The 114,288-nt window shown below is 34.1% G+C and overlaps 8 protein-coding genes and 2 non-coding genes across 13 annotated transcripts; 4 read left to right on the top strand and 6 right to left on the bottom strand.

Annotated features, from left to right (window-relative positions):
• Nucleotides 1–13,397: 13,397 nt before the first annotated feature.
• On the bottom strand, nt 13,398–19,335 carry LOC138331309 (TLC domain-containing protein 3A-like). Its single transcript, XM_069278835.1, has 5 exons — nt 19,189–19,335; nt 17,602–17,688; nt 16,678–16,882; nt 15,124–15,219; nt 13,398–14,092 (listed from the first exon to the last, which is right to left on the bottom strand). Exons 1-5 carry the CDS (start codon nt 19,317–19,319, stop codon nt 13,778–13,780), a joined length of 834 nt encoding a protein of 277 aa, XP_069134936.1. The 5' UTR covers nt 19,320–19,335; the 3' UTR covers nt 13,398–13,777.
• Nucleotides 19,336–19,470: 135 nt separating this feature from the next.
• LOC138331307 (SAGA-associated factor 29-like) lies at nt 19,471–25,759 on the top strand. 2 transcript variants are annotated; one of them, XM_069278831.1, is made up of 10 exons: nt 19,471–19,564; nt 19,899–20,138; nt 20,704–20,779; nt 21,110–21,182; nt 21,329–21,405; nt 21,919–22,021; nt 22,577–22,759; nt 23,486–23,579; nt 24,436–24,504; nt 25,061–25,759. In XM_069278831.1, the coding sequence occupies exons 2-10, from the start codon at nt 19,983–19,985 to the stop codon at nt 25,175–25,177; spliced, it is 948 nt and encodes a 315-aa protein (XP_069134932.1). In that variant the 5' UTR covers nt 19,471–19,564; nt 19,899–19,982; the 3' UTR covers nt 25,178–25,759. The 2 variants fall into 2 exon arrangements, with proteins under 2 accessions (XP_069134932.1, XP_069134933.1); XM_069278832.1 differs by having other exon boundaries at nt 19,495–19,538.
• Nucleotides 25,760–26,931: 1,172 nt separating this feature from the next.
• On the bottom strand, nt 26,932–39,884 carry LOC138331308 (cell cycle checkpoint protein RAD1-like). Of its 2 annotated transcripts, XM_069278834.1 has the most exons (9): nt 39,754–39,884; nt 37,303–37,495; nt 31,562–31,717; nt 30,854–30,948; nt 30,008–30,119; nt 29,723–29,845; nt 28,753–28,817; nt 28,377–28,521; nt 26,932–27,786 (listed from the first exon to the last, which is right to left on the bottom strand). In XM_069278834.1, exons 2-9 carry the CDS (start codon nt 37,339–37,341, stop codon nt 27,748–27,750), a joined length of 774 nt encoding a protein of 257 aa, XP_069134935.1. In that variant the 5' UTR covers nt 37,342–37,495; nt 39,754–39,884; the 3' UTR covers nt 26,932–27,747. The 2 variants fall into 2 exon arrangements, with proteins under 2 accessions (XP_069134935.1, XP_069134934.1); XM_069278833.1 differs by lacking the exons at nt 37,303–37,495; nt 39,754–39,884 and adding an exon at nt 35,086–35,295.
• Nucleotides 39,885–40,669: 785 nt separating this feature from the next.
• On the top strand, nt 40,670–54,519 carry LOC138331305 (retinol dehydrogenase 12-like). Its single transcript, XM_069278828.1, has 4 exons — nt 40,670–41,259; nt 49,948–50,190; nt 50,909–51,214; nt 52,095–54,519. Exons 1-4 carry the CDS (start codon nt 41,031–41,033, stop codon nt 52,469–52,471), a joined length of 1,155 nt encoding a protein of 384 aa, XP_069134929.1. The 5' UTR covers nt 40,670–41,030; the 3' UTR covers nt 52,472–54,519.
• Nucleotides 54,520–61,568: 7,049 nt separating this feature from the next.
• Nucleotides 61,569–73,936, bottom strand: LOC138331306 (uncharacterized). Of its 2 annotated transcripts, none has more exons than XM_069278830.1 (7): nt 73,659–73,936; nt 72,690–72,915; nt 71,174–71,265; nt 70,252–70,316; nt 69,954–70,076; nt 69,504–69,619; nt 61,569–68,819 (listed from the first exon to the last, which is right to left on the bottom strand). In XM_069278830.1, the coding sequence occupies exons 1-7, from the start codon at nt 73,664–73,666 to the stop codon at nt 68,523–68,525; spliced, it is 927 nt and encodes a 308-aa protein (XP_069134931.1). In that variant the 5' UTR covers nt 73,667–73,936; the 3' UTR covers nt 61,569–68,522. The 2 variants fall into 2 exon arrangements, with proteins under 2 accessions (XP_069134931.1, XP_069134930.1); XM_069278829.1 differs by having other exon boundaries at nt 72,690–72,920; nt 73,659–73,934.
• A 12,139-nt stretch (nt 73,937–86,075) lies between these two features.
• LOC138331304 (uncharacterized) lies at nt 86,076–96,582 on the bottom strand. Its single transcript, XM_069278826.1, has 8 exons — nt 96,367–96,582; nt 95,108–95,332; nt 93,226–93,317; nt 92,626–92,690; nt 92,135–92,249; nt 88,780–88,838; nt 87,414–87,541; nt 86,076–86,392 (listed from the first exon to the last, which is right to left on the bottom strand). Exons 1-8 carry the CDS (start codon nt 96,526–96,528, stop codon nt 86,096–86,098), a joined length of 1,143 nt encoding a protein of 380 aa, XP_069134927.1. The 5' UTR covers nt 96,529–96,582; the 3' UTR covers nt 86,076–86,095.
• Nucleotides 96,583–97,797: 1,215 nt separating this feature from the next.
• On the top strand, nt 97,798–102,682 carry LOC138331303 (uncharacterized). Its single transcript, XM_069278825.1, has 2 exons — nt 97,798–98,941; nt 100,486–102,682. The coding sequence occupies exons 1-2, from the start codon at nt 98,076–98,078 to the stop codon at nt 101,831–101,833; spliced, it is 2,214 nt and encodes a 737-aa protein (XP_069134926.1). The 5' UTR covers nt 97,798–98,075; the 3' UTR covers nt 101,834–102,682.
• Nucleotides 102,683–104,179: 1,497 nt separating this feature from the next.
• Nucleotides 104,180–104,269, top strand: Trnay-gua (transfer RNA tyrosine (anticodon GUA)). Its single transcript is given in 2 exon segments — nt 104,180–104,216; nt 104,234–104,269. It is a non-coding gene; the product is annotated as a tRNA-Tyr (tRNA).
• A 1,341-nt stretch (nt 104,270–105,610) lies between these two features.
• Nucleotides 105,611–106,570, bottom strand: LOC138331381 (uncharacterized). Its single transcript, XM_069278959.1, has one exon. The coding sequence runs from the start codon at nt 106,568–106,570 to the stop codon at nt 105,611–105,613; it is 960 nt and encodes a 319-aa protein (XP_069135060.1).
• Nucleotides 106,571–108,694: 2,124 nt separating this feature from the next.
• On the bottom strand, nt 108,695–108,767 carry Trnaf-gaa (transfer RNA phenylalanine (anticodon GAA)). The gene has a single exon. It is a non-coding gene; the product is annotated as a tRNA-Phe (tRNA).
• Nucleotides 108,768–114,288: the final 5,521 nt, after the last annotated feature.

The following is a 114,288-nucleotide window of genomic DNA, read 5'->3' as shown; positions in this document are numbered from 1 at the left end:
AGAAAGCTGTTATCATGTTCTAAAGTTATTATTTGCTGTAACATAGTGTCACATACACTGGTTCCCATCTCCAATTGATTTTACATCTATTGTAATATAATAAAATATACATATACATTGATCAAAATAAAATAAAGTTCAAACTAACAATTTCAAGTAATTAAAAGTCATCAAATCTATTTAAACTTTTTCTTTTAATTACGGATCTGTTGTTATTTGTAATTTCCTGCCCGGCATTATCGTTTTATCTTTAATGTTTTCCATTCTTGACATAACTAGTTTTAAATAAGATATAACTGCGATATATCATAAAGTATCATAAACATGGGATGAGATACATAGATGTCCCAGAATTTTCATAGTTTTAAACATTACGGTTTTAATCTTTAAAAAATGATATGTAACAAGCGCGATTTATCTATTCCTTTATGTTTTACCGCAAAGAGCAACAATTGTTTTTTATACCTACAAGTAAAAAATACGAATGCTCAAATACATTACCGCGCTAACCCATTCAGAATATTTTTACGTTTTTTTTTTCATACTACCGTAGAGAAAAAATCCGAATATGGCGCGAAAACTCGACGTTATCATGACGTCACAATAGAGAGGTCGACGTTGTGTATTGATTTAGAAAAATTAATCCATTGGAAAAGTAATATAATAGTACTTAAAGATGCTCCACCGCTGACAAATGGTATTTTTCACTATCAAAAACAGGAGCAGACAATTTAGTAAATTTCTTAAGTTGCAAAAGTTACTTAATTTACACCATTACCAGCATTGAATAGTTTGAGCTTCTAATTTTACTTCATGTTAAAAATATAAAAAAAAATAATTAATTGCATCCCGAAAAAACTCCATGGCACTATATCCTATATGGAATGAAGTACTGATTGCGCATGCACCAAATGCGAAATAAATTAATTTGTATTATTTTTTGTGTTAATTAGGCATATATATACACGATTAAGCACCAATCATTGTTCAAATGATGAATATCATTTAAGCTCTGTCGGTGGTGGAGCATCTTTAAATAGACGTAAAATAAAACGTATTTAAAAATAAATAGACGTATTTTATATCATCATGTAGTCTGAAAAAAAATAATAAAGCATTGATGTAACTATTTTTAACTTCATCGGGTTATGAAATAAATTTTGTTTGCAAACATTTGTGAGAATTCGCTACGCGGATTTACACACTTTGCAAACAAAATTTCTTCGTTACTCCGTTGAAGTTAAAAAAATGAAGCTAGAGATATATGCATAAAATGAGTAAAAATGTTTTACATTATGTCCCCGTATACACAACAATGTGACAATATATAAATGAAAAGCAACATAAACTGAGTAATAAGTTAACACCATGAAATTGACGCCGAAAGAAATCGAATAGCAATTACAAAACATTATACAAACAGTATGTCACAAGATATTGAATATTTATATTAGACATGATTAAAGTATGTATAATTGCCATCTTACCTCTCTGCAGCCTTGTGTCTCGACGTCGTGCAGTTTTCTGTAAGAATGTTAATTTCTTTACTTTTCACTTTACAGGTTTGTCGTCTGTACTGGTAAGCCACTTAACTGTTGATTAGTTTTCCATGTAAATATTTATATAAGTTCTACATACACTTAGCCTTATTTAAGTTCTCTAGGACTGACATAATGCTATTTGAATGTTAATTGTCAGTATTTTTTGTGCGTTGTTGTTGTATTCCCTGTAGCTATCTAGTGATCCAAAAACCAAGTTTACTGTGTTGGAGTTAGAAAATGATGAATTAAAGACTTAGAAATAGAGGATCTTACATGAGTGGCTATGTAATATGAAAGGAGGAGTGTCAATTTGGGCCCTCTGGTGACCATGACCGATAAGTATAATTTTTTGTTTACAGATACTTGGGGTTTACGACATCATGATATGACATATGATTAAGGTCAGGTCGACGTCCTTTGTGAGTTATGGGGGGTTAAACAGGAGGGTCAATTTTCGGTTTTGTCCAATATTGTTGGAACCAAATTATCTTTTTGAATGATTTTACATAAATAATAATGCATTTATATGTTGAAAATAAAATATTTTGGAAAATATATATTAGTGTCAAAATTTAGGTCACAGTGACCTAATTATGTCGACTTTATGAGAATAAAGTTCATCTGGTGCCATAATTTACCAGAAATATTTTTTATATATATATCATATTAGATTACATTAAGCAATATATATATATATATAATTTGCATATTGTATAAACTTAGGCATAGAATATTGTGGATGGGATGAGATTGGGGAGGGGGGGGGGAGGAAGTTTTTTATGTTTTAAACTTTAAAACACCAATAAATATATTGTAATGTTCAGAATTAAGATAAACTGGCTCAAATATTACTACGTGTATTTTTCTGTAATGAATGGCATTTGAGAGAATGAAATTATATACAGTACAATACACATTTAAAACATTTACATAATCATTATTGCATTTCAAAATTTTATAGCAAAGTATTTGAGCGCTTATATGACCTTCTGAACATATGAAAAAAAAACATTTATTGGTGTTTTAAAGTTTAAAAATCAAAATAATCCTCCCTCTTCCCCCTGCTCCCCCTCTCAATCCTCAATTTTTGCTATCTCAAAACAATCAATAAATATTTTTTTCAGTGGTATATCATGGCCACCAGATGAACATTATAAATTCTTATTGACTCTGCCATAATTCTATTTGAATGTTAATTGTTCCAGTATTTTTTGTGCCGAAACCCTAGTTGTATTCCCACTAGCTGTTTGCTTTGAACCCAAAAAACCAAGTTTACTGTGTTGGAGTTAGAAAATTAATCCAATTAAAACTTGGACATTAGAAAATAAGATGATCTCCCTGTACATGAGTGGGCTATGTAATATGAAAGGAGGAGTGTCAAATTTGGTCGCTCTGGCCATTAGAGGGCCCATAATGTGCCCACCACCACCTCCCTTTATTGAACGAGTCCGCAATTATTGTTGAATATGCCACGGAGCGCTTGTAGACGAGTGGCATATCAAATTAGGGGTTAACGATTTTCCGTTATTTTGTGATATATAACCTTTATGACGAGTGCAATGTAGCCACGAGTGTCAGATTTATTTATCACATAACTGGTATTTGTGGAAATATAGACAAAACTATTGATTTCGTTTCTATATAAGAGTGGCGAAATCATGCTCGGATTTGACGTTTCCGTTTACCGAGACAATCGTGTGACGTCATATTTTGATCATGACGTCATTATTACCTATGACGTCACAACAGTGTAATTATACGTTTCTTATGATATTTATAAAATGACAGTATGACAAGGCTGAACAGATAAGATGTGTGATAAAACATATATTATAACGGTATTTACATAACAAAGGAAAATTTAATCTTTATTATAACGCTTTGTCACGAAATGCTAAAAGAGGATTGAGTTTCAGTTATCGATAAAAGGATGTAATTAACTAACTGAGAAATTACACTCTCGTGAAATGTTTGTCAAATCCTGCTACAGGGCAGAATAAATTTCATTACGCTATACTCTAATGAATGTTTCTATGTGTCCCCTGGCAGCAGTTTTCTGACTTTGACCGACTTTGATAAAATTAAAATTCACAGAGCTTTAACATTTATGGGTTTATTTAGATCTGAGTACTGAGATTTCTACTGAAGTGTTTTTGTCGCACGTTTCAACAAAACGTGAAAAATTAGTTATGTAACATAATGTTGAGTGGCATTGATAAAATCAAATATACAGAGATTAAGCATAGCTTTGTGCACAGATTGGTACAGAAGCTTTTTTCATGGCACCGATCAACAAAACGTGAAAAGTTAGTTATATAACATAACGTTGACTGGCATTAATAAAAATCAAATATTTTGAGCATGAAATTTCATGGCTTTTTGTATAAAATTCGTTACTGCAGTTTTTTAATTTTTTTTTTTGTGACGAGCATATCAACGGGGGTTTTATTTTGCCAAAATAAGACAAATTCAGTAATCCGACATCTTTTATGAGACATCTGATATCTTATATAGCTATTATATTAATGCCCTTTTTGTATTTTTTTTACCCTTCTTTTGGGATGTAGATGTACGTGTACATACATTAATGACAAACTTGGCTGGCCTTTTGTTGTCATTTTAATACTTAGGTGGTATTAATGATAACTTATTTTACCTTTTTGCTGTCATTGTACCTATTTTGTATTATCAACAAAACTTGGCTTTGACATTTTGTAGTTATTTTACCTACTTTTGTTGTATAAATGACAACTTAGCTTTGACATTTTGTAGTTATTTTACCTACTATTGTTGTATAAATGACAACTTTGACGTTTCCGTTTACCGAGACAATCGTGCGACGTCATATTTTGATCATGACGTCATTATTACCTGTGACGTCACAACAGTGTAATTAAACATATTTATAAAATGACCGTATGATATGGCTGAACAGTCAGATGTGTGATAAAACAAATATTATAACGGTATTTACATAACAAAGGAAAATTTAATCTTTATTATAATGCTTTTGTCACGAAATGTTAAAAGAGGATTGAGTTTCAGTTATCGATAAAAGGATGTAATTAACTAACTGAGAAATTACACTCTCGTGAAATGTTTGTCAAATCCTGCTACAGGGCAGAATAAATTTCATTACGCTATACTCTAATGAATGTTTCTATGTGTCCCCTGGCAGCAGTTTTCTGACTTTGACCGACTTTGATAAAATTAAAATTCACAGAGCTTTAACATTTATGGGTTTATTTAGATCTGAGTACTGAGATTTCTACTGAAGTGTTTTTGTCGCACGTTTCAACAAAACGTGAAAAATTAGTTATGTAACATAATGTTGAGTGGCATTGATAAAATCAAATATACAGAGATTAAGCATAGCTTTGTGCACAGATTGGTACAGAAGCTTTTTTCATGGCACCGATCAACAAAACGTGAAAAGTTAGTTATATAACAACGTTGAATGGCATTAATAAAAATCAAATTTTTGTATAAATTCGTACTGCAGTTTTGTTTTGTTTTTTTTTTTTTTTATTTTTTGTGACGCATATCAACGGGGTTTTATTTTGCCAAAATAAGACAAATTCAGTAATCTGACATCTTTTATGAGACATCTGATATCTTATATAGCATTATAGTAATGCCTTTTTGTGGTTATTTTACCTTCTTTGGGTGGAGATGTACATACATTAATGACAACTTGGCTGGCCTTTGTTGTTGTAATTTAACTACTTAGGTGGTATTAATGATTACTTATTTTACCTTTTTGCTGTCATTGTACCTATTTTGTATTATCAACAAAACTTGGCTTTGACATTTTGTAGTTATTTTACCTACTTTTGTTGTATAAATGACAACTTGGCTTTGACATTTTGTAGTTATTTTACCTACTTTTGTTGTATAAATGACAACTTAGCTTTGACATTTTGTAGTTATTTTACCTACTTTTGTTGTATAAATGACAACTTAGCTTTGACATTTTGTAGTTATTTTACCTACTTTTGTTGTATAAATGACAACTTAGCTTTGACATTTTGTAGTTATTTTACCTACTTTTGTTGTATAAATGACAACTTGGCTTTGACATTTTGTAGTTATTTTACCTACTTTTGTTGTATAAATGACAACTTAGCTTTGACATTTTGTAGTTATTCTAACTATTTTGTTGTATAAATGACAACTTGGATTTGATATTTTGTAGTTATTTTAACTATATTTTGTTGTATAAATGACAACTTGGGTTTGACATTTTGTAGTTATTTTACCTACTTTTGTTGTATAAATGACAACTTGGCTTTGACATTTTGTAGTTATTTTAACTATTTTTGTTGTATAAATGACAACTTAGCTTTGACATTTTGAAGTTATTTTACCTACTTTTGTTGTATAAATGACAACTTAGCTTTGACATTTTGTAGTTATTCTGACTATTTTGGTTCGTTAATGACAACTTGTCTTGCCTTCTTTGTCGTTACTTTATAACTATTTTGTTTTATTATAACTATTTTGTTTTATTAATGACAACTTGGCTTACCTTATTTACTTCATTTCACCTTTTCGGTCGTATATATCTTGGCTTACCTTTTGTGGTTATTTTACCGCAGTTAACGCAAACATGTGCACGTATAACTGATGCAATTGCTATGTAATGATAAAACTGATACAGTCAAGCATGGTAACTCACAGTCGGTGTGATCATGGTAATTTAACATTTCGAATTTCCCCAGGGTAACTCGCACCAATGTCTATTACATACATCTACGTATACACTGTATCAGGATTAAAATTAGTATTGCCACCAAGTTTCTTTGAAATCCGTCGATCCAGTTAGTTGTTTTGTAAGACAGATGCATAACTGTGAAAAAGGTGAAGTAATCTTGCTCCGATATATATATATTACACACATTTGTATACTGTATAAAGATTATTACCAAATAGCTTTACAGAAATCCCTCCAGTAGTTCAGGAGGAGTAGTCGGTCGGTACTTGTAGATCGATATATATACAGTCGGACAGACAGGCCGTCAACATCCTGGATCCAGTGTACAGTTATATTAGAGGAGGTTATAACTTAATGAATGGATATGGAAATTAAAACAGATAGCAATTCAAAGGTTAAGGTAATAAATAGATTTATTTAAACAAAGAACATCATTCATGTAATCAATGAGGAACTTTGCAAGCTCCCAACATTGATAAGTTAGTATTTATTGCAATTGTAGAGAGAATGTTCTCTACATTATAAAGATGATATACAGACATGATTATGATAAGTAGGACATAGGACTGCGAGTACAAAGCACAAGACAACAATATCTTATAGACAAACAATCATAAAATTAAACCTTTACAAAACTCCCAACCGTGCTTTTCTAGCACTAAAAATTATCAAACAATAAGAATTAAAGTGATTAATACCAGTAATGAAAATATATTATATAACAATTCATGCCCAACTCAACCAAACATATCGACCTCTTTTGCTTTGATGAAATCTACTTTAATCACACTTACAAATTTGTATATTTGTATGAAATATATAATAGATCTCAATGAAAACTTGTGAATAAGTAAAATCATTTTAAAACTACTAACAGTTATAAATAACATGTTATACTAAATTTTAATAGAACTATGAATCCATTCTCATATATTGTAATCATAACATGTATGTTCATTGTATGAATTTTTCTTGTATTTACCACATGTTACTATGTACACATATTTTTTCTAAATTCAATATTTGTCTGCGTTAAACTTTCTTTATGCATATCTTGTAAAAGGTGTTTCCAGTGCCGAAGTTTTTTTTAATTTGACTTGATATTTCAGGGAAAGGAATTTATATAAGCTCTAATGCTTAGATGTATTGTAGGTATGTTCCAATGTATGAATAAAATACTGTTTAAACTACCAGTTGTTTTGTTTTGATATCGGTCACAAAATCAATTTTTACAGCTATATGCACCATTAAGTTTAACAAAATATGGAAAATCATCTTGCATGTTATGATGCATGTAGATGTACATTGAATTACGTTGATGTATCTTGAAGATGTTTTGTCTGAACTCTTCAGAATTTCTGTGTTGGAGCCATGATTTCACGGAAAAAATACCTTTGATTAGTACAGGTAAGTCAACACATATTCACGTACTTATAATATATGAACTTTTATCAATTGTATTGCATGTTTAAAAATAAAATTGATTGATCATGAGCATCTATGTACAAAATAAATAAATAAAAGCAACTTTTAAAGGATATTACTGTACTAACTGATTGAAAAATAGAATATTTAGAAATTTTGATATGTATTATTATTTAAAATTACACTGAATATCTTTAGATATATATTACATAATCAGAATTGGCAGTGCATTTGTATATACAAAATGTACAGCAATCACAGCAAAAATCATAAAGTTATAATGTAAAAAGCACTTAGGAGATAAATCAGTTTATAAACAAAATAATAATTTTTGCATAATTCAATATCAAATTAATTTCTTAATTTAAATTGCTTGATTTCTTTTATAATGATATTACTTAGAAAAGACATGTATATACACTGTATAATATATATATAAGCAGAGGCATGTTTGATTAAGAGAGCGGTAATAGTACACATGTACTCCTGTAGCATGTATCACAGGGTCCTGGCACACATTATTACCCAAAGGTGTATATTATATAAGTATCATTAGCAGTTTTGCCATGTCTAGACACAGCAAAAGTGCTTAAGGATATGTCAAGTTATTTTTTTAATTTCATATGCTATTTCGCTTCTGTAAGTATCATTCTTTTTATAACTATAAGTATGGTATACAATAGAATCGCTGCACATGTTGTACTATATATCATTATACATTGATAACGGAAATACAATAATGTACTAGAAAGCATGGTTATTGAGTCCATGTCCGTGCAAACTGTAAATTTATACATGTACACTGTATGTATCGATGGTTGTAAATTAATGTCATGTCCTTATGGTCAAATTAAGAATTAAACTCATTATCATCAGACATATATTCTACAGCCCTTTCAACAATTTTATCTCATCATAAATACTTTAAAATTCAGAATCATTTAAAGAAATATCGTCAGCAACAAATTCTAATATTTTGATAAAAATGTTATCAAAAGAATATATTTTTTTAAATTCTTATATGAAGTTTACATAAGACAAACCAATTTTCTATTTAGTATGAATTATTACTGTTGTGTTTGAATTATCCCCAGGAATAACAACCGAAGATACCTCGGCAGGGATCAATCTAGCTCTGATTTATTACCGTTTATGGGTAAATTTCCCCTCAAGGAATGAATTCCCCTCAAGCCTAAAATTCCCCTGAAGATTTAAAAATTCCCCATTTGAAGCTAAAAAATTACCGTTTTTGTAACACAATTTCCCCTGTGACTTATTTTTCATTACTTTTTTATACCTTTGTTCGCAAATTTCTCCATATTTATCATATAGCTACTGCATAATTTATGATAAACTCAAATTTTTCATTATTGAGCCTAAAATTTTGCTTTACTAAATCTAAAAATAAATTAGTTGTTTTACAGTACATTTTCGTCAAAATAAATAAATATAATTTTGGACATAAATGAGAAGATTCAAATTCCCCTATATTTCGCGAAACTTTTCCCCTATTTTGAAAAAAGGGTAGTTTCCCCCAAAACCTAGATTGATCCCTGCTCGGTATCTGAACTAACAAAGAATAAACTGTAAATATTAGTTTTTGAGTACTGTGTTATAGTCACTGACTTTATATATCTATATCTATATATCAGATAATGTTGAAGTATGGTAGACATTATTAAATGTCCTACCATTCCGGACTTGTTCATCAAAACTTTATTTTCAAGTTAGCGTAGCATAACGTAATAGCATAGCATAGCGTAGCATAGCGTAGCATAAAGACATACATCATTTAAGTTATCATTCTGTAAAAATCAAAATAATAATGGAATGTTTCACCAAATGAACATGAATAACAGTGTATCCTATAATAAGGCCGTGCAAGGCACAGGGACCTGGCATGAAATATTTTAACTAACAGCATACATATATATATATATATTATAAGAATATTATAAGACTCTTTCATATGTGGATATGAAGGATAGGGATATTCTACCCAAGGGTCACAAAATATAGTAAAACCCGAGGCTTGAAGAAGGTTTTGCAACATTTTGTGATCCCGAAGGTAGAATATCCCTATCCTTCATATCCACTTATGAAAGAGTATTTTTCTTTCATACCTCCACGTTTCATTGCAATTTTACAACTATGATATCCTGCAATTTTGAAATAAATTCGAAGAAATCCACGACTGAAAGTCAATTTTTCAAACATGAAAAATTACGTGATATTTTCAACAAAAAATTCCATTGTTTGCATCTTTTATTTTAAAATCAGTTAAGTTTGTGAAAAAAATGTTAAAATTTTACTGAGGAAATAGAAATTTTGTTGATGCCGTGACGTCGCAAGGCTTTATTGCATGGGTAGCCATGCAATTCAGCCTCAGGCGGCATGAGTGTATTACCCTATTAGACCAGCCAGTATTACACCAGTAGGTATGAAAGAATATAGTATCTATAATATATATACTGTATATGAATAAAAATTTCGTGTCAGGTCCCTGTGATGCAAGATGACAGTAAATATACACACATTCAAGTTAACCTTGGATCAGACATTCGAAATTAGACTTTGTCTGAGGCAGTAGATGTGATTTACTTATAGATATGCAGAAACCTTATTGCATTAACCGTTAATCAAATACATGTTATAAAAACAGAACACATGGATGACAAATTAAAAGGCACATACATTATATATTGCTATAACAAAAACTAGTTTTAAATGTGTCTTTCATGGTAATTTAGTAACTTTTATCTTTGTGAGGAAATTCACTAATGTATGCATTTGCAAGGACTGCCCTTAGGGGATTCATATACTTATACATATTGAATATATCACAAGCATTTATGCAAGAGAGATAATTTGAACAATATCCAAAAATCGTACATTGTCGGTTACCAACTTAATCAGCCTACACAAGGGCCGTTTTCGTTTATTCGGAACAACCGGTTCGACGGTTGGTTAAAGTCATCATTTCAAGTATAAATCCTGACGGACCTGCAGTTTTTGATACAGGCCTTTGAGGGCTTTGTCAAGGCTCGTCTGAAAACAATATAAAATCACCAGGTCCGTCTTTAATTAATAAACGAACAACTCGGTCCAACCAGTCAAACAGTATAATCGAAAACGCCCCTATTTGCTTATAAACAAAGACTAGTGGAGTTACATATAGACAGTCAGTGGGTTCTGAGAGCAAAAGTCTTATCAAAGCCATATCTTTATATAATAATACAGACACTATCCAGCAAAGTAAAATGTTTCTAAAATTCTTTTTAAAGGCCAGCTACCTTTCCAAAACAAAAATTAAAAACTTTTTTTGTAAGCAGTGATATAATGTAAGGAAATATATATACTAATGGCCTAAGATGAGGCTGCAATACCAACCAAATGGAAGATTTCTAGTTCAATCTATGTAAACAGTGAAGAGTCAGTGAAAGTCAACTGATGTGCATTCATTTGATTAATCATATATAAGATGATATGCATTATGAAAATTAACATTTCAATTACTTTTTAATGAATTAAATTGTTCAGAAGGTGATTATAAATGCAGTATTTATTTTAAGCCCATAACTTTTGCGACTCTACAAAATTGTCAAACTTGTTTTACATTCCTATTTTTAAAAAACTGTTTCTGAAAGGTAGTGGGCCTTTAAGATTTGAATATTAAGTAACCACTCATTTTTGATAATTCATTATATTACTATATGCACTATAGTGTTTATTTTAAGTATTAATTAAGGAATTTTCTTAAAACTAAGGAATACTCAGGAAACAGCTCACTGGAAGAACACAAATAGATCAGGAAAGAACAGTATATAACAATTGTATACAATCATACTAACATCTTCATAGTAGCTACCTTACGTAAGATATGTTAACATATTCACCCCAGAAATTACTTAATGGACTGGTCTAGTCTTTGATTTAGAAGAGTCTAAATGTGTCTACAGGGGTGAATGATTTTAACAACAAGCAGACAGAAGCAGAAATAATTAAATAATTAAAGATGCTCCACTGCCATCTCAGCATAAATAATATTCATCTTTTGGACAATAATTAATGTTTGATCGTGTATATAAATGTCTAATTAACACAAAAATACATAAAAAATAGTTGTTTGGCTTTTGTTGCCTGTGCTCTCTGTACCTGAGGAATAAAATTAATGACTTTAAATACTTTTGTATTGAATTAAAATAATCTGCTCAAACATTACAATGATGGTAATGGAGTAAAGTAAGTAATTTTCTTACAGATGAAAAAAACTGAATCGTATGCTCATTTTTTTCAATAGATAGAAATTACAATTTGTCAGCGGTGCAGTATCTTTAAATGATTGTTTGTCACTGAATTACCCTGTTTTGGTGCAATCACATGGACGGATACAAAGTGGATATCAACAAGTCACAAATAAATATAATATATATACAATAAAAATATTTTGATCAGAAGTAAAAAACATCTTGATATCTATTGATATGTTTACTACAGTAAATATGGAAACGTCACTTGGATTTCAATGAAATATTCCTGAGTACTGTACGCACTGAATATCTTTATCACACTTAGAAATGTCTCTAACCTGTTGTCATGATTAAGAGACCTGGCAGAAAACAGGATGGACAATCTTTATATGTAACAGGAAGGACAATATTTATATGTCACATGACAGACAATCTTTATATGTAACGACAACTTTTCATGTAACAGGAAGGACAATTTTTAAATGTAACAGGAAGAACAATCTTTAAATGTAACATATGACAGACAATCTTTATATGTAACGAGAGGGACAACTTTTCATGTAACAGGAAGGACAATTTTTAAATGTAACAGGAAGGACAATCTTTAAATGTAACATATGACAGACAATCTTTATATGTAATGAGAGGGACAACTTTATATGTAACAGGATGGACAATTTTTAAATGTAACAGGAAGGACAATCTTTAAATGTAACATAACAGACAATCTTTTTATGTAAGGAGAAGGACAATTTTATGTAAAAAGAAGGACAATTTTATATGTAACAGGGGGGAAGGGGGGGCAATTGTTCTATGTAACAGGAGGGATAATTTTTATATGTGACAGGAGGGCCAATTTTTATATGTACATGTAACAAGAGGGACAATTGAGGGACATTTTGTATTCATGTATATAAACGAATGGACATGATTTTTTCATTATAAGACACTGATGGTGAAGTTATTGTTTACCTCCTAAATTCATTGATAGTCATGTTCACACATAAAACCTGATACATGGACTACTATATGGCACTGCAGAAGGTACCATTACTATTCCATCTCTGTATTTCTGGTGAAATATTTTGTTATGTAATTAAATACATAATTAGTAGTCAGTAAACTAAATTATATCACTGATACCAAATGACAAATGGAATAGTTATCTGGATTAACTATCTAACTTATTAACTGAAAAACAATAAAAAATGAAATATTAATAATCATTACAGTCAACAATTATAAAATTAACAAAATTGACATCAAAGAAATTCAAAATACTGTCAACATACTAATTTTAGCAGAGTCAAATTTTAGCGCAAATGTGGAAAATTGGAAATTATTATTTATTAAAGTGGATATAGATTAGCGCAAATCATTGGTTCAATATCAGAAATACACTTTTACAAAATTTATTACTGCACATATTAGCGCTTAAAAGATCTCGCAGAAAGTGCTAAAATAAAAGATCTCACAGAAAGTGCTAAAATAAATCTACCGCTAAAATAAGAATGTTTACAGTACACTGCTTAGCAGTTAAAAAGGTGGGGTATAATACCGAAGGCAATGTAATAATAACTTAATACTATAACAGTTAACTATAAAATCACCAGTGAAATCTTTTACACTCAAAGGATATTGACACCTGAATGGATTGATCAACAAATTTCAATATTCTATGACCAATATTTCCTCTGATTTTCCTTTCTGCATCTTCTTCGAAATCACTTAGAGAACAAAGAGATCGAGAATTTAACTTAAGTTGAACACATACACAAGATCACAACAATGAAATTGCACTTCCCTATTCAGAATTTGTCCATCAATATCGTCAAACATTGTAAAAATCAATTGATTTTCTCGGTGGCAAATGTTTTATAATTGTTCTCTCCAGAACTACGCCTTCTATCCGACAGTTTGCGTACAAGCTTGACCGCACCTTTAATCATCATGGACATCCAATACACTTGTAGACAGAGAATAAGGGCACAACCCGCGCTACACTTCAGTGGAATTAAAAAAGGCACTCTCCACGTTGATATGTCTTTATATATTGCATACTGCCAATATAGGTACGGGAAAATGAGGATCCGACTCACGAAGAACGTTATGACCATAGCAATACCCACGACCACATATAGAATAGTGTGTTTCATCTTCAGCTACAACATACAAAATTTTCAAAGTTCCAAAATTGGTTTTGTTTTTTTGTCTCTAAATATATATAGATACAGTGGTTTATAGAAATATCGCCTAGACAAATCCTGGTCTCACGATTTTCTTGTGGGAATCACTAAAATTTTGAGAACCTACTAATATTTCTTTTTAACTCATCAAAATTTGAAAATTAAAAAATTCTACATAATATGTAGCTGAAATATGTAATATTGCATCAATATTAATTTAAAAGTACATGTATTATAATAAAACACAGATACAGTGGTTTACGGGAATAACGCCCAAACGAGTCCTGGTCTAATGATTTTCTTGTGGGACTCACTAAAATTTTGAGAACCTTCCAATATTTCTTTGTACTGGAACTCATCAAAATTTGAAAATTAAAAAATTCTACAAAATATGTAGCTGAAATATTTAATATTACATCAATATTAATTTAAAAGTACATGTATTATAATAAAACACAGATACAGTGGTTTACGGGAATAACGCCCAAACGAGTCCTGGTCTAATGATTTTCTTGTGGGACTTACTAAAATTTTGAGAACCTTCCAATATTTCTTTGTACTGGAACTCATCAAAATTTGAAAATTAAAAAATTCTACAAAATATGTAGCTGAAATATTTAATATTACATCAATATTAATTTAAAAGTACATGTATTAGAATAAAACATTAAATAAATCCAGCTAGTAACTATGATATCTGGGCATCGTATTTTAATCTTAATTTAAAACAAAAGGTGATCATCTTTGGAAATGATGAATATGCAATATTAGCTGTATTATATAAGATAATAAAATTATGTATTATTGAAAATTTCACATTCATATTTAATTTCGTATATCTATTTATACATTCATTTATGTTATTATCAAACAAATATTATTTTTGGGAGGAGGGGAAAAGGGGGCATTGATTTCATATAGTGCCTGAAAATCAAATTTCATTGATTTCTAGAAGACGTTTTAAAACACAGAATTCAAAGAAATGTAAGATATTCTAATTTACTAACCTGAACCAGGACACTGCGTGCTGCTATAAAGGGAAGGGAAATTTCTACTTGAAAGAAAGTTCCGATGAAAAAATCACCAATACCTCTACGAAGAAACTGTATAAAAAATAAAAATACAATCAATTTTACTTTATCAAAAGTACTGGAATTCATTGATTGTACATATTAAAACATACAACTTAAATATTTATATATTAAGAAAAGTACTTACCATTGCTGTTATAAGCAAATTAATATGAATTTATAGATAAATCATTCATGATTCATGACTATGTATGTATCTTTATACATTGTAAGTGGATTTTAATGGCACTTTTTCCCAAAGATAATTTATGTCTATACAAAGAAAAAAAACCCAGATGACCTAGTTTTACAACAGAAAAACTGTATTAAACCAAAAAAAAATATTTTCAATCTAATAATATATTTATATTTGTGTCAATTCTGAAATCATAATTCTCCTATAACTCCCGTGGGTGTAATGATATGTTTAACATGAATTGTGACATCGTTCTGAATGACATCATGATGTAATGACAGAATGCACATTTTTTGTGCGTACTTCCATGCTGCCGGAATAGAAATAACAATTTTTTCTGTTATTTGAACAATTTTTGTAGTTATGTTTTTAAATGTTGAATATCCAAAAGACGGAACACATTGATTAAAATGTTGGAAGTGTACCGATAATTTTATGTTTATTTCCATGGACTTATTTTTTCACCGCTAATGACGTCGGGAGTTCTCATGACGTCAGAAGTACATATGATGTCAAAAAAAGAGGCTCCACTGACGGGGGCAGCGGGGACTTTGATTTGGCAATAGCAATAACAGTGTACATTACAGGTGGGCTTAAAAATATCAGAAGACAAAATATAGGCATTAAATTGCCTTCTTTGGGGATTTATGGTCCTATATAATTCTCCCAGGATTGCAGACAAATTAATCATAATGCGCTAAAGCACGTTATTAAATTTGTCTGCAATCCTGGTTGAATTTTATGACCATAAATCCCGCAAAAAGACAATGTAATGCTTAAAGATGCTCCACCGCTGACAAATGGTATTTTTTTCACTATTAAAAACAGGAGCAGATGATTTAGTATTTTTCCTCAGTTACAAAAGTTACTTTACACCATAACCACCAATGAAAAGTCTGAGCTTCTAATTTTACTTCAAGTTAAAAATATGAAAAATAACTAATTGCATCCCGAAAAATATCCGTACCACTAAATCCTATATGAAATGAACTACTGAATGCGCATGTACCAAATGCAAAACAAATTATTTTCTATTATTTATGTGTTAATTAGACTATTATATACACGATCAAACACCAATTATCGTTCAAATGATGAATATCATTTTTGGTCTGTCGGCGGTGGAGCATCTTTAAATACATGTATATTATACGCTTGTCAGTTGTCACATTTGTGCATTTGAAATGTTTTCCTCATGCAATACATTTAACTCATTCATCCCCGAAGACATGTTTGAACTCTTCTGATTAACAGGTTGGAATAGTTCATTATTGATTTTCAGGGGAATGACTTACCACAATGACTGGGAAGAATATCATAGGTAGTACTGTATGGTGTACAGTGAGTGACTTGTTACGGAGGACAAAGTGTTGAATTCTAGATGAAAAGTCCTGATCATGTAAATCGGGAAAAGTCAGCAGATGACCTTGGTACATCACCACAAGGTCATAAAAGAAGTACGGAACTGCAAACCAGGAAAATGCATTCGTCAACCAGGTGCTGGAAATTGAAAATAAGATCTGATTAATCAAGTGACAACCGAAAAATAAAAAGAAAAGAAAGATTTTGTTAAGTTGACATCTAATTTTTCTCATAGTACTTTTGTTTTAGTATCAAAGTCATGACCAGTCAATACTAATACACTGTCTTCTCTTCATTGCTAGTGTTACATTGTGGCTATTAAGTAGTGGTATCACATTTATTACATGTTGGTAAAGAACAGATACTTTTTTATTTTGTGCCAAATTTTGAGTGCTATCTATATACATCTGTTATATGTAGAGATCTTGTTCAGAAAAATATAGAGCTGCAATATATAAGAAAACATGCATTAAAGTTATAAATCAAAATATATGTGTTTCATACAGCATATTTTAATATTTAAAATTGTTGAATAATAAATTAAGATGATTAAATATATATGTGTGGTCCAACTAAATTGGTTTGGGTTTGGGTTTCCAGGGTTTACTTAGTCTTAAATGTCCTATAAACAGCCAGGATCATGTAAGGACATGCCAGATTTGTTGGTGAAGGAAAGCCGGAGTACATGGAGAAAAACCATCGACCAGAGGTCGGTACCTGGCAACTGCCCCACATGGGATTCGAACTCACGACCCAGAGGTGGAGGGCTTGTGATCATATATGTTTAGATATCTGAACCACTCAGCCACTGAGGCCCTTCAAAACTTATTTTGTTTAGATATAGTGTATATTCATACCTGCTATATAATATGTCATCATGGCACTGGGAACAAATAGTAGCACCAATGTAAACAGACACCACACCATGGATTCCATTCACAATTCTACAAGGTAAAAATTCACATGGAGTTAAGAGAATAAATATCTCAATGACATTATTTTCTTTTATTTTCTCATTTTCTTTGGCTTTAAAGATGTTCCACCGGTGACAAATGGCATGTTTTCGTTATCAAAACCAGGAGCAGACGATTTAGTATTTTTCTTCAGTTACAAAAGTTACTTACTTTACACCATTACCACTAATGAAAAGTTTGAGCTTCTTATTTTATTTCAAGACAAAAAAATTGAAAATAATCAATTGCATCCTGAAAAAAATTGTGGCACCATATGTCCTATAGAGAATAAATTATTGATTGCGTGCGGACCAAAAGCAAAATAAATTATGCCATGACGATTTAACACCAATTATTGTTATATTGATGAATATCGTTTATGCTCTGTCGGCGGTGGAGCATCTTTAATTTATAGACATACATAGGTCATTCTGACAAATACAAGAGGCCCAAATGGCCTGAACGTCATCTGACAACATAACCTTAGCACCAGTAGGAAATCTAATTAAGTTGAATTAAGTTTTTCAATATAATCATGGTGTCATGATCATGATTTAAATGGCGCCCATCTTGGATTTTGGACAAACAGCTGGACAATGCCTTTTGGGAGGGTCAAAAAATAATAATATTTCTTAGGCTGTCCTTCTTGGATTTTTGATCGACACTAAAATAACAACAATTTGTCTGGGCTAATATCAGGTATTTCGTACAATTTATAGACATTTATTAATCTGAGTGGCAAAACTTCAGATGAAGTTAAAATGTGAAAAAAATCATGCATGGCAGACGGGACGAAGCATGATGGCTATCAACTTCGCTAGGCAAGGGTATGAAGTATGATCCTCTAGAAACAGAATCAGACTAATACCCTTGGCTAGCGAAGTTGGATGACTACAGATCATTGTGAACCCTTCAGATCTAATAACGAAATACATATAAAATGTAGTTCTACCTACAAATGTACAGCACATTCTACATATACATACAGATGATATTACACGTATTTTATTCTACGGTTTGTATCATTTCTTATGTCCTAAAGTCCTTGGTTTCCCTGGAACTGCTCATATCCCAAAAATGGAAGTGTTTGCATTATGTGGCTGTGTTTCCGGGTTGATGCTAACAATGCCAATGTCATCACTATTTATAGTATTTTGTATATTTTGTATATTTGATAGGTTGACCCACAGGCGTCTGCATCTGGTTTGGAAAAAATACAATGTCATACCCCTACTACATGTATTATGTCAAACCAGAAGCAGACGCCTGTGGTTGACCACGGTCATCTGACCGATTTAGACTTATATAATAATCTGATCTGACCACATGGGTTTGTAATTAATAACAATGAAATAACAAGAAGCCAGAGTAGAGATCAATATGAAATATTACACATCAGTGGTCACTGTCAGTTGTTGTTCATTAAAAACCGGTCTGAAATAAATGAAAACGTTTGTGTTGTAACTATGCAGACACTTATAAATGACCTACTTTTCACTTATTGTAACGATATCTGCCTCCGTAAGTTTCTTCTTAAATAATCCTACCAAAGTATGCTTTGTAATGAAAAAGGAAGAAGAATAGAATGTTGTTCCACAAAAAAGAAGCATCATTTCCTCCATGTTGGAAACTGAACCGGTCAATCGACCAATGACAAAGCGTTTTAGGCTTCGATGGCAAATTTTAACCAATCACTGAGCTTGTAAGAAAACAGACCTTCGTTCAGAATATCCTCTAGGTTTTTGCTTTCGTACCAGCTATATAAAGAGAAGTACCGAACGTCTGATTTCCTAAACCATTTCCGGCAAAAGCTTTGTTTATAAATCTTGTGCGAAATTCTGGTAAGGAGTCGTCAGATAGCAGCAAGGTATATTTATAATTATTGTAGTCTGTTTCCTTCATATTTCATTTTTGTTTGTTTCATACAGTTTAGGCGTATTTGATTTCTGATTATGGGAGTAAAGAGAAACAGACAAATCACCTACTGTTAGGCTAAGTCAATCAGCTGATTCTTCGCCCTGACACCATATCATAATCAGTACAGTACTCAAAGCATTTAAATCATTGTGAAAAAGATATTAACTTTGTTAAAAACGTGGATATGGAATTTTGAGGTAAATAATTATTACAGTAAGAATTGGCTGTCCTACCAGTTTATATGTTTGAAAATGTTTTAAGACTTTTTATTATTTGTACTGTAGCTAGATGGTAATACACAATTTCTAGCAGCCCTTGATCTGCTACTTCTATGTAACAAAAAAGAGATCTGAAAAAACAAAACAGAAATGGGCCGCACAAAGTCAAGCGGTGGAGGAAGTAACGTGGCGGGCAGTAGTCATAGTCCATCTTCAGACACAAACTCTACGAGCAGTACTGCAGCAGCAGAGGTTCGCATCAAGGACTTGCTCAAGGAGCTTTATCATCTTATTCATCAAGTACAGGTAAATACAAGAATCTTTCTTTTTTTTATTAAATTAATCATATTCATCGTATACATAAATACAGGGAACTTTATCAAATCATTCTACAAGTACAGGTTAACACAAGGAGATTTAAATTTGTTATTAACTAATTCATTTAGAACAGTTAACATAGGTAAAAATTATTAAAGTGTACAAACATTTCAAGGTCAACATCGATAGGTAATGTAATACGGGGGTTTCGAGATTCCAAAACAACGCGAGTAAAGTACAATTTACTGTCGATTAGTCCCACCATTCAGTGATTATGGCATCGTTTGACGTGAGTTTTGTGACATCATACGGTAATCACCGGAAGGTGGGGCTTATCAATGGTAAATTGTACTTAACACACGTCGTTTTGGGATCTCAAAACCCCGTATTGAATATTAATTCACCTTCTGTTTAAGACAATTAAAAATAGAGGTATATTATTTCTGCTTTCTTAATCTTCAAAATTGATTTCTCATCTATCTAGAGTAATGAATTATTAATGTCATTTTATCAGTAGGTACAATGTATATTGATTTATTTTCTGTTTCTGTAGGATGAACGAGCAAGAGGAGAGCATAACCTTACTAATATCTCTAAAACACACGAACGGATGCAACAGGAACAAAAAGGTATTAAATGGAAAACTATAGCTAGCTTAACCCATCCACCCCTGAAGACACATTTAGACTCTTCTGAATCAAAGACGAGACCAGTCCATTGTAAAATTTCAGGGGTGAATGAAAAATTAAAGGTTCAAAGGAGGCTGTGATGAGGATGAATATTCTTTAATTCAGTTCTGATAAAATAAATATCATCAATATATATATATTCGTCATAAGGTGTCGACCACCAGCACCAAATATCTCTTCAGTCACTTAAAGATTTTAGAGGCTCTTAATTACATCTGAATTTGAATGTTATAGGAAATGTTAATTTATTATTGATTTATCAATTTACAGTGACACCATACTACAAGAATAAATTAAAGGGATTGTATAAAACAGCCATGCAAGACGCTGAACTTGAAGCTGAGTGAGTAAATCCGCTTGTTTTTGGTAATAACTTGTTGTTTGTTTGTGAAGCCTGATTTTGACAGTTCTAATTTAGATAACATTATTAGTTAGTTATCTTATAAGTTTGATCTTGCTCTTATGATAATTTAAATTGTATATTCACAGGTTGTTACGGAAAGCTCTTGATAAGATTGCTGAGGTGAAAAGCATCAGAGAAAATAGGCGACTTGGTAAAATTAAAGGTAAAAATAAGTGAATTGGTAAAATTTAAGGTAAAAATAAGCAACTTGGTAATTAAAGAATTAAAGGTAAAAAGTAAGCAACTTGGTAAAATTAAAAGTAAAGTGATGGAATCATACCCTCTTTACAACAATCCAGTAAGTCAGAATTTCTTTAGAAGTAGTGAACAATTATTTAGATATTTTTTTTAAAAGTAAGAAGTCAGAATGAAAATTTAAAGATTCAGACTGTGAAACAGTCACAGAAGTTAATCGTCATTGGATCTAAAATTTGCAATTGCTAAGCCTTTGTTAAAAAAGAGCAAGAATATTTAGAATGTATGACTATTTGCACGAAAAAACTTGATTAAAAAAGACCTTGGATTTCCTTTGAACTATAAACGTTTTCCATGCATGTGCATGGTCAGATTTTAGTTGTTTCAGCCATTTTAAGAGTGATCTCCCTTCGCACAAACATTCAAGGTGAAATTTTTACTTACTGGTAAATAAGTTATGGTCAAAAACCATTTCTTCCAGACTCTGATCGTCCCAAACCGATTATGAGGCGAGGTGTGTTGATGACGATGTTACAACAAAATGCACAGACATTGCCCCTATGGGTCAGCAAGCCTGGTGAAAAGTGAGTTTTTCTGCATTATGAAATTAAAGAAATTTAGATTAGAAATATGTATCCTTTATATCCCTAATGAACTGTCCTTAGTCTTAAGAATAATTGGGGGAAAAAAAATGTATTCAGGGATTATTTACCCCTGTAATAAGATAATGAACTGGCCCATCTTGGGGAATGGAAAAGTGCAATAGAAAATAGAGGGGGAATTAGTAAATGATTCATCCCTGTAATGAGATAATGATAATGAACTAGGCCAACGTTAGGAGTGGAAAAGTTCAATTGTGAATTGAGGGGTAAAAATTTAATGAAGAATTTGATGCAAATGATTCAACCCTGTATTTAGATAATTACTGGTCCAGCTTTAGGAACAGAATAGTTTAATTATGAGTTTAGGGGAAACAGGTTAAACATAAATTATTCACCCCTGTAATGAGATAATGAACTGGTCCAGCTTGAGAAACGAAAGAGTTAACTGCAAATGGAGAGGAAACCAATTGAAATAAATGATTTTGAGTTATGTACATACCAGCATGTATTGAAGATATTCTCCATCTTTTGTTTCAGGCCCCCACCCCTATGTGGAGCTATCACAGCAGATAATAACTATGTGGCCAAGCCTGGAGACAAGGTAGCAGCCAGAGTTCGCTCAGATGACGAGGAGAACTGGATCCTGGCAGAAGTTGTGACATTCAACTCCTCCACCAATAAATATGACGTCGACGATATTGACGCAGACGAAGGAAAAGAGTTAGTATTGGTAGACCATAAACACATAGTGTTGTTTAAAATCATGTCCATATTTATAGGTATCTCAATATTCTGCATTTGCATATTATAGAGTTATCTGCCCTTGCGGGTAGATTTTGATTGTGTTGTCATGCGTTTGCGAGTGTAATGTCATTCCGTCGGAGAAAACAACGTGAATTGGACGCATAAGATATTGATGTCACATTGAATACCTACCCGCAAGGGAGCTTACTTTGTAATATGCAAAGACAAAATACTGTAAACATGTTTATTTTAGTGATATTTTCTTTTTAGTTTTTTTTTGAAGTGCTAATGTACATCACTAAATTTTGTAAAATAGTATTCCAATGAAGATTCAGTGACATCATTTACTGCTAGCACATCCTGTAAATAGCTTACATCATATTATAAACTTATAATACGCATACCATATTTGACCCAATAAGTGCTTAGGTGTTTGTAAAATGAAAAATAAGGATGTGCTTGGTGGTCATAGAGCCGAATTTGGACATAAGCTTTTCATAAAATTTTCGTGTGAAGTAATCCTTAAATCACTAATTTGCAAAAGAAATCAAAGAAACATATATTGTTTACACATTATCAGTCTGTATTTCATTTGAGGTAAGTGAAATTGATGCTTCAAAATACACGATGAGGGGATTTTTTGAGCCGAATACGGTAATATACATGCATAATGATGATGACACCATGTTTTTGTGACTTCAGACGACACACCCTCAGTAAGAGGAGAATTGTTCCACTACCAATATGGAAAGCTAACCCAGAAACAGACCCAGAAGCATTATTTACAAAAAATATGGTGAGTTCAATTAGGGTACTGAACGTGTCCTTGTATGTGATGGACCCCTCGCATGCTTCCCTCTGTGCCAACATTAATGGCAAATGTATTGGTTATTGTTCAGTATGTGTGGCAGTTACTGGATATAATAAACATAATTTCTTTCATAAATGCATGTTGGTTTTTTTAAAGTAAATAAAGTTTATATTAAGAGGAATCTAATAAATTTGTGTGGTAAAAGCATTTTGGTCTGTTTATGAAATTTATCATGCTTGTCTTGTTTGGCAAACTTTAGGGAAGAATTGGTTTTTGAACCTGTTAGCAATGTGAGGAACTTACACATTGGCAATAGTTGCTATGTAAAGTCTTAATAGAAGATCATTTTGTACAATCATATTTTTGCTCAACAAAAAACGAAAAGGAAAAAGATTTTATCAATAATGCTATACTAACGTATGTTATTTTCAGTTTTCATGTAATAGCTTGTGTTTGTTTGGGCTTTTTACAGGGACCAAAGTATTTTGTTCTTGCTTTGTGATTAAGTGTCATTTAATGATAAGAAATACTATTTCATGGTTTTGATCATTTGAGTTTTCTTTTTTTAAAGTCAGTATTACAATTGTTTGTAGAGTTGGAAGGGGACATGACAATTGAATTGCTTCAACAATACCCAGAAACTTTGTTCTTAGCCTAACTCGATTTGCCCTCTTTTTCTCCTAGAATATATCTTCCGTTCTCTCAATCTGAAGCTCTTCTGCTTCTTTCGTCTATATGCTGAAAGATTTTCTCGGAAAACTTCTCTTCTTAGACGAGTACAAATCCAGTTCGCCTCTGGACTGAATTTCAATCTGTAATTTATATATTTGTTTGTTTACAGTTGGTGCTAGCCTTGTATCCACAGACAACCTGTTTTTATAGAGCCCTTATACACGAACCTCCTAAAAAAGTAAGTCAGCAAATATATTTTTTTTACATGGTATGGTTTTTCTGTAGTCTGCCAAAAGCAGGCAGCACATGGGTATCACTATTGGCATTGTCCAATTAATGGCCTAGACAAGGGCACTGTCACCCTCACAGAATTTAATTGTGCAAAAATTTTCTAAGAAATAATTTCGCAGTAACATACTTTTGTGAATTTACCTTGATTACGAAATTGGTGAAAATAAATAGCGCCTGAAAAAAGTTTGTTTCCAGTATTATAAGCAAAAATTTCCATGTGGTTTGACAAGGGCACTGTCACCCTCACAGAATTTAATTGTGCAAAAATACTCTTAAGAAATAATTTCGCAGTGACATACTTTTGTGAATTTACCTTGATTACGAAATTGGTGAAAATAAATAGCGCCTGAAAAAAGTTTGTTTCCAGTATTATAAGCAAAAATTTCCATGCTGCAAATAATTCTGCTGAACAGAGATATACATTTATCATTCTATTGGAATCAATGTTTTACATGTAACTGAAGTATGTGATTATATAAATGAAGTCTGTCCTTTGTTTTCAGCCACAAGACGACTATTCTGTACTATTTGAAGACACATCCTATCAGGACGGCTATTCTCCTCCCTTGATGGTAGCACAACGTTATGTTATCGCTTGTAAGGAAGACAAGAAGAAATAACTTGAAGATCTCATAAACTAAATTAGATTGATTGTGTGTCAATGTGGCATCTGTTTTTGTACTTCATTATACAGAGATTGTACTTCAGCCAGTATAATTTTGACTCCTGTGAAGATTTAAAGGTGAAAGATTATACTTATCCCCGTGCTGATTATGGTCTAAGGACATCAGCAAGTTGTACTAAGCCCTGCGTTTGTAATGGTCTCGGGGCGTCAGCGAGTTGTGCTAAGCCCTGTGTTTGTAACGGTTTCGGGGCGTCAACGAGTTGTGCTAAGCCCTGTGTTTGTAATGGTCTAAGAACGTCAGGAGATGTACTTGGGAACTTTCGGAGCTGTAGTTGTTCACAGAAAGGGTGTGAAGGACTTCCATGTAATGCTCTGTGAGATCTAGCTGTCTGTTAAACTTGAAAGGAGACTGTCCCTCCAGAACGCCTCAAAGTTTACCAGGAGCCTCAAAAAGGAGTCTAGTTTAAAAACAGTCTGAAAGCTTATCGTTCATCCTTCTGTGACTGAATGCATGTAGCACTGGTGTGTACATGTGCACTGAATCAGAAGTTGTTTTAGATCTGTAATTGTCACTTATTTTTCAGTTTTAATGAGAAATATCCACAAAAATAGAGATGTGAAATTGACCGACAATGCTTTAAAAGTAATGAAATCATATCAAATCTATTAAGAATATTATAATATAGATTTTGAAAATTAAGTGTACATTGTAATATCGTTTGTAAATTGTATAGACTACACACTGTTAAACAGTTACAATTGTCTTACATGTACATGTATTTCCATTATGCGTTTACATGTATGTTATTAATAATTATTTTATAGCTTTAATGACGTAATATTGATATTATTTTAATTAATTGAGCATCAGAAATACAAGATCCCGAATAAGAATGAGTGAAGTTATTGATTTTAAATTTTGTTTTTTAAAGTTAATGCCGAAAAGTAGTCCAAAACCTCACAAAATCTCTCCGACATCAGCTCAAGCATATCTAAGGCTTAATTAACAACATTTCATGTCACATATATATGTAACAGAGCTTCTTAAGTCAGGAAACTATGATATTTGATAATAGAAGGGTGGAATTATAACAATATTGATGATACCTCGCATCATTTGATTTCTCAAAACTGCATGTAATTACTGAAGACAAATTTATTCACATAAGTTACTTTTATATGTACATCAGCAGAAAAACTTCTGTTTTGACTTTAATTTGTCTTTTGCTTTGAAGCGCTGAAAAAACTACCGCTTAAATAACGATGTTTTAAATACTCAACAACTCAGAGGTTTAGAGATTCCAAAATGACATGGTTAAAGTACAATTTACCGTTGATTAGACCCATCATTTGTGATTATGACATCACAAAATTCATATCAAATGATGACAACACCGGAAGGTGGGACTAATTGATGGTAAATTGTACTTTACCTACGTCGTTTTAGCATCTGAAAACCCCCGTATTGCTAAGTATTTACTGTATACATACTTGTGTTAGTGGTAGTTTTTTTTCTAGCTCTTTGAAGCGATAATTCATGTATAGTGTAAAATGGGTATTTCCGGCATTGAATCACCGAATTGCAGTATACCGATCTAATAAATCCTAATTTACTTTTTGTTGCATTTGCACTAACATTTGACAATGCTGACAATAATTGAACAATATTTGATAGATTTCATTTTTCACTGTATAAGATCTCTCGTGGAAATTCCCCACTTTAAATATGATGAACAAAATCTTGAGATGTTTGGATATCAAATATACAGTTTATTCAATACAGTAATTCATAAAATCAGATCAGCAGAAATACAAAGGAACAGGGCTCTTTCAAAGCCAACACACACTTGCATCATTAAATAACAAAATGACTTTCTATAACATGCATAGAAATTACACTCAACAGCTAAATTGTCTGTAAAATTTCTTAAACCATAATTCAATCAATCATTTGTTTTTTTCGATAATTATTCCACTGACTGAAAATTTTTTTGGACATAAGATATGCCTTTTCTGATCTATAATATCAATAATTATTATTCATAAGTTTAAAAGTGATCAAATGATCAAAAAGATCCAACAAATAAAAGAATGAAAAATCATTGCCATTATTTTAACAAATTTAATGCATTAAAATGCTTTGTAGTCTACGTATACGGTGTTACACTAAATTGTCTCCCCTTAACGAACCAATGTAAAGAAGAAATATTGAAAACCTCTAGTATGCTAGAAAGTTATTTAAAAATGTTTAGTTACCAATTACTGGTAGAATACAACTGTTAACTCAGTCACCCCTTCGTGAAACATTTCAACTTTTCTTATTCAAAGCCTGGAACAGTCCATTGTTAATTTTAGGGGTCAAAAAAAAATTTGTACCATAATATCCTGGGAAACAGAGGTACTTTATCATGTCCTACGACAGTGATGTTTCAATCACCGAAGACAAGATCCTTGTTAAATATATATTCACCCATGAAGACACATGAGGTCTCTCCTTATTCAATGGCTGGAACAGTTTATAATGAATTTGCAGGGGACAATGAGTAAATGAAGCAGATGATAATGTCAGTGCTCAGGATCATCCATATCTTCATCAGGCGCACACTGGAAAATGTAAATATTGATATATATTATCAACTGATCCGCACACCATTGGAAAGGAAAATAATGTTTTTGAAAAATTAATTGAATGAAAATTACGAGAAAAATACATCAAAATTAAAGATGATATTCACTATTAAGTTAACTTATGAAATTGAAGGTATGTTCTAAAATCACAATTGACTTTACTTTAATTTGGAGTTTTCAAATTCACTTTTTCTGATAATTTTTCATTTGATGCTTTGAAATTTGTGGTTTAATAACCAATATTAACATATTTAAACATTTATAGCTGCAAAATATTTTTTACAAACTTCATATTTAGATGCAACATGTACATGCACATAATCACATAGATACCGTTTAGCTGGCTATTTTCACAGGGAATACATTTTCAAAATTTTGCGGGATATTGCCATGATCGCGGAAATTTGATCTGCAAAATTTTAAGATAGAGTTAAATCATATATACTTTTGAAGCCAGGTTGCAAACATTTAAAAACAGCTGAAATTTAAATTTCTTATTTCAGATGAAATTGCAAAATTTGGACCCATGAAAATAACCAGCGTTATAGTATTGTATATATGCTTACATAATATTCCACAAAGCAGATCTGACCATCGTCATTCTTGATCATATACTGTAGTGAGAGGAAGCCGCGGTTATCTGTCCTGATAGAGACTCGCGTTGACAGGGTCAGGGCTTTCACTGACGGTTTCAAAAGTGATATCTTATACCTGGAAATAAATCGTATCTTACTTTTACACCGCAAACCAGTTTAAAAGGGTGCAACTTGATATTTTTTTTGTTTCAATTAAGGTATATGAATAATCAAGTCATATTGTATAGAGAATACAGTCAAACCTGATAAGACTACCAAAGGAACAGAGGAAGAGGCCTTATTTTTTCTGTGGAAAAAACCACAATCTAAAGGTTAGAGAAATCGGACATTCTAAAAATAAACATACCGGTTGGTTTGTGTCTGTGTACATAAGAAGGACTCCACCATATCAGAATCTTTAGGAAAATCTGACTGTAAAATAGAAATAAACATTGATGGTATAAAATATGAGTAGGTCACAGACAAAAATTTTGTTTGAAAACTTTTGTGATACTGTAACAGATTCACACAGTTTGCATAGAAACACAATGCCACTGTCTCTATTGTGATGTCATGATAATGTCAAGGTTTTGCACCATTTTCATATTTTTTCTTCGTATAACTATAAAAAAAAATTCGGCCAATTCGAAAGCCATATTTAGTATGAAAACAAAGAAAAAGTAAATATTTTGCAAGCAAAATATGTAACCCAGATTTGAAAATGGAAATTATATTATATAAACATGAGTACTGGGGATTATCATAAACTGTATGTTATTATATGCCCTACTTTTAATGTAACAGACTGAAAGTGTGTGAAAATTTTCACAATTAATATTGGATACCATAAGGCTAATATCATGATATTGTGTGTGTGCAATACTAGGAGAAAGGGAATCAAGTATGGTCTAGTCTGTGAAGTTCATTTTTTTCGTTGCTAGTCATTTGGACTAGTAAACCCCACAATTTTACTAGTCCGACTATTAGCTACTATTAAACCACTAGTCCAAATTAAAAATACAGTAGTTTTGCTTCAGCACTTCAGTCATGATAATTTCAATTTTTTACCCAAATTACGGTCTGGGTGCATTTGTGAACGCAATTTCTCACAAAATTATGCATCAGGACTGAAATAATCGGATACAGATTGCACTCAAAATATGTTGGAAAATGCAATTAACCACAGCTCTTGTAAATATAGTACCGTTTTCATTTACCAATTTTAACCGGGTGGGGAGAACTAGTCAAAATTGGACTATTATATTACATTACTAGTCTAGTGCTTAAAGTCACAGACTGATGGCCTGAAGATGGCCGGATGGTGTTTGGGTACTTACGTGAGTACTACCAGCGTTGCCGTAGGTTGACAGTCTGAAGTACGGCTGATCTGGAGAAAGAAGAATCTGTAGGATATCACTGGTCATGTCTAGTTCACTGAATGCTTCCTTCAGGCACTCCGACTGTAAAAAGAAACAATACAAAAAATTTAATCACATTTTTTTATCAATGCATTTTGAAGTGCACTTAAATACATGTAGCTTGCATTAAGGGAAAACAATTACTTTAAGGAAGAAAATGGTGGGTTTTTTATTTTTAAATTTTATAACAGATAAAAATCTTACCTTCATAATAATTTTGTTGAGGACGTTTGTGCTGCTGAAGTTGAAATCTAGAATTTCATCCGGTTCTAAAGTCTTAATACTACAATCTGTTAACACTCCATCCTCTTCTAACCTATAAACCAATACATACTAGTAGTTAGTCAAGCCAGGGATAATTCGAACCAAATAAATCAATTTACTTTCATGTGCAAATTTTCCAGTGAAAATTAAACACAACATAATCAAATACAAGCAACAAATCTTCATTAGTCAGAACTCATGGCATATAGATTGCACATCTACCAGTAATCTAGTCGTCACAAACATTTTGTGAACGAGGTTTTCAGTATTAGGGGGATACCATTTATCATAGAGGCTTTCAGTATTAAGGAGAGACCACCTCATCATAAAGGTTTTGAATATTAAGGGGACACCATTCGTCATAGAGTTTTTGAGTATTAAGGGGAGAGACCATTCATCATAGAGGTTTTGAGTACTAGGGGAGGACCATTCATCATAGAGGTTTTGAGTATTAAGGGGAGACCATTCATCATAGAGGTTTTGAGTATTAAGGGGAGACCATTCATCATAGAGGTTTTGAGTATTAAGGGGAGACCACTCATCAAAAAGGTTTTGATAACTAAGGGGAGACCACTCATTAAAAAGATTTTGAGCATTATGGGGAGACCACATTCCTTTACTTAGGTTTTTGGTGTGTGTAATTATTTTTTTCAATTATTTATTTTATCAAGGAAATCTTTATAGGTTATCTCAACCACTGCTACACCTGACTATACATAGTTTCACTGTGGTGATGAGAAAACTTGAGGATATAGTTTGATTACAATGAAGTATATATAAACTTACATGAGTATGAGCGGACAGCCATAGCCGCCGTAACACATCTTCAGTGAGGTAGTCATACCAGGGACCTGACTTGTCCCAAATATGGTCAGGCATTCCTTAAACAGAAAGAATGTGTACCGTATACGTATATGAAAGCTGGGCTGGGAAGTATAGGAAAAATTTAAATGTATGTTAGAGGGGATTTTGTTAACAGACTTTATTATTACTAACTTTATTTAACTTTCAATAAACAGCCAATGTCATTCAAGGACATGTACATGCTAGGTTAGAAAGGTGTAATAGTAAAGTCAGGAAAAAAGCTATGTACAACTGCCCCACAACAAGCAACCCAGAAGTGAATGAATAAACATGTTACTGTATATGGTGGTATTATATCAGAACACTTTAACCAATTGGCCACTACAACCCCACTACATGTAGATTAAATATTATTGTGGCCAAGTGATTAAGATGTCCTGAGATATATTACCATAAGCCCTCCATCTATGAGTTAATAGTTTGTATACCCATGCATGTGCACATTGTGCAGAAATTGCCAAGTACTGACTGCTGTCTGGTGGGTTTTTTTCCGAGAACTTCGGCTTTCCTCCACCAACAAACCTGGCATGTCCTTAAATGACCCTAGCTGTTAATAGTAAGTCTTTACTAATAAAACTTATAAGTGACTTAACTAAAGTTTAAATATAGCACGACTAACATTGTACTCACAATTAGCACGGTGAGGTTGATTTTGAATGTGATCTGGTCTTCCCGTATGTGGTACTCATGGAACAGTCCCTCCTGGATGAAGGCATTGGCCTGAACACATTTGGCATCTTCCACAGTAACCTTTAACCCCAACGAGCTCGCAAAGACAGTGGCAGCCTTGTAAGTACAAAACAATTTTAAATACCGGGTAAGTATATGCAGTACGTGGAAATCTACAATTTAAGGTGTCACTCAGGTAAACAAAAAGAAGAACTCCAGAAGGAGAAATTCTTAAGAACCAACGTCCTGCTATAAGTTCATGTGTGTTGTGGTTCATCTTCTTGTTCGTCAGGAGGATTCTAATGAATACAGTGCCCTCTTAAAAACAGTAGAATCATCGAAAAAAAAAAGATGCAACTCCTGAGCCAAGTACTTTTTCAGACTTTTTCAGACTTAGCCCTTAATCTGGCTCACATAGCACTGACATTACTGGATGCAACCGGTAATGATGAAACTACCCTCATCTATTCAACTCCACAGAGGGAAGAAAATTACACCAATGTGCCAACGTCACCCGAAGTAGAACATACATAGGATGCAAGTTTTACCAGTTTTAGTACAAAAAATATAGAAGATCAACACATGAAAGAAGACTCAACTAAATTTCTTAAAGTTTACTATACAAATTTAGATGTACTCTCTTCAGACAAAAGATTGGAACTAGAAAATTACATTGAGCAAGAACAACCAAACATCATCTGTCTCACTGAAATATTCCCCAAGTTTACTAATTTAGCTCTAGACGAGAAATCTTATCAACTGAAGAATTACAACTCACATTTCCCAAAGGACAGTCACAGAGGAGTAGCAATTTAAGTCAAGCAGACTATTATCAGTGAAGCTCATGACTAGTTTCCAAGAATATATATCCTGTCTCATCAAATTAAACAAGAAGGACAAAATACTCGTCTGTTGTGTCTACGGAAGTCCAAATAGCTCTCCTGAGAACAACACTAGATTGAACCAGCTCATCGAAAGCTTTAAAGAGTCATCTAATTCAACCAGTGTCCTATTGCTGGGAGATTTCAACTTCAGGGAAATTAACTGGGAGACTCAAATATCACTAGTAGGGCCAAACAACCCAGCAACCCTATTTCTAGAAACAAAAAGGAACAATTTACTATTTCAGCAAATCACAGTCCCTACGAGACACAGAGGAAATCAACTGTCATCAACACTATATGCCAGACACCGATTACAAAGAACTGGTCACTTTTTAAGTAACAGAATTGTAAACACCTGGAATTCGCTGCCAGAAAAGACAGTCACCTCTACATCCGTGAACTGCTTCAAAACTAATCTGAACAAGGCATGGCATCAGCACCCAGTTAAATTTAAACCCTCGTTCACATAGGAATGTTGGCTACCAGTTGAAATTTATAAAAAGTAACATAAGCATGGACTATAGACTTAAATATGTTACATCATCTCCTTGGAGGATACCACTATACCCATCAATGCAAAAGCATGGAATAAGCCAGCAAAAGAAGTGAAGAAGTACCTTACATTGTTTTTCTTTTTAATCGCAAGAACTGTATATACATTGTATATATTCATTTTATCAAGCAACCGGAAGTCAATTTCTAAGTACACGTTGTACGCTATGCATTAGTCAAGGAAAGAACTATTAATCCATCTAAACAAGTGACACTAAACACTTTCAATGATGTACTTTGAGCAAATCTTGAGTGAATCGATATATGAGATACTCACACAGCTTACATTTATTATTTGAAATTTATGAACTACACATATTTAACTTATTCCTACTCACATATTCTCATTAAAGTAATTTATTATTTCTATTGTATCATTCATTATTGAAATTTCATGAAACTTTTGCATTCATATTCCAAATTTTAGACCAATCACCATTTAGCTATGTAAATGTATCATTTCCTCCGTTACTTCCTTAGCAACTTATCTATGACGTCATAATACATTGTTATTATCACATGACCTCTATATGATGACAGACTGCCTTTAAGGCAGAAACATGTTGGCAACCAGCAGCACCAGATGAACCTAGAATATACCATTTAGTACCTGTCTCAGGAGTTGCATCTCTTACTTTTTCGATGATCCTACTAAGGTGTCACTCAGTTAAGCTTTCACTAGTGACCTATTTGCCTTTTGTCTGTTATTCTGTGTCACCCACATCATGTGATTTGTGTCCGTAAATCAAAATTAAACAATTTACATATTTGACATATCCAAAACTACTGAAGCAAATTAAATTAATTTTTACACAAACTTATTCAGCTAGCTACCTTCAACCTTCTAAGACATACAAGAAAGGCAACAGGTTGATCAATATTGTGAATGGTATGGCCCATGCGTATCAGGACCGCGGTGGCCGAGTGGTTAAGATGTCCTGACATATTACCACAAGCCCCTCACCTCTAGGATGCGGACAAAATATGTTAAAATTAATTTAAATTTCAAAGAATCAAATACATCTGTACGCTTCATTTATTGGAAGGTTTTATATAAAATTTGTGAGTTTAATGGCCCTGTAAGTCCTAGATTTTCTCTTCAGGTGGTACATTTAATACAGGAAAATAGCATTTTTGAGCATTATTTGTTCAATTTTTAGAGAACATGTGTATACGTAACAGGAGAGGAGAAAATGTAGCGGCCAGACCGGGATTCGAACCGAGGACCATCCGAACACTAGACGAGTGCTCTACCGACTGAGCTACCTGTTCACAATGAAAGACCCAGTTTAATCCCGCTACAATCCTCCCTGCTTTCTCAAAGTCTTAGCCCTCGAAGACATTCCAGTCCCTCCCAAACCCCACCACCGTGGGTTATTTAGTTGGGCGCCAATTCTGTATAACAGGAGAGGAGAAAATGTAGCGGCCAGACGAGGATTCGAACCCGAGACCCTCCGAATACTAGCCGAGTGCTCTACTGACTGAGCTACCTGGTCACCGATGATCGACCCAGTCCAATCCCGCTACACTCCTCCCTCCTTTCTCGAAGTCTTCGCCCTTGAAGACACACGAGACCCTTCCAAACACCACCACCATGGGTTATTCAATTGGGCGCCAATTTTGTAACAGGAGAGTAGAAAATGTAGCGGCCAGACCGGGATTCGAACCCGGACCCTCCGAACACTAGCCAAGTGCTCTATCGACTGAGCTACCTGGTCAGCGATGAACGACCCAGTCCAATCCCGCTATACACATGTGTCAAACTTGGTTTAAAATATTAGCCTAATATTGCATCTAAACATCAGTTGCAGCGAAAAACTGAAGAAAAAAACAGGCCTAGGAGTCTGCAGTCTTGGGGACGGTGCAAAATGGGGACAAAATAACTAAAAAAAACTAAAAAAATGGGGACAAAATGACTAAGATTTCAAATATATTGTCCTCAACTCACAGAATGAATGGAAATAAATACTTTAAATAGATTGAATAGGTCTATTGCCAATAAAAGTACTTCTTGTACAAAAAATGCGAGTAATTCATCTTGCTATTTACCTCCTTGAAATGAATTGCTTTGAGAATATTCGATACGTTTTTAGCATTGTCAATTTTAGCCAGTAAAACATAGTGACTATCCTGATCATCTGGCTGAGTCGACAACGCCATTTCACCAGGCATTCTTGTCAAAACAACATTATCATCATTGTTGATCAATCGTTGAGTGATGATAACCCGCCATTTGTTTGGAAATGTAAAATCGTCCTTCTTTACAAAAGAGTTCCAATAACAGGAGTTAGCTCCCTTGCATCATGAGAGGCGATAGGATTATATTGATGAACATCGATCATATTAGTATTGTAGGTTTTTGAGTATTTACTTTTTTTGTAAAAATTTTGTAAAGTGACAGATCTAGATATTTAAAGGAAAATCGGTTTTATTTTTTATTTTGGTCAAGTATAACACATACACCGCAAATATCTTTTTCTTTCATACCTACGGGTGTAATACTGGCTGGTCCATTCAATAAAGCCTCGCGACGTCACGGCGTCAACAAAATTTCTATTTCCTCGGTAAAATTTTAACAACATTTTGTGACCCTCGGGTAGAATATCCCTATCCTTCATATCAACATATGAAAGAGTCTTATATTATATCATTATATATGGATATGTTTTTTATTTTTTTTTTATTTTAGACAAATGAAGAATTAACACTCTGGAAAACATGGGTATACATGTACAGTCAATGGACATTAAGTATTCGTCATTATTTTTATCCGCTAGATATTTCAAGCTTAAAGACATTTTTCAATTTTTGTTTATGTTTCTGTAAAATTTGATATAATCTTTGCACACAGAAAGAAAATTAACTATTATACTGTCTAAGACACCATTTTCATAATTGTTTGTTGTCTCAATATAGTGAACTTTGTTTATTAACTCACATAATGAATATTTTCTTCTTTATCCGTACACGTGTATCTAAAAGGTCGTCTGGAATTTTGGTCTCAGAATTAATACATAATTTCTTTAATACAAAGGAACAGAATTGTTGAAATTTTGTCAAATTAAACGACATATGCTTCATAGTATGTGAAGAAATACAACAGCATTACATGTACATATTTTTGCAAGTAATGCAAAAATATATAGTAAGAATAATATTGGCCATAGTCAACCGCCTTGGCGTAAACCATTACAGTATGTTTTTATTATGATTTTCTTTATTTATAACACCACATTGTTTCTCCTCTGAACTTTTTTACCGTGATCCCAGTTCAGTTCGTTTCCTGTGATTCCATATTTATCCATAGTTTCTTAACAGTCTGACGATGTCAGATGATTTCTGGAAGTCTTTAAAGAGACAAATTCACTCAGGCAAATTCTTTTACATAACCAAGAAGCAAAACATGGCATAAATGTATTGTTCTACATTTCCTATGAAACATATAACGTAAAACATTGACAAATCCACGACATTATCAAGTATCATTGAAATATCAAATCGTTGATCAATACGATTAAGCAGGTACAATATGGACTCTGTACCCATACCCGAGCCAAAGTCACGCACGTTAAACAAATGAACTACATAACCACTGAGAAGGTGATAAAATGATTTTTAGGCATAATAATAAGGTAAACACACTACTGTCAGAGCGATTTGAGCAGTTCTAGCCAAAAGTTGCATTACTTTACGAGCAAGGGACAGGGTTCGGCATACAAGAAGTTCGACCACAGTGTGTAATGGCGGACAGCGAACAAGTTTGAACATTTCACACACATGTCACCACCATGGGCTTTTCAGGCATATCACAGTAAAACCGACTGATCTAATTTCCATTAGAACTAGTTTTTTCTGCTATATATACAAATTTTAAGGTTCTCATAGACTGAATTGTCCCTTTAATCAAATGATGTCAATGTACATGGATGTGAGGATTAGTTACAATACAAATGTATATATCATTTGGGACCCACCAGATTTGCTAAGAACATTTCAGACATTTATGGTTCTAGATCAAAAATCGGTAAAATTCGTATTCTTCATAGTATACTAATGGTGTATAGTACCATTAAATTGTAGAATCAGATTTTACCGTTTTTTTATCTGGACCCCCTAAAACGTTTAAAACGAATTGTACTATTGTAGAAAATGATTTTACCTGGTTTTTATCTAGTCCCATAAAACATTTAAATTGGTATTCGGTCCAAATTGATATAAACTGTAACTTATTCTCACATCTCTGTGTGCCAATGTTGTCGATATTACCAAGGTTTTTGCTTGTTTCACCCTCAGTGAAGCTCCCATTCTTGTAGTTTTTGTTTTCTTGTATTGCCATATTGATGTGTTCGTAGAGAGACTATATCAATACAATGGGTTTGCATGTTGACAAGACCTTGATCGGGGTAAATGCCGTCTTTGAATACCGTACTTTAACGATTGGTGACGAAGTTCTTGAATGCTGCTATCAAACAACTACAGTATTTTAGTGTAAGGTTGACAAATGGTTTAATTTACAGACATAACCCGATGGCCTGCCCGATGGTCGTAGTATTCTTCGGTTTCTAAGCTCTTTAGAGAAGACCGAATTGTGTCGTAAATTATTTTCGTAAAATACTCCGATCTCTGCACACAATATATATATTTTGCCTTATTATATTAGGCCAAAAAATTGTCTGTTTATGGTTACATTCGCAAAAAAGTAGGGTCGGTAGGTCGGGAGGATTTTTTTAGTGTCTTTCACTCTAAAATAATGGCCAGAACCGGGGTCTGACACGAGATCGAAATCCCGACTTTTATTTTTTTTTTCGTAAAAAAAGTGCTACCGAGAAATCAAAGACATCAAATTCATCAGAATGGATTTTCGACCAACAAGAAGATTTTGCGGTCGTCCCGTCATACTTTTCCGCGAAAACGACGTGAATTTCGCTCACGAAATAATGACGTAACAATCGATACCAACCCGCAAGGGAGTTAACACTGTAATATGCAAAGACAGCATATGTACTGCAAGTATTAAACCAACTTACTTTTACGGGAAAATAATTTCACGTTTTCATGTCTAGCGATTTTTTCACGCGGCGATTTAATTTCGCGCTTTACAGTTTGAAATCGTTTGGTCTTGTAGTTTATAAACGTGTAGTGAAATGGGATCTCCCTGTATAACACACTAGTTACGTACTGAAATGGGACCCCTGTATAACGCTAAGACAACTCGTCCCATAGATATGTTACACATAAGTCAATTCGGCAACGGTATCAACGTGACGAGTTTTCCTTTGTCTTCCATTTTACAGTTTAGCGCTTCAGTGAATACACTTTTTTTTATATCTCCGTTCGCTGCCGCGTTTGTATGAAAGTCTATAGACTCTTATATCATGTATAGGATTGTTGATAGTTTATACAACAAACGCATTTGCGGCCATTTTTTACCCAGAATTCTTATCGTCAGTGAAATATGCGAAATTTAATCGCTCGCGAAAAAAGTTGGGTTACAGTAGTGTATAAGGCAACCTCCAGGGGTTAACTGGAAGCAACAGAACAGAACAGGTATAATCCTTTGATGTACGTCAAAAGAGCCCTATAACGGAACACTGTGGTTGGCTTTGAAGTTGAGCGTCGCTTTCTCTGTAGTCTTGAAAGAAATTTTTTGCTGGCGTTAAGATTTTTTCCTCTGAGCTGCCCTCAGTTTTACTTTGAGATAGTCCAGGGATGTAGAAATCCTAAGTGATCGGAACCGCTGGAGTATCGAGGAAAATGGATAAGAAGGCCACCAGAAAATGTGGGCTATAATTCACAAGTTATTAGCAAGCATATATGGAACAGTGCGAATATTTCCACTATTAACGTGACAGTAATATGCCTAAGATGGCGGAGGATACTGTTTTCAGTAGAAGATATACAAAGAGTGTTGGTAATATTTGTAAAAATATCATCTATATCTAAAAGGGTTACGCAACATTACAACTTATTGTATTACATAAATGATCAAAAAAAAAAAAAAACCCAAAAAACTCTGACTTCATACATAGTAATGACACGTCATAGCAGATGACGTCATTTGATAAAACAAGCTACCGAGGCACCATCGACACCATCCTCGATACTCCAGGGGTTCCGATCACTTACGATCTCTACACCCCTGGACTATCTCATAGTGAAATTGAAGGCAGCTCAGTGGAAAATAATTGACCAATCACAGGCCAGCAAAGATTTCCTTTGAAGACTACAGAGAGAGCGACGCCTAACATCAAAGCCACACAGTCAACCACAATGTACCGTTATACGGCTCTTTTGATGTACATCAAATGACTAAATTACCTGTTCTGTTCTGTTGCCTCCAATTTTTTCTATGAGATAGTCCAGGGGTGTAGAGACCGTAAGTGATTGGAACCCCTGGAGTATCGAGGATGCATCGACACTGATGACAGATGATCAGGTACATAAATGATGGAAATAAAGCATAGTTATCAATTTATAACTGGCGAGAAAAGTTTTTTTTTTCGGTTACAACACGAAATAAAAAGAACATCATCAGAAAAATCAGAACATGCATCAGAATAGCTGTTGATATGATATGTAAATATAAGATTAATGTCACCATCCCCGATGAAATACCTCAATAGATAGCAAATGCCTAAAGATGCGGACTTCAATGTTTGTTAATTATTTAGCATGTTAAAGACATTTACTTGTACGCAAATAGAACGCTGGCTATACCTTAATAAACCTGTACAGTATATATTGCACTAGAAGCTAAATCCGTAAGGCAGAACAGCGTCAGAACAGCCGATAACCCCGAAATTTCTGACGAGAAAAACACGCGCACTTTTTATACAGACAAAGGTGCCTGATAATGCGATGTTTTTGAAAGTGCGCGATAGTAAATGTTGGACGTGCCAGTGCGCGTGTATTGTGGAAGGAGTGAAAGGCGCGTTCGCTACGAAGACTCACAGGCCGTCCCTGGAAGCCATCCGAACACGATAAAGATCCTTAAGTATAATGTCAGATGACAATTAATACGGTTTTGCACACATAGCGTTAGGCAAAACGCTTTTATCTCCTTCAAAATACCAAATGGTGCTTGGAAGCTGGTTTGCCAACTGTTTTATAAACGTCTAGTACTCCCGGTAAACACCATCTCTATTTATAAATAATTATTTATCAGAGAAACATATATTATGCTGATTTTTTGTTGTTTTGTTTACAAAATGTACAGAATAGATTGTTTAATTAAGATATACTCCTGAAATTTCCTATTAAATTGACTCCGTTTGATAATAAAAACATTTCACAAAATGCGTCTTTAATACAAGAAGGTTGGGATGGAAAGTAAAATCTCGTTTTCTATGGAAAACGAAAATATTATAAAATCTTCCGGATCTATTCCGCATATGTGTTTTAACTACAACAAGCCTATTTCATATGTTCGGCATGAACAGAAACGATTGAGAACGTGACTGTATATATATGTTCTTCTAATTTTAAATGATGAAAGATTAAACACGTTATAACATTGTCGAAAAAAGTTAAATTGGTGACTACGGGACGTACGAACTGAATAAGTAAAGCAGACATTATGCGCATTATCAATGTTACGTATGACATGGTAGCAATTACAATTCTCCCCGTCTGTTATGACACACTTGTGTGATGTGTATATACTAAGGCTATGCGTGTACCTGCTGTTTTAAAACTTATGTAGTGATACACAGTAGCAAGCAGCATAGGGGGTTCAATTTACTTGTAATAAAGATAAGAAAATGCCACACTGGCTGTGAGTGGAGTAATGTTATACAAGCGGGCCGGTGGAGAGGAGGGGGAAGCGAGCAGACGGCCAATCCATCACTAAAACACGATTGATACAGATGCCTCCCCATACCACTTCTGATACACACTTGGACAACACACACGTTAAGACGTATAGTTTACTCAAGTTTTAAAACATTTTTCAACATGAGTGATTTTTGAGGAGTGGAAAGGAAAGAAAATTCAATATGGATCCGTCGGCGGGCGTCAGCAGAAATATGACGGTCTCCAAGGAGTTATGGAGACAGATCCGACTGGAGATGAAAGAAGTGATACAGAGTTATTCTAAAGTTCTACTCATTCCTGTTGTCATTTCGTTCTTTCTGTTAATGGTTTTCTTTTGGAGACGTTACCTGCGCTGGACCGTGAAATGTCAGAGTTCCCGCCAACTCAACGGAAAAACGGTCATCATCACAGGTAGGGTCAATGCACGTGTACTCAGTATCATATCAGGTAGATAGGAACAGGAGACATCGTCTCTCATTACATTGGTTATGTGGCAAAACTATCTGTTTTAAATCGTATTTTATTTAAAAAAAAACATACAAATAAATCTAAAAGATAGAATAATCCGTTTATTAAACTTGTAAAATACATTTCGTTCTGTCTTTTCACGTCTTAAAAACTAACTACTTGAAAATTGAACAAATAGATTAAAAATAAACTTTACATGCTACAAAAGAAGGATCGATCCAACAATGTAGATTTTTTAAATGATGACATATTACCTTATAACTACATGATTAGATATTTAATATATGGAATCCCGTCAATACATGTCATCAAATTTAGGTTATGTTGTGAACTGAGAGATAGTGTAACTATTTCGTGACAATGAGCATTTTTGTATTAAGTTAACCACACTTTAGTGTACTACAACCTTGAAGGAACTAAATCTGCTCAGTGAATATATATCTAATGCAGCTACTTTGAGAATATCATTAATGTTGTTGTCCATTCTCCACTCATCATGTATGTATGCCAATTGTATTTGGATAATGTTCTTATAAGTTGAATAGGACGTTAAAATAATCGAACAAACAAACAAATCTTATAAGTTAAAAAATTGAATTTGAATTTGAGTATGTGGAGAATTTTGTTTCTAAATTAAGAATAATCTATGGTGAAGAGGCAGAAACGTGAAACGCGACAAAAATCAAGATGATATGGAATGATATTAATATTTATTTCAAAACTTCAGGATTTCTTTAAACTATAATTCAGGTTTGTATGAGGATATATATGGAAAGAGTAGCTGGGTTTAATGTAACAATTAAAAGTATCATTTGAAATTACTAAAACTACGACTACGGTATGTATACGTTTTTCCTGAGTTGTATACTAAAATATCCGATTTTCAATTTCAATATTAGTTATGTCAAAATATGTCATATATTATCTAGGTGTTTGAGGCCTTTCATACTTTTTCATGGGGCGTTTATTCGATATACCTAAATACCTGTCGCTCGTGACTCACCGTGACCCAGATCACAGTGACAATAATCTAGGTTGTTTAGCGGTCGTTGACTCCTCAAGAATAGAACAAAAATGTAATCTTATATCGACAGCACCTACGTCATGTCAGTTTTTGAAGTTTCAGTGAACCCCATTCAAAGTATAACAGGTAAATAATCATATGAGTACATACAAGTCATGAAATTGGCGATTTCTCCTTCTCGCACTGCTGTTAAATGAAATATATTGAATTGAACTTTGGTTAAAGACCAGCTTTCGGAAACATTTTTAATTATTGGGAAATGTAAATGTATATAACGCGATGGATCATTTTGTAAAATAGAAAAAAAAATATAGTTAGCCGTTAATACTACACTAATCATCACCTTCTGAACACTTAATAAACACAAATCATATGTTAATTTTCAAACGTGGGTCGTTTAGCTTCCTGCCTATGTCCTAATTACCTCGTGTTAGTTTGTAGCAATCATTGTGCCAGACAGCAAAATAGTGAAATGAATTTCCACTGTTAGCACATATCACACAGGTAATCACGCAATTGTTTCGTGATGTAACCTAGCTCACCTTAGTATATAAATATATAGTTACTTATTTCATTATTGTTTTTGAGAAACCTTTAATCTTTGTGTAGAAAATGTATTGAGTATTTAACTCTTCCAGTGTGAAAGTATATAATTGTAAATGTATGTCGTAATTTGAGGGGTTGACTAAATAGGTTGCCTTCATTCATAGCTGTTGTCAGGTATTTCCATTGAAAAGGTCATACTGCACTTATAATGTAAATATTACGTACACATATATGTAAATGGCATCATTGATTAAGTACGTACGTCCGCTATTAATAAATCCAGAGACTTAATGAAAAAAAAAATGAAAATTTATTCAGACGTTCTTATTTCAATACGCATAACGTTTAAACGTCAATTTAAGTGAGGGACATATGTTTATTCTGCATTTTCAATATCATCTGTTTGTTAGAATTCTGTCCTCATGGTATTACTGTAAAATAATTAATTTTTGCGGCGAATAAGTGTCCCGATTTAAAGTAATATGGGTCTACTTTATACATTGTTGACACTTTTTTTGCGATGATGAATTTCCGCGATTTCTGCTTGGTCGCGAAATACGCAAAAGCCTGATCTAACGATTTGTTTCTAAAAATAAAAATATCTCACTTTCATCAATACCAATGTTAGATTTAAACTGGTTGTCAGTGTAATCTAATTTTACTAATAGTGATGATTGTCTCATTTATCTATACTGGTGAGTAAGAATATAATGCAGTCTTCCAAATAGGCCAAGAACACATGCACTTTACACACGCAACACACCGCATTCACAGTAGCCCGTCCTTGGATGACCCTGGCTGTAAATGTAGGAGACGGAGTTAATGTAAGCAACCAACCATCCAATTAACTATTTCTTTTTCTTTTTCATACGGACTCTCTTCATATCATTTCCGAAAAGAACTATTTGTTTACAAAATTATTTCAACAATTCACACTGTACAACAGAGGAAATATGTTTATCCGAATGACATATTAGTAAGATTGATACTCATTAAGAAGTAGGAAGGTAGGCTACATCGTCTTGAAGTTGCAAAGCTACTGTCCGACAGATACAACTTTCCACGTTGGGTCCCAGAAGGGGTACGAGATATAATAAAACAAGAAAGAATAATATCGTTATTTTATTGTTACTATCAATTGAAACATCAAATTGTGATCCGTTATCTAGTAATCTCTGTATATATTCGTTGTATAGTTTTAATAACCTGCATCACGGCCAGGTACCATAAAACTTTCTCAGATTTTTTTATCAAGTCTGTGTAAATCATATGCATGTACTTGAGTAAAAAAAAAAAAAAAAAAAAACCTGTCTGAGAATAGTTTTATGGTGCCGGACCCAGATCAGTGTCAGCATCAGTGTAATTGGTATGAAGTGTTTGAAAAATGCGTGTGCTCAATAAATTTCAAACGATAACATGCCTTAACATTTCTTCAACTTTTATTATTCAATCACTCCTCATTTGATGTGAACAAAATTGAATTAAAATAAATCGACAACTTCTATGTGCACAAGCAAGGTTTCTAAAATGTTAAGTAGGTTTAATACTGAAATTTTCTATTTTTAGTATGTGACTGCTTTCGAGCTTCATTAAACTAAAGTGATGTATATTGGAGGCAATCAAACGTGTCAATTTCGTTTTTTATAATCATGTGCTAATTTTACTTTAAGTACATGTAAATTGTTTTTCCTAATTTAAGATATGTTTTCAACACACATTCAAAGTGCTAAAGTTAATCTCATCTCGCCTCTTGAGTAAAGTACTTGTTACTGCAATACATCAATACCACAACGAATATTGCGGCCATGATGTTCTGAAATTTATATGACTTTTTAATCATTTAAGGGATGCGCAAAATGGGATCTAAACATGTTGATGAGCTCTTTTTAGACCAGGAATTAGCTAATCGTCATAGTGTTATGACGTCATAGAAAGTGAGTGTTTTGAAAACTAGATGATAGCAAGATGGCGACCTGAAAAGTAAACTGCGGTTCATTTCCTTGACAAAAGTAATGCAGCCGAAAATTGGGAGCAGAGGCAGTTAATATTATGAATATTCCCTTTGGAACACTTATGAAAATATACATTTAAAAGCAAGGCTTTAAAAAGACGATTAGAAATATAATAAACTGACCGAGAAGAGATTCTGTAATTTTGGTGCTAGAGTTAACTGAGTAAGACAAATTACAACCTTTGAACTAATATCTCATATGAAATTAATGTACTTTTGAAGCAAATTGCATATTAGAATAGAGTATGCTGATTGCGTTGTGTTCTGATTTAGGAATGTCATACCATGCCCTGCACCTTGGTATCCTTTCCCTAGTAAAGGATAACCCCGGTAGTTATGGTAGAAAACAAACATGATAATTTAAATTACAAAACGTGTATATGGAAGAGAGAGGGGGAGCGATAAGGTCATACATGTGTGATAGAAGGTCTCAAATATGGGGAAGAACGTCCCGAATGTGTCACAAAGGTCCTGAATGAGGGAGAATGTTTTAAATGTAAGAGAGAGTCGTGAATGGTTAAGATATCCCTGTTAATACAGTCAAACATGTCTACAGTGACCACCCAAGGGACGTATGAAAATATAGTCTTTATATATGTAGCTAATTGGTCTATATATTTGTATAACACAGAGCAAATTGTGTTGTAAAAGTTGTCAGATGGTCTTTACACAGAAGTGGCCTCTAAGGCAGTTTTCACTGTATGTGAAATAGATTATAAAAAAGTAAGATTATATTTTATAGTAGAAAAGGTGAAGGTCAAGGACGCGCACGGCGTTACATATAGATGAATGATTAAATGAGATAAATTTATTCGGATAAGTGCTGTAGAGGATATTTAGTATAATTTTTATGTAATTTTTGATGTGGTAAGGGACATGCGAAGGACATTGTCACTACCATCAACATTTTGATAGTACAAGTTACGCACTGTTTCGTACGGGTATAATATATCTCACCATTAACACATAGTTAAGACGAAAGAAAAAGCATACAGAAAGTTGACGAGGTGTGAAATTGGCTGTAAAAGATATGATGATGAGTTTTTCACTTTGAAGAAGTGTATGTTATAACACTTTGAACTAAGAAAGCAAATTTAGTTTTTCATCATATTTTTTGCGAAAACAGCATCAGGTTACACATCTGTAATTCATGACTTTCAAGGTACAAAAACATACACATACGAACGTTTGAACATAGTATGCTCTATTTATGTCTCATTCCTGATATATCTTTTTCCTTGCATAAATCTTCAAACTTTCATCGTTTGTTAAAACCAGGATTGCTATGATGTTTGAAAATGTAAAAACAATACTGGATCAAATTATGTAAATCTAAAATTAGAGCTAATGAGATACTCCATCATTGATATTCCTGAGGTTACTGTCTATGGTGTTATATACACCCTGGGATATTTCATATAAAACAGGAGAATAATACAGAACACATAGGCCAGCAGAAACTTCCTTTTACAGACAGCGACGACCAACTTCAAAGCCACACAATTAACCACAGTGTACCTTAATGGACAATGAAGTCCAGACTCAAACCCACACCACAACCATCCGTTTGCACATAGCCTTCAGGTTTGGTACGAAATATTCAAGGTGTGGATATGGCCACGGTGATATATAGTAACACCTGGAATATCGATGAAGGTGTTTATCTTGCTATGTCTGAATGCAGAAAACCTGAACAATGCATTAAGACACATATTCTGATTTCTTCTGCAGTATAACTTCATTTAGTGATGGAAAAAAACCAAACTTCTGAACACATAAGCAATTTGTATTCCATCATAGCTCAATCAATCATTACAATACCCACGTATTTGTTTATACCATAAACATGTATTATTTAACTGCTCTATTCGAAAAAAATAGTTGTATAGCTAGAGCGAAAGGAAATCAACATTGTCTTGATTTCGTTTTACATTATATTTTTTTCCAAATAACGACTCTGGCCGATATAAATAAACGAATGAACAAACTTTTTTTAGTTTATATATACCATATGTACAGTGTATTATGAAATTAACCCTTTGCTGAAAAGGTTCAAATAGAGTTATGAGAGGTTGGCTATTCGCTATTTGAGTGTAAAATTAAATGAAGTGAACAAACGCAAGTTTCAATTCGTTATACAAAAAATAAAAAAAAAATAAAAAAAAATAAAAAAAAAATAAAACGTTTTATAAAATTTGTAGTACACAGTAAGACATATTCTTATTTTTTTTATGTACTCGTGATACATTAATATGTCGCAGTATACATACATTTGCATACCTTCTTTGCTTTGATACACATTATTTACACGTCGTGATTCACATATGAATGTTAACGACTCGCAAGTTCATGTAATATAGGATACTATGCCGATGTTATAAGCATAGTTAAATCCATGGGATGGGATAACCCAACTCCTTAAGAAGAGGGATGAGACGCTTATAGGGGGAGGGGCTCTAACTACGTCGAATACGGTACTAACATTGTATAGTGTTGCAGTCAGGAATAAGTTATTTGGTTTTACATGCAAATTTTCTTTTTAGGTCATCTGACCCAAAGGGTCAGGATGACCAATAGTCATCATGCACCGTCCGTCGTCGTCCGCCGTGCGCCGTCCGCCGTGCGTAAACTTTTCATTCAAACAACTTCTTCTCAATAGCCGTAAGGCCCAAAGTACTCATATTTGGCCTATAGCGTACTGGGATGAAGGGCTATCAAAGTTGTGAAAATAAATGACCTTGACCTACTTTCAAGGTCACAGGGGTCAAATAGGCTAAAATCTTTGAACAACTTCTTCTAACTAACCAAAAGGTCCAGGGTACTCATATTTGGCCTGTAGCATGCTTGGATGAAGGGCTACAAAGTTGTGAAACTTAATGACCTTGACGTATTGTCAAGGTCACCGGGTGTCAAATTGGCTAAAATCTTTGAACGACTTCTTCTAACTAACCGAAATACCCAGGGTACTCATATTTGGCCTGTAGCATGCTGGGATGAAGGGCTATCAAAGTTGTGAAAATAAATGACCTTGACGTATTGTCAAGGTCACCGGGGGTCAAATTGGCTAAAATCTTTGAACGACTTCTTCTAACTAACCGAAAGACCCAGGGTACTCATATTTGGCCTGTAGCATGCTGGGATGAAGGGCTACCAAAGGTGTGAAAATTAATGACCTTGACGTTCTTTCAAGGTCACAGGGGTCAAATAGGCTAAATTCTTTGAACAATTTTTGTTAACTAACCCAAATGTCCAGGATACTCATATTTTGCCTGGTGGCATGCTGGGATGAAGGTTTACCATAGTTATAAAAATGAATTACCTTGACCTTCTTTCAAGGTCACAGGGGTCAATTAAGCTAAAATCTTTTAACTACACCTTTTAATTAGCCGAAAGATCCAGGGTATTCATATTTAGTCAGTAGCATGCTGAGATAAAGGGCTATCAAAGTTGTGGAAATGAATGACCTTGACCTACTTTCAAGGTCATGAGAGTCAAATATTCCAAAATCTTGAATTTTGAACTTCTTCTCAAGTTCTAACAGTGTGATTAAGCTGAAACCTGCATGAAATGATCCTGTCATGGTCCCGACCAAGTGTTGTTATATTTTATGTCGATCCAAAATCCAAGATGGCTGCCACAGATGATACAAGATGGCTGCCACAGATGCCATCTTGAAACACATTTTGAACTTCTTCTCAAGTTCTACCAGTGCAATTTAACTGAAACTTGAAACATGAAATGCGGCTGATATAATCTTGTCAAAGTATTGTTATATCTCTGGTTCATCCCAGATTGAAGATGGCTACCATGACACCATATCTAATTATTTTCCTATACAGCCATTGCCAAGATAGTCAGATGACTGTTAAGGCCCTTGGGCCTCTTGTTCTCTTTAACGACCTTTAGTTTTGCTATGAAATATTCCAACATAATAATAACGAATAACGAATTATAACGACAGTGATAGTAACCCATGCAGTATCGAGGATACCTCCATTAAAATACAAAAAATGCAGTGACACTGATACAAACATTTAATCTTATAAATCTTTTTCTTAATTAATATTAATTAGCATCATTTAGATTAAACCGCAATTTAGATTTATACATAAAGTTTTTGACGGCGCCAAAGTCTCAATATATATAAACGAACGACATATTTCGTATAAATTATCGTTTAAATAATCTTGATTTGTGATGTTGAAGATTAATTCGTACGTTTTAGGATTCTCCATGGTGTCACGAAGTCTGTGCTGCAATCATTAACGTACACTGTATATGACAGTTTGTTTACATGTTGTATCTTCTGCTTACATCAAGATCATGATATTGTAAACAACTGTTACGTTGGTAACAAAAACTGGCTGATAAGCTTGGACTGAAAGCATAAGCCTGGCGATATTAACAGTATGTTGTTTGTTCTCCATTTAAAAGTGAACAATCTTACAACTTGATTTTAATGACTGCTGATTATTATACAAACGTCCACCGGAATTAATTTATTCATTTTTTTGTTTTTTTGTTTTTTTTTTTTTTTTTTTTTTTTTTAATGGCTGAGTAGAAATTTCTCAAAGGGATTAAGATTATTTCAATTTTAGCTTAACAAAGGTGTCTTTTCCATTGGTTACTTGTAACAATCAGAAAAATGCTAAAATTATGGGTGAAAACTGAAAACCTCCGTGAAAAAAGTCGTTGTATAATAAAACGCGAAATTTAGCTGCACGAATAAATGAATTCCTTAAAGTTAAGGACCCCATGTTACATAATCCAACAGAGCTTCACTTCCACAGGTGGAGGACCCCATGTTACATAATCCAGCAGAGCTTCACTTCCACAGGTGGAGGACTACTCGATAAAAGATAAAATGCGATGCAGTGTCAAGGGGAGATTCGGCAACGAGATGATTTTGTCAAATGTCATCAAGCAATCGACACATTTACCAAATGTCATCGAGCAATCGACACATTTACCAAATGACATCAAGTAATCGACACATGTTACACGATATGATATGCATGTCCGATAAAGCAATATTTTATTCTGGTTCCAGGGGCGTCTAGTGGACTCGGAAAATCTACAGCATATGACCTTGCAAAAAGAGGTGCCAAGGTCATCCTTGCATGTCGGAATTTAAAGAAGGCGGAAGCGGTTGCCAGGGCAATACGTATGAAGACACATAATGAAGACGTGTACGCATCATATATTGACCTTGGTAGCTTGCGAACCGTTAAGGAGTTCGTCCAGGATTTCCAAGCAAAGGAACCGAAACTTGACATCCTCATCAACAATGCTGGTGAGATAATATGACGTCATAACGAATGACCGGAAGTCTTAAACTATTCTTACCATTTTAGGAGTACAGTTGGCGTATTTGTACTTTAAATGAGAAAATTGCATACGTTGTATCACAAAAAAAATATATTTTGCGAAATGGCATTATAACAAGAATATTCAATGATATATGTAATATATTTTCAATTATATTTTCACTGATAAAATTTTCAATTTCCTGTTAATGTTCTGCGAAATAGGGAAAATTATGCCCAATGCAACATTAGCCCAGTATACGACTTTGAGTTAAATAATTATATACCTAGTAATCATCTTATGAATGAAATTTTTATATACTATCAAGTCTGTCGTTATAGATGCCATTCATAATTTCAGTAAGAGTGCTGAAAGAACTGAAAATATTATGTGCTTGTCTTTTGATAGATTTTCATTTCAAAAGCATATACTGTATAATATGAAATTTTCGTGGTGTAGAAATTTCGTTGATTAAGGAATCAGGAATATAAATATTACTACTATTGTTCCATCAGCCAACCACGAACATTTCAACCCACGGAATGATTTCAAAGTTTCAAACCACGAAAGAAAATACTCACGAATATGGTATACAATACACAAAGCCTCTTGAAAAAGTATTGCATTAATGCTTACCCAATGCATAAAGTGAAAACAGCTAAGAAGAAACCTATTGTCATATGGTATTGACATTTTCTCAACAGCTTACATGGGACCCCGGGCCGCCACTGAGGATGGTTACGAGAGGACGTTTGGCGTCAACTATCTGGGTCATTTCTACCTTACATATCTTCTGAAGGACAAACTAAAGAAATGTGCACCGAGCCGCATCGTCAATGTCTGCTCTGATTCCTACACCAAGGGTAAGCTGGAGTTTGAGGACCTGTCCATGAAGAACTACGATATCTATGGTGCATACGCTCGTAGTAAGCTGGCCATCGCCCAGTTTACAGTGGAGGCTCACAGATGCTGGTTTCCTGACGTCGTTCTGTGCTATGCCGTCCACCCAGGTATGTCTGTTTTATTGTCATTGATCTGTGATTCAGTTCATAAAAACGACATTATGTACATGTAGTTTAAAGATGCTCCATCGCCGACAGACCATAGATGATATTCACCATTTGAAGAATAAATGGTGTTTAATGTCTAATTAACATAAAAATGATATAAAATAATTTATTTCGCCTTTGGTGCATGCGCAATCATTACTTCATTCCATATAGGATATAGTGAAACGGAATGTTTTCGGGATGCAATTAATTATTTTTCATATTTTTAACTTGAAGTAAAATTAGAACCTCAAACTTTTCAATGGTGGTAATGGTGTAAAGTTAGTAACTTTTGTCATTTAACAATAAAAACTCAATTGTCTGCTTCTGTTTTTGATACGGAAAAATACCATTTGTCAGCGGTCGTGCATCTTTAACTTCATTTTGCAATTAGTAATTATTTTAAAATAAAAAAAAGAATATTTGGCAATAATGTAATTTTCTCGCATCATCTCGCGAAACCAGTTCTGTTAGCGTTTGATATCGTAAATATATGTGTCAAGATTGAAATCTACGCGATATACTTCCACAATACGATCAAAGTTGTCTCAAGGTCATTGACATTCTAAACTATTTCATAGAGCCAAAACATAAGGCCAATATTATCTCTGAAGTATGAAAATCTAATTATTTTGGTGCATGTTTAAATTAAATTCCAGATGTAGAATCGGTGGCGGGGCAGATGATATCCACCAAATGCTTAATCACAGAAATAAATAGCTTCCCAAAGTACCATTAACTCACTCTAAGTTCTTAATAGATATATGATTAGAAAGATAACAGTATTCACGAAAACGACATGCCAGCCGCGACCACACAACGTTATTTATGACTGTTTCAGGCTGTGTCCACACGGAGCTGCTGAGGAACTGGCCGGGACTTTTCGGGCAGGTCTTACGGGCTGCTGCAAGGTTTCTCTTCAAGACCCCAGAGGAAGGATGTCAGACAATCGTCTACTGCGCAGTCGCAGAAGGGATAAGGGATCAATCTGGGAAAATGTTTGAGAATTGCAAGCCTTTAAAAACGAAGGACTTTGTCAAGGATAAAGCTAAAGGGCGACAACTCTGGAATAAAAGTTTACGTCTGTGTGACCTAGATGAAGAACCGGATGTCTCTGATGATGAACCTACACCGGAAGTAAATACTACCACGGCTAATGGCGGCGAGCAAGGAGAAACACAAAATCAAACGAGCATGGAAGAAAAGAAGGAACGATAGTTGTAGGAGTGTGAGAGTGAGTGAACAGCTGTTAGAGCGCGTGAGCATGCCTGATGTTGCTTTTTATAGATATTTTGATTTTATATAGATTTAATATTGTGTGAGAACACTTACGTAATCGTTGATGTAATAGGCACAATATAAAATATTTAAGGTATTTGTAGATGCATGGGCTCGTCGAGTGATATTTGATTAAATATGTATGTACAATGTTTATGTTCGAAATATAAACCAAGTTATGCAATAACGTTTTCTGATAATGTCAGTGTGTTATATGTCTGAGACCGTCCTGTAGTGTCTGTGATTCCGTTAAACGTTAATAATGTAATATCTTTGATATATATTAAATCGACAAACGTAAGGTTTTGTATTAATACATGTTTTATAACGAGAAAATGAATTGATTGTATATCCAGGACACTAGGTGGGTTGGAAATAGTTCTGATTTCCACTCCAACAAACATCGACCTACAGCGTATCCGCCACAGTAACCTCGTCTACTTCCTAAGAATAATTACTCCATTATTCCATCATACATGTAAAGAATGAATATAAAATAATGATAGCAAAACTAGAGGATTATATATAATGCGATAAAATATATGAGTATAAGTATCAAAGAAACGATTTCTAGGTACAGAATAATTTGGTGATACATGTATTTGACTGCCAAATTCGTGTTTTATGCCTGATGACTATTTCACTCCAGTAACATTTCGCGACATAGTTTTCTATAGTTTTGTATATGTTTCAAATAATATTTTCACGAATTTTTTATCTCCCATGAAATTCGCGAAATTCAGTCTAACGTAAAAATACTAACTCACGAATATTTTATAACCTGTAGTAATTATCCTCTGCTTGATTCCATGGCATAGAGTCCAAGACAGAGGGGGCAAGAAACTCAATATTTACATGGGGGATTTCAGATTCTATGTTAGTAATTAACTTGGAACACTAAACTGCGTTATCTTCTTATTGGTTACACTAACAAGAGGGCGTCGACTCATTGAATCTTTTCTGGCTATTCCGACACGATAAAAACGATGAAATGAAGACAGCCTTTTTAAATTTACTGCATCAGAGGAACTGATAGCTGTCCTAAAATACTTGGCCATGTTTAACAGAGAGGTCTTTCGCCCCATGATAATTGGTATAACAGTATCGGTCTGTTGATATATAACCTACGTACTGGCTGTGTGGAGCTAGTTTTTCTACACCGATATCTGGTGAGTACTGTTTTACTAATACGTCTTCGCCGCGATTAAGTGGGTATTTGTTTATATGACCGCTTGGACTAGGTTGGTGACCTCGTTCCATATCAGACACACTCTGGAACTGGTTTGCTATCAATGATGCGATCCCTATGTAATAATGTTATATAGCTCATTCCATCCTCTTTTTAAAGTTTTTTTTTCAATTCCATGATTTTAATTCAACAACAAAATGATTTACTGCACAACACGAAATATTCGTTGGGTACAAATGTTCGCTAGGTTCGTAATTGCTACAGAAGCATTTATTTCAGAGGATACTTCACCCATTTAATCGTTTCAAAGTGCCTTCACAAAATGCATGTGCCTTGTATTATTGTTTTGATCAATCGTAAATACAACAAGCGTAGATAAAACATTCTTCGATGCGTTGTTAACTTATTGATTTGATTATTTTATCGAACTTTTTATACAAATGTAAAAATTCTAACAATGGCAATATGAATACAACGATTTGTACGTGTAGTTAACGTTAGAGAGTAACAGGACCAGAATTGTGGCAGGTAGACTCTCTAAAAGTAAACCCCGTCTGTTTTCTAGGTGTATGTTATTGCTGCATAACCGTTAAAACCAGTGTGTGTTTTATCATAAACGCCAAATGTTTATTCAGATGTAAATTAAGGTTGTTCAAGACACAAACATCCCGTCCGAAAACATTGTATTGAATATCTTATCAACGTTGTTAATTTTAGACTGTATGTTAATTATATAATTACATTCTTATATACATGTGCTATGGAAGTTGGTGTCTTTAAATAAACACAGAAGATTGGCTTTTTGTGGCTCGTTCTTTCCCGCTGTGGTAATTATAGTACCAGATTTGTACGAGTGGTAGGAAGCACACACCTTTCATCAGTTATCATACACACGCCATATTATCCAGCGGAAAGGCTAAAGGTGACAAACAAATTCTGCAACATTTGCTTCAAGAATTTGTTCAGAAGTCTGTTGCGAGAGTCTCGGTCCAATCCGGCGATATCTCTATTGAGGAATGCAATCTGTGTATATAGACAGTTCTAAAACACACGCTGAGCTTTATTTCGTTCTGGATAATCTATTACTTTCGAATACAGATAAATCGTCGTCATCACACAAAAACCTGATGGATATTGCATGAAGATCGTTAGACGGGAACATACTGTTAAGTTGTTAAATTTTGCGGGTGTGAAATGTTGCGGTTTACTGTTTGAAACTTATAAGCGGGGGTTATTTCCACGAATCGCCTTTGTAACCTTTGAAAGCGCCATTCACATAATACATGTGATATGTAAAACCATGACTTGTGAAAAATTTTGCGAGAATTTAAAATTTCGCGAGTATGAGTTAAACCGCAAAATTAAAAGCCTCGCAAATATCAGCAATTATGCAGTATTTCACGGACTCATTTTTTTATCAAACTCTAGTCAGTTATCTATGTACATGTATTCTTAAATTAGCATGGCGTGTTTGACATGAATATCATATTTATCTGATAAACTGGGAAAATATACTACAGTTAACTTATTCACCCCTGAATTTCACAATGGACTGATCTAGTCTTTGATTTAGAAGAGTCTAAATGTATAAAAAAGTGGGGGATGGGTTAATTACAGTGTGCTAGTTTGTTCATCGGCTCTTAAAGAAGAACAATCTTAGAGTAAGTTTTTTTTAACTCGATCTAATAGATTTTTAATTTAATCTTTTGGTGTTTAAACAAGCCCAACTTGCATTAACACGTTCGTTCTTTTATCCATTTGTAGAGAAATGATAACAAAGAAACTAAGAAATAAATACAATATAATACGACCACCTTGGCTGATAATTTTTTAAACATCTATTCTTTGGAATAATTTTTGACCTTTTGCCCTCATCAGAAGTAACATCCATGTTAAGTAACGTTGAGATTTATTTGTGATGTCACTAAATATCCTACACATCGTGAATTTTAAAAATAATGTAATACACTATTTAATTATGCTAATAACCTATTTAACCGCAACACAGGATGGTCTTACTCTCAGACCGATACACCAGTATACCAAGTTGTTCTGTCGGCATGGTAAGTCGTCCTTGAACCATTGTCTACCTATAAATCTGCCTAAAACTAGCCTTTTTACGACTGTTTATTTCCCGTTCCAGTTTTTGTACATCTGTCTGACTATATCAGAAATGTAACAACCGAGTTTTGGAATCAGGATGAAGCCTTCTTAAATATGTTGCAAGGTGAAAAGTACATCGCGCGATCGCTGTGTTGAATATATCAGAAATGTAACAACCGAGTTTTGGAATCAGGATGAAGCCTTCTTAAATATGTTGCAAGGTGAAAAGTACATCGCGCGATCGCTGTGTTGAATACACACTTACAGAACAGATAGTATGTTTTCTTTGAGTTATTGTTTTAAGATAAGCATTATCAGTCACATTTTTATTTTTTTATTGAAAATCAAACATCATCATGCTTAGTAGTCATAATATCTGAGATTTCACTGCTAACTTTTGGCCAATAAAATGCTATTCCTTCGTACATGTAGCGTAAATAGAACTAATTTTAAAGTTTATTTATAGTACGGACGAAAATATTCACGTTCAATTATTTCAAAACGAAATTGGTTACATTCGTTGTAAATTAAATTGTCCGACTATACATTGATATGAAAATACTTATCTAATATATATATCTATACCGAAACAGTTTTTAAATTTGGGTAAATGCTATATCTAACTTTAAGCCCCATCAATCAATCAATCATGTTTGAAGGGAGGAAGAGAGGTAAAATATATAGAAATATGGAAATCTGTATGAAAGGCCTTCTGTTGAAGGGACACTTTCAGTATTATGTATAACATATAATATTGAATAAAATTTTATTTTGGGTAAAGAAAAAACTAAAAATTTAAAAAAAAAAAAGAGAAAAAACAACCATCCGAACCTTAATTTTTCTCACTCGTTTAAAATGAACAACATATTCCTTTAATCAAGTTGCTTGACGAATTATCGTTTTTGAACTGAATTATAATTTTGTTAAAATATCCAAATCTGAGTCACGGCTAAGTATTTTAAGACCTTCTGTCTGAATGAAACGCCTTTGTTATTAAAAAATGTCGTATTTTAATGATTTTTTTTATAATTCATGAAATAAATCGAGTTCATAAATATCGTAATTAATGTTGCATCCGTTTTCAATGTTTTACTTCATACAATTCATGCATCAGGCTTTCTAGCAAATATTAGAAACATCTCATATATGAATACACTGTGCCATTGTAAGTGTGACTAAAAGTTGATAGTTAATATGTTATATAAAATGTAGAACACATTAGTCAAAAGAAAATAGAAGACTGTAATTAATGGAATAAACGACGGCCATAATTCATGAAATTTTTATATTTGGACACGTTTATATAACATAATAGCCAGTACTTTATTCACTGCTATCTGAAAATATGCCTTATTTACATGATTTTCTTATTCATATATGCAAACAGAAATAGGTTATACATAATTTTACGGTTTCGTTACCTTTTTCACACAAATAGAATACCTGTATAATGGTTATTCATGTCAGTACTTTCGGAATCAGAATACTACTCACCTGTATGAACCTCAAACCGCTATCAAAGATCGCGATTTCTAGTTCGTGAAAATTTACTTTTTTTCTTATTTTCATTTCTTTACTACTTTTGGGTTTGATCCCCTGACCGAGACACACCAAAGTCTATAATAGTAGTAGTTTCAGCTTCTGCTTAGCGCTCAGCATTAAGGGAGTAGGACGACTGATTCGCCCGTTATCGATATAATGTGACTGGGTGGAGTGGTTTGCTTGGTGTCTTAGGCGGAGATACAGAGATAAAGCACTTTAAAAAGGGCAAGAGTTCCACTTTACAAAAAGGCAAACCATGAATATACCACAGTCTCACAAAACACGCACCCCGCTTTTTATTACACACTACACACCGCATACACATGGGAGGCCGTCCTTACATGACCCTGGCTGTTAATAGGACGTTAATTAATCAAACAAACAAGCAAACAAACAAACGAACAAATATTTTTTCTTTGCGATTTAATTTCGCGTATTCGTGCCTAATACCTTTTTTTAATGTGTCTTCAGTTAAGATATTCTATTTACTAGTAATTGGATTTTTCGCAGCGGCTTATTTTTGCGATTTCTAAACATCTGCGAAATGTGCGAAAATGGCACTTGAAAGAAAGTTTGTTTTCAATGTCTAAATACCAGATCAAATTTTTTGCTGAGAGCTTTCGGTTGTATGATTCAGTAAGTGAGCGCTACAAGGTTCTGATCACGCTATCAAAAAGAGACAAAATCCTCTTATAAACTGCCACGTGTATCACAAGTACAGGTTAACAATATCTCTTAGAAGGTCATTCAAAACCAATAAAGGAATTAGATAGAACCACCAGTCGGTGAGACGAAGCCTAGAGATAGGGCCTGGAGTCATACAGGCGATATACTAGTTATAAAAGTTACACTATACGTAACTATTAACAAGAAGTCAAATTAGTTTCGACCCCGTTATTTTTAGTATTTGTAGATGTAGTTAAAATTAATTTATATCAAAGAATATTTATAATGATTTTTTGATAACTTTGGTACAGCAGTTGTTGAAAGTCGATACTTGTAAACATGCCTTTATTTTTAACTGGTCGCCATAGAAGTTACGATTATTGCCGAAGAGAAGTCGGAAAGTTATGACCCATTCTCGGAAGCGTTCGGACAGACGTAACGTAGTTACATGAACGGTAGTCACATGACGTTCTCGGCAACGCCTTTACAATGTCGGCTAACTTCAGCTTGTTTGACTAAATGGGACCCACCTAGCGATGTTCAATATTATCAAAAATTCCGAATCATTACGCTCATCTTTATTTCGATTTAGTTCTGTCTCTGGATGATTTGCAACAGGATTTTTTTCTCAAAATTCTTTGGAATCATGAAAAAAAAAATAAGACAGATACGGATATCCAGACTTTAACTAAAAAACACCAGTGAATAGAGAATACTGTAGAATTTTTGCTTTTCGCGTCGAGAAAATTTCGAGGTTCTTTGACATCAATTCACGGGGAGATTAGTTTGCGCTTTGTCAATTCAAATAATTATAAATTATAGTGTCATCTTAACGTTGTATTTTCTATGTTATTAGTTGGTATTAGTGTTTGTAGAAATTAGCTCGACAGTACAAAGCGAACTTTGAACCCCCGCGGATAAAAACAAATATACTGTATCAAATATCATCATATCCAAGACAGCTAAGTTTAGACTGTGGTAAAACTTCCCAAGGTTAAAGAGGAGGAATGATTTGGCTAAGGGAAATTAATGATTTGGTGAAGGGTCAGATAAAATGAATGTGTAAAACTAAAGTATATTCAAATGTAGATGAATTGAAAATTCATAGAAATGTTTCGTTCACGATATGTATTCATTGATTAATAAATATCAACTAGGCCTTCCACAGCTCATTTTCATGGCGATGTGTGATGTTTTTTTCCGGTGGTACTTTAGACAAACAAACAAACGCTTATTGTGGTCATTGACCTAGCGGACTTGGCAGGTTTCAATTGAGGCATTGCTGATCTGACACGTCCCTGATAGTCATAAATCACGGCCTAACAGGCAACAACACAACCGCCATCTGTAACATATACACCAGCGGAGAGTACACCCGAGCTGCCATCCATCATCCTCGTGAAATGCACGCGCAAAGTTTTCAACAGAATGATAAGTATGTAATATTAAAGTACATGTGATTCGTAAGGCAGTGAACCTGAGAATATCTTCATTATGGCTTATTAATTACTCAGTACATAATGAACCAAATAAAGTTTTAGTCCACAAAGTTCTTCGAATTGTACGGTGAAGGCGAAATTTAGCTCAAACAATTAAGTGCAACGATTCGATAGTATAATAATGATAAACAGAAAATACGATCAACGCAATTTTTTTTGCGTGACGAGCGCTATAAATAGTACCGCTACAATATGGAAATTAACAGAATTAACAGGGTCTAAACCGGATCCTGTACAAACCGGAAGGGTTTGTGGAATTATATTTCTGTCATAGTAAAATATTGTAGGCCATTCTTTATAAATAAACTTGCCATATTTGGAGCGCAAGATTTTCGCGGCCAAGTGAGCCATATCGATGATGCGAGCCATTGAAATGTGCTTATAAAAATAGACATGAACGTTTGTAAATAAATGATCAGATTATATTAAAAATGTTGGATATTGCTGAATTAATAATCGCAAATTTACTCGACATCATTTTCACCGCTGGGTGTTTAGCACACAACAGTTGATAGGACGGAGTTGTAGCTCTGACATCTGCCGTCCGTCGTTCAGAAAAGGTTACATTTTTCTACAAACCGGACACCTGTATGAAACGAACCAAATTGGACTGGTCACATTAACTTCCGGTTAAGACATGTTATATTGTATAATATTCGTGAAATGTAGAAAAATGGGGAAAAAGTAAGGCGACCATCATATTCAGACATAAATTCATGTCCGGTGGCTCCATGCAATCGTCGCTCTTTATATAAATAGTGTATTATATCTATGATTTTCTTTCATACCTACGGGTGTAATACTGGCTGGTCCAGGGCAATATACTCATGCCGCCTGAGGCTGTATTGCATGGCTACCCATGCAATAAAGCCTCGTGACGTCAGGGCTTCAACAAAATTTTTATCTCCTCTGTAAAATTTTAACATTTTTTCCAACTTGACAGGTTTTACTATAAAAGATGCAAACAACGGAAATTTTGTTGAAAATATCACGTAATTGACTTTCAGCCGTGGATTTTTTCGAATTAATTTCAAAATGGCGGGATATTATAGTTGTAAAATTGCAATAAAACGTCGAGATCTGAAAGAAAAATACTCTTTCATAAGTGGATATGAAGGATAGGGATATTCTAACCTCGGGATCACAAAATGTTGCAAAACCTTCGGCAAGCCTCGGGTTTTACTACATTTTGTGACCCTCGGGTAGAATATCCCTATCATTCATATCCACATATGAAAGAGTCTTATAATATTTATCTGGAATGTCAGTATAGTCCTTGTTGACAACACTACAAAAAGTCCTGACTCCGAGTTCTCGAAACAAACGTGCAGACTTAAGTCAAAACTTAAATTTCCCCGCTTCTTTAATTTGTATGAAAAATAATGACTTTATTCAGTTTGTTTCAAGAAATCTGGGCCAGCTCTCTCAACTTATCAAATAAATATGCACATTTCCACGTGCTGAATGTAGCTGGGACCTTCGTTAAATAATAAAGGAAAAGAACGACGCGTCCAACCCTGATCTGATCAGTACCAGCATATTTGACCAGTATAGACAGGCTTCCTGATTACACAGGTTTTAATTCCTATAATTAAGAGAGGAAAATACTATACAATTAAGCCAGAATAGATCGGAATATGGTTTAGACAAGGGCCGGCTTCGACAGGCTACACTGTATTTGAAGTGTAAGCCACTTTATTCGAATCACAAACTGTGTTGTACTGATTAGTCTAAACTCTTTGCCGAAATCAAGTTTAAAACATCACACTGAAGTATTATATCCGATAATCCGATGAAATTGTGTTTTCAATATACATGTACATATTCTTAAGATAAGCATTCCCGTACAACACCACGGTATTCGCATATAATGAACGTGTAGTGGTATTTTTTCCGACAAAGTATAAATGATTTGCAATAGATAGCATTTGTGGGGAAAATTTGCAAGATAATGAGAGTGATTTCCCTTGGACAAGATTTGAATTTGTTTGCTGGAAAAGGAAGACTGTAGATTTAATAATCTTTTAAACTACAAACGTTTGGTATATACAAGCCAACATGACCTTTTATTTTATTCAAGCTCTTTCAAAAAAGTTTTGAAATTAATACTAAAGAAAATAAACATTGATGTAATGGTATATTTTCAGATTTCCCACACCATAGCAGACAATCACTGCCCAACTCATTTTATCTATACCATTTCATCAACCGTTTTATGATAATTCATATAGTTTTATAATCAAGGCTTTAACATTTGGCATCCACATTGTGTATGGCTCTTCACAAAAAAATGAATATGAAAATAAAATGTACATAAATATTGTTTCTTAAGGAAAATGAAGAAAAACAAAACACTTTACAAAAATAATGCATGAACACACACTAAACAAACACATCAATTATTATGTGAAACTTAAATTTCACACTCCAATATACTGTAAACGTGGGATATATTTGCGAGTGTTTAATTTCGCCAATTACAAAAGTAAACATTTCGTGTCGGTATTATTATTGGGATATATATAACTTCGGGCTTTTGATAATATACATGTATTTCATATATATTCACAAAATCTTACGTGCGGTAGAATTTTTTTGCGATTAAAAGGTTTTCGTGTAATTAGCGAAAATTACCCTCTCTCGTTAATTTACACGTTCACAGTATAGTAAATATATGAGAATTGAAACAATTTCGTAAAATGAAATAAAAAAAAATATGCATTTCAATAACAAAGTACAATTCCATGTTGGTAAACAAATCAGCATTTTAGCATTTTTTTTTACTTTATAAAAAAAACACCCACAGGGACATCTTATAATGAACAGTACCAATTTTAGAGTTAGGAGGAGAGTTACATAAAACCTCAGGAGTGAACAGAGCTAGAACTGTCGTCAGAGTGGATGACTAATACCCCCACTGCACAAAGGTGGGGTTGCAAAATCCGCCTAAGTGCCGATTTTTTTCAAATTTTGCAGTGTTAAAGGTCTAGGTACATAACTACTTTTTATGTGCTGTTTCTTTATTTTGTATGTTTTAAAAAGACATAAAGGGCCTGAAATGATGTTTTCTAAAATTACTTTGGGTATGTGGCAAGGGGACCCCTTGTGTCCATCTTTTGATCATAATTTTTAATTTTTAATTATTTTTGTTAATAAAAGATACTTCATTCTTTATTTCATATCCATTTATAATGATATTTACGAATTGTTTTTACGACAAATTGATTTTGAAGCCAAAAAACCTCAAATTTTTGTCAGGATGAAAATTGATGATATTGGGTTTGCTCGAAATATCTGGCATGTTATCGATTTTGTCCACACTTTTAAACCATTTTAAAAACATGCTATAGGTATAATCTTATAACAGATACTTTTTCAAAAAAAAATGAAATCCGGGAAAATAGCATTTTATAGGCTGAAATGTAGAAAGGGGAATTTTCTAAAAAAATCAATATTTGCCCTAGTTGACCATAAATTTAAAATTGATCATAGACACCATAATAAAACAACAGTTAGTGATAGATTTTTTTGTTACCTAACATATGTACTCTAACATTATTGCATTTCTATTCATGCATCTTCCCTAACAGTACAAAAAAGCCTAACAATTGGATATGCTCTTGGGTGAAACAAATAGTTTCTCTTTTCATATCAGAAATTAAATAATTATTGGAAAGAAATATATTTTCGTCAGCAACTTAAACGCAAAAGATACAAATTAAGATTATCCATCTCTCTTATGTAGATAAAAATTATTTTAAATTGAATTAAAAATGATTAAAGAGGGACACAGAGTTACATTTGATTTTCAAATAAAGTGTGTATAATCTAAAAAATAATACCAGCACCACAAAGGCTACAATCGGAATTTTAGCAATCAGACGGCTTTTATTTCGAAACAATGGCAACAATGTATTTAAAACTGTTACTATCTCATTCGGCATACCCCATAACCCATATGTACCAATTATACTAATATCTAATAATATCTAAATTTCAACCAATCAGAGACCTTCATTTTGTTTCAATGACAACCAATCTTTTAAAAAGGGACTCCATGTTATTCAGCATATTTTATAACCCATATATACCAATTTTCAGTTAAATCTGACAATATCTAAATTTCAACCAATCAGAGGCCTCCATTTTGTTTCCATGGCAACTTATCTTTTTGAAAGTGTTACCATGTTATTCACCATACATTGTAACCTCTATATATCAATTTTCACTTAATTCTGACATCATTTAAATTTCAGCCAATCAGAGGCCTCCGTTTTGTTACCATGGCAACCAATATTTTAAAAGGTGTTACCATGATATTAAGCATAAAAAATTATTACTGTACACTGATTTTCACTTATATCGGACTCTGGAATCATAAACTGGAAATGTATAACTAGGTATACTAACAAAAAACTGATCCGTTGCTACATCCACTCTCTATTTTGAAGTCACTCAAAAACAGTTTTCCCGGATTTTAATTTTGAACCTAATTTACACATTGACAGAAAATGTCATGGGAGTATTTTTAAATGGGGGTAAAAGTGTGGACAAAACCAGTAACAGGATGAAATGAGATGACAAAGAGCAATGTTTCGTTTTCATTTTTTCCAAAAAGTGTTACTTTTTCGTAAAAAATATTATTTCAAACAAAATTTTCCGTTAAAAATCTAAAAGAAATGACTTAAATATGAAGTATACGATCTACTCAAATGATTTATGAATAAATATTTTAGAATACTTAACAAAGGCCAACCTTTTTTGACATGTTTGTGCAGCTAGTTTTAATAAAAATGACTACAAAGAATTCAGGCCCTTTGGGACTTTTTAAAATCTCAAAAGGAAAAAGAGGTGTCATTTTAAAGGGACAACTAGTAGTACTTTCAATATGCAAAGTTTCAAGAAAATTGGGCTGTGGGCAGTTTCTATGGAATGTTTAACATTAGCTTGAACACCACCTTTAGTAATAACTCCATTAGTAGGGGACATTGCAGAACCCTATATAGTTTACTCAACTCTCCTTCATGTCAGCGTTCTCTGTACCAAATTTATCAAAATCAAGTCAAGAAGTTCATGAGGAATAAGCTGGACAATGTTGTGTCTACAGACAGACGGACGGACGGACAACCCGATTCCAGTATACTCCCTTAACTTCGTCGCGGGGTATACTAACATAATTCAGTATGTGTGAACAAACCTACATTCAACACGTTATTGCATATCGTGTATATAATTCTAACCAGACACACACAGCTCTCAGACAGTATTAATACGTTTCCATAAAATTTATCATAAATACATTTAGGGGAAAATAGATAAAATTATATGCAATTGAAAGTATATCCTTAAAGCCCCAACACCTTTTAATATTTTTTTAATGTGAATGTAAAAGATTAATAAGTTTGTAGAGTCGCAAAAGTTATTAGCATACCGTTAATACAGCACTCATCATCACCTTCCGAGCAATTTTGTTAAAATGAATCAAATGCTAGTTTTCATAAAGCGAGTCGCCTCGTGTTTTCCCCCGTTGTGGCATTGCCCTAATTATCGCGTGTTGGTTGTCTATCACAGCGCCAGACATAAAAACAGTGAAATAAATCTTCACTGTTAAAAAAGATTACGCAGGAAATCTTGCAATTGTGTGGTATTGTAGCCTCATCTTAGATCATCCATTATATTTTCGGTGACCGCCTTATATCCCTACGGCCCAATAGTCCGAAGGCCCGTTGGTCCGAAGGCCCATTAGTCCTAAGGCCCGTTAGTCCGAAGGCCCAATAGTCCGAAGGCCCGTTAGTCCGAAAACAGATTATATAACTGGAATTTATATGCGAACATTTCTCGAAATGAAACAAACGTTTATTACAATTTTCGACGCAAAAGTGCTAAGGTCTACTTATTATATATAATTACATGTATGTGACTCTATATATTTGATACGAAAAATGATAATAAACAAACGAAATGTTGCGAATTTAAAAAAAGAGCATAATCTTAAAATACGTGAACGGATCTGATATTAAAGAGTATATGCATTTTATCATCCTCGACACTCCAGGGGTTTCGATCACTTACGATCTCTACACCCCTGGACTATATCATAGTGAAATTGAAGGCAGCTCAGCGGAAAACATTTGACCAATCACAGACCAGCAAAGATTTCCTTTGAAGACTACAGAGAGAGCGACGCCCAACTTCAAAGCCACGCCGTCAACCACAGTGTACCGTTATACGGCTCTTTTGATGGGGATTTACATCAAAGGACTAAATTACCTGTTTTCTTCTGTTGCATCCAGTTTTACGATGACATAGTCCAGGGGTGTAGAGATCATAAGTGATCGGAACCCCTGGAGTATCGAGGATGGCATTTTATACGTACAATGCAATCCGGTTTAAAATCTCCCCCAAAATATCATATGCGGGCCATTTCCGTCATTAAGGGTAGAATAAACAAGTCGAAGAAAGCGGAAGGAAACGCAAAAATATGTCTTTAAACACATGTACATATTGTATAATATAACGACGTTTACATGTATAATAAAGATCATTTTTTCGGTAAGATTTGATTATATGATTCATTTATTCATGGAGCAACGTTAATTCTAATGCAATCAAATTACAGTGTACATAAGGCTTACAATCGTACATCTTAAAGCTTGTATGTTTGTAAGATAATTCATCGAACGTATGCTTGTGAGATATCTTATTAAGGATTAACTTGAATAGATATATTATGTTATGGAGATTAACACAAAAATCTTAGTGTACTCTAAATAAACCGCGAAGCGGTTTATGATGAGAGTACAATCAGATTTTAATGTTATATCTCTATAACATAAAAAAAATTATTCAAATTAATACGTATAATTCAATTTATTTAAGATAATCTCTTCAATACTCAAAATTTATTTTGGGACTCTTTTGTCTATGAAATCATTACGCCGTCATCTCAGCCAATCAGAAGCAACGTCACAAACGGCGACGCCATTTTTTCCTTTATGGGCTGATAAAGTGAATTTTCAAGCCAATGAAAATGCTCGTAACAAGCAAAATTGAATTATTGAAATATAACATATTAACTTTTTTATTACCATTTTTCCCCCTTTTGATGTAATTTTGACCTTGCAATGCTCCATGAAGAAACTTAGAAATTGCGGAAAAATGTTTTCGTGAAAATACAACTGGTACGTTGATTATAACAACTATATAACTTGCAATATTTACTAATTTTCGGACTAACGGGCCTTCGGACTATTGGGCCTTCGGACTAAAGGGCCTTAGGACTATTAGACCTTCGGACTAACGGGCTTTCGGACTATTAGGCTGTAGGGATATAAGGGTGTCACCATATTTTCTTATGGCTTTTTAAGAGTTGTGGGCCTTTATATGAAATATCATTGTAAAAAGTATCTACATGTTACTTTTATCTAGCACTAAACAGTAGAACAATAGTTGAAATAACTATGAAATGACAAATCGTCCATTCATTAAATGTTTGTGTATTGTATAAACAAAATGTATTTTCAAAACAACGACGATAAAACTAAATTAGATACTAGTAATGGAGATTTTTCTAGTACTACTAGAAAAAAATTGATAGTAAAATTTCAGTACGATCAAATAAAGACGTGACATTATCAGTTCCTAATTCTTCATGTAGATACAACTTAAAATTAATGGTATAGATTCCCATGGGAGTAATATGTCGTGTCTAGGAGTACAGAAAGATGGACAATTTTATCTCAGCATAAAAACACTGAGTCAACCATCTACATAAATAGTTTAAGTTCACTTGATGTTTTAGTTCTAAAATTAACGAATCTGAAGAGTTTTCAACTTACGGTATCAGTCACCATTTGACTCAATTCCATCACAAATGCAGACCATAGAAATAATCGATTGTTTATAAAGGCCCACCACCTTCCCGGAGCAAAACATAAAGGTTTCTTAAAAAACATTAATAACATCAGAAAATATATACCGATGGCCTAAGATGAGGTTACAACACCAAACATATGCTAGATTTCCTGCGTAATTTATGATAACAGTGGAGAGTCATTTCGCCGTTTTGCCGTCTGGCGCAGAGATAGTCAACTACCGCGCGGTGTTTAGGACGACGGCGGGAAACATAAAACGACCCGCGTTATGAAAATTAACATTTTATTTATTTTAATAAATTGTTCAGAATGTGATGATACGTGTAGTATTATCGGTAAGTTAATAACTTTTGTGACTCTACAAAATTATCGATCTCGTTTTTCATTCCCATTTTAAAAATTAAAAGCCGTTTCAGAAAGGTAGTGGCCCTTTAACATTAAGTTTTTTACACGAATTACAAATATGTTGGTTTTGGTAATTACAATATAATATTGTAATGTGTAAGGTAAAGGTTTATTAATGGATTAAAACAAAGTCCTTCTACCAACATCTGCTTCTATGGCGAGGTAAATATATTTTAGTAGTTTGGATGTCAGGAGGGATATTATTTGAATTATATAGCGTAAACGTGACCAATGCAGCCATTTTGAATTTTGATATAGCTTCAAAACTATAACTGTGATATTAATTGTCCTAAAAATCTCTGTAAAGACATTGGATATTGTTTAAATTTTGACCCCTATAGGGATCATGCATGGTGGTCACCTTAGATTTACATCGTAATATTACACATTTACATAATAGGAGGCAGAGACCATAGATGGCTTCGGTTTTAGAGAAGGCAACTGAGCGTATGATTTTGGTTTTAATGGACAATTACTTTCTCAGTTTCTGCGAGGGTTATGGATACTAGAGAGGATAGGATAGCAATACAAAGTCCAAAACTGTCTTAAATATACATGTACATGTAGACTTAGCCACTCACAGATGGCGTTACAAAAAAATTACGTCAAGAAAAAAGTCGAAGACTGTTTTATGATCCAGTGGCCAGGAATCGAAAATAAATCACAAGGTTTTCAGGAGATAGACGTTTTCAGGAGAACCAAATGCTCCTAGCCTATTCTTCTGAAAGTCGCCACAGGTAAAACACATTTACTGCAAGTATTCGTAATACCCGCCACGGACTATAGTTACCATTGAATCCGGGAACGGAGTTTCCTCTATTCACATCGAATAGGTTTACTGACAGTCCAATGAACATGAAAACCACAGCAAATTTCATCAGGAATAGGGATCGCCAGAATCGCTGCTCTTCCTTGTCAGCCTGATTGATTGATTGAGGGGGCTTAACGTTCCTGATCCGGTTATCACCGAGCATAGGAAACTCCTGGTCACCATAGACTGGGGATTCTTCCTGAGACAGAAATGTGTTACTTTATTAGATTGCCCAAAAATCAAGAAAAACACGTCAGAACATTTTAGTAACACAATGTTAAACCCACGTTTGATACTCAATAGGTCATATGCCTAATTAAATTTGTAGTTTCAAAATCAGTACCGTAACTGTTTTTATTTTGAGAATATGATTCTATCGTTTCAGGACATTTGTTATGACACTTATTTCATATTCGGTTTGTTAGTTTGCGTAAAAGACCTAATATGACCACATTTGCTCTTATATCTTGGGAATCGAACATCAGACATAAGAGTTTTACCCAATTACTTGTTATTGATATTGTTATTTGAAACTATTTCATCAATTAAATCTAGCTGTAAGCATTCTTCAGAGAAAATACATTATTGTAATAACAAAAGAGAGATCATTTAATACAGAGGATATTGTTGTGGTAACAATAGAAACTATAACAGAATAAAATAAATAAAAAATAATTAGCTATTATTTACTTATCTTATACATCATAGATATGTATTTACTAAACTAATAAATATTCAAATTGTTTTAAAGACAACCTATCGTCGAGGTTATTCGTATTGTGTATAATTAATATTAAATGATTGATGCGAATTTGTAAAATTTGAAATTGTGATGATATTAAGCAATAATAAAAACAACACATTAAATCTAAATAGGTCTTACCTTATCCCAGGGATTTTGGGTGATTTTGTAAGTAATGTAAACTATACAGCAGACTCTAACAACTAACTTGAGCCGAAAATCACGCTGAAGGAACGCACTCCAATAATGCCAGAACTCTGAATACATAGAAAAAACAAAATTTCAAATTAATAAACAAAACGTAAATCAATATATAAATCATTTATTAAAACTGTTTGATATATAATCCAAATTACAGAATAGTTTTTAAATTTTGCGATTTACTATTTGTAATTTATTCGTGGGGGTTAATTTTCACGAATCACCCATTAGCCGTAGGAAAATTTGATTTATTGATTTATATAAATCTATCACTTTTGAAAAAAATCGCGAGGTATAAAATTTCGGGAATGTGGTGAAATCGGCGAATCAAGCGAAATTAAAAGCCCACGAATATAAGTAACTTTACAGTAGATGATAACACCAAATTACTGTCATGTTGAGTATGAATATCCATGGCGTGCGTCACTGCCAGAGCATTTGTACTTTCACTCTTCATGGCATACACCAATGCAACAGAGCAAAGACTGGAGAAAGCAGCATCACTTAGGATACCTGGAAAGGGCATCAAAAACAAAGAACATTCGTGGTTTTAAGCAGAAACGAGACACCAGAAATTCAACTGTTTTTGCGATCATATGGATGTTTCGCGAAATCCCGAAATTATCATCAGCACGAAAATAATCGACATTATAGCATTGGAAGGCAAATAAGATGATATTAACCCTACCTTTCTCCGACATCAACATTATACAGTGTACAGTCAAGCACAGAACATGTACGAGGGACAGCAGACTGTGCCAATTATACAGAAATAAGGTATTACAAAAATACTACGTAAACAATTTTTTACAATTCATGCATTATTTACAATCTATAACTCATAACTATTAAAGATGCTCCACCGCTGACAAATGATATTTTTTCACTATCAAAAACAAAAGCAGACGATTTAGTATTTTTCTTGAGTTTCAAAAGTTACTTACTTTACACCATTACCACCATTGAAAAGTTTGACCTTCTAATTTTACTTCAAGTTAAAAATATGAAAAATAATTAATTGCATCCCGAAAAAATTCCGTGTCACTATATCATATGTAGAATGAAGTACTGATTGCGCTTGCACCAAAAACGAAACAAATCATTTTAGATTATTTTTTGTGTTAATTAGACATATATCTATACGAATAAACACCAATTATTGCTCAAATGATTAATATCATTTATGCTCTGTCGGCGGTGGAGCATCTTTAAAAGTAAATATTAAGATATTTTATCTTGCAAGATAAGTTTATTCATATTTCACGATCTCTACACCCCTGGACTATCTCATAATGAAACTGAAGGCAGCTCAGGGGAAAAAAACTGAACCAATCACATGCCTACAAAGATTTCCTTTGAAGAGTACAGAGAGAGCGACGCCAAATTTCAAAGCCACACAATCAACCACATTGTATCGCTTTACGGCTCTTTTGATGTACATGTACATCAAACAAATAAGTTACCTGCTCTGTTGTCTCAGGTTTTACAACGAGATAGTCCAGGGGTGTAGAGACTGCAAGTGATCGGAACCCATTGAGTATCGAGGATGATTTCAGCACCGCGAAATAATTGAAATTATACCTTGAATGTATACAAATTGTTATCCTCACCTTTGCTGCTCAGAAGATCCCTCCTTGGAAATAGTCACCCACAGTGACGCTGTAAGTGTATACCATAGCAACGCGGAACATATCACTAAAACCTGAAACAAACCTCTATCGATTGTTATATATGCATAGTTCAGGTCAACACTAAATACGTTATAGAAACGTTCATGATTTTCGGATTTCGACACGGACGGTATGTAACGATGATATCATAATTAAAAGAGTAGAACTATCAAGCGCTTCGATTTGTACAGTATTACTCGGGAAATATTTTGAAAGGTTTTTAAATTTCTGTAAATTAACTAATTTTAGTTGTGCCTTAATTTCGCGTTTTAGAGAAAAAAAAAGTAAAATCTAAGATAAATTCAAATGATATTTTCACGGCGAGTAATTATTTCGCGATCTAGACTTTCGTGGTTATAATTTCACAGCATTTCCTTGTCCTCTTCGACATATGCGGAATTCAATAGCACACGAAAAATAAAGCTGGCTAAACTATATGTAATTATGGTCGGTATAAAAGAGGGTATCCATGTACAGTGTAACACGTCATATTATACCTCACATTATATTTTTTCATTGGATTAAACTTGCCACCATGCCATTGAATAAGTTAGATATTTCAAAGGAATAAGAAGGTGTAGTAATAACCCCAGGTAAATTGGTTAAATAACACCTTGGAAGCTCCGAACGAGGCCGAAAATGATCGTTGTTTGTACCTTCAAGCAAGAATAACAACGATGTTGCTGAAAGCCTTTACCCGACAAAGATTCTGCAAAACCAAGCAATCTACATAATGAGATAAATACGGTATAAAGCTTGTATATCAATAATCCGAATTAAAGGGCCTAATTAAACTCAAAGTAAAATAAAAAATCATTTCTATGAAATATATATTCAGCCACTATAGGGCCTTCTTCAGTCCAAAATAGCACTAACCTTCTACAAAATGTGCTATACAGTTATTAACGGCTTATGTCACGCGGGAAAGCGTGATGTTCATCTCCACTGACTACAGTCCGACACATTTTGCAACATTGTTAGTAAATATATTTACGATTTATTTTTACTCTTGTTAATGTGGAATATAACAAACATGGATTTATTTTAGATTTATTAAATATAATAAAATAATCATGATCATGTGTGTCGAGATACAATTAAGATTGTCCCCGTGGAAAGATTAATTTTCTCTTGGGATTCCCCACCGAAAAAATAACTTTCCGTGGACATGATTCTAAATGTATTCATCCAAAAAGGGCCAAAAATGTATATTGTATAAATTGACCCTTAAACCTTAATCAACTTTTCAATTATAAACCCTAATATTGAAGGTTTACAAAACGTTACAGGTAGAACAACAGAACCACAAGATAAATATATGTAAATTATGAATCAGGGATTTATCATTTCACATGACCAAAAGAAATCAATTTATAAGTAAATATTAATTGGCATCAAATATTATGATATAATGATGTAATTATATTATGTAATATTGATGTGAAGCATTATTTACCTTCGAAACAAGAAAATACATGTAGTTCCCCTTCATTTTTTCCTTGATTGTGCGGTTGACATGCATCATATGATTTAGAAGAAGTGGAAATTCAGCCATCTGGAATCCAAACTCTGATACCCAAAGGAATATTTCGTAAAACCTTACTACTTCGATTGGAATCAGGCTGACAGCTACAAACGACAGTCCCAGGCAAAGGAACCTGATGTAGAGGTACGGCAACATCCTATACTGAACCAGAAGTTATGAAGGCAGTTATTTCATACCTAATAATAATATATGGGGTACTATAACCTTACATGATTTTAGATTTCCAAAATCCAACACGAACTTTGAACATGCTGTGGAACATCTTGGCGAAGATTGGTGAGATCTTATGTCACAGCAAGAAGAAACTCTAAAAAATGTTATGGAAATAACCTATCTAAACTGTTAAGATATATAATCTGTTATGGTGTATGACATTGAAAAACTGTCATCTACAAGAAACTCATATAGCATTGAATTGGGGTATCATATCTAATATGGCAAATAGACAGTTGTTGATATCGGCCGCTTTGGTCGATGTGACTTATACCACATCCTCGATATTCCAGGGGTTACTATCACTGACGTAATATCCACCCCTGGATTATCTCATAGTAAATGGAGGCAACAGAAGACACATGTACAGATGTACATCAAAAGAATTGAATATTGACTGTGTTGCTTTGAGGTTGGGCCTTTCTCTTCCCCCCGCCCTACCCTACCCCCCCCCTTCTCTCTCTATGTATGTAGTCTTTAAAGGAAGTCTCTTGCTGGCCTGTGATTGGTCATTTTTTTCTGCTAAACTGCCTCCAGTTTTACTATGAGATAGTCCATGAGTTGATATAACGTCAGTGATAGTAACCCCTAGAGTATCGCGGATGGTTATAAGATAGACTTAACATTTACATGACACACTTAATTTAAACAAACACTGGTTCTTACCAAAACATTCGGTACTAATCGGCAGCAGATTGCATACGTGTACAGGAGAAACGACATATATATTGTTAGATCTACACCGAACATTAGGCACACGACCGGCATTAACACTGCACACAGGAAAAACAAAAAATCCACAAATAACTCAATATTGCTCCTCATTGTGCAAAAGTCAAATAAGCAGAAGAAATAATTATGATTCGACTTGTTGTAGTGCATGCAAGCGTCTGTGTGATCAATGCAAATTCGGGAAAGTCCCTTAATGGGAATATCCTTGAGGCAATTCTAAAGTTAGTAGTAGTGTATATTTAACGTTAAACTGTTTAACCTGTAGCAACAGTCGCTATCAAAGCGTGTCGGCATAGACATATAATTATAATATGCCATATATGTGTAAGATTTGTGCACCTAAGCTGAAGCCGGAATTACTGTCCTGGGCTTGTTTATTTTATTAGTTTAATGTCCTATTAACAGACAGGGTCATTTAAGTATGGCCTCCTTAGTGTGCAAAGTATTGCGTTGTCTGAATACAAAGGCTCGGGAATTGTACAAAACATTGAAATTTCATCGAGTACAAAATAATATTGGTTATATTATTTTATCATATGACTTCCATGTTTTCACTTTCAATAAAGCCATTTCATAAACACGTGTAATATAACCTATCGATGAAAACATATTTCAGTCCTGCATGACGACAACCGTGAATAACTGTTTGTGAATGCGTTTTCGCGCTTTGAACGTCAATTCGTTAAACATTTTTTAAAGTTTAACGCATTAAATGTTGCAATTATATTTTCAACGTGTTAAAGTTGAAAAACTAAGCTAACCAATCAGAGACGTTGTTTCATTTGAGTTCACCAGATCACCAATCAGCAGCAGACCGCAGATAATAAAATTAGCCATCTTGGTGGACATGTTATATGATGCTGACAAAAAGGCACGCTTATTTTGTACATTTTCGTTTTCACTTTCCTATATAACCTTACTAGCCGGGCAATCGTTTATACTTGCGTAAACGCAGAGGGGCTGCTGCGCAAGAACACAAACCAAAACACTGACTTCCGCCCTTATGTGAATGCGCATCCGGTTAGGCTAAAATATACCATTACAAGGGTTCGATATCAACATCAGTTTGAATGCAATGGGAAGCATTGTGTTAATATTAAAAAATGAATAAAATGAAAACATATGGAATAAATGGATTAAAAACGATAAAGTTATTGTGGAACTATATTTTATTTACTCCCGGAACTTGACACATGTTCCGCCAAATTGGAGCCATCTGTTTCGCGATTCCATCAATTACTCGGCTAAAACGAAGGTTTATTTCACCGGAAGACTAAATTTAAATGAAATGGTCGGTCCAAATGTAAATATAAGGAATGTTTTTATTTTTTTGTTGTTTACTGGTGTGTAAACTGCATTTTTTGTACAGATATTTCAACACGACGCGCGTCATTTAAAATATATGTACAAAAAATGCAGTTTACACATCAGTAAAAATACATAATCATTAATAATCAAAGTACTGAAAGTACTGAAGGAGGCGTAGCTCAGATTCTAGACAGGGTAATGATATATTGAAATATTAAAGATATATCATAAAAGAGGTAATAGTACATGTTCAGGTTATTTTCAATCAATATGGATTGAAATAACAGATTGAAAATTCTGTGCTTTCGCAGAATGACTGTTGTTTATTATAGAATAATGTGGATCAAATATTTGCAAATTGGTTAAATCATGGAAATGTTAAATCTTATAAAGTTGTTAAAAACAAATGCTCCAAAGATCTTGAAAATATTGTATGCGAAATAAATATGAACAATGAATAATGATATATAGAATAAAAATGATGCAAGACTAATATATATTCCTTTTGAAAGTTTGTGTTGGTTTTTACATGTTTTGAAATTTCAATCATGGTTTGAACTTTCTACCATCTGGGCAAAGTGTATGAAAGTGGTAGTTATGCTCCTGCTGAGCTCAGCATATACTGGCAGTAGAACGACTGGCTGACCCATTGTCAGTTTAATGTGACCAGGTGTGTTGGGATGCTTGGGTGTCTTCAGCGGCATGTTCCAGTGATATCATAATACATGTAGCACAATGAAAGGACAAGAGTTCCACTATACAAGAAGACCCAACAAATACAGCGCAGTCTGTGCATGCTACACACAACATACATTGGAGGCCGTCCATGCCATTAATGAACCCAACAATCAAATATTGCCAAATCCAGTGTCAATCTGTCAATGTTAACAACAGTGTAAGGTGAAGTTGAAATCAATGTCCAATTTCCTCTCAAGGGATATTCCATTAAAACATCTAACCCAACTCAGGATATTATAAACATTGATACCCCTGATTTCAATTTCAGAAGTTAATACTGGATTGGAATATTACATTTTGTTGCAATGAAAGTACTAGTTAAAGGAATTGTGCAGTCAAAAATTATAATTTCAGTTTATGCTGGAAATGGCTTTATTAGCACGTGTAGAAACCTATCCGTGCCGCGCGCGACCGGAATAACAAACCGTCGATATCGAGGTCCAAACTTCTGACCGCCCGATTATGCATATGTTCTAGCTCTAAACCGTGACATCATAATAGTCCGTGGCTTATAGCTGTACTATAACTGATGTGCTATCACTTACATCGACGGTCACAGGAAAAGCCGATCAACGATTTTTTATGATTACTTTTGAGTGAAGTTAATCATACAATAACTTTGGCTCGAATGTAAATAACTAAAAGAGTGAAATTCGATGTTTCAAATACTCTAATTTATGCTCTAATAACAGGTATCTTCGTGTTATTATGAAAGAAAATCCACACAGAAATAAAAGTTTCGATTTTTTTTTGTCGAGGAGTTCAGCAACGAATAAGCTTTAATTACATAATATTTTCCTGTAGTCTGCATCTTTGATACATTGTGAATTACAAAGTTTGTGACTGTAAAATGAAATTTTATGAAACAATTTCAGAAATCCTTTATTAAAGTATTGACGTACATACCAGAAACATATATACATATATGTATACGGTGTATATGTTTCTGTACATACACACCGATGATTGATCATTACCAACATTGTGTTGTGTGTTGCTAACCGAATAAATTGAGATACATTTATTACAATACCGTAAAACGTTTCAACATGTGGTAGAAAGAATTTATTTTTGATATTATAAAAGATCTAAATATTGAGATATTAGCAAAACAAACTATTTTTTCAGACTGTGCGGTCGCTTTCAATTTTTAATCGATATACGAGTAGATACCCCTATATAGATATATAATTAGCCATGTCTTTGGTTTGATGGTTATGTAATACCTGGGCCAGGATGTTGTTTACCTGTACCAAACGCCATTCATCGAACTCACCTGTAAGTACCTGGCCGCGGGCAATTTGCTATTCGGTGGACTATGTCGGGTATTTGCTATTGTCTTACTGTCAATCAGGTTAGGACATCCGTTAATTGGATTGTGACTTGAATTATGGAAACCCCGTACATCTATCTCTAGGTTTTTTTATTGTCACCTCCATTTTAAAATGAAGATGTAAAAGCAAATGGAAATAAAATATCCCTGATCATACATGTACCTAGGAATATATATTACATATATATATATGTCGTACACAGATAAAACAATAATGGAAGTTGACTTATTCAGAAACAAAAATGGTTCTAAGAACTATTTCAACTAAAGATTTAACCTTAAAAATTATTCCAGTCTAGTACTGTAATTACGGAATCGTGGAATATAGCAATCACCCGTAATTTCTAAGGTTTTAGGAAAAATTCTAAGCATGTATTTTCATAGCTGCAATATTGTAGCTCAAAAGACGTTTTTGACAGAAAATGGTGTCGTCTTTAGAAAGGTATAGTAGGCCGGGTACGTATATTCGTTCTAGTATTTTCACTGTTTCGAATCTACATGTATAGTCATACAAGAAGGGTTACAGCATTACCACACTAAATATACTTATATAAATATCACCAAGTATAATTTTGAAAAGGTACAACATTTCATATCTATTTATGATGCCTGTATACAAGTAATTTTATTTTTTCATTTGAACACTATGTGTGGTTACTTTTTGGATTATACGATAAATGTTCATATATCATACTAACTATTAAATCTCGGTATGATATACAAAAGGATCGACAATAGATATACTATTTTAAGGATTTAGTATAATTTTGAAATTATGAATTTAAATCTACACTTATACTGTAATTTAGAAACACATATCAGAAATATCATTGATGTATTTCTGCTTTTTAGTAAACGTTATGGATAAAGTTTCAAAGGCAACAATATAGATATACATATTATTTTCGGTATAAGTTCGGTATTGTCACTCCAATATCACATAACTAATAACCGTCCACATTTTACTTTTACTCAAAAACTGTGACGTATTTCATCGTTATGGTAGAAATTTGAAATAAAAAACAATAATAAGTAATAAGATAGTGTTACATTATACTGTTTTTTTTTATTACACAGAAATTTATATAATATGCTATCTAAATCTCAGTCCAGACTGATCCGAACATCATTTTGATATCGCTATCAAATTGGACAGATTATCTAATCTAAAGTTAGATATATGCTTGTTTGAATGTTTGAAATGGTGTAAATGGAATGTTTTGAAACTGAAAATATCTACATCAGTATCTCATTATCTCTGAACCGTAGTCGACACTACCCGTAAATCACGACCAAAACCAACCGATAGCGCTAAAAGCTAGGCGATTCGTTGGGTGGGACTTAATTTTTCATTCATCCAAAGCAATATCCTGACGTATTATCAAAAAATATTTTGGCTGCACAAATCCTTTAATATCTTAACGGAATATCCCTTTGTATAGAATATACAACATCTGCAAATAAACAAGATATTGTTAAAACAAGAAAAAAATATATTTCACCTTACATAAAAAAATATTTTTTGTCTTACATAAAAAAAAAACATTTTTCGTCCCACATAAAAAAAATATTTTTCACCATACATAAAAAATATTTCTTGTCTTACACAAACTGTTTTACTTGAGCACGTAAACGTTTTTACGTGCTCACGTAATAAGTTTTACGTGAGCACGTAAAAGAAAAAAATATTTTTCACCCTACATAAAATCTTTTTTTTTTTTGGGGGGTCCTACATTAAAAAAAATATTTTTCGTGTCACTTCTGTGCCGCCGTACTTTTATGTTTATTTTTGAGAAATGTTTTGTTAATAATGTTGCTTCAGAATGAATCAAATTATACAGTGATGCTATCATTTCCAAATATTATTCGACATGAGGACTTCAAAAATTAATTAAAACGTTTACATGTCAGAAAATGGGCGATTTTCTCTGTCGGAAATACTCAAAATATTGCCGATTTTTTATAACTTAAACACAATATATGCGCAAATTACCTGAAATATCGTAAACAAACTAATCAATATTTGTATCGTGGCTCCATCAATATATTTGCTCTGTAAAACACTGTTATTGCTGCTTTGTCCGTGCCGATTCACCGTCCGTTCACCGCTTCTTTCACTTTCTATCGTTCCGAGTAATGTGTTTATTGTAGGATGTTAGTACATTATTTGCCGTTGAAAAATGCACGAAAATGATCTGATCAACTGTAAATGAAACATATTAAAGGATTATTGAAGTTTTGACAGCAAGTTTTTAACAAAATTATCAACACTCACGGCTGTAAACTCGCCAGCCATTCCAGGACCAACACGGCGTCAGGTAATGGCGATAGTACGGGACCTCGCCGTTTTTCATGTACGTCAGATTTTCGTTCGGTCAAATTGAATAAAAAATTCGTCAAAATCATTGTCAGATTATATCCTTTTAGGCCTGTGATATTTAAATATCATGACATCGTACTTATAATTACAAATATATACCGTAATATCAACAGCAGAAGCCATGATGGCGTCCCCGGTAACATGAGTGAAGCAGTGAACACATGTGTGATTTAACACTCTGCATTGGAGTGCGTCGGCAGAGTTTGTAACAGTTTTTTTTTGTCTCCCTTTGTACGGACTGTTCTTGTTGACATGTTCGTTAGTTTGGGGAATTCTAGTTCATTTTTATAAAATATTAGTGGATAGGCCTATCAATATTCGATTAAATACACGTAATTGAAAAGGCATTTATTGTCAGTTGAATTATTTTTACTTACAAACAAGTTTATATGCAATTACTGTTAGATTCGCGGTTTGCAAGTTAGTCTGCCGTAGGTTAGTAAGGCTAACAGATCTAGATGCAGCGCACTCACTAGTATAAGTACCGATATTGAGACACACTTTCGGTGAGAATAACTAATAACTAATTGTAACATTGAAAATAAGTCTAAAGTAATTAAGTGGGAAATTATAATGTGACTGAAACATGTAATAAACGGAGAACCTCTGACTGCTGTATAATACACAACGTACGTTGCAATACACAGTGTAAAGTTATCTCCCGTAGTTCCGGAAACTGTCGATAGGATTACCAAGGTATAGTGTTCCGGTGATAATTGAAAACCAGAGTGATTACATGATGGCAGGCTGCGCCTCCATAAAAATTATTCCTTAATTAAACTCTACAGAAACCAAAAGTCAAATCACGACTTCGGGCTTTGCAAATATATACATTGTTGTATTCAAAGAACCGAGTTGAGTCATCATACGATGACAATGATGTCTTAACTCTAGATCTACCGTGTCCACCTCTCTAGACCTAATAGTCATCGGAAAACATTCGTTTGAATGATCAGTTTTTTTCCCTTTTATGTCGATGGTTTATAAATAATTACCATTGTATTTTTATGTTCTTGTATCTAAAAATTCAAAACGAAGCAGAAATAAAAAAGGATGAATTTATGACTAGTGTAATCCATTGTCAACGATGGACAATTCATATGCCATTAAATAGTAATAGACATGTACAACAATATTTAGTATATGTTGCGAAGATTGATAACACACACTTCCTAAAATTGATTCTAAAATTGCATCCATTACGGTACTTTACAGTAGAGGTTTTCCAATACTGTTATATTCATTATCTGAATTGTATAAATTTATTAACAACATTTTTATAGTTGTAAGTTATACCCCTTTTGGTACAAAATTAGAATTTTTCCCTCTAAAATCCTAGTTACTGTGTTTTGTTATTTATTATACTGTGGCGTGAAAAATATAAGTACAAAATGACAATTTAAGCTCAAATTTGACTTTGATCATCGATTAAAATTCTTATACACGTACATCGAAATAAACGAAATGAGCGTAAATGTTAACAGTGGGTTCTGTAGAGCCATTCGACGGCTATTTTATGCTACATTGTTATGCGTTTCCAACAAAAGATAACACATTAAACGAATCTCTGTATCCATGAAATTCTTCGGTTATCATTTCCATAACGATACCTCTTTTATTAACGTAGATACGCCACTTTTCAGAGTGTAGCACCGCAATTAAAACCTCCCGCTTCGCCATTTTTTGTTATTACTACGAATGCGCATGTCTCAAGGTGCTGACTAAAACGACCTACACGGCCAGGTGCTCGGTTGGGGGTTTAATGATCCGGATTGCAAAATACTCTCAAAGCGGTATGTTCTATTTCAAATCAATTTATATGAAGAAGAGTGTTGAATATTCTCATATTTTAATTGGAACACAAAACCGTCTTTCAATTTCACTGCAAAATACGGGAAATGACTCGCCAGATTTAGGTAGTGTTTTGAGTGGCAGTACTTTTTAAATAATCGTCTGTAAATATCAAAGAAAGTCACACAGAACGATGAATGAATACCAAAACCTTCGACCAAAGTGCATAAGTAAAATTTTCAGCACACCAATCGAGAATTTATAGTAGTAACTTATAGTTGTTTTCCTCCCAACGTTTTGCTTTATTTTCGTACAGCATTTCAAAGTCGACTATAAAGTTCTTATGAAGGCACGGACTTTCTCAAAATGAAAACATGGATTTTGCAAAATAAGGCCATTATAATCGTCGAAGTGATTTATACAGGTTTTTTTTTATCTAGACCTCTTAAACGTCTAAAAATAATTTTAGGGCACTCTGGTGGGTCCATGATTATTAATCTTTAACTGATTCTCAGATCATTGTGCTGTTCACAAGTGGCTGCCGCTGGGAGATTTTGACCATATGCATATGGGAAAGGCGAAAAGCACAGTTTCCTATGTGGCAACATATAACGACGTTTCTGATTGGTTGTCAAGTTTAACGCGTGATAAAAAACATTTAAAATGCAGTTTTAGCGCGTTAAATTATCTCGTTTCTGACATGAACGGCCTTTCATACGAAAACGTCATAATATAAAATGTCGTTTGTGTAGTCGTTTTTGCTTTTCAAAACTGAAGTTTCGTCATTTTCATGGTATTAAATTTGCTGCTTTATTTTTGCAATATTGTCCTTATCGAATGACTTAAATACGTTTACTTAGTAAACGTTGTTATAGTCCGTTTCTGTTAAAATTCCAAGAAAAAATCTAGGAATATAGGAAAAAATGGAATTTCAACAATGCATGTACGTCTATATCATTTCGGGATTATGCATAGTGATATAATAACCTTGTATGCATCGGTATATTAAAAGTAAAAGTATGGGGTCGAGAGATATAGTAAGTGTCTGGTTTCGCCTCTGGAATAGACAATCTCGAGAAACCAGAAACTTGCTATATCCTTAATCTCATACTTAACTGCATCATCATTTCCAATTGATATCAAATTTAAGGAATTATTATTTATTAAAAAATAAACAAAGAAACTGTTAGACCACAAAGGGATATTGATACCTACCATTGATCTGTAGTAAAGAAATAAATTAAGAACGGTCTCTATTTCATGCAATGTGTTGCGGTGTGTGAATGTCTATGCTTTGGGAGACTGCGGTATGTTCGAATTTTGTCTCCATGTGATACTGTCAACCACTTGATTTTCCGCGTGTTCTAATACCCTAAAATCTCGATAATAAGCCGCAGCTTATATTCTTTTAGGCTTATTTTCAGGATCGACCTATTTTCAAGCATGTCTTATTTTCTAAGTCATTTATTCTGTAAAGAATGATAGGCTTATATATATTAATTAAGAGACCGCTCCACCGCTGACAAATGGTATTTTTTCACTATCAAAAACAGGAGCAGACGATTTAGTATTTTTCTTCAGTTAAAAAAGTTACTTTCTTTAGACCATTACCACCATTGAAAAGTTTGAGCTTCTAATTTTACTTCAAGTTAAAAACATAAAAAAATAATTAATTGCATCCCGAAAAAATTCCGTGCCACTATATCCTATATGGAATGAAGTACTTATTGCGCATGCACCAAAGGCGAAGTAAATTATTTTATATTATTTTTTGTGTTAATTTTACATATATATACACGATTAAACACCAATTATTGTTCAAATGATGAATACCATTTATGCTCTGTCGGCGGTGGAGCATCTTTAACTAAGATACCGGCTTACTTTCGAACCCTTTCTTAGGTGTTAAAATTAAGTATCAATATTTAAAAAAAAAAAAGAAAAAAAAGAGATAAAAACTATAATAATGGGTAATAATAAGTACATTAACAAATATGATGATAGATACAAATATGCATTTATTTATACCTTTGCATGTATAAAATAACACCACTGTAATTAATGCTATAAGAATTGTATATTGTCAGACCACACTTCAAAAAAGATTGTCTTTTTTAGATAATTTCTTTGGGATAATTGAAGATGTAATTTCAAGTGCGGCCTATTTTCAAGATGCATTTGACTGTAAGAAATGGGCTTACTTTCAAGACCGGCATATTTTCGAGATTTTAGGGTATTTTGCGTCTTCATTTATTTCAACATATTCATGAATACATAAATTCAAATTCATCACTGCTTATTCTGTAAAAACACCAGAGTTACCTCATATATTTCATGTAGATTTTGTTTGTTTGTGCCACTTGTATCAGAAGACTAAGATAGGCTTTACTTGATTTCTAATCCTATTGACATATTATCATCTTTTTGTCAATGAAATATTTGGAAATTGAAATTGAAATAATTGTTCAACACATACCATCTCAGTACCCAAATTTCATGAAGGATATTCAACTTAAAATTCTGTAAGAAATTCCATCCACGATACTCCAGTGCTTATTTACATTTTCTTAATATGTAACCTTACCACACCCAGTTTGCATTAACTCTATCACTCAGTGCATGACTGCTGGTCGCTTATTTTGACGTACATGTAATTATGATAAATACCATGCCAGAGATCAAAGAAGATGGTTGTTGAAACGTCTGTTCTGTCATTGGTAGTGATAATGAATTGTTTATTCATTATGGATGCAAAAATATCACATGATCTTAATACAGAATTGTTATCAAATGTAAATATACGCATTGAAATTGCATTCAGTTGGCAATTATTGAGAGTATGAAAGCCAATTACTGGACATAGGCAACTTCAACATGAAGTACTAGTGCACTTCTTCAAAATTGCCGCTGTTTATTTGGAATTCATTTAAGCATTGATGTCACTATTTTTTTAAATTTTATCGGGGTATAAAAAAAAATTGTATGTAAACTGCGAATCCGCGTAGCGGATTCTCACAAAAGTTTACAAAAAAAACGTTTCATACCCTGATAAAATTAAAAAAAATAGTGACATCAATACTTATAATTAATTTTATACTCTATTTGATAAAATGAAGTATGTTTAAATGTAACATTATTGTGTTTTTTCAAGAGATTATTTTCTCCGAATCAATACGCAACGTCAATGTCTCTATTGTGACGTCACGATAACGTCGGGGTTTCGCGCCATTCTCGGATTTTTTTTCATATTGGTATGCAAAACAAATATTGGCCAATATTCTGAAAGCCAGATTTGGTATGAAAACAAGAGGCCCAGAGGGCCTGTATCCCTCACCTGGTTTGTAATGCCAAGTAATGTTCTGAATACAGGTTCATTGTTTCTTTTCTGAAGGAATTTTAATATTAACCTCTAAATCCCCTATTGGGCCCCACCCCTCCTTCCCCAGGGGGTCAGAGCCAAAATTTATACAAGTTCTGTTCCCCTTCCCCCAAGGATGTTAATGGCCAAATTTGGTCACAATCCAAGCAAAACTCTAGGACAAGTAGCGATTTATAGGATTTACCTTTATTTCCCCTATTGGGCCCCACTTGTTCTGCCCCCGGGGGGCCAGAGCCAAAATTTATACAAGTTCTGTTTCCCTTCCAAAAAGGATTATTTATGGCCAAATTTGGTTACATTCCATGCAGAACTCTATGACTAGTAGCGATTTAAAGGATTTACCTTTATTTCCCCTATTGGGCGCCCCCCCTCTCCTGCCCCCGGAGGGTCAGAGCCAAAATTTATACAAGTTCTGTTCTCCTACCCCCAAGGATGTTTATGGCCAAATTTGGTTACAATCCATGCAGAACTCTAGGACAAGTACCGATTTTTTAGGATTTACTTATAATTCCCCTATTGGGCCCCGCCCTTCTGCCCCCCGGGACCAGAGCCAAAATTTATACAAACTCAGTTCATATTCTCCCAAGGATATTTCTGGCCAAATTTGGTTACATTCCATGCATGCAGAACTCTGACTAGTAGCGATTTAAAGGATTTACCTCTATTTCCCCTATTGGGCCCCGCCCCTCTTGCCCTTGGGGGATCAGAGCCAAAATTTATACAAGTTCTGTTCCCTTTCCCCCAAGAATGTTTGTGGCTAATTTTGGTTACAATCCATGCAGAACTCTAGGACAAGTAGGGTTTTAAAGGATTTACCTCTATTTCCCCTATTGGACCCTGCCCCTCCTACCCCGGGGGGTCAGAGCCAAAATTCATACAAGTTCTGTTCCCCCTCCCCCTAGGATGTTTGTGGCCAAATTTGGTTACAATCCATGCAGAACTCTAGGACAAGTAGCGATTTATAGGATTTCCTTTATTTCCCCTATTGGGCCCCACCCCTCCTGCCCCCGGGGGGTCAGAGCCAAAATTTATACAAGTTCTTTTACCCCTCCCCCAAGGATGCTTGTGGCCAAATTTGGTTACAATCCATGCAAAACTCTATGACTAGTAGCGATTTAAAGGAAATGTTGACGGACAGACGGACGGACGGACGACGGACGGACGACGGACGGACGACGACGGACGACGGACGCCGCGCCATGACATAAGCTCACCGGCCCTTCGGGCCAGATTTGGTATGAAAACAAAGAAAAATTAATTATACTGCCTTATTTGCCACATGAATAAAGTTCACTGTTTAAATATCCAATGAGGGATTAGGGGAGTTCCTCAAGTTCCTATAAAATTGGATACGGAGACATTTTTTCGTGAAAGGTATCAAATGGAGACCAAATAGCTATATAGGTAGAACAAAGATTTAGAAGAATTTATAACTCGTTTTATTATGATGATGAGAACCAATCACTCCAGGCCCATTCTTCAGAATAGTACAGCCGCCACATGTAAAACAAATTAACTACAAGTATCTGTAGTAATCGTCCCAAAACAATGTCACTGGGATAGAAGTTGTCCAGGAATTCCAGAGGATAGAATCTGGCAAAGGAAATCCCACGACTAGCATAGAATAAGTTTGTGGTCATCTGAGTGAACATAAAAATCACAGCAAGCTTCATTGTAATAGGTGATCGCCATGGCGACAGACGTTCCTCCTGATCGAAATAGTCATCCATTGAATCCTCCTGTGGCAGAAACAGGTTTCATCACATACGAAGGTAAATTCACAAGGAAATTTAGGTAACATGCAGTTTGACAAGAATTAATAAAAGACAGTGAAAGTTTATTTAAAACTTAAGAATTGCAAAAGTCAATCGCAAGTACTGTAATACGGCCAAATCCGACCCCCTGGAAGACATTTTTTTTTGTACAAATTTGATTTCTTGAATTCACCAACCACAATGAGAATATTTATACATACAACACAAAGCAAATATCTATTCATAACTTTTAAAGAATAGCAATATGGCCAAATTGACTCCTTTTGGTTCCATCACTCAGGTCTCCAGGGGTTGGGGGAGGGTGACCAGTCATCCATTTAAATTTTGAATCTTCAATCCATATATGTATATTAGCAAATCCATTCAAAACAAGTAGTTTATAGCAATTTGATCAAATATTTTGACCATGCTTCTCGGGTACCCTGGGGATCAGCCCAACCATTTCTACTATTTAAAATCCTCAATCCATCAGATTGCTACCACCCAAATTCGGTTACCAAATATATATATTATACAGTGTTTTTTGCGATTTGTTGAGGGTTGCTGAACACGTTTGGATTTGGGCTCAGTTTCATGAATATTCTTTAACTTTAGGAATAAGGAAAGGATTACAGATTTTATGGAAAAATCCTTCAGGTTAAGGAATGTTGATGAAACTGGGCCTAAGGTGAGCATATTAAATTCAAAGATGCTACATCTCCCACGAATGGCAATTTCTATCTCTTAAAAACAAGACAAGCCAAGTTAGTATTATTCTTCTATTACCATCATTGAAATGTTTCAGCTTCTTATTCAGGGGAAAAACTTACATAGGCATTGTCTATTGTTTAATCCTTTCTCAATTTAATTTAATTGAAATAAAATTTTGTTGAAATTGAAATTAGATCATTGTCCAACTGATAGATATCGTTTTCGCTCTTTCGACGGTGGAGCAACTTTAAAGAAATGATTTTTATGTATTTGCTTTTTAAACTGTTGATCTTACCTTGTCAAAGAAGTTTTTGGTGACTTTCTCTGTGATGTAGAGTATACAATACAGTCTTATACCTAAGGTTACCAGGAAAAATGGCCGTAGGAACTTCATCAGGAATTCCAGAGCAAGGGCTGCATTATCTACGACAGAAAAGGACAGAGTAGTACAGAAAGTCTCTAAGTCAATTCCATATAACCAATTACTTTTGTTGCTCTTATTTTTACAATTCTGGCCTAAAATGATAGTTAAATTCATATTAATTCGCTACAATGTTGTTTTTTTATTTCAATCGTTTTATAATAATTTGTGGATAAAATTGTATGATAATAACAATAATCCAAAAAATTGTGGAAATATTATCCTACAAAAATAATTGGCTAAATGGTATTCATTTTATAATTTTTATTTAATTTCATATTTTGACATTTAAATTTGATTATTATTGTCCAATCAGATTTTACTGTGAATAATAAACACTTTATGATTTATTCTGTATTTGTATATAACAGAGCTATCTGCACTTGCGGCTAGGTACATGTATTGATTGTGAGCTAACTCTGTAACATGCAAAGGCGGAATAATATCTAATGAAGTTTTCTTACATCATAAAAGTCAAAAGATATATTACCATACTAATTATCAATAAATTTTGTTTAATTTGAACATTGAATTTTTTTTTTCAACAAAAACAAAAGATTTATGCGCCAATGATAGGAATATAAGACTCTTTCATATGTGGATATGAAGGATAGGGATAACATTTTGTGATCCCGAGGGTAGAATAACCCTATCCTTCATATCCACACATGAATTTGAAAGAGTATTTTTCTTTCATACCTTGACGTTTTATTGGAATTTTACAACTATAATATCCCGCCATTTTGAAATAAATTCGAAGAAATCCACGACTGGAAGTCAATTTTCCATACATGAAAAATTACGTGATATTTTCAACACAAATTCCATTGTTTGCATCTGTTATAGCAAAACCAATCATATTTCTGAAAAAAATGTTAAAATTTTACCAAGGAAATAGAATTTTTGCTGACGCCGTGACGTCACAAGGCTTTATTGCATGGGTAGCCATGCAAACAGCCTCAGGTGACATGAGTGTATTGCCCTAGACCAGCCAGTATTACACCCGTAGGTATGAAAGAAAATATCATCTTAATCTTCAACTTTTTCAAACAAACAAGCCTAACCCATACATTAAATGGAAAAGTTGAGGGACAAAAAAAATGGTCATCATAGTCAATTTTCCATAACTTAAACACAAATCAAATCTTAAAAGTAGGCATTTGAACTCAAAATAATATTTTTGGATAGATGATAATATCTTCACCAACAAATAAAAAAATAATAAATGTACAGTACGTACCTATAGAGCTGCCAATAATGTATCTCCCAATGGTAATTAAAGACTGTGTCTTATCATACCTGTAATGATAAATCATTTCAACAATACCTTGTCATACCTGTTCATGTAATGAAATAAACATTTTAACAATAACTTGTCATTGTCATACCTGATATAATAATAAGCTCACCAGGTCCCATGTATCTAGTGTAATGAGTGTGTTCTCTCACCTGTAGGTCTCATGCCATCCTCGATACTCCAGGTTACTATCACATAGTAAAATTGGAGATAATTCAGAACCCCAAGGGCCTTAATAACGGTCATCAGACTACCTTGGCAATAATCATATAGGAAATTAATTAGATATAGTGTCATGGTAGCAATCTTCAATTTGGGATCAATCAGAGATGTAACAACACTTTGTCGGGATCATGTCAGAATCATTTCATGCAAGTTTCAGCCAAATCGCACTGGTAGTACTGGAGAAGAAGTTCAAAATGTGAACAGTTTACGCACGGTGGACGGCAGACGGCGTATGACGACGGACAAAACGTGATAACTATAGGTCATCCTGACCCTTCGGGTCAGATGACCTAAAAAACTGACTAATCACAGGCCTGTAAAGACTTCCTTTGAAGATTATGGTCTCACACATACTAAATGAATTCTCAATATTGTACAGATCTCAGTTATATTGAAGAATATTCATATTTACCAAATCTTCAGAAAATTTAGTGAATTCTCAACTGTTTCAGGTCTCGGGTGTATAAAGTAAATTCTCATCCTTACCAGGTCTCAGGTGCATAAATAAATTCTCACCTGTACCGAGTCTCAGGTGTATAAAGTAAATTCTCACCTGTACCAGGTCTCAGGTGTATAAAGTAAATTCTCACCTGTACCAGGTCTCAGGTGTATAAAGTAAATTCTCACCTGTACCAGATCTTCAGAAAATTGAGTAAATTATAAATTATTACCTGTACCAGGTCTCAGGTGTATAAAGTAAATTCTCACCTGTACCAGATATTCAGAAAATTGAGTAAATTATAAATCATTACCTGTACCAGGTCTCGGGTGTATAAAGTAAATTCTCACCTGTACCAGATATTCAGCAAATTGAGTAAATTATAAATTCTCACCTGTACCAGGTCTCAGGTGTATAAAGTAAATTCTCACCTGTACCAGATCATCAGAAAATTGAGTAAATTATAAATCATTACCTGTACCAGGTCTCAGGTGTATAAAGTAAATTCTCACCTGTACCAGATCTTCAGAAAATTGAGTAAATTTTAAATCATTACCTGTACCAGGTCTCAGGTGTATCAAGTAAATTCTCACCTGTACCAGATCTTCAGAAAATTGAGTAAATTTTAAATCATTACCTGTACCAGGTCTCAGGTGTATAAAGTAAATTCTCACCTGTACCAGATCTTCAGAAAATTGAGTAAATTATAAATCATTACCTGTACCAGGTCTCAGGTGTATAAAGTAAATTCTCACCTGTACCAGATATTCAGAAAATTGAGTAAATTATAAATTCTCACCTGTACCAGGTCTCAGGTGTATAAAGTAAATTCTCACCTGTACCAGATCTTCAGAAAATTGAGTAAATTATAAATTCTCACCTGTACCAGGTCTCAGGTGTATAAAGTAAATTCTCACCTGTACCAGATCTTCAGAAAATTGAGTAAATTTTAAATCATTACCTGTACCAGGTCTCAGGTGTATAAAGTAAATTCTCACCTGTACCAGATCTTCAGAAAATTGATTAAATTATAAATTCTCACCTGTACCAGGTCTCAGGTGTATAAAGTAAATTCTCACCTGTACCGAGTCTCAGGTGTATAAAGTAAATTCTCACCTGTACCAGGTCTCAGGTGTATAAAAGTAAATTCTCACCTGTACCAAGTCTCAGGTGTATAAAGTAAATTCTCACCTGTACCGAGTCTCAGGTGTATAAAGTAAATTCTCACCTGCACCAAGTCTCAGGTGTATAAAAGTAAATTCTCACCTGTACCAAGTCTCAGGTGTATAAAGTAAATTTTCACCTGTACCAGGTCTCAGGTGTATAAAATAAATTTTCACCTGTACCAGGTCTCAGGTGTATAAAGTAAATTCTCACCTGTACCAGGTCTCAGGTGTATAAAGTAAATTCTCACCTGTACCAGGTCTCAGGTGTATAAAGTAAATTCTCACCTGTACCAGGTCTCAGGTGTATAAAGTAAATTCTCACCTGTACCAGGTCTCGGGTGTATAAAGTAAATTCTCACCTGTACCAGGTCTCGGGTGTATAAAGTAAATTCTCACCTGTACCAGGTCTCAGGTGTATAAAGTAAATTCTCACCTGTACCAAGTCTCAGGTGTAATAAAGTAAATTCTCACCTGTACCAGGTCTCAGGTGTATAAAGTAAATTCTCACCTGTACCAGGTCTCAGGTGTATAAAGTAAATTCTCACCTGTACCAGGTCTCAGGTGTATAAAGTAAATTCTCACCTGTACCAGGTCTCAGGTGTATAAAGTAAATTCTCACCTGTACCAGGTCTCAGGTGTATAAAGTAAATTCTCACCTGTACCAGGTCTCAGGTGTATAAAGTAAATTCTCACCTGTACCAAGTCTCAGGTGTATAAAGTAAATTCTCACCTGTACCAGGTCTCAGGTGTATAAAGTAAATTCTCACCTGTACCAGGTCTCAGGTGTATAAAGTAAATTCTCACCTGTACCAGGTCTCAGGTGTATAAAGTAAATTCTCACCTGTACCAGGTCTCAGGTGTATAAAGTAAATTCTCACCTGTACCAGGTCTCAGGTGTATAAAGTAAATTCTCACCTGTACCAGGTCTCAGGTGTATAAAGTAAATTCTCACCTGTACCAGGTCTCAGGTGTATAAAGTAAATTTTCACCTGTACCAGGTCTCAGGTGTATAAAGTAAATTCTCACCTGTACCAGGTCAGGTGTATAAAGTAAATTCTCACCTGTACCAGGTCTCAGGTGTATAAAGTAAATTCTCACCTGTACCAGGTCTCAGGTGTATAAAGTAAATTTTCACCTGTACCAGGTCTCAGGTGTATAAAGTAAATTCTCACCTGTACCAGGTCTCAGGTGTATAAAGTAAATTCTCACCTGTACTAAGTCTCAGGTGTATAAAGTAAATTCTCACTTGTATCAGGTCTCAGGTGTATAAAGTAAATTCTCACCTGTACCAAGTCTCAGGTGTATAAAGTAAATTCTCACCTGTACCAGGTCTCAGATGTATAAAGTAAATTCTCACCTGTACTAGGTCTCAGGTGTATAAAGTAAATTCTCACCTGTACCAGGTCTCAGGTGTATAAAGTAAATTCTCACCTGTACCAAGTCTCAGGTGTATAAAGTAAATTCTCACCTGTACCAGGTCTCAGGTGTATTAAGCGGATGCTTAATAAGCTGTGTTTCATCCTTCATGGCATACAGCACTGCCACACAACAAAGACAAGAAAATGCTGCATCACACAAAATCCCTGTAAAAATGTTAATAAAATGCTTCATATTTGAAAAATAAGCAATTCAAACTACGTTCAGTAAAAAAAAAATGAAGACATATATAGTTTCTTTATCTTGTACATAAAAGGGCAACTGTTATAAGGACAACATGATGTAAAGCAGTGATTTGACATGATATTGTTGTTGTTATGACAATAATTATGATCTGTGATAAAGTAACTTGTAATTGTTTAAAAATATTTTGTAGCCAGATCATAGAAATTTATTAAAATTTAATTTTTAATTGATTAGAATTCAATTTTCTCCATTCAATTATAGAAGTCATTACTTCTTTTGCTCCTGTATTTAGCCTTCTGTCCTGTAATTTCCAACATGGAGTGATAACAATCTTACCTTCCTGTGACATCCACATCATGTTGTGAACTGCCAGACACAGCACCAGCACGAGAAACAACAGCCTGTGAAAAGTAACGATAACCATTAGTCCATTAATAACTCATCAATAATCAGTGTTTGTTAGTCCATTAATTAATAACTCATTAATAAACATGTATTTCTGAAACAGTACAGTTAGCAGTTGAAGGTATACGTAACTGCTATCATATTTCGTATACCGTAATCAAAATACATTGTAATAAATAGTGTAAACCAACATTCATAGTGGCTACTTAATTTCACGATTTCCATTTCAAAACAAGTTCGCAAAGATTAACATTCTCAGATATTAAAAAATGACTGGATATTCCTATCAATTTATCAATGATATAGATGTTAGTTCCCGGAGATAAACTTTCACGAATTTATTTGGTCGCGAAATCAGCGAAAGTATATTTCATGCGAATTAAAGAAAGTGGGTTTACAGTAATACTTTGATTAATTTTTCAGGGGAATTTTTGATTGATTGAACTTTTCAACCAAGTTTTCAATCTGATCATGTACTTCAGTAATAACAAACAAGTAACTAACTAACTATAACTAACAAAGTTTTCTCACCACAGCTGTACAAGAGAACCCTCCTTGTAGATTGCCATACCAAGTGACGCCATCATGGCATAGCACAGCGAAGTGAAACAAACTACAACAACCTATAACAGAGAATTCAATTTATTTTGTTATACTGTATGACATCTTCCTATCAAAACTACATTTATTAGTACATATATATACAGTAATGGTTGCCATTTACTTACTAAGGGAGTTATTACCGGAAGTAGGTACATGTAAAAGGGACGCTACTACACACACACTGTACTAGAAAAGTTGATCTCAGCGACCGGTCGTTAGACAACCTTGACTGGGCTAAAATGACCGGTCGTTAGCCACATTAGACAGGTGGTCGTTATGCACATTATATAGTAAAAACGCATGGGGAGTCTAAAAACAAGTCGTTATATACAGGCGGTCGTTATATACAGGCGGTCGTTAGAGCAGGCGGTCGTTATATACAGGCGGTCGTTAGAGCAGATTTGACTGTATATGTATTTATCTTCTCTATTAAAAGTATCGCTAGGTTTGGGGGAAAAATTTCAACTCATTTCAAACAAATTCTTTGGTAGACCGTCGCAATTTCTGCCATTGCATGTGCCGATAAAATAATGTTTCATAGCTGTTTAAAGCTTTAGAATGATCATAATCAAGACATCTGACAAAGGAAACTGTTGATGCTCATTTATGACTGGTACTTCTGGAGACAACAAAATGACAACAACCATGTCGGACAAGCCTTGTCCACCATGTGTAGTGATTAAGGAAACTTTGTGATTCACATAACGATCATTAGGAAATAGAAACCAATGGTGATGTTTGTATCAAATGTATATATATCAGTGAAATAAATTATGAAAGAATAAAGAATCAAAAAACTTGTAATTCCAAGAAAGTGGAAACCAATTATGAAAACTTTGAAGCAAATGAAGCTGAAACAGATCTAAATGAAACAAATGGAACTTAATGTAAAATCATGAACATGCTCTTACATTGACAATAAGTGCACAAGGTGGCAACACATCTCTTTTAGGCCAAAAAAAATTATATGCATGTTTCAGGTTACATGACTGAAAAAAATAAGGTAGGTCGGTCGGTCGGGAATTTATTTTATTTTATTTTTTATTTTTATTTTTTTTAGGAGGGGTGGGGGAGAGGTTGAGTTGCTTTATTACTACATTACAAAGTAATTTGTCTTTCAGGCTTAGGCTAGCTAGAAGTCTTTTATTTCTCATTACCATAATTGAATTTTGTCTGGATTAACGTAAAGCAAGCGTAAAAATCTGAACTGAAAACTTCACACTCTACATTTTTGTTTTGAAAAAGTGTGATAAAATAGGTAGGGTCGGAGGTAAAAACTAGGGTAGGTAGGGGTACCTGAAACATACATATTTTTTTTTGGCCTTACTTGCATTTGATTATCAGTGTGTGTTAAACCTTTCATAGTGTTAATACTGTCATGTATCCAGACTCATTTGTGTTAGTTTATTTTACTCCTCAAAAAAACCTGTCCCTGAGGGAGAAGGTCACTCAGATAACTAATAATTATATTTGTGTATTGCATCCTTTGATCATAATAAAGACTTCTGACAAAGAAAAGTGTTGATGCTCATTTATAAACCATAAATATCATGTTGGATAGCAACTGAAATTTATTGCATGTAACAACTTTGGATATGCATCGTCTCAAATAACTGAGTTGAATTGAAAATTAGAAACAAATTGAATTATAGATATATTAATATAAATTATAATTATATATATATATGCCTATGATGAATCAGAAATACAATGTATCAAACATTGAAGTTAAAAATTATCTCTAATAAAGATATTTTCTGTGATACTTTGTGTTTAACACCATTATTCATATCTCCGGTGTAAATGGTACCTTTAAAACTGGAGGCTGTTCGTCTTCGATCTTTTCCATAACTCTCTCACTGACGTGCATCACAAAGTTGAGGGCAAGCACAATTTCAGCCACTTGAAGTCCAAACTCGGACATCCATATGAACTTGTCATAGATCCATATTAAAGGGTAGGGGATCAGGCTCACAGGCAGATATAAACAAATCAGTCCAAGGATACCAAGGTTCAGGTACGGCATCACCTGGTACTACAAAACATTGACAAATACAATTAATGCAGGAGTTTCAAGATGCCAAATCGACATGGATAATGTATAATTTACTGTCAATTTGGCCAACCTTCTGGTGATTGTGACATCACAGAAATCATGCCAAGGTGTGACTTATCGACGGTAAGTTGTACTTTATAATATATACCCACATCCTTTTGGGATACTCCAGACATAGCGAAATTAGTCGGATCGACGGACATGTCCGGAAAAATTTAATGCAGACCGCCTATTTTAAAATCTGGTCCGGACCGACTGTCCAGCAATTATTGAGTACCAGAATGGTTTTTTTAACCCCACAGCAATGTAGAATTTAAACTGCATAAAATAATCATGAAAGCATGGATACTAATTGGTGGAAAATGACATGTTTAAATTCACATTAATGTTCGGTTCGGCAAAATCTTGTTCCGTACGGTTTACTAACAGTCCTCGCCATTCTGAATGTCTGGCCATTTTTTATTCAACTTTCGCGATGTCTGATACACATGTATTTCAAAATCCAGCTGTATTGGCATTTAGACATTTTGTAGGATTCTGTATATAACTTTATTCGTTTGTTTTTGTTTATGTCACCATTAGCCAGGTTTAGAAGTTTAAGTTCAGGACTTTTTCACCACTTTGCAAATGGAGTTTGGGCTATGAATTAAGAATGTATGCAACGAACGTGGCATGCATATCATATGTAAATCAAGATTTGGGAAAAACTATAAAAATATCAAATGTAAATAAAGTCATAGAATAAATACACATGGATGTATATGTTTGGAAACTGCGAAGTCAGAAGGATAAAGGTCTTCAAGAATGATAACCAAAAGTTTTGAAAAAAAATCGTCTGCTAGACATTCAAAACTTTCACTCGTGTTCGATTCGTAATATTATGTTAAAGATTTGGAGCTTCTTGTTTTTAATTACGTTTGTTTATTTATAATATGGCTAAGAATTTTACGGATGTTCATAATATATCATTGAAATGATATTTATATTCGATTCAACTTTTCTCCTGTTCTTACCAAAACACCAGGTACGAATTCGCTGCATATCACATACACATACAGAAGAACCGACACGCGTAAAATAATATCAACGCCACAAAATGAGCCGTAGATCGGCACAGTAACCACACACAAATACGGTAAAAATTCCACGAAAAGTGCCACTAATGAAATACACATCGTTCCTCATTCTTCCAAAGTCAAAACAAGCGGCAGACACTTTTCACACTTCACTTCCGGGAAAATACTACATTTAGATCCGTAAGACGTGTACCAACATTCCGGATCAATCACATTTTTAGATTTATTGTTCAATGATGCTAATAATTTAATCTTAATCTGTAATTGATTTTGCCATGTCGTTACTTTTGTCATTATTCTGTAAAAAAACTAAAGGTGCTTAGACAAAAAATATACAATGTTGCAACTGTTATCTGTAAAAACGATAACGTAACTTATAAAATCTTTGCTCATTGATTGAATGAAGAAAAAAACCCTAACGCGGTTCCAACATAAACAAAATTCTTCTATTTTTTTTATTATTTCATGAAATTTTAACAATTTATGACCCTTTGAAATTAAATAAATATGTCACAATATTCAAAGATAATTTTATGACAAAAAAAAAAAAAAAAAAACCAACATGTTCATGGAATGGATTTAATAAGAAACCGTTGCCGTGGTAATCAAACGCAACATTTTCCTATATGTTCTTACATGACATATATATTGATTTACACATGATACATGTACAGTGTGAACAATAAATAAAACTCCCGATATGTTCCATACTTTCATATTCATTTTTGAAGATTTTTAGAAATAAACATAAAATATATATGTAAGCAATATGACACAAATAGTGTTAAAGATGCTCCACCGCTGACAACTGACATTTTTTTCACTATCAAAAAAAGGAGCAGACGAATATTAGTATTTTTCTTCATTAAGCAAAAGTTACATACTTTACACCACTACCACCATTGAAAAGTTTGAGCTTCTTATTTTATTTCAAGGCAAAATATTTAAAATAATCAATTCCATCCCGAAAAAATTCCGTGGCACTATGTCCTATATATGAAATGAAGTATTGATTTCACATGCACCAAAAGCAAACTAAATTATTTCATATGAATTTTTGTGTCAATTATATACGATTAAACACCAATTATTGTTTAATCTCTGTTGGCGGTGGAACATCTTTAAATTTCAATATTATTTATACAATGTATTGCAATATCCGTGCTAATATTCATTACACAATACATAAATATCTGAAACATACTGCAATTTATTTACCGTTCTCCGATTACAACACCTCTATATACATATACTGAATTATCTCAGTTGGGCGCTAATTAGCGTTATCGCCATATAATTGCAGTTCCTGTTGGTGCCTCTGCTAGGCCGATACTACTAGCTGCATTAGCTTGCAGCGACACAACTGACTACGGCTGTGTACTGGTCTAAAATTAGCACGCTTCCGCCATTAGCAGACGATATGTGGGTCAGACAGCTTGTTGTGAGTTGAACTGCAGACGAACTATAGTGTTTGTTTACTGTTTATTGTCTAAGTCAACATTTTCATTGGAATTAGCACCACAAACTCATAATTTTAGCTGAGTTGTGGCTACATTATCGCAAGGGACGAATCGGCCATGTTTTACCACTATCGATCGCTTGTATATAGCGCTATGAGGTGTACTGTGTAGCTGCTACAAGACACAATGGCGGACGCGGATATCTCTACAAGGAGGAATCATTTAGACAGATTTAGACTTGCACAAAGCATTCGGGTGAATTGGAGTGAAATTTTGAGTAATGACGTGGACAAATTTGTCTGTGAGCATGCAGCTATTTTAAGTTGTGCTAAAGAATTGTTGCTATGTCCCCTATTAACCTCTGTAGCTAGTTGTATGGGGCCTAACACCACCATTCAAGTTAGTCCGCACTGGCAGGAGTCGCCTATTCTATGGACAGTAATAGCAGCTAGACGCGGCGAAAGAAAAACAACAGTCTTTGGAAAAGTGAGAAATGAAAATCTGAAACTTGAGCAAGAAATTGGTGCTTTAAATAGCGTCAACGGTGACCAATCTACCCCTAGACGGATTATTGATGAACAGAATATCAAACTTTTGTTCAAATCAGAACAAGAAACGTCCAGAGAATCGTCTGCTACAAGTTCTGTGTATATAATTCAAGATGATCTTGGGTCATGGATTTCACGCAGGGAGGTCGAAACAGAAATGAAAGATTGGGACTACAGCGTTTTCAGACGATTATATGATGGACCCGAATGTCCAGCCAACAATCAAGACAACCAGAATAATTGTCATAGGAAATACATCAACTTTTCTGCAAACGTGCAAGCATTAGATCTCCCGGTCCTGTTTGATCGTGCGGACACAGAGGGACTTTTGGAGAGGGTGCTGGTTGTATGTGCACCTGACTGGAGTCCGTCCATTGCAAAAAACGATGAATCGTCTAACAACTCGCCATCTTTGCAGTCTGTCCTATCGTCCGTCCGAAATCTTCACCAGGTTCAAAATATCACTTACACGTTCAGTCCGGACGGGAAAACAGAGTTAGAGAAGTATGTGTAATTTTAGTTTATTGTATGGTTACTATGGTATGAAATTGTTATGGAAACAAATGAAGCCTAATGAGTCGAGCAATACATTTTACGTACTTAACTATAAATGATTTCATTATTTTCTTTCTGTTTTATTGAAAATAGTAATTTCTTTAAAGGCCCACTCCTTTTCGAAACGGCTTTTAATTTTTAAATGGGAATGTAAAACAAGATCGATAATTTTGTAGAGTCTTCAAAATTATTAACTTACCGTTAATACTACATTTATCATCACCTTCTGAACGATTTGATTAAATAAATAAAATGTTTATTTTCATAACGCGGGTCGTATTATGTTTCCCGCCGTCGTCCTAAATTTTCTCTCTGTTTTATTGAAAATGGTAATAATTTACTTTAATTTATTGCAATAGTTTCATGAATTTAACAATGCTGAGATTGAATACCATTACTGGTTGTTTCTTTAAAACACATTGAAAATAATTTACAATTTGTTGGATTTTTTTTCCGATAATGACAGTACACTTAGCATGATTCAAACTAATAGTAAACAATAATCATACTATAAACAGTTTCTGCTCCTAATACTATAAATATGTAAATTATATTCCCTTAAATTTGGAACAACTATGCGAAGCTACGCATATTTGTACCTATCTCAGTATCTATAACGATTTTAGTATAATTTTTAATTGCATTATAGTTTGCATTAGGCCTCTATAGTATGTGCTAATTATATAATTATAATGATATATAAACCACTGCCATGATCGATGTGATATGGAGGAATCTTAGTAATAGAGATCATGCACAATGTTCATCATCATCCCATCTGCAAATATAGTATATGAACCTATCATCTGTATATGTGAAACACACAGATGTATATGTATGTTTATCAAATGCTTATATACATTAATATTGTACTTTCACATTTAACTACTGTCAAATTTTTCTTTGCAGGCACCTCTGTATAAATTTTATTGATCACCTGTTTAATAAGTCCACTTTGTCCCTAATGACCAATTTCCACACAATTTGACCTGTGTATAATGACCACTTGGCTATAAATACCACTTTCCCTTTGTACGTCGGATGGTCTTAAAGATGCTCCATCGCTGACAAATGGTATTTTTTCACTATCAAAAACAGAAGCAGACAATTTAGTATTTTTCTTCAGTGACAAAAGTTACTTACTTTACACTATTACCACCATTGAAAAGTTTGAGCTTCTAAGTTTACTTCAAGTTGAAAATATGAAAAATAATTAATTGCATCCCGAAAAAATTCCGTGGCACTATATCCTATATGGAATGATGTACTGATTGTGCATGCATCAAAGGCAAAATAAATTATTTTGTATTATTTTTTGTGTTGATTAGGCATAAATAGACACGATTCAACACCAATTATTGTTCAAATGATAAATATCATTTATGCTCTGTCGGCGATGGAGCATCTTTAAGGTTTCTGTTGGTCTTTGTTTAAAATTAATTGATCATTGGTGTATGATGCTCGAAACTTAAAAACAAATCGTCTCATTTCAGGTGTTTTGATGAAATCCAAAGTATCAAGGAACGTTACTCTGATTACGAAAGATGTCGGGGGTCTGTAAACTTTGCTTCCGGTCACGTGGTTAGACTGTGCGCCATACTTACAGCACTGAAGAACGGACTAGCGATGGTCAATCGTGGATCTTTTCTGCCTCCAAGGATAATTGATCAAGACACGGTTCGGAACGCTTACTCTCTCGTACTTAGTGTTCTCCGTCAAAAGGTGGCGTTACTACTGGGACCGACGGAACAGGAACACACCGGAAATAGAACAACACCTATACAAGTCTTGGCAATGCCGGACGAAGAGCTAGAGTCCACTGATTCCAAAAACGTCAAAGTGACAACTTCATGCATGGTTAACGAGGAAATGGACACAAAAGATGTGATAGAAATAGAGGATCGGGACGAAGAATATTACAACGAAGAATTTATACCACGAACTGCGACCGTTAGCAAGATCGACCTATCGAACGTGCCATCCAGCTCCATAGATTTCCAGGTCTCTGATATAAGATCGGAGTCTTACGTACCTTCCAGTAACGACATTATGGTTTTCCGTGAAGGTTACACTACATCATATACATCAACGCCCCCTAGGTCACACACGCTCGTAGCGTCCTCTGGTGGTCCAGTGTTTCCAGACCAACAGATGGAGGTGGGTCAAATGAGCCATTTGATTTCGCCGAACATCTCCGGAAATGCATCACTTGCCACTTCCGGCAGCGGATTTTCACAACAGAATTTCGACAACCAACAGTCGTCAGTTCCAGTTGCAATGCCAAATTTGAATATGATAGCACGTGATCAAAAGCAATCGAACACTGGAGCTTCAAACACCGGACCACAAACAAGCTATAGACCAATACCTAGACAGATATTCGCAAACAAAGCCAAACTTAACAACAAGTATTCTAGCAATCTTTACAAAATGCCAGACACTGAATTCATATTCAAGTGCTGCCAAAAGATTCGAAAGCTGATGACATCCAAAGGACGAGTTGTGACTGCCTCGCACGCTTGCCAGTATCGTCTTTTCCCGCCTGTGCCACTGGAACAGCGGATGTCCTCACCAAGAACTACCCATCCGGCCTGGGCCGCAACCAAGTTCTTCGAGAAACTGGAATCATTAGGTTTGGGATGCTTACTCGTGTTTAGGGGACAGTCTATTAAGTTCCAGAAGAATAAACTAGAAGATATGACGGACGAAGCTCGTGAGATTCTTGCCAAAATTCGGCTATCTGAACAAGATTATGTCGATTCCTTCACGACTGTTACCCGTCATCCCGTCATGACGTTTGGTGCTCAACGCGGACACTTTGAGGAGAAAAAAGATGCGTGAATAACTATATTGTAGCATTCTTACCGAGCAGAGTTACTTCCCTTTAAGTCATCAGTACTGATGGAGTGGAAACGAAGGGAAGTAACTCTGGTAGACCAAAATGAACTAATAGCAGCTATCAATAATTCTGACAAAACTTTGAAATCCTTTCAATAATCATCCTCGACATTCCATGGAGTTTCTATCCCTGTCGTAATACCCACAAACGATAGTGAAAATAACCCCTGGAGAATCGAGGATGTACGATAACCGGACAGTGAGAATGGCATGTTCTATTGTTTTCTATATGCAAGCATTGTAAAATTTATTTTAAAAAAGTAATGCGACTTTTGACGACTTATTATTAGTTATTGTTTTTAGAGCAAAAACAGTTCTTTTATAGCACAATAAAGTTGCTACCATGCAGTACGACTTGGTATTTAATGCCATTAACATATTTTCAATAATGTTTGCACTATAATTTTGCGCTCGTGACTTGCCGGTAGCACACGGACTCAATATATATGTTTACATGATACGATACATTGATGATGTTTGCATGTAGTAGATTCAGTTCATATAAAATTGAGTTACACGCAATAACTCCTGAAAATTATATTTTAGTTGGATTTCAATTTTCGTTCGAACCACAGGGACCTAGCACGGATTTTTTTACCAACAGTATATATTATTGTATCATATATACACATATATACTGTTGGTAAACAAGTCGTGCCAGGTCCCTGTGGTTCAAATATAGTCAAGAAACGGTTGAATTTTTATATTTTGATAAACGTGCAGTTTGAACTGTTGCATTTTTTGCACATCGCCAATCCTTTAGATATCATTAAACAATTTGTATTAACTTTATTTTTGACTTCTGTTTTCTTTGTTCGGTAGCTGATTCGTTATAGATGGACCGCTGATATGAGATAATTGGTATACTATATATTGAGATATTTTATTTTCATCCTAAGGTCATTCAAAGTTGCTGATCTCATTTCATCCTCGATAATCCAGGGGTTCCGATCACTTACGATCTTTACACCCCATGTAGAGATAGTAAGTGATCGGAACCCCTGGAGTATCGAGGATGATCTCATTTTGGCTGTTATAAAGACGAAATTGCACGAGCTACGGATTTAGGCATGATATATAAAAAAAAATGACAAAGGCTATTGTATGCATTGATTTTTGTCTATGAAAGTTATTCTTAAGAAAAAAATGACATTTTAGTTAAGATTTCTACCAGTAATTAATTAATTCAGGTGCGTGAAAAGCTCATATGGTAACAATTTCTATAAATTAAATTAAAGTCCATAATTTTGAACCACAAAAATCGGAATATCTTTTTCGTACTGCATAACATTTTAATATATTTTGGCAAAAATTGCCATCATACTGAGGACTTTTTGATTAATGGGGTTGCAATTTCACTGTGGTCTTGTATCTAAATTGAGGGTCCCCCCTCCCCCCCCCCAGTTCCCCCAATAGAAAGTAATGGGACAATACATAATTTTCAAGAAATTTATCAAGAAGTTCAAATTTATTTCTTGAAATCATTTATTGTATATTGTTAATGGAAAATTTTATTTCAATTGGTCAAAGCATAGATTTATGGACTTAGCCATTTTTCAGCACTTATGCCAAATTGAATGAAATACAATATTTTTCAGAACATTCTGAATCTCTTTAAAACTTCCTTAAAATTGCCTCAGATGCAATGATACTATATAATATAGTATCATTGAACGTTGAAGACTCTAATAGCACACTAATTTTGTTTAGGGTGAAATATTAGTGTTTTCTGTATCTAAAGAGGTCTTCAACGTTAAAATTACCATATTCCAAAACCTCTTTCGCCGTTTTGATTGCTCAGTGACTTGTCGTTCAATTAATTATTTTTCTCCGTTTCAGTACTATACTAAGTTGGACTCTTTAATTTTGTTCTTCTTGCCAGTGTCACAAATAAGGTACATTCTTAAAAAACTGTCAATTGTGTGGAATTTCCCAATTTTGCCTGACTTTCTGATACGCGATGAAATTATTTCCCTGAATTCGGATTTTGCAATATCTTTTTCCTTATTTTAATGCATGTGCTAATATCGACGAAACTCGAAGATGGTAAGAGTTGTCTCTCTTTATCCAGTCCACACCCACATCACGCCTTTGTCGCCTACGTGTTTCTGGCTTCCATTATAGTTATTGTTGAAAGATAAGCGTAGATCAATGACTTTAAACATTAAATTAACAATTTCTAACGATATGAAATCTATTATTCCTACATTATGTCAAGAATAACGAAATGAGTTTCCCAAGAAAAGATAGAATGAATTTGTACAATATTTTCTCCCTGTTCCTATATCTCCCGTGATAGCTCAGTTGGTAGAGCGGAGGACTGTAGGGGTGTAACCATTAGCGATCCTTAGGTCACTGGTTCGAATCCGGTTCGCGGGATTTGTTTTTTGTTTTTATTCATTTATTTTTTTTTGCTTCTCCCATTATTTTCTTATGCGTTTCCCCATATACCGAGTTCTGTGTAATTATGTAAAATATTTAAAATTAATTTTCTAAATAAAAATGACGATATATCATCTACCGTCATAAATTCATCGTCAATCTCGGATCTAGAGAGATCACCAAAGGTTGAACTTCATTGTCGTAATGAAAAACCAACAAACGTTCTTGGTTATCGGTTATTTATTAATAAAGATAACAACATGTTAAATAAAAAGTTGTAAATAGTATTAAGTACAAATATATTCTCTTTTATTTTGGTTAACCGGGAAATACATAATGTACGTATAATTGAATTTCATTTTTTATTTTATTTTATTTCATTTTTATTTTTAAGATATATAATGTAAATCTGAAAATTATTATAAAGATGATCTCAAAATTTTGTTGACGTACTCAAAATTTCTATAATTTATCCAAAATATTGAAATGCACCGAGTAATACAAAAAGCAATCAAACAAAGTATCCGGAAATGGTGCAATAAATTGCTCAGTTCAAAATATGAAATGCTATCAATGAAATTAGTCTGCTAAATGATATTTTTGTTTAATGATTTATTACGTACTGATGTACATATTCCATCCAGGTGGTAAAATATTCGTTAGTACCTATTAGAACTGCTTTGTACGTACTATATATAGTATGCATTAATCCTAACACTTCAGTGTTTCTGGTATTTCCAATATATCTGATATTGTAAAACTAGAATTATTTCTGACATGGAATTTTCTTACCTTCTACTTTAAAGATGCTCCATCACCGACAGATCATAAATAAAACTCATTATTTGAAAAATAACTGATGTTTCATATCTCACTTATGATAGTGTATATATGTGTCTAATTAACACAAAAATACCAATAAATTAATCTACAATGTATTTTGCTTTTGGTAGATGCGCAATCAGTATTTTATTCCATATAGGACATAGTGTCATGACATTTTTTGTGAACGCAATTAATAATTTGCAATATTTTTATCTTTAAGAAGTAGTATAAGTAGCTCAAACTTTCAATGGTGACAATGGTGTAAATTAAGAAACGTGTTTTACTGAAAAATTCATCTACGTCTGTTTTTGATAGAGGAAAAAAATACCATTCGTCGGCGGTGGAGCATCTTTAGATATTGAACATTCCACTTTTATTTTAGCTCTTTCCAAACAAACCATTCCCCATCCACAACACGCTATCATCAAAAAGCGAACACATGAAAGATTTATTTAGCGAAACAACCTCTCGGGAAAATATCCAAATTTACAGTAAAAGTGTGAATACCAGACATCACGTGCTGTATTTCAAAACCTTCACTTTCTGGGAGCCGAACGACCCAAACACCGCCCATAAACTGCCATCAGAATCCACAGAAATACCTCTGATCACTTTAGAGTTACAGCACAGTAAACTGAGAAATTCTCCTCGATTGCTCAACAAATAAATACTACAGTTATTGTAGTCTGATATTACAACATTACCGACAGAATCGAACCCCACATCAAACGGGAAAAATGAACCTTGCTCTATTTTCTTCTTGGCAGCTTGCGAATGACGCTTTGGAACGTTGCCATGGTAACGGAACAGTTCCTGAAAATCTTTGTTCATGACAAGTACATGCGGTTCGTCCTTTCCTCCATCTATAGGCTGGTCCTGTTCGACAATGGCCACGTTGTGTGAAACACCACACTCAGAGATTTTATACGGTAGACAAATCAGTTGTCTCCTCCCTGGAATCCGGATTTTCTTCGACGCAAGGATAACTTTTCCCTCCGGAGAATATTTCGCGACCTTTTTCGCCATTCCAACAAGGATGTTTCCGTCCAGTGTTGCACATATGCACCATGGTTGATCCTCGCTTTTGAAATTCACGTTAAGATTTCCATCTGGCGTTAGCTCCATAACTGTTTTATCCTTCAAACAGCAGGCCCATAGGGTCTGAGTTTTTGGCGATACGCTGATGTCCCGTAAAGGGCTTTCATGAACAATCTCTCGCACAACCTCTCCATTTTTGTCTCGTTGTGTGACCGTTTCACTACAGTCGAAACATGTCCAGAAGCCTCCGTCTGGTGCTGGACGAACGCTTATTATATCCCCCGATACATCATATTCCGATACGACTTTTGTCTTGGGCAGAATTTTTTGTTTCTGCTTCCCAGAGGCATCATCTGAAGATGATGAATCACCATTGGAGGAAGACGACTTCAATGAAGTTCCAGAGATCCCAACGGCTTTCGGTTTCGCAGCCATAAACTTCTGATATTTTTATGCTTCAACTTCAGAAACAATCACCTGGTATACCTAGAGCCAATTCTATTCCTCGAAAGATGGCGTCAAAGAAATATTCTGTAGTTTGTCGACATGGTTCCTAGTAGGCCTCAATCACTTGAAATACCGCATAGTCCTGTCGTGCGGCCGACAGCTCTTAGATATTTCGTCGGCTCAAAGACATCGGTTCATTAGAATGTCCGTAAATGATACTAATTAAGTTGGCGTGAATCAGCATAAATTTGAAATCTAAAGTCCAGTCTGAATTCTACGTTACAGGTACAAGTACTAATATTCCTTCATAATGAATCCACAGAGTTTATTTTAGCTGTTCTTGGTAACTTCTGACACAAGCCTTCGACTTAGGTGATGAGATTCAATATACATCAATCTGTCGCCAAATTGAAATGCAACACGCGCACATTTCAACATTCCGACCAAAGGGTTTGAATTAAGTTACCCATTTATTATGATTTATCAACCATATTGCATTAAACATTGAACATTGGAAGATCGGCACCCGTGCGTTTCAACAAAGTTAAACAATGGTGAACTGTCAGGGGACGACCTATATATCTAAACAATACAACCAAGCATTGTCAACTTCGTATGACCGATTTCTCATTTGTTGAGCTACATATATCTATTTCTTCTACAAAGTATATTATCATATTATTAGCCGAATTTTATAGAATTTTCTTAAATTGAAATTTAGTGTAAATATTGTTTTTGCTATCTCGCATGTTTAATTTCGCGACCTTTATATTTAATTGTTTTAGTAAATAATTTCTATTCCTTTGTTTGATTTTTTATTTTGAGCTTTAAGAATTATTTTTCAATATAATTCCATTGAATTACACTATTCTGATCACGATTTGAATTTAATGTACCATTTGCAACTTGAAAATGTTTTATTTCGAAATCAAGCTGATAATGCTTTTCTTTACGAAAAAAAACATTATACCATTGGGCGCCTTTATACTTGTGCGCACCGTAAAGCTAACAATGCTACTTACAATGTGTAAAGGTATGCTATCGAATTTATATCTTTTATCTTGCAACAATAGTACTAAATTTTAGCCATTGTTAATTTTATATTAGATGTACAAGTACAATACGAAGTTTATCGGGACCGTGCTAGTTAACAATCGTCTGATTATCTCAAACTTCGCAATTGTTTTACCTGTAAATATAGACCACTATATACTAGTACATTTAAATGTCTTTTATAGATAGTCTAGATCATTCAATCCAAGTTGCAGACAATTTGAATTGTCTTTGTACGTATAGGTCGACCCGCAAATATTAATGTAAGTTTGGTGTGTTTTTTTGTTTTACGTCCTATTAACTGCAAGGTGGTGGAGGAAAGCCCTGAGTACTAGAGAAAAAACATCGACCAGCGGTCAATAACGGTGGCAACTGTTCCACATGGGATTCAAACTCGCGAACCAGACTCCATATCATCAATATATATATATATATATATAGAATTGAATTAATAATTGATTTTCAGTATACATGTATCAATGAATTAATATTTTGCACATTGACAATTAAAGTGTCACAAATTATAGAATCTTAAGAAACCTACAAGTTTATTACAAAGACTTATATAGTATGACGATTATACACATAGGCGGTGTACAGATTGAATGAATAAACAATTATAATCAACGAATAAAAATTGAATGGGCCTGGGCACCTTTAATTGAATTGCCCAGAAAAAAAAAGAAAGAAAAAAAGTATACATGTATAAGTTATATGTTTTGGAGAGAAAGACAATGCAAGTAAGCGAATATTTTATGAAATGAGTAAATAAATTCAAAATTATTCGATTGATAAATCTGATTAATTTATTGAAGGGTAAAAGTGCTTGAATTTATGTAAATAACGATTAATACGAATATAAACCTATTTTGGAAGATCGAGTTCATTTGGAAAAATAAATCTGACCAAATAAATTCAATTCCTTGAACTGAGCACATATGAAAAAACTATTTGTTTCATAATTTCAAAATGGTATTATTTCAGTGAGGATGTTAATATTACATGTAATTTATTTTTTTTTAAACAATATTTAAACAAAAAATGAAAAATTGAAGCGTCTGCCGAAACCCGGGATCGAACCAGGGACCTTTAGATCTTCAGTCTAACGCTCTCCCAACTGAGCTATTTCGGCTGCTTGATTATTACACACAAGATGTCGCTCAGTATAGCGGACTGCGATAACCGGTTGTAAAATATATATTTTTATGAATCTAGATGATTAATGTCCTGATTTTTAACAAAAGTAACTTTTAAGTTCATTTAAAGTGATTGTAAACAGGCCGAGAAACAGCGTAAACAGAATTGTATTGTAGCCACGTGTTTTAACTGCGCCATGTTTGCCGGTGGGCGTGGCAATTAGTTGTCTATCAAAGATACAAAACACAACATTGATGCCGATGTTGTTTGATAAAGGCGTTTTTATGAATCTTAACAACTGTTAGGTTGTCTAGTCGTGTATGGTTAATTTTGTTATAGTCGAGTACCCACATGTACCGTAACGGACGTACATATGCAGCGCTGTATTAAATTCCTACTGACAGAGACATAGATAGTCTATTTTATCAATGTCTCTGCTACTGAAAATCTACGTAAAATACATAATGATGTACTTCATGTCTGTATAGATATCTAGTGAAGTCTGTATATATAGTGAGCTTTTTTTGTAAAATAGACATTAGAGATAATATTTCAGGTATTAGTCATGTACTAGTTAGGCCAAAAAGTATGCCTGTTTAGGATTACATTTGCAAAAAAAAAATAGGATCGGTAGGTCGGGAGGACATATTATTTTTTTGGCCTTAATTATTGCAGCCGAAGTTCCACATATTCTAGATACTCTATTATAGAGGATATGACAATTTACATCTGTCAGATGAAATAGTTAGCTAGAGCTGACATAAACATTTACTGTACACGTATGTAGTCACCTTACCCAAAGAACACAACATAGATAAATTATGTGTTATGACGAACACAGGGATCTGAGAATTAGTTACAGATTATATAATCATGGACCCACGTACCAGAGTGCCCTAAGACCATTTTTAGACGATTTAGAGGTCTAGATATAAAAAAACGGTAAAAATCATACAGACGAATTGTCGTTTTACATGTAAATTAGATGTTGCTACAGTATAGAAGTAAGTAATCCACTCACCAGAACGTTTGAGCTTCTAATTTAACTTCAAGTTAAAAATATATATAAAAAAAAATTAATTGCATCCCTCAAAAATTCCGTGGCACTATATCCTATATGGAATGAAGTGCTGATTGCGCATGACCTAAAGGCAAAATAAATTATTTTATTTTATTTTTTGTGTTAATTAGACTTATGTATACACGATTAAACACTAATTATTGTTCAAATGATCAATATCATTTATGCTCTGTCGGCGATGGATCATCTTTAATGTTGTCATATATCCTCTATGGAACACAGTGAAAATAAGGATCGCTGTGTAGTTTAATCAGATTGGAGTTCCACAAGGCCTTCATTATTTTGATTACATCTTGTACTTATTGGCATGGACATACATGTTCTTGCTTCTTGGTTTATTTGCTCTAACATATTAGTTTCACATATTGTCTACAATTAATATCTATCATAGTTTCACGCACACAGGGACCTGGCACAATTTTCTAACAAAAAATATATTATAATATCTATATCTGTTGGTTAGAAATACGTGCCGGTTCCCTGTATTCACGCACATATTCTTAAACTGGTTAAGTAAAATTGGGTCCGGAATTACTTTTGAAATAACGATATTTTGTTTTATTGTGGAAAACCCAGCTTATTTGATATAGTTATGAATTTATATATCACCTACTGAAGGTATGAAGATGTTACGAGCATATTCTTTATATGTTAAGTGATGTTACATGGAGTAAAATATTATTTATCAAAAAAAATCCTTAAAAATCCGGAATATTAAGTCGTTAATACATATCTTTAAGCTACCCTGGAAGAAAAATTAACCCAGGTGACATATGATTTTTATGCGGTTTTTGTGATCAGGGTATACCTAAAATCAAAATGTCAAAAAATGAAACGAAATCCCTGAGAGGAATCTAGAAGGGACGGTCTACCTTAAGTAAACTTTCCTATAATCAAAAGATAATTTTTTTGCTAATACGTTCTTTAATCGTTGGGGAACTTTTCTTCTCATTACTGATATACAACATGCACTGAAGATGCATATTATGATTACTATGATTCAAATGTTGTCCCTTCTAATTAATAATGTCTATTAATTATAATACTTATGTAGCTTCGAGCTGACCGAGATCCATACAGAGAATATATAATATATCCGCTGTTCTATATCCATATATAGAACAGCGGATAATTAACACTAATAGATACGCCAATTTTTTTTTTTCTTTTCTGTCTCATCTAAATAAAGCAAAAAAATGTATGTTTCAGATACCCTACCTACCCTAGCTAGTTTTTACCTCCGATCCAAGCTATTTTATCACTCTTTTCCAAAACAAAGATGTAGTGCGTGAGTTTTCAGCTTAGATTTTTACACTTGCTTCAAGTATATAAGTTAAATTATAGCAATGAGAAATAAAAAAATTTTAACCAGCCTGAAAGACAATTACTTTGTAATGTAGCGATAAAGCATCTGAACCCTCCTCTTCCTCAAAAAAAAAAAAAAAAAAAAAGAATTAAATAAAAAAAAAAATCCCGATGACCTACCCTTTTTTTCCCAGTCATGTAACCTGAAACATGTATGTAAATGTTTCCTCTACAGAATCTCCTGAAAACCTTGACAGTGTCGGGTCTCGGTTCCGTCTTCTCCTTTAGAATAGCCATGATCCCCAAGTTATCGATAAGATTTTCTTTGCAGAATTCTAATACTAGGTTATCTCCCCTAGTTTGGAAACTTTGAATCAGCTGCATACAAAAATTATCAAACCAAATTTTGCGTGAAATTTCAACATTCTAGAGACTGGTGGCCAGCCTAAATCTCCTGGTTTGCAACACGCTTTGTGTTTACCCAGATAAACGAATACTGTGATCCACGCACAGGGATCTGGTAAGTTAGTTTGTATTTTATATTTGGTCAGGGGATCCAGAACCTGAAGTTTCCATAGACCTTTTTTTTTTTTTTTTTAGACTTTTTTAGATATATGCATATACTGTACGCCATGTGACAAACCTTACATTCTGGACTTAAAACGATTAAAATAATTTATATATATATATATTCAATGTAACTAATTATCATATCCCTTTGACTTTGATTATGCTTGAAATGAAATATTAGAGATTTAGATAGTTTTATCTAAATCTATGATATTACCTATGCCCGGTACATACATTATATTTTCGGCCTGGATTGAACATCAAAATTTCAAAAAATTCTCAAAATAAACTTTTAGCTCTCCAAAACACAAATTACAAGAAAATGTTTTATTTTTATTCTTTGGCCACATGTTCTGACTGAATGCAACTTGCGAAAGTAACTTGATCAATTTTCTGAACAATTGGATGTGATTAATATTGAATTTGACTTAAAAATTAACATGAAATCTTAAACAAGAGGCCCAGAGGGCCTGTATCGCTCACCTGGTTTGTAATGCCAAGTAATGTTCTGAATACAGGTTCATTGTTTCTTTTCTGAAGGAATTTTAATATTAACCTCTAAATCCCCTATTAGGCCCCACCCCTCCTGCCCCCAGGGGGTCAGAGCCAAAATTTATACAAGTTCTGTTCCCCTTCCCCCAAGGATGTTTGTGGCCAAATTTGGTCACAATCCAAGCAAAACTCTAGGACAAGTAGCAATTTATAGGATTTACCTCTATTTCCCCTATTGGGCCCCATCCATCCCCCTGGGGGGCCAGAGCCAAAACTTATACAAGTTCTGTTCCCCTTCCCCAAGGTTTGTGGCCAATTTGAGAACCTGTGACTAAAAGGATTTACTATTTCCCCTATTGGGCCCCGCCCCTCCAGCCCCGGGGGGCCAGAGTTATGTTCCCCCTTTCCCCAAGGATGTTTGTGCCCAAATTTGGTTACAATCCCTGCAGAACTCTATGACTAGTAGCGATTTAAAGGATTTACCTCTATTTCCCCTATTGGGCCCCGCCCCTCCTGCCCCCGGGGGTCAGAGCCAAAATTTATACAAGTTCTGTTCCCTTCCCCCAAGATGTTTGTGGCCAAATTTGGTTACATTCCATTCACAACTCTATGACTAGTAGCGTTTTAAAGGATTTACCTTTATTTCCCCTATTGGGCCCCGCCCCTCCTGCCCCTGGGGGATCAGAGTCAAAATTTATACAAGTACTGTTCCCTTCCCCCAAGGATGTTTGTGGCTGATTTACAATCCATGCCAAACTCTAGGACAAGTAAAATTTAAAGGATTTACTATGATTTCCCCTATTGGGCCCCGCCCCTCCTGCCTCCGGGGGATCAGAGCCAAAATTTATACAAGTTCTGTTCCCCTTCCCCTAAGGATTTTGTGGCCAAATTTGGTTACAATCCATGCCAAACTCTAGGTCAAGTAGCGATTTATAGAATTTACCTATGATTTCCCTATTGGGCCCCGCCCCTCCTGCACCCCGGGACCAGAGCCAAATTTATTGAAACTCAGTTTTTATTCTCCCAATGATGCTTCTGGCCAAATTGTTACAATCCATGCCAAACTCTAGGTCAAGTAGCGATTTATAGGATTTACCTCTATTTCCCCTATTGGGCCCCGCCCCTCCTGCCCCCGGGGGGGTCAGAGCCAAAATTTATACAAGTTCTGTTCCCCTTCCCCCAAGGATGTTTGTGGCCAAATTTGGTTACATTTCATTCAGAACTCTATGACTAGTAGCGATTTAAAGGATTTACCTCTATTTCCCCTATTGGGCCCCGCCCCTCCTGCCCCGGGGGGCCAGAGCCAAAATTTATACAAGTTCTGTTCCCCTTCCCCCAAGGATGTTTGTGGCCAAATTTGGTTCCAATCCATGCAGAACTCTATGACTAGTAGCGATTTAAAGGATTTACCTCTATTTCCCCTATTGGGCCCCGCCCCTCCTGCCCCCGGGGGATCCAGAGCCAAAATTTATACAAGTTCTGTTCCCCTTCCCCCAAGGATGTTTGTGGCTGATTTTGGTTACAATCCATGCCAAACTCTAGGACAAGTAGCGATTTAAAGGATTTACCTCTATTTCCCCTATTGGGCCCCGCCCCTCCTGCCCCCGGGGGGTCAGAGCCAAAATTTATACAAGTTCTGTTCCCCCTCCCCCAAGGATGTTTGTGGCCAAATTTGGTTACAATCCATGCAGAACTCTAGGACAAGTAGCGATTTATAGGAAATGTTGACGGACGGACGGACGACGGACGACGGACGCCGCGCCATGACATAAGCTCACCGGCCCTTCGGGCCAGGTGAGCTAAATTATGGATATACATAAATGTAGCTACTTCTGCACGTGTACCCAGTACATTATATATATAAACCCCAAATTGTACCAGAAATCAGAATCAGTTGAATAATTTTTTCTTTATTTTTTTTTTATTTTGGTAAATGTATTACCTGTTATGACAATGGAAAACTTAAAAACGCATCACCTAAGTATAATCTTCCTGGAAGCTTTCACGGAAGTCGGAAGACAGGACTTTTTTTTCTCATAAGTAAAATTGACCCATGAAGACTATGCAG

Source organism: Argopecten irradians, chromosome 9, assembly GCF_041381155.1.
Source record: "Argopecten irradians isolate NY chromosome 9, Ai_NY, whole genome shotgun sequence".
Classification (NCBI taxonomy): domain Eukaryota; kingdom Metazoa; phylum Mollusca; class Bivalvia; order Pectinida; family Pectinidae; genus Argopecten; species Argopecten irradians.
Note: the sequence above shows the minus strand (reverse complement) of the source record. Positions and strands in the feature narration are given on the sequence as shown.

Excerpts from the sequence above, each read along its gene's own strand:
- LOC138331309 (XM_069278835.1), bottom strand. The coding sequence starts at position 19,319 with ATGGAGGAAATGATGCTTCTTTTTTGTGGAACAACATTCTATTCTTCT. Across the intron at positions 17,689-19,188 it reads ATCGTTACAATAAGTGAAAA|AATTGTGAATGGAATCCATG; the intron begins GTAGGTCATTTA and ends TTTACCTTGTAG. Across the intron at positions 15,220-16,677 it reads TATTCTTCCCAGTCATTGTG|TTTCTTCGTAGAGGTATTGG; the intron begins GTAAGTCATTCC and ends TTTTTTATACAG.
- LOC138331307 (XM_069278831.1), top strand. The coding sequence starts at position 19,983 with ATGGGCCGCACAAAGTCAAGCGGTGGAGGAAGTAACGTGGCGGGCAGT. Across the intron at positions 21,183-21,328 it reads GACGCTGAACTTGAAGCTGA|GTTGTTACGGAAAGCTCTTG; the intron begins GTGAGTAAATCC and ends GTATATTCACAG. Across the intron at positions 21,406-21,918 it reads GCGACTTGGTAAAATTAAAG|ACTCTGATCGTCCCAAACCG; the intron begins GTAAAAATAAGT and ends CATTTCTTCCAG.
- LOC138331308 (XM_069278833.1), bottom strand. The coding sequence starts at position 35,208 with ATGCCTGGTGAAATGGCGTTGTCGACTCAGCCAGATGATCAGGATAGT. Across the intron at positions 29,846-30,007 it reads TCAACAAAATTATTATGAAG|TCGGAGTGCCTGAAGGAAGC; the intron begins GTAAGATTTTTA and ends TTCTTTTTACAG. Across the intron at positions 27,787-28,376 it reads TCTGCTTTGTGGAATATTAT|TGTGCGCCTGATGAAGATAT; the intron begins GTAAGCATATAT and ends TACATTTTCCAG.
- LOC138331305 (XM_069278828.1), top strand. The coding sequence starts at position 41,031 with ATGGATCCGTCGGCGGGCGTCAGCAGAAATATGACGGTCTCCAAGGAG. Across the intron at positions 50,191-50,908 it reads CATCCTCATCAACAATGCTG|CTTACATGGGACCCCGGGCC; the intron begins GTGAGATAATAT and ends TTTTCTCAACAG. Across the intron at positions 51,215-52,094 it reads GTGCTATGCCGTCCACCCAG|GCTGTGTCCACACGGAGCTG; the intron begins GTATGTCTGTTT and ends TGACTGTTTCAG.
- LOC138331306 (XM_069278829.1), bottom strand. The coding sequence starts at position 73,874 with ATGCACTACAACAAGTCGAATCATAATTATTTCTTCTGCTTATTTGAC. Across the intron at positions 72,921-73,658 it reads GATTAGTACCGAATGTTTTG|TATAGGATGTTGCCGTACCT; the intron begins GTAAGAACCAGT and ends CTTCTGGTTCAG. Across the intron at positions 70,077-70,251 it reads AATGTTGATGTCGGAGAAAG|GTATCCTAAGTGATGCTGCT; the intron begins GTAGGGTTAATA and ends TGCCCTTTCCAG.
- LOC138331304 (XM_069278826.1), bottom strand. The coding sequence starts at position 96,528 with ATGTGTATTTCATTAGTGGCACTTTTCGTGGAATTTTTACCGTATTTG. Across the intron at positions 92,250-92,625 it reads GATGTGGATGTCACAGGAAG|GGATTTTGTGTGATGCAGCA; the intron begins GTAAGATTGTTA and ends ACATTTTTACAG. Across the intron at positions 86,393-87,413 it reads CCAAAAACTTCTTTGACAAG|GAGGATTCAATGGATGACTA; the intron begins GTAAGATCAACA and ends TTTCTGCCACAG.
- LOC138331303 (XM_069278825.1), top strand. The coding sequence starts at position 98,076 with ATGGCGGACGCGGATATCTCTACAAGGAGGAATCATTTAGACAGATTT. Across the intron at positions 98,942-100,485 it reads GGGAAAACAGAGTTAGAGAA|GTGTTTTGATGAAATCCAAA; the intron begins GTATGTGTAATT and ends GTCTCATTTCAG.
- LOC138331381 (XM_069278959.1), bottom strand. The coding sequence starts at position 106,570 with ATGGCTGCGAAACCGAAAGCCGTTGGGATCTCTGGAACTTCATTGAAG.